This window comes from Pezoporus flaviventris, unplaced genomic scaffold (genome assembly GCF_033815535.1).
Source record: "Pezoporus flaviventris isolate CSIRO_AGI_PZ_B2104156 unplaced genomic scaffold, CSIRO_AGI_Pfla_v1 ptg000213l, whole genome shotgun sequence".
Taxonomy (NCBI): Eukaryota; Metazoa; Chordata; class Aves; order Psittaciformes; family Psittacidae; genus Pezoporus; species Pezoporus flaviventris.
Window position 1 is genome coordinate 202,806 of NW_026892761.1, and position 121,896 is coordinate 324,701.

Here is a 121,896-nt window from a genome sequence, read left to right on the forward strand (position 1 = left end):
TCCTGCTCTGGAGTCGTCAGTGCAGGAAAGACATGGACCTGTTGGAGAGGGTCCAGAGAAGGGCCACAAATATGATTAGATGGATGAATCGCCTCTGCTATGAGGAAAGGTTGAGAAGGTTTTGGTTGTTCAGCCCAGATAAGAGAAAGTGCTGGGGAAACCTTACTGTAGCCTTTCAGTTCTTAAAAGGGGCCTATAAGAAAGATGGGGAGTGACTTTTTAGCAGGGCCTGTTGCGATAAGATGAAGGGTGATGGTTTTAAACTAAAAGAGGGGTGATTAAGGCTGGATGTGAGGAAGAAATGTTTTACAATGAGGGTGGTAAAATCCTGGCACAGGTTGTACAGAGAGGTGATGGATGCGCTATCCTGGGGGACACTCAAGGCCAGGCTGGATGTAGTTCTGGGCTACCTGATCTAGTTGAAGATGCCTCTGCTCATTGCAGTGGGGTTTCACCATCTAGATGGACTTTGAAGGTCCAACCCAAACTATTCTATGATATTTCCTCAAACTTCATTCTCCTCTTCCTCAGTTATACTCTTCTTGCACTTTAATGAATACCAAACTATCATTCTGGTTCAGTTTGCTACATCTTTGGCTCACCTCTAGTTTCCTTCATTTCTGTGATCTTTTTTCCTCTTGTAGGGGAATTATTTCTTCCATGAAGAAAATATCAGAATGTGTGGTTTTCCTTTTCCCCTTAGTTGAACTCCTGCCTTATTTTCCATTTTTAATTTCTCCATTTCTCTTTTCTCTCAAATGTATGGGTTTTTTCCTTCCTCTCCACTTTCTAGCATGCTCCATCCCACTTCCTGCTATGTTCCATCCCAATTATTGATCTCCTTATTTATGCTCTAGTCCTTCACACTTCTTTGGTTTCTCTCTAGTAACAATATTCTCATCCATCTCAAACAGTTAATTCCACTTGCCTTTTATCTATTGCAGCATTTTCCTTGCAGTTACCAGCTTTCTGAGCATTCTATTTACAAGTGCCTTGCAAGTTCATTTCACACACTCCAATCCTATCCTTTCTTATTATGGATTCCACCGAGAATTGTTGTGCAGTCTCTCTTTGTAAGATTTCCAGTATGCCTGCTTTTATTCATTTACACTGCTAAACATCTTGCCCAGGCTCTTGTTATTTTACATCTCATTATGACAGCATTCCTTTGTATAGGATGATCAAATACAGTCTTGTATACTCTTGGGCTTAGCTGAGCAAAAGCTTAACTAACAAACGAAAACTGTGTTAATAAAAAATAGAACAGGAAAACCTAAATCACTGTCACTGTTTTATAGATGGTGTATTCTCCTTGCTGCATCATGTTCAAATATTTTTCCTTTATAGCAAAAAGTATACAGAAGAAACTGAATGAGTTTCAGAAATCCATGACATATGCAAAGACAGCAGCATGAAAAGAGACTGAAAAGTCTGAAACTAAGTCATTTGGAGGATTATTGCATCCTATTGTAAGACATGATATTAGAGATGAATACAAAGCACTGAACAATAAAACGAAGCAAAGCTATGGGCATCTTTTAACCCTGACAGTGTAAGAACTAGTGGATCTTAAATGAAGAAAGGAAATACTTAGAACATTATTTACACTACTCATAATTAGCATGTGAAATTTATATCTCTAAGGTACAAAAAAATACCCAGTGAACTTCAATAGATTCTAAAAAGGAAACAGCATAAGGAAAAGATGTGCTTATTTTCAGGTCACTTATTGACTGAAGGTAGGACAGATTTTCATTTCTTGAGATGAACTGGAAAGGCTACTGTGGGGCTTCCTGGTGATTCTTGTGAACTGGCTTATTCTGGCAGAAACCAGAATCTCAACTGATGCAATAACAGACAGATACAGTGCTAATATCTCTGTTTCTATGCAAAACATTCTATTACTTCTTTTAAATAAGCAGTTTTTAAGATGAACATGACATACAAGAAATCTGCAGGCTTGTGTGTCATATTAGTCAGGAACTTTGGTAACCCTTCACCATAGGACACAATGCAAAGTTTATTCACTGTGAGTAAACAGTCACAGCAATAAAGCAATAGCAAGGCAAAATGAAACTTAATCAACACTGAATGCAGAATACTCAGTTCCCCTACTGAGGCCTTCTCCACATCATACAGTTCAGCATCAAGTACCAAGAGCAGGCAAGAGGGTGAAAAAGTGTCACTGTCACAGCTTTCATATCAAATTCCCCAAGGACAGCTCAACTACACATATACATACTATTCTTGACAAATGTGCATACAGTCCATTCTTAATCTCCACAGAAAAAATTATTTACAACCTATCTAGAGGGTCTACTTGAACACTTTTCTTCACTCCCAACAGTTTATTCTATGCTTCACTTCAGTGACTTTTCAGAGACTGAAGGTTTTAAGACTATGACTCCCCAGGTGGTGTCCTCGTTCTATAACCACTTTTCACCTTTTTTCACTTTTTGCCCATCATCATCCTATCTCTGCAGCTGCATCTGGTTTAGATGGGTGTAACTCTGTCCTTGTGATTTTTTTACGTTCTCTATTCTTTGTAGTGTTGAAATTATCCAGCTGGGGTTAGCCCAGGGCTAATACAGTACTTCAGCTGAAGCCTTACTAACAGAAAGGGTCAAAGCTCAAAGGCAGGCTTAATGGCACTTCAGTCACTATGCCCTTCCAGTTTTATAGTGATCCACTGAAACAATGCAGCATTTGGGTTTTTTTACAAGGAGTTACGCAATTAACTAAGTACTGTGTAACTGATGTTTTCAAAGTGTGCTTATGAAAATACCGTGGGGGTTCTTGCTGCAAATCAAAGTCAGTATGTATGATAGCTGCCAATTCTTACTTCCCTGATCCATCAAAGCAAAAAAATTAGATTGACTGACTTCTTGGCTAGCTATTAATCATCTTCATCTTCTAGACATTAACAACTTTATCTATTTCAGTAGTTTCCAGCAATTTACATCAAACTAGTTGATGTCAACAATAATTTCTCAGCTCTTTCTCATGCCGCTTGTCCCACTTTATGCACAGATACTGTGCTTGTCCATTTCTGATCGTAGGAAATTTCTGCCCTTCACATTCTTCAAGGTAAGCACTAACATACCAGAGATTGATTGAGTCTCTTCTCATTGTAGATAAGTGAGATGAAGTAATAATAAAATGAGACAAAATACCTTTTTTGAATTGTGTAAGTGTAAGGAAATGAAGGAAATGGAAGTTCCTGTGTAGGGGTGGGCACAAGGGGAGGAGAAGGAGAGATCCAGATCAAATTGCTAGAGGGCTTCTATGAAAAATTAAGTATTAGCCTGAAAAAAAGAATATTGTGAGGCCATGCCAACACATTAATTTCTTTCTATTTATAAAGTGTCCTACATGTGCAGATCAAAGTATTTTCACATTTATTATTGTGTCCTTATAGTCAGAAACTAGATGAGTAACCACCACAGAAGCACAAATTATAGTAGTAATTTGTACCTGCTACAAAATGAGTGTTTTATTTTATGAGGATGGAGTTTCTTTTTGTGCAGGGAGAGTTAGCACCTGAGATCCTCTCCTCAGAGCTACTCAGCATCCAGTGGTTTGTCAAGTTAATAGCAGCTTACATTACATTTGCAGCATTAATACCATTATTATTATTCACAGAGACTTTAAGGAGGGGCTGGCACAAAGGCATTACTGTGGTGATCCCCAGAAAAGGACTGATGAGGTGAGTGAAACGTTTTGGGTTTTCCTGCAGACTTACAAGTGCACTCATAGGAGAGAACCCTATGACTTTTATTATGAATATATAGTTTTATTACATGAATACTCATCTATGGATCATACCGGGAAAATATATTAATTCGTACTGACTCAAAAAGTATTCCTTCCTGAGTGACACAGCACTGTATGTGAAATTCTGGATTCCAGGTATGCAATTAAATGCTCTACTTTTCTAAGTATCTCTGTCAACCGTCTGGATAAATAGCCTGAATTGCATAAGTGCAATGTATTAAAGCCCATGAGCTAATATATGGTCACTAGGAAGTTTACATGCCCACTGGTATGACTTATATGCCTCACCCACCTAATGTGAATTATAATTGGTTTGAACATGAGGAGAGGCCTGAAGTTTTCTCTATAAATGCTGCCACACAACCAGAGATTGAAGTCTTATCATATAGGCCTACAATTGCTCACAGAAACACTAAGTCCAAGGCACAGGGGAGCAAGGAAGCATGACTGGTAAGTAAAAAAAATAAAAATAAAAATGGAAGAAAGCCTTTTTTGTGCATAAGGAACGGGCAACTGGTAATGTAATGTCAGCTTTCTCTTTGGGGTTGTGTTTTGTAAAGGGCTCTGAATTGTTGGAGTACACTACATTTCGAGATTATGAATAGGTTGTTTCAGTATTTTTCTTTCCTGCATTTTCCAAAAGACACAAACAAGGAAAAGAAGATAATCCATCCACTATCATGCTGGAGTTAAACATTATAAAACCACAAATAGAGCAAAAGAAGTTATGGCAAACTGCAGACTGGTTTTTAGCATGAAACTTAATGTAACAGAGAGTAGTTCAGGTATGAATGAATCTTTTGTTTAATGAGAATATATGTGCCAAGAATAAGCTATAGGCTAGATTCCTTCCTGCAGATTCAGAGTCAGCAAACTGCAATGCCATTTTAAATACCTGTTAAAGTCATTGTGAAAGACAAAAGAACTTTAAAATACAGACAAAGCAAGCAGATGTCCAGCAGTAAGGTATTAGAAGGAAAGATATTAAGTCAATCCACTTCAGCAAGGTTGGCTGTGGTTTTGCTTAGGCCTGACTAGCTAGGACCTCTGTAAAAATGTATGGTGAGGCCTGAGTGCAGATGACACCAGTTTATCCCTTCTGTGCATAGAGTTCGTGCTGTGATGGCTTTATGTGACAGGTTTGAAAAGCTCAGGAAATTAATAAAAACCAACCATCTACAGAGCCTAGGCTTGAGTGCAGAAAGGACAGGCACTGTTTTCCTCCCATGGTTGAAATAGGCACAGTTACCCCATTCTCACAGTTTTAGGAGAATTGATTGCACAAACTCTTAGGACACAAGTGTTCATCCATCTAACATAATATAAAATAATTTGTGTTATTCATCTGATCTTGTTGTGCTAGCATCGCTCAACAGTGTCTGCTGTTTGCTTGGCCTGATAGTGTGTAATTAATGACTGCTTCAATGCATCTGCCAAGTGTAATGCCATCTAAGTGTTCACCTGTTTAAAAGTGGAACATAGACTGGGAGGGAATGAGGTGCATACAATGGTCACAAGGCTATTCATTCCCTCATAAATGTCCTCCACTGTGCAGAGCGTAAATAAATGGCAAAACACAATTTGACAAGTCAAGCTGAAAGACTGGACTGAGTAGAAAAGTAATTTTTTTGGTTTTTTAACAAAAGAACTATACGGTAAAGTGGACACTAAAAACCATCTACAGCAGTGGCAAAAAACCCACAAACCAGTTGTTTCTGCATTGTAACACATCCTCTTAAGCAATGATTTGCCAATAATTTAGCCAAGACATTTTAGCAAGGTGATTCCTAAAAACTTCCTCTTTAAGTGTCAAATACCAGTCTCTTCTTAACCACAATTTTCTCATTGCACAAAATGCAAGAAGCAATAGCAGCATTTACTGAACAAACAGGTATTTGCTGATGATGCTCACCACTTGCTTGTGACATACCCACAGCCTAAGAAATATCCAAGCCCAAGTTCAGTTAGACATGTCAAAAATGCCAGGAATGCTCCTCACAGTGCTACACACAATTGTGATGTGAAAAACTGTAAAGGTCTGTGTGCAGGTGTGTGTGCACATCATTTTTCACTCTCCCTCTCTCCCCCTCCTTCCACACCCTCCGACACACACATCCTGTAAATATACACACTTTTTTCCTCTAAACTTTTAATGCATCTGTGGGCCAATCTCTAATGGATCTACTTCAACAGAATCTAGAAGATAGTGCATAAAGAAAAGCATATAAATGCATAAAAGCATCTATAAAGAATCTATAAATTCCATTGTGTTATTTTTTAAGGGTTTTGATAGTCTGCAGGATGCTACCGCTACTTAGGATTCAGCAATTTTATCTCAGCTTTTGTCTGTCACTTTTAAGCTTCATTGTCATTATAACTAAGACATGAGTCACACCTGCAAGCATCTTGGTTTTGTATTAGAATTAAGAGTGCTTGACTGCAGAATGGGACAGCGTGTCATATTCTTAGAAGAAATCAGCAGAGTGACATAGTGATGGGAGCCTGCAAAGAGGTATTCTTTGCTGATGAGTGTGCCACAGTAGCTGGAAGTTAGAATTTCCAAATAATGTCTTTACTCCATTCCGACTGATGAGACGTGTGCATAAGCGGGAGAAGTAGGGAAATACATTTAAATGTAATAGGCTATAAATAACAGGTTGTGTGTGACTATGAGGGAGCTATCCAGGGAACCTAGCATAGATCCATCCCAGTCTGTACACTGTCAGTTCGGCTTATTCCTGTGTGAAGTTCACTTAATAGTACATGTCACTACTGTGTCACTGACAGTCTCCCTTCTGGAACAAGCCATCTTATCTGGAATGAATCAAGATCCAAATGAAAGAAATGAGCCCAGCTAACAGCGTATCCTACTTTACATAGACAATATGGAAACTGACCATGTCAAGTTTGGCTGCCTTCAAAGTCTGTTGGAGAACTTTGGGGAGGCTTCGGACTACAGCAGGCTGCAGGCTTCAAAGTTCAAAATGCCCCTGCTATTTGGGGCATTGCAAACGGAAGACGAAGGCAGAAAGTAAGACGTCTTGGACAACATAATAGGGTCCAGAAGAGAGCCAAATGCTTTTTCATATGGACTTGAACAATCTACATTGGAGTACTAGTCCCGAAGGCTGCTGATGCGAGTCAGTCACACCACTGTTCTAGGGGCCCAGGTTTCTCCCTAGTGTGGTTCACAAATGCAGTATAACTGTAAAAAAACAATTCCTGTATCTGGGATGGCAGGAGTGGGCTTTGTTGACAAAATTTCTTGCTTAATTATCTAACAAGGGAATGTGGGGGGAGACAGAATAGCCCAAACTCCTCAGGGTACTGAAGCAGTCCTTAGTGAGTCATGGGCATACGGTTGTAGCATGGTGCTTCATGGGTATGCAAGAAAGAGCTGTGCTCAGAAAGAATAAAGGAGCAAGTGGGCTATTCTAGGGATTTATTTCTTATGCCGAAACAAAGGCACAATTAATAGTATGTAACATTTAATAGAATTCAAGTGTTCCTGTGTATTCATACAGAGTTGGTGGTGAAGAGAACAGCAATACAAAAAAAGGAGAGAATTGTGGGAAATCAGTCTACTGCAAAAGATGTCCTTCACTAGTCAGTTCTGAACTCTTCTACTATATGTTTCTTTAACACAATCACTGCAATGAGGAAAGAAATGTGGGTATCTTTGGAAAAGGATGTTGGGTGTTATATGACAGAAACAGTTTGCAAATATGATCCTGATATAGTTTATTCTGGGCATGTGAAACAAAATCCTAAAATGTCTTAGAGCTTTTGCTTTTTGAGGTCCAAAAGAATCTTCTCTTGCTGTCCACCAGTTTCAAGCACCTAGCTGTGCAATCGTTACATTTACAGCCACCATGCAAGCTCTGCAAATACCACTTGTCTTACAGGAAACAATCTGGGTCAGATGCATTTTGTTTGACTAGTATTCTGACTAGTGTTAATATTTCTCATATTTCACATTAATTCAACCCTCATTCGCAAGCTTTGCCCATAATCTTTAATCCCACAGTCCGTTATGTATCATTCATCTGTTTCACAAACAAAGCACAGGAGAGATCTGAAAGGCAACTTAGCCAGAGCTGGTGATAAGCACCAGAAGCTGAAGTAACAGACACAACTTATTCTCCTTGACATATTATCTTCCAGAATAAATGGACTGCATCTGGTTTTTAGAACATACTGTTTATAACTGTACTATCATACCATCAAATACCAAAACCAATTATGCCATTGACTGATAGAGGACAGTGATATCCAGCACACTACTGCCATCACACAAAAAAGGCAAAATATGTGACCAAATCAGCATCAGCAGCTATATGGTGAATAACTGCTGACTTCTCTTTTCTTTCCTTTTTTTTCTTTCTTTCAACAGTAACTAATCTTGACACAAAGAGAAACAGTTTCTATGTATCCAAGGATAGGCTGAAATATTAAATAAAATCTATTCTAAAAATTGTTAGTGTGTCATTTAAGAGAATTTAAAAGTATGGGTAGGAGAGTGTAGCTTAACATCTTTTAATCTCTGAAGTTCGGACTTAACATTTTAAAATTAAATTCTAAGAAATTTAAATTTTAGAATTAAAGTATTACAATTTTTAAATCACAGTTGGGCTTTGTGTATGATAAAAATATAGTCCCTCTTAAGACTAAATATTATTAATAAACAGAAATTCAAAGCAGTAGTCTGAATCATACCCAGTTAAAAAATGTTTGCTCTAATAACACTCTTTTATGCAAAATATGATTAAAATATGTCTGTATATGAAATGGGCTGACCAAGTTCCAATTCTAGAGTTTCCAAACATAATCCAAACCTGAAAACGGAACAATGTGGGCTGCTGAATACTGAGCACAGCTAATTGAAACTCTGAATTTGGGAAGGCACATAGCTGTGAGCAGTCCAGCATAATGAGTATCACTCAGAGGCATCCTTAAGGCTGTGCACTGAGTACGAGAAATTTTACAGGTTGTTTCATAAAAGTATCAGAATTAGTCTCCCTCTTAACAGAAAGTGGAGCCACCTGCAAAGCATAAGCAAAAATCACTCTCCTTGAAATTAAGGAGAAGATTTTTGTACACAAATTGGCATTGCCAGTTGCATGTTCTGAGATATCCTATGAAAAAAAAAATAGTAGTATACCAGCTGAAAACAATGATAGCTATTTTATTACAAGTCACAAATGAACTTACCTATCATCTCTGTAGTGTGTCATGCAAATATGACATGGAGTGCTTGTCTGTTTGACATTGTTAAAGAGTAATTATGTGATAAGTGAAAAATTGGTTCTTTAGCCTGATTAAATTTGGGGCAGAGGCAACAGCTTGCTCATTGCTTTGTGATTATTACAATGCAGCAGGAAAAAAAATAATCAGCGTGTGGAAAACAATGGATTCAGTGAATTAATTTAAAGAAGTCACTGTAAATGTTGCTCATGAAGTATTACAAGTTAAAAACAATGTGGTGCAAGAAGTAATTATGCTGTTCCTGTAAATTTATAATTGTAACAGAAAGAAAAGCAGCTAAATGCCAATATTCTTTTAAGTCTGAATACATTAAGAAACTCTTGAATGGCCAGACTGTTAGGAATAAATGTTGTCCAAGCTTCAGTTGTTAAATTGCAAGGAAATGAGATCAGGATGTGGGGACTAAGAGAGTGAAAAAATGAATGAAAAATGAATCCTCAAGCCTTGTTGGTAAGATAAAGGCTGGGGAGAAAAGAAGGTTATTCAAGCTCCACCCCACAGGAAATATTGCAAACAGGCACCTTTACACCTAGACTTTTAAACAAGTGAAAGGCACCGGCCATTCTGTGAGACAACAGAAGTAAAGGAGGCCATTCAGAGGAAAGCTTCAGAGCTGCTTATACAGGACATATTGATCAGATATGGGCCAAGGTGAGCAAGGAGGAAGCCCCTTCTGTGGTGCTGCTTGTTATTTTCTTACATCCACACCTCATACTCAGCTCTGTAATGGACACTGAAAGATCACAACTTCTCTAAGGAGGGTTGATCCAATGTAGGGAGGGGGTGGTGGGAAAGAAGGAAGAGAAAAATTCCTCCATCAAGAGTTCAGAGAAGGATTTTTCACAGGCATTGCATTTTTTCCCAATTGCATGGGGAAAGCAAGATTATCAGAATGAGATTCTGGAGAGCAAGCGTATTATCTGATGGAAAAATTCTGTACTTTACTTTGCAAATAGGAAAGAAGGGAAAGTCTGTAGATATTTGAAGTTGCCAGGCAAATGAAAATGAGAGACTGTCAAATGTGACACAAGAGAAAAACAAAGCAGAACTTGAAGGTGTTGTTGCAAAGGCTGAGGGAGGCTACAATACGAAGAGAAGGTTGAAACCTGAAGTTAAAGCAGAGAGGATACAAAAATTTAGAGGATCTTTTTCAGGGGTCTGTTTGTTGCAATAGGCTTTTTTTTTATTTATTTACATGCAAATATTTGTAAGCATGTAAATTGACAAGTCTAATAATTATTATAAATGGTCCCAAGTTGCTTTTCCAACCTTGCCAGATAACTCCTGCCTTTCTAAAGAAACATCTTCCCTATCTCTCAGCTTGTTCTAGAATAGATGTGATTAACTGCTAAGGTTCTAAAGATGTGGGGTTTTTTTAAAATAGGTATGTTCCTGAAAAACTGAAGTATGTTCTGCTCACCCTGCTGCTGTAAAAAAAGATGTTCCCCACATCTGAACTGTGACTTCATTGCTGTAGTTATTTCAAGACTTACCTAAACTTGATAAACTTAAGCTCATGTCTTTAAAATCTATTTAAAAATATCTTTACACTAATAAATCTGGTTGAACATGGGATAATGATTTTTTACTGAATAATGGCACAGGATAATTGTGTTCCCCTACTAACGACCACACTCTTACTCTTGCCTAGTCTTGCGTTTTGGGGCTGGGGGGGAAGGATGGAGAAAAATAAAAATATTTTTGAAAAGCACATAGTGCCCTTAGGAAAAAAAAATTAAAAATCGCTTTTTCTTCTGTACTTCTGCACTTCATTTAAAACATTTGAGCTTCTACTAGAGAACTGTCATAGGCTCTAATGATGCCAGAGCCAAACCAATCTCAGATGCTTGTTCTCTGGCCTCTGACTGAAGCCACAGTTCACATACAAAAGCTTTCTGCAACATATTATTTCACATACATTATTTTAGTAGTGTTCTCTCCAATATTGCCATCTCTCCCACTGCCAAATAACAGACCAGCGTCCATCAATATATTCTTGTTGGGCGCTTCCCACAGATAGCAGCTGTCAGTTATATCAGAGGTACATGACACATAAATGGGGCTAAAAACGTCATGGTTTAAAACGTGTGTTTCTCAGCTCAATCAGGCGTCTTTATTTTTTATTCAGAAGCAGCAAGGCTATGCTTACATTAGTAAAGCACCATGATTGGAATTAGCTGAGTTCAGCCAGATTCTTTATCTAAGTAACTCACAAGTATTCAATTCTCCTAGGGTTCTCCACTCTTAGATGCCTTTCGGATTTTCCTTTAGTACCAGATACGCTATTCCTTCTATATTTAATTATGCAGATAATCTCTAACAGAACTACACAAGGTGGAGTCTCACTTGAAAAAATAACAATTAAAAATAACAAAATGCTATAAATAAGTTATTTCTATTCTTGGTGGAAGCCTCACATGGGTAGAAGTTACCTGTAGAAAGTAACATGCAATTCTTGAGAGTGTGTCTGTGCTCCTTCCCCCTTGGATGTCCCTCTTCAAGTTTTCTTGCTCTTCTCACTTTTTATAGCTGCAACGCAGCCAAGTACCAACTGGCACCTGAAAGAAAATGCAAGAGATCACCACACAAGTAAATTTTCTAGCGAAGAGTTAATTGTGAGGAGAGGACAGGCCTTCACTGTCACCTTCAATGGAACAGGACAGCCTGAACAAAATTTAACATTCATCGCAGAAACAGGTATGGCTTCCAACTTCTTTCACAGAAAGAGTAATGCTATCTTGTGACACTCTTTTGGCCTGATACGCAGTACAGGGCAGCAAGGTAATTCCTCAGAGCCAACATGCTGGTTCACACCATAATGGAAGTAAGCGTTTGAGGTGTTTGTTGTACTGCTCACATCTCAGCTAGCAGTGATAGCTTCCTTCAGTTTCCAATGTATGGCACAAATTCATCAGAGGGGAGGGTTACATCCCTTCTGAGTTTATTGACAACTAAATCAGTATTTCAGCAAGCTGGGGGAAAAAATATATGTTGTTTATTTTCCTCAAAAGGTCCAAAACCCTCAAAGCTGGCTAAGACCCAGGTCACATTTGGTATCTCCAGCACAATGAGCACAGAGAGCTGGAGTGCAATCCTGCAGTCTACCAGTTCCAGCTCTGTGAGCATCTCCATTTCCAGCCCACCTAATGCTGTCATTGGACGTTACAAACTGAGTGTTCAAACTACTTCAAGTGGCAGCTCCTCTCCAGCAATCCTTGGCACTTTTGTTTTGCTCTTTAACCCTTGGTCTTCAGGTAAGAACATGTTGGATTTCCCCAGAAAGAACTAAATTGCTTGTAGCTTCATTAATATTTGCAGCTTCTCCATTTGATCTATGCTTATTTAATATGGGGGCTGAAGATACACCACATAATGTATCAGTGAGAATAGGGCTTAACAGTTTGTTAGGACCTTCTGGTACATAAAACCGGCTCTATATCATGTGCTTACTAGAAAGCTTCTTGTCCTAAAAGATTAAGTTATGCTTTTGGCAGAGCTTTCCTACTTCTGCACAAGTACAGAAGAACGCGTCTGGTCTCTGCAGAACCAAGAGTCATATCTACCAGTTGCCATCTTCTCCCAGATTTGAGTGTCATACCTCTGTCTTCACTCAGACACTCCCCACCCACCCTGAGTTTCATTTGTAACATGATCCATTTGTAACAGCAAGAACAGCAAAGGGTGGATATCTGCAAGCGCTCTTACTGATGGAAAATGAGTGGGTTGCACATTGTAATGGAGACTGTGGTTGTAGACTGTTTTGGTTTTTCAGGTGATGATGTGTTCATGCCTAACAAGGCTGAATGTGAGGAATATGTGCTAGAAGAGTTTGGCATCATTTTTGCGGGCAATAAAAATCATATCAACAGCTTTGGATGGAACTTCGGCCAGGTAAATGCGGCACTGAAGCACTAGACAGTGTTCTGTGCTCTGGTTTGCACATGAACTGGGTGACAAGGGCTTGTTTGCTTTTTCCAGTTCATCACATACACCTCTGTAGAGGAGGACACTGTGGTATTGAAATCAGAACTTGTGCCAAGCCCTGTTATATTGATTAATATGAAGATTTGTAATTGACTAGTCAGTGACGTTACCTAGGACTCGGAGGAGCAGCCAGCAGAAACCTTAGTGTCTGCTGGGCAGTAAAGTACTGTAGCAATGCTAAGAGTCAAAGACCCAGCCTTAAGTCCACAGATTCCAATTTCTGAAAAGCTCTTTGAGGTCTAACCTTCACAGTTTGCTCAGGCTGCCTTTTTATATGGCAACTCCTGGCTGAGCTGCAGCATTTCTTTAAGCAAGTAAAAAAAAAAAATTAAATGCTCACATGGCTCTATTTATCCTGATTATTAGTAATTCCAGAACACTAACTTACTTCTCTATCTAACATAGTTTCAAGGAGATATTCTCAATATTTGCCTTTCCATGCTGGATCGAAGCTTAAACTATCGTCAGGATCCTGCCACAGATGTATCTCACCGAAATGACCCCAAATACCTGGGCCGTGTTCTCAGTGCAATGGTAAGCAACATGTTCAAAAAGTCCAAGCTACCAACTCACTGTTCTTTGTAGCAGAAAACTAAGTGAAAGTAAGTATATGTAAGTTCTCAGAAATTTAGGCCACTGACTGTATGCACCAAAAATGCGGGCCAAAGAAACATCTAGGTGGTCCTTTGATCTAAGCCTGCCAGATTTATGTCATCTGCAGTGTTTCTGACACTTACACTTTGATATCCAGTGGTCAAACTGAAATTATAAGACATGGGGTGGTATGTAAAAGGACGAGACCCTTGGAGGTCTTTAGTCCAACCTTCCATTTGAAGTGGAACTACAGTGGTGCTAGATCAGCTCAGCCACGGATTTCACAGCCTCTCTGGCTGCCTGGTCCAGAGCTGCACTACCCTCTTAGTGAGAAATTTTTCTTTTATGTCAAACATGATTTTCCCAACCTATAACTTCCTGCCACTGCCCCTTGTAATATAACCTGCCAGCACAGAGAAAAGTTGTAATCTGACAATTTAGTGTGCTCCATTCAAGTACTTGTAAGCTGCTATTCCATTCTCTTTATCCCCTTCTTAACCAGAATGAACTAGCTGAGTGCTCTCAATTTCTCCTTGTAGATTTTGTGCTCCAGGGCCCCTGACTCATGCCCTCCTTCTTCAGTGTCTCAATATCCCCTTGAACTGAGAGACCCTAAAGTGGATAGAGGATTCCTGGCACAGCCTTGCTAGGGATAATGAAAGGGGGCTACGGCTTCTGTCAGTCTCCTGCTCACACTTTTTCTAATGTAGCTGCATGATATGCTTTGATGATGCCATTCAACCAGTGGTGAAGTTGCCAGCCACCTCATGTCAGGAAGGTTCACTGAAAACTGGTGTTTGCCTTCTTGCCTGATGCTACTGTATATTTGAGTAGGAGAAACAGTGATTAAATGCTCTCCATTTCTTGAGAGGACACATACTTAATTTCCCTAAAAAGATAAGCTGCATGAAGCAATGGACTTTTGTCCACTAAAATGTCATTTGAGACTTTTCTCCTTCCTGCTCCCCAAATGCTATCACATTTATTGTAAACTCTTAATTATCTCATCGTAATTTTAGTGACTATTTTTATAGGTGAATGCCAATGATGACCAAGGGGTGCTGCTAGGAAACTGGAGTGGAAATTATGAGGGCGGAAAAAGTCCAAACAGCTGGACTGGAAGTGGTGAAATCCTGCAAAACTGGAAGAAATCAGGATTCAAACCTGTTAGATATGGACAATGTTGGGTTTTTGCAGCGGTATTGACTACAGGTATGTTTTATACCATGCACATAACTGACACTGAACAGATTCTATTAAAAGAAGCACTGATAATACTTCACGCATGAAAGCCTTTCAAGACATTAGTATGTCATATGAAACTTCATATTCCAGAAATACTGCTTTCTGACTGTCTTTCTATTCACTCTTTAGTGCTTAGATGTCTGGGGATTCCCACTCGTACAATTACAAACTTCAGTTCTGCCCATGATGCAGATGGAAATCTGCGTGTAGATGAGTTTTACGATGCTTCTGGAAATCAACTGGACCAGTCAGCTGACAGCATATGGTAAGGCTTTATGATATTTAATGGTAGGACCTCTCAATGCCTATACAGTCTTCAGGTGCAGAATACAGATTCTAATGACAAATGTTTTGTCACCTTCTTAAATGTTGCCTTAAAAACAACTACAAACACTGTGGATCAATTAAAAATAATGCAATATAATACTACAAAATAAGACAATATATGAAAAAATCTTGCAATACTGCAAAAGAATACAAATAATAATAACAAGTAATACAAAATATAATAATTTAATTATAATAAAATAATACAAAATAATTACCAATAATACAAAAAAAAATAACAAACCTTGGTGCTCTTTTTTTGGTTAAGCAGAATTGTGACTTGAGTTACAACAGCTAACTGAAGCCAGAGCAGGCAAAGTTAACAGTTACGATACCACAGATGACTGAAAATTTGTGATATTACACTGCAAATATCAAACAGTTGGACTTTACTTAGTTTGGAACTATTCTTCAAAACAAGTTCATGTTAAAACTGTAAAAGTTCAACAGAACCAGCTTCACTGACTTTTTTTTTTTCAGTGACATCATTAACAGTGAAAATAATATAATTAATGCCACTACTGAGCATCAATGAAATTCAAACAAGCTTGTACTCAGCAAAGAATGGGTGCAGTCCCAGTCCTTCATTTTTTGCCTTTACTCCTCTGCTTGTTCTGGACCCATTCTAAATATAAGTGCTAACTGCAGCACTGTGCTATAAGTAAACCAGCTAAAACTAAAGAAGTGCATGTGCTCAGAACTTTTAGAGAAAAACTGGCTCAAGACATTTTGTATAATTTTATAAATTTGCTTTCTGCCTTTGAACATTTATGTCTGTTCCACAATATTCAATTAATCCAGTTAAGATCAGAATGGAATCAGTCTCAGACAAGAACCTATGCAAAGTAAGGCATTTAATACATTTAACTGTCTGATTAACAGATGTGAACCATTCCAACAGCAATTTAGACATACATACTAGTAGCTTACTTTGTTCATTTTTGTACATAGGAATTTCCATGTCTGGAATGAAAGCTGGTTTTCCCGCCATGATTTGGGCCCCTCATACAGTGGATGGCAAGTTCTAGATGCAACTCCCCAAGAAGAAAGTGGAGGTACACAGATTTAATTTCAAGAATAATGGTGAAAAATTATAAAGTCACTCATCTTCAGAGAGAAGGGGGAAGAAAAAAAAAGAAAGTAAAACCACTGTAAAAAGTAATTCCTCATCCTGCTCAGAAAGAAAGTGGCAGAAAAGAATACTTTATCTGTTGCATTAGAAAAGCCTCAGATTACTTGTGGGTGCCAAGAAACAAACTAGACTTCTAGGAGCAGTCTTTTGAAGCAATTCCTACATTTCCAATGTAGGCATCCTGAGTTACTGAAAATCAAGGAATGATATTAAATAAATCAAGTGTCACTTCAGCATAAACACAAAATACACTGATGCTTCTTGGCCTGGTATGAGGGTCTGTATGGGTGAAAGGGCTAGAATTGGACAACAGCACTAAGCAATCCAGGAGTCATTGATAGATATCTGTCTAGTAATCTGCTTACTGTCAGAGAGTTGATTAGGTCAGCTTTTTTTTTTTGATGCCATAGGAATTTATCAGTGTGGTCCTGCCTCACGGAATGCCATCAAAGAAGGAGATGTGGATCTGGACTACGACTGTCCATTCGTATTTGCAGAAGTGAATGCTGACTGTATGTACTGGAATTATGAGGCCACAACTGGAAAGAAAACATTAATGTTCTCTAAGTCTACTGTAATTGGCCAATTCATCAGCACAAAGGCAGTTGGTAGAGATGATCGTGTGGATGTCACAACTGATTATAAATATGAAGAAGGTAAATAAAAACACTGGTTCTTCTGGTTACATAGCTACTTCATCCCCAAACACATATAAACTTAGGCTAGGAGTCTCTTAAGTGTCAATTTTGGGCAACTATAAAGGTAGGAGCAAAGTTTATACTCAGTTTATTAAGTTCTAAAAGAAAAGGGAAGAGAAGGTAAAGAATAAAAAAATACTGCCTTGCCCTTTCTGATATGGAGTTGCTTTGTGGGACCTAAGTAAAGGAAGTGTAAGTATCCCTGAGCAGAACATTCACTGTTCCACCTACCTGCTGCTAATGTTTACTGACTGCCTCTGCTTTGTGAAAATTAGTCTACAGTCCAGTTATTTGACACCAGAATGAAAGGCCTCTTAAAGAAACCTAAACTAAATCAGCACTTTTAGTCTAGGAAAAGCAACTCTTTCAAAGGGTCAAACCTTGCTGCTACAGTGAGTAAATAGTGTGAAGGTGGGCAAGAGGCTGGGAGGGGACCCAGCCAGGACAGTGGACCCAAACTGACCAAAGGGATAGTCCATGCCAGTGCTCAGCAACAACAGCTCAGCAAGAGGTGGAGGAAATGGGGAGGGAAGAGTGGGGGCCTTTGTGGTTATGGCATTTGTATTCCCAAGCAACCATCCTATGTGTTGAAGCCCTGCTTTCCAGGAAGTGGCTGAACATCTGCCTTCTGTAGCATGGAGTGCATGTGTAGTAGTGAAAATATTATTCTTTTTGCTTTGCTCATGTGCAGTTTTTGCTTTCCCTGTTGAATTGTCATTATCTTGATTTATGAGCCTTCTCGCCTTCCTTTGTTTTCTCCCCATCCTGCAGCAATGGGAAGTGAGAGAGAGACTTGGGTTGATGTTTGGCTGCTGGCCACATCAACCCACCACATAGTGCTATCAGCCTTCCCTTATATCAGGGCCTTTTCTCTATTAGCAAATTAAGAGTACATTTCTAATTATTACAACCATATAGAGGGAGAGAAATGGGAAGAGTGAGCAACTTCGGACTTAAGATTTTGTGTTACCGAAAAGAAAAGCTATTAGAGGGGCAGTGACATTACTAATGGCAGTACCAGAAAATCAAGTGTGGCTGTAGAAAACAGAGGCTCTGTTCATCTGCAAGTACAGATGCGACATTCTGCTGGTTTGTCTCTAGCGTACATAAAATAAGAGATGCATGTTAACCACTAAGAATAAATTTCATGGTTGTCTCTGACAGGCTCTACAAAAGAAAGAGATGTTTTTAAAAAAGCCCGTAAGAAGCTGGGACTTGAGGATAAATTTGATCCTACAGCACCAAAGCCACAGGAAATCGATCAAAAGCCTGACATCTCAGGGAGGTTCAAGGTGGCTGGCCCTTTAGAAGTTGGCAAAGACCTCAGTCTAATTCTGGTTCTTGAAAACTTACAGTCCGATGCTAAGACTGTTCATGTAAATATGACTGCTTGGAGCACTGTGTACACTAGAAGACCAGTTCATGAGATCAGGAAGGACTCCATATCTGCCACTCTGTCTCCCAAGGAAGGTAATTTTTCAAAACACTCTTAATCGTAGCTGTAAAATTATTTTATCAGTAAATGGGCATTAGAAGCTGGTCAAATCCAGGGAAAAAAAATTAACAAAATGTAATCTTAAATTTCTGTGCAGAAAATGGCTGAAAAAAAATCGTTTCATAGAATCATAGAATCGTTAGGGTTGGAAAGGACCTTAAGATCATCTAGTTCCAACCCCCCTGCCGTGGGCAGGGACACCTTACACTAAATCATATCACCCAAGGCCTCGTCCAACCTGGCCTTGAACACTTCCAGGGTTGGAGTCACACTTATAAACATTGAAAAGGCATGTTTCACACCACCATTTCCTTAAGTAGTATTCACATTTTGAAAAACTTACCTAAAAAAGGGAAGAGAAGATGGTGAGTAAACATGAGGTTTCATTTAACAAAGTTTGCATAAAGAAAATAAGGGCAACATAAGAGCATAGAAATCAACTCCAACTAAATGCGTTCTGGTCAATTATGAGGGGCCCTACTGAAAGGTAACAGGACATGGCAAACAGCAGAAACAAGAATCTTATTCATTAGCACATTAGAGAATGGAATTAAAGTGTGAGGAATAGAAACAGCTGAAACAGCCTGCTAAGATCCACAGAAAAGAAACTTTCTATTGAAAAACTGTTGAGGAGTAAAGGACGTCAGATTTTTCTTTAAATTTTTTTTCAGATGCAGTTTGATAACCTTTTGGAAGAAATTTTCTACTTAGATATGAGTATTGTTGAAAGATGACATTAAGTTACTGTTAGGAGCTTGGGATTAATAGATATATATCAGCATCCCTAAAGTGAACTGAAAAATCACAGATTTGGAACTGATAGTATATTGTATTAATATTAGGCTTTGAGTCATTAGTGAGAAGCAGAAATAATATTTCATTTCTTTAATATGTAATTTGATTTCTGAAGTTGGGATCTATCAGCTTCCTCTAAAGTATTAGGAACTGGACTTTCAGTGAAGACAAAGTTTATATGCCTAATGGCACTGACATCATGAAGGCACCTCATAGTATCTTGTACTCACACAGGCTGTGTTAAACCAGTAGCTGAATTTACAGTCAGCAGGGAGGGTTTTCCCCAGATCTGATGGCAGGGACCATTGAAAGAGATTTTTTCCCCTTCTGGAGGTATGCTCTGTTTGCTAGGGTTTGTAGTTAAATCTGTTTGCTACTGCATGAATCTAAGAAATTCACCCTGCCCCCATTTTCTTGCTTACATTTGTGGAGTTTGCATTGGTGATTTGTGATCTTTTCTTTGTTTTTCATTTGCTGTCTACTGCTGGAAAGTACTTTGTGGCTTACAGTGTTACAAGCAGCACAGCTACTCTACTTTTTTTCTGAACTTGATGTTTATTGTACAAATAGTCAATAATGTGCAAATGGCCTGGATTCAGAGACAGAGGAGACCCCTTCCCATCCAATATTCCTTGATTTGAACTACAGCATGGAAACTACCATAAAAACACATTATAACAAAAAGTGACTAGGGAAGACAAAAGAAACGGAAAGATGTCATTCACCTCATCTCAGTGTATCATGAGCAAGTAGAACTGATGAGGCCTGTCAGATAATGTCCTATAACAAATGGAGTGCACTGGTAAACTCCTTAAACTTCAGCTGTCTTATCTTTCCGAGCAACTAGGAGGAAGACAATACAGTCAATCTGGCAGTAGGGAATGGAGGAGGGATAACATTGCACTGAAAAAAAAACACTCAGTCTCCATAGCAAAACAGTAGATTTGCATTAATTGAATTTGGCAGTGATGGCTGAAGGCCCTCCTAGTCCCAGACACATAAAAGAACATACTAATTTCAGGTATGAAACTCTGTGGGCTTATAAAAGTGTGTATGAATTTATTATTTTTTTCTTTTTCTTCCAGAAATACAATTTCCCATTAAGATACTGTATACTGAATATCAACAGCAGTTAACTACAGACAACATGATCCAGGTAACAGCTTTATGTCATGTAGAAGGTGGGATTCAAGTGCTAGTGCAAAGAGACATCACCCTCGACAATCCTGCCATCGACATACAGGTAAATTGCTGTCCCTTTGCTCTAATCGCAGTGTCAGAGAAAGGGGAAAATAAGCTCTTATAAGCACTTTCTTCACCAAAAATATTCTGCTCACATTCTGCCATGGCCCATCATAGCATCTCGTAACACCTCCTCTTCCAATGACTGAGAAGGCTTGGACAGAAAAGAACACTGAGAACCTGGCTTCTCAAGCATTTTATTTGCACAGGTACTTGGTGAAGCACAAGTGAATAAAGAAGTGGATGTGGAAGTGATATTTACCAATCCTATTGATATGGAATTGATGAACTGTGTGCTGCAGGTAGAAGGCAATGACCTGCTCAGAGGAATCCTTGAGATAGAGTAAGTACAAGAAATGCCTTCTTCCTGCTATTAAAGATACATGAGCAAGAATGTAGGCATGGATGACCTGGAAGCGAACAGTGGGATGAGACAGCACTTTCTTCTTGCTAGGAGGCCAGTCAATGTAACATCTCGTGATGAAGTACACAACTTAGCACCATTATATCCAAGCTAGGCTTTGCCTGCATAGTTTGAGGAGTCAAATAATTGCTGTCGTAATTGGACAGAACTTGTTTTCCTGCCTATCTAGCAGGACTCACAGTTTCAGAAAAAAATACATTCTTACTCATGCAGTAAATTTTGCTTTCTATGCTACTATAGGCCAGGTGGGTTGAACCTTCTTGTTCTGACTATAGGGACAATAATAGGATATGTGACTGTTTCTGTCCATACTATACACAAATTATAGCATATATTAACCACGGAGTTTTTTTCCCCTTCACTTTATTAAATGGACTGCAAGTGCCAATCTGGTGTTCAGCCTTCTAAACAATTTATGTTACATCAAACAGATAGACCTACACATATAAAGCAGATGCACAAGTGTATAAAAATGAACACAGATAGCTTCAACACAGGTTGTGATCTCAAAGGGTGGTACCTCTAAAAAGTGCAACCCCAGGTATACTTCATGTGTAGCTTATTCCAGAGAGAATAAATCACAAATATAAGGAGGATAGCTTTTAAAGAACAGACTAAACACAACCAGCAGATATCCCTTAGATGATTGAATTTACCTTACTAAAGTATGGCACTTGAGCACAGCAGAAATCCATAAGGCAAGCAGAAAGAGAATAGGGAAAATGGTGAATATTGCAATTAAGGTTTGGGTTGAGTTTTAATAAAGAAATTAAAAAATTAAAAAATCCAAACCAAGAATTAAACTACAGGCACACTGATTTTCAAGCTCTCCTTTCAGAACTTTACAAAATAATTATGTTAGGTTATTAATAAACAAAGTCAAGAAACTATTAGATGGTGTTGCGATAGTGAATAAGAAGACTGGAATAAAATAGGTTCCTTTTACTATAGATCCCAGGTTCCTATTCTTATGCTTTGAGGATTTAGCATCTTGTTTTTTTTTTCCTTCAGTATTTCACAACTGAAACAGAATTTTTCAGACTGTCCCCCACTTTGTACATATACAAAATTGCACACACATTTTTACATATGCTAGAAAAGGCAGTTATTTTTAAAAAATACCTGGGATGGACTGACTTTTAACTGAATACACACACATATAAACACAAACGCACAAAGCAACTTAACACTGTCATTTGTGCTTGAGCAACTAGCAATGGTCTACCCCATAAACTGTCCTGAGGGAATTTAGCAACCTCATGTTGCCTTACCACATAGAACTTTATCCTCAGGCGAGACAAGACAATATGACAGTGTAAGGCTGCTTGGAAAAACCATAAACATGAGTTTCCAAGAATTATAAAATATACTGGTTTAAAACATCTTAATTTTCATTCAGAATTTCCTGCCATGTAAGCACTGAGGTTTTCTTGAGGCTATAATCTATCCTAATTCAGGAGTCTCTATAACATTCTTAGTAGTGTAAGATTATTTTTTAGTTTTTTTTTAATAATTCAGTGATGTGTTTTACATCCTCTGTTCTGCATGAAGCTTTATCTTATATGATACTAATATGTCCACCTTTGTGTGCTTATCTTGGTCACCACATCATGTATTCATGAGAGACCTTAATGCATGGGTTTGAGTATTTAAATACATATCAAATAACCAAGTCCTGTATGGCCTTTTCACGGTCATCCTACACTGAACTGACAGGAGTTACTTAAGATGGGAGATAGTTAAGAAAGTCAAGATGATGCACAAGCCTGTTTACAGCTTATATTTTTCCTTATTTTTTTTCTCTTTTTCTCCTACTTTTAGTGTACCACCAGTGAAAGCCAGTGAGAAATCCAGTACAAAGCTTAAACTCATCCCTTTTGAGACGGGTCGCAAACATCTACTTGTTAATTTCTCCTGTGATAAATTTGCAGATATCAAGACCTTTAAGATGGTGAATGTGATTGACTAACATGAAGATATACAATTAATGGTGTGTGTATAAATAGAACAAAATGTCACAAGAAATCTTGCATAAGAAAATAATGAGAAAATTAGCAAAACAAAGTCCTTGCTTCCTGTAATAAGGAGTTATGAACATCAGATCACCAAATTTTTACATTGTAATTTTAAATAAACTGAGAAACAGTTCTTCATTTACCATTCTGAGTGTCCATGTTGATAAGAAGAGCATCTTACCTTCTATTCAGAGACTGTTAGTTTGACATTTGTCTGTTTTTCTTTGGAAATAATTTTCTTGTATCTGCAGAAACATTCGTAAACTCATTTTTACACATTCAAAGCCATATACAGTGGACTTTCAAAGCACTGTTTCACCTTACTGCAACCATGATACTAGAAGGCAGCCAGGATACATTCCTGGAAAAAAAGGAAATTTTTCCTTTTTTGGTAAATTACAGTAACCAAATGAAGCGTAGGAAATGTTCAAAAAGAATCTGGGTGGTGCCCAATTTGAGAGCCATTTGACAAACACGGAGATAATGGCTTGGCTCAACACACATGGTATTTTGCACACTGCTATTTTGCACTTGCTGAAAGTCTTCTTTGGGAATCAAAGGGAGGGTAATCTTAAATTTTAACTTGAGAAGAATTAGAAATTCTTCACCATAGCTTGTGCATCAGGAAGTCATCTTTCAGAATTCAGGTTTAGTAAAGCTCACTTAAACCCTTTATGGGAGGACAGCATTTAAGGCCAAAAGCTGGGTTCCAAGAACAAGTGAACTAGGTGCAGCCCAGCGAGTGACTTGGTTTATGGCCAATAATTGTACACCACTTAAGTCAATCTCTGACTGAAAATGATCTCTGTAGATGAACTGAATGGAAAGTCAAGCTAATGCTCTATTGCACTTTGGACTGCTGGACCAGAAAGCCAATAAGATCTTAAAAAGTGCCTGGAGGCAGCATTTGCCCCCAACTCTACCACATGGCACAAAGTACCTGTGACATGCCAGAGGGACTCCTCACTATTACTTAAGCAGCCCCAGTTCAGACTGACTATAGACTTTAGTGTGCCTACTTGGACATACTCACAGAAGGGACTCCACAACATTCGTGGAAGTTATACCAATCTCTTTCTAGTAAAGAGTAGTAATAATGCAAGTGCCTTGTTACCCTGAGGATATGGTAGTGCAATACTTGAACAACAGACAAAAATTATTCAGGAGATGAATGGAATAAAAGAATATATTTTTCTCTGAAAGTTAGCAAGCTGCACTGTAATGTCAAGGGAAAAAGGAGGAATAAAACACTTTGAACCATTTTGGATGATAGGTGGGTGGAACTGAGCTAGGAAAAACATTTGCGACAGTGTTAAGTCATTAGTCACTTAGGAACCATGACCACTGCATTCCAAAGGGATTACAAAAGCAGCTGCTGATGCTTTACTGTGGTGAAGGTGTGGACTGGCAGGTGCCAGTTTGGGATGTAGGCCAGTCCAAGAGAGAGGTTCTGGTGGCTTGGTGAGCACCGCTGTGGGTGTGTCACACAGAGGTAAAGGTGGTGATTGCAGCTAAGACAGAAAAAGTGTTTGGAGATTTAATTACTTATGTGAGTAGCAAGGAAGAAGAAAAGAAATCGTCATATTCCAGTGGGAGCAATGTGTAACATCTGAAGCAATCACTGTAAGTACTGAGCACCTGAACTTAAGAACTGGTCGATGCGGTTTGTCACTAGGACTCTGTGTGAAGATCAGGTAACATCAGAGGCTTGTGGCTCTTATGGTTTCCAAGGAATATGAATTAAGGAAAAGAGAAAAAGACCAACTAAAGTAGCTCTGAACAGCAATCAAATCCATTTGAGGCAGAGTCTGGAACAAGCTTTGACAGCCTGAACATCCCAGAAATTTCCAAGAGGAGGAAGAACCTCTGAATTATAATGTAAGTGGAGACACCAAGTGTGAAAAAGTGGTTTTAGTTTGGTTTTGGTTTTGTTTTTCAGGCTAGGGCTAGCATGAATAAGTACTCTCCTATTCTTTGTGGTATCAAAGAGTGCTCCTCAAAAAGGCGCAAGAAGATTTTTGGTTTTTTGTTTCTTTTTAAATCAACCTTAGAAACAGCTGTTGGAGCTGAATGGCTGCTGCTCTTCCAGTTTGTGGGGGTTTTGTTTAGTTGTTTTTTCTTTCAAACTTGAAATTCAGACTTATTTAAGTCTTTACTGAGTGCTAAAAAATAATCAGTGCAGCTGCATGATCTTAAACAGCTAAATATTCCTTGCCACAACAATGCTACTTTATTATCTGTATCTTAAGCAAGGGTACAGAAATAAGTTCACAGTTGTGAAGCTAGACAGGCTTAGAGTTTGTACTGATTAAAAACTACTCATGCTTAATAGTTTGGGGGTTCTTTTTGAAATAAAACTTCTGCTGAAAGAGTAGTATGGAGCTGACCAGTGTAACAGGTAAACAGACATTTGTTTCTGTTGAGAGTTTATAATTTCACATAAAGCAGGAGGCAGTTGGAGATAATTTGAGACCCAAAAAAACCTTCTAAAACCAACTCACAGCTGCTTAGCAAAACCAGAAGTGACATTAAGCAATCTGGAAGTTAAGTAATCAGGAAATGTTCCTTTTTCCTTCGTATGGCTTTTATGTCCCACCACACTCCCCATTTCCTCATCCTTAAAGATAACTTATTCATGGCACACCTATTATCCTTTGTAGGAAGTTCTTCTTGTCTTGGAATTAATGAGACCGCATTTCCTCTGAGTAAATAATTTGGTATCTCCTCCCGTAATTACACCCACATTGAGTAGGAACATTGGCATTAGGCATACATATATTATAGGAACTAGTTAATCCATTTGACAAGTCTACAGGTATTAATAACAACTAAGTACCTCTCCCTTCTCTCAAATTTCAGCTGACAGCAAAAAAAGATTGCTGGTTGTTGGTCTTTTGGTTTTTTTTATGATTAACGTGACTTGGACATCCTTGAAGAACAAAGTAGAAGTTGTATGCAATTCTCATAAGCTAAGGGAATGGCAGGTGAGTTCTGCATGTCATCTGCTCCCCTTCAGCAGGTACTTTATTCAGGACTGTTTCCAAAAGATACATGCCCTGTAGGTATCTGCTCAGATCTCTTATCTGAAGGATATTTCATAACGTTATTTGTTCTTGTGCTTAATTTTCAATGTTCTATTGTTCTTATAATAGTAAGACCTGTTAGAGAATAATTTTTGAGCTAAGCAGAGGATATTGGGGGGGGGGGGAAGGAGAGAAAAGAAATTCCCATTACTTCAGAAGGAACCATGCAGAACTCCATCTAAACCCTTTATTTTTTAAATGGTATTTCAGAGATGGGTTATGCTTTGTATTAACAAAATTAGCTCCATCCAAATGGAGCTGTGAGCATGGAGTCAACAGATGGGAATTCAAAGATGCACTAAAACTCTACCAAAGAAAAGTGGTAATAACAGTGTATCTGCTTTTTAAAGTTGAAAATGAAGATGACTATTGAACCGGGCAATTGCCAAGCAGAGTTCTCTCTTGTTTAATGATGAAACAAACATTTTGAAATCAATTTTTAAAATGTTGCTTTGCAGGGAAAGCAGCAGCCTACTGCAGTTCATTCTCCCAAGTGCGTCATGTTAAAGATTCTTTTTTTCAGTCCATCAATGCTTGCTCACATTACTTCTTTGCGTGTCTTAGACTACAAAGAAAAAAAATGATTCTTCCTTGAATTTAATTATGGCACTTTTTTTTCCCATAAGTTAAATGTTACTTTGACTTCTTCCTCAAAGATTATGTATAAATTGTAGTTTAATATGCAGCAATATTGTTTCAGATCTGATGTAGTATTTCACTGCAATGCTATATGGTATGAGACAGACTTAGAACTTGTTTGAGGATCCCTACCATAAAAGTGCATGGTGCCATAGGCCTTAATTCAGCCTTTCTAACCCACTTTTTTGTTTTGTTTTGTTTTGTTGTTACTGTTTTCTTTTAAATTCCTTTTAAAATGGTGGTGGTCATGTCCCCCCATTCTGTCCCCTCTCCTTCCAACCTCACTGCATTTACGATAGTAGCATTAATAAAACTGACTTGGAAGAATCTTCATCTCTTCTTTTGTTTTATAGATTTGACACCAACACATATCAGCTGGCAGCCATCAGTAAATGCAAGCGCACACCATACTGACAGATATGCCAACACTGAGTTGACTGTGAGGCGAGGACAAGCCTTCACTATTACTCTGTACTTCAACAGACCAAAGCAGAACGGAGAGAGCCTAGCATTTGTCACTGAAATAGGTAATACTCCCCTAGCTTGATCCATATTCTCACAGAACTGTAATCTTTACCCCTTGTACTTCTCCACTTATACTATTTAGAGATACAATTTTTCCTGATGTATTTTTAATGCTTTCCCCTGGCTAATGTGCTCATTAATATTGAAACTGCACAATGGAATGGAAACCAATTACCCCTTATTTCTGGCAGGACCATCCCCCTCAGAATCTCATCGTACAAAGGCTGTATTTAACCTCTCTGAGGTGGGGGTGAGTGGCTGGAGTGCTGTCCAAGGACCCAGTGAGGCTGGTTATATGAACTTTACAATATCCAGCCCAGCCAATGCTGTCATTGGACGATACAATCTCATCCTCCACGTAACCTCAGGGAACAAGATCTTCTCCAGATTTCTGGGGCAGTTTGTGTTACTCTTCAACCCTTGGTGCCCAGGTAGGTACCAGGGCCCTTGCTCTTGAACACAACTAACCTATTTGCTTTCATATCTGCACACTGAGCTTGCTGCCTCAAGCTGCCTCTCTTTGGGTCACCAGTGGCAGCAATCTCAGCTATCTGTTCAGAGATCTGGTTTTACTACTTTAAAAAGCTATTGCTGCACCTCCCCTCTCCCTTTTATCATAGAGAGATGTGCTATATGGGGTGATATCAGAGACTCTTACTTCAGGACTAGAGCAGATCACTTTTCTGTAGATGAGGGGTGACATACTTTTGTAAATTAATGAACTTCTCAGCAACATCCTTGACTTGCACCTAAATCAAAACAAGACTGTTCTTACAGATGTTAACTGCAAAGACAACAGCTGAACTAACTGTAAGAACTGATAGAGGGCTAATGTGAGGAAGATTGACATTTCCCAGGTCTTTCATCATGGGTTGAAAAGGGATATCTCTTGCTGCTGGTTGGTTGGTTGGTTGGTTTTTTTTTCCTGCAGCCTTAGCATAATACAGAGGAAATGCAAATTCCTAACCACAAATTTTTGCAAACATGCAATCGTCTAGAAACCTAGATTAGCCTTAAAATATACCACGAGTTACAGGAGCTCTTAGACAACCAAGTGACTAAACAGCTTATAAAAGAAATGTAACCACAATCATCCACTGTTTTCTTCCATGACTCTATGTTTGCCAAGGGCCCCTAACAAATATATCAAGAGCCAAGATGAAAAAAGCTGCTACTTAGCTCAGCCTGTCTTAAAGATAGAAATAATTATAGAACTATGCTCAGGAAACTCAGACTGTCTCTGCATAGACAGTCTTTTGGGAAAAACCTTCCCAGAACCCCTTGAAAGATCACTTGTGGTGCAACTTCCATGTAACTTCAGATGGAAACCACACTGCAGGCAAGGACTGAAATATTTGACAGCTCCTGAAAAGCTTGTTCAAAGTACTGGCTCTAGAACATTATAATTGAGAGCATATGAACTTCAGAAAAAAAAATATTCTTCAAGTGATTACTGAAGGACATTTAGATTGCTCAGAATCATAAACTCATGGGGCTAGAAGGATCTTACGAAGTTATCCATGCTCTATTTAGCACTTAGGTAATTCCTGACAGATCTTTAATTCCTTCTTAAGGGTCAGCCATTAGGGAAGCTCCAGTACCTCCCCTGGCAATTCATTCCAATTAAACACTAGCCTTTCCACAAGAATTTTTTCCTACTAACCAACCAAATTTTTTTGCTTTGATGTCAGCATAAAACTTGTCATCCTACATATGATAGACAAGAAGAACAGATTTTCTCCCCTTTCTGCCTCATCCTCTTCACAAGAATTTCTGGAATTGATTACCGTGCCCCATTCCTCATCCCCTTTTTTTTTCTACCTTAATAATTGAGTTAATTTATAAGTTATTTTCTTCATAAGTAGTATTTTCAGGATTACTGAGCATTCTCAGTGCTCTTCTCTTTCCAACTGATTCACACATTGACATGCAGCACCTGCAACTGCACACAGTTCTCCAGGCCTGTGCTGGCTCAAAAGATTGGGAATAAATAATGACATTATTTAAAAAAAAAAACAACAAAGTGTGGACAGCCACCACAAAAACAGACTTTATATAATGTGACATTTTTAAAATAAATTATACAATCTATATATTTGCAGGAAGGGAAGGTAAAAAAATTGACTCACGAAAAGCTGGTTTTAGTATGCATTTCCTGAAATCCTGAAGCTTTTAGAAAATAATTTTTAACATTATGAAACACTGAGCTAAGTAGGCATTGCTACCTAAAGAGTGATCAAAACCTAAATATCTGCTTTCATAGCAGCTACATGTTGTGCCATAGATTAGGGAACCAACGAGTAACAATAAAAATCAAAGTGAGTGGTGAACAGACTATCCTAATAACATTCTCAATAGCACTTTGGATTAAGCAAGGAGACATTTTCATTTAGGAATCTTAGAACAAGACAAACATAACAGGAAAAGAGAGAGAAATGTCATCTGTGTGATTCTTTTCAAATGTCTATGTTAATTATAACTACCCTGAGAAGGCAGATATATCCAGTGAACTAGCCTGGACTTTTCTTCATCTTCCTCACAAAAATACAACATACAGATAGGAGATATTTAGATAACAAAGACTATAATAGAATTAGGGAAAAAGTTACATTCATTTAATGTGGAATCCCTCTTCCCCCCAGCCATATACAATAGCAGGCCTTTTCACTGAGCTGTACATGTTCAGGGAGCTGTAACAATACATTTTCCAAATAGCAGTTTTCCCCCTTGCTAAATCAAGATTCAAATGTTTTTGAAAGGCTGTTAGTATTCTCAGTTTTAAGTGTAAAAGCATGTCCAACTTGGGTTTCAGGTGATGATGTCTACATGGATAATGAAAACGAGAGACAAGAATATGTCCTAAATGAAAATGGAATAATCTTCGTGGGTAATGCAAAGTACATTGAAGCAAGAGGATGGTACTATGGGCAGGTGAGCCATAAGGAATTCATTTAGGCTCCTATTCCATCTCCAATAGCATTTTCTTTTATCATTACTTGCCTCTGTAATTGGCATGCCTATCTATATGGAGACTGAACAAACCTGGCCAGCCTTGCTTATGGTTTGCTCACTGTGTGCCTGACAGGACTTTCATGTGAGTGGTGACTTAACACAGCACTGAAGCTAGGACTGGCTTCTACATGTGCTTGAAGCTCATGGTATAAGCACGGACCTCATCTGGGACCAAAGCACCACAAATGACAACATACCTGTGTGCCTCCAACACACTCACTATTTTTGTAATGCTGTAACAATGGGCTAGAACAGACACTGACATAGAATCATAGAATGATTTGGGTTGGAAAGGACCTTTAAAGATAATTTAGTCTGACCTCTGTGCAATAGGCAGGGACATCTTCAACCAGATCATACTGCTCAAAGCCCCATCCAGCTTGACCTTGAATGTTTCCACGGATGCAACTCAAGAGAATCTAATAACTTCAATGAGAATAAGCTGGGCAGTTTTAGTTTTCCTTTAGTGATTTCTTCTGACGGCAGGAGGCATCCTGTCAGATTTTGGCTTTAAATAGTTAGCTATGTCTTTAGCCAGTATCACACTGCAAATTGCACACTGTGCCTCACTGTCTCTTTCACCTTTGGGCTGGAATATCTTAGAAAGGAAGAATCATAGAATGGTTTGGGTTGGAAAGGACCTTAAGATCATCTAGTTCTGACCCCCCTGCCACTGGCAGGGACACCTCACAGTAGACCATGTCACACAACGCCCTGTCCAACCTGGCCTTGAACACTGCATTTAGCACTTCTTTGGCCAAGAACTGCAGTAGAATTTCCTCTAATTCTCTTTGTAAAAATATTTTCTTTAAAAAATTATCTTATTTGATCACAGTTTCAAGATCATCTTCTGAACATCTGTCTCACCATGCTTGATCTGAGCCTGTACTATCGTCAGGACCCAGCCATTGATGTATCCCGAAGAGGAGATCCTAAATATGTAGGCCGAGTAATCAGTTCTATGGTAAGAAATGGACAACTTAATCTGAATTACACGTTTAAGCAGAAAGCATTAGTTAGACCACCGAAACCCAGTCACCCGCACCTTAAACAACATAATTAACTACATATGGTGCATTACACACAATTGATTTTGTGCATTCTGTCCATTGGCCTATTTTTAGATCAATGGAAACGATAATGATAATGGAGTTCTCCTGGGAAAGTGGCAAGGAAGTTTCCACTCAGATGAGAATCCATCCAGATGGGATGGTAGTGTGGTAATCCTCCAGAAATGGCGTCAGGACAACTACAAGCCTGTTCAGTATGGCCAGTGCTGGGTTTTTGCAGGTGTCATGTGTACAGGTAAGCTTTAAGAAAAGAGCACTGTGGTGAAATGGAGGCATTTCTGACCTCTGGTTTTATCAACACTACAAAGCAATTAATTCTACAAGAGCAACAGTGCTCTGAAGACTGCAAATGCTGAAGAATCGCAAAATATCTAGACACTTAACTTTGTTTCTCAGATATATGCAATCATTAAACTAAAGCTCCGTGTGTGTGTGGTTTGTGTTGCTTGGGAGTTGTTTGTTTGGGTTTTTTTTTGTAGTTTTATTTTTTGTATTATTTTTTAATATATTTCAGTTCTAAGGTGCTTGGGGATTCCTACTCGTTTGGTTTCAAATTTTAACTCTGCCCATGATGTGGACAGAAACCTGAGCATTGATAAGTACTATGACAGCTCTGGAAAGAGTCTTAATATCGGCAAGGATTCCACATGGTAAATATGATTATTTTTTTTTATATCACCAGTAATTAGAGAGAGGATTTAAGGGACTTACAAATATGAACACCAGCAGTACAAAAGCAACTGAGAGGTGCCTGAATAAATTTTTTTTTTAAATTAATACACCCATTTGGAAAGAAAACATTCTTCATGGTTTTGAGATAACAATTCCAACAACTAGCCCAATTTTTTTCAATCTCTGATCTCCAAAAATTGCAATTTTCTTTAAAAGTATGTTTCCATTGACAATATACCTATTGTCAAGGCTCTTTTAATTACTGACACCTAACCGGTCTGTTCATAATAATGCAGCTGTGCACCTTTCATGCTCTGAACTGGTTTACTGCTGTCATAACTACCTCTCATCACCACTATAGATAGATTATTTGGACTTTATCTCACTCAGTATAGTTATTTTGAGTTTCTGTTTAAACAGAGCATTTCCCATATTTGAAGGTAACTAAACCAAATCACTAAGTATATAGAATCATAGAATAGTTAGGGTTAGAAAGGACCTCAAGATCATCTAGTTGCAACCCCCCTGCCATGGGCAGGGACACCTCCCACTAAACCATGTCATCCAAGACTCCATCCAACCTGGCCTTGAACACTGCCAGGGCTGCAGCATTCACAGCTTCCTTGGGCAACCCATTCCAGTGCCTCACGACCCTCACAGAGAAGAATTTCTTCCTTATATTTAACCTAAACTTCCCCTGTTTAAGTTTTAACCTGTTACTCCTTGCTGTATCACTACAGTCCCTAAAGAAGAGTCCTTCGCCAGCATCCCTGTAGGCCCTTCAGATATTGGAAGACTGCTCTGAGGTCTCCACGCAGCCTTCTCTTCTCCAAGCTGAACAGCCCCAACTTTCTCAGCCTGTCTTCATACAGCTCCATATATCCACAACTTAAATCTTTCACTTATAGTTCGTATTGCTCCCAAAGCAAGCTGCAAACATCTATATTCTCTCCTTCCCTGTCCTGAGGTCTACACCTCAAAAGCAGCCAGTAAACCTATCCTTTGAAGGCGGCAGTAAGTCGCTGTAACAAGACAGCTTCTGTCAGACCTTACAGAATTTAAAATAAAAAAATCCTTACTCTTTTCAAACTGGAAATTTGTAGGCCTCTATAGTACTGTGCTTTCTAGACACTGTTCTTTGTCTCCAGGGATTATCATGTCTGGAACGAAAGCTGGTTCATTCGCCCAGACCTGGGAACATCATACAATGGGTGGCAGGTTTTGGATGCGACTCCACAAGAACAAAGTAAAGGTAGCAGGAGAAGTTCTCATCATGACTTAACATTTTGTCTTCAAACTGAGCACGACTAATGAAATTTGAATTTTTTATTTCTTTTCCCCCATGTTTTAGGATTATTTCAGTGTGGTCCTGCATCTGTGAGAGCCATCAAAGAAGGTGATGTAGACTTGGATTATGACACATTATTTGTGTATACGGAGGTGAATGCTGATTGCAACAGATGGATTGTATACAAAGATGGAACTAAGAAAAGAGTTTATTGTGATACTGAAATAATTGGCAGGTTTATCAGCACCAAAGCTGTGGGCAGCAACTCCCGTGTGGATGTCACCTATAGTTACAAATATCCAGAAGGTAAAAGAATTATCACAAGTATCTCCTACTGAATTATTGGTGCTAGGCTAGGATGGGTAACCAGTTTTGTTTGATTATTTCTCCTCTTCCTTCAGAAAATATTCCTGCCCTTGTTTTCAGAGAACTTTCTTAATACAATGGGTATTATATTTCTGGGTTTGTGTATTTAGTAGTGTCCTTATTAAGACACAATACAAAATATAATTTAGTCCCTTACAGAGAAGTATAAAATGTAATATATACACAAAACAGGGCTATAAAATACATTTTACTACCCAAGGCAGACAAACCCTCAAGCTGTCAGACCAAAAAGCCTTAAAGCTGAGTCCATTGTGTATCATGAACCGCAGGTGTGCAGTATGGGAAGTTACAGAACAATAAATACTAGGTTACTGCCATATCTGGCAGATGAAGCAGGGCAACAACCAAGCCACCAACCTAAAATCTTAAACTCCAGTCCTAGACATCCACCTCCCAGTAAACCCCATGCTCAGTCTTTCTCTGCAAGTAACTGTTGATGTGTCTATTCCAATTCCTCATGTTTCCTTCTGAAGACCCCATTACATCCCACTCCCAAAAGAAGCGACCGATCTCCATTTCTGCCTGCATAAATTCACCAAGTTAGGCTCTCTTGTGCTCCTGCTCTGACTTCCAGTCATCACCTTGCCAATCAGTTATGTGTTTGCACTCCTGCTGGACTTGGCCTCCACATTATTGGATTCTGGAAACAAAATACTAGGAGATGGCAAAAGACGAAGTGCCACTCATCTGTACTTCAGAAAAAAATGCAACAAAGTTTAAGAACTGCATAGCCATACGTTTGCAGGAATATTTTTATCTTCCCTCAAAATCTTGTACTTATGTCTTTCCATCTTTTTTTTAAATTCAGGGTTACAGAATTCATATATTAGTCTGCTTAATGTCCGTGGCTCAAAGTCTTAAAAAAATGGAAAAAAAAAGAAGGAAGATATATTTAACATTTTTTAATATTTGCCATCCAGAATCAGTGGCCATATTTCAATACTTCACTCCTCAAGGTTTTAGTGCAACCATATTTAATACAGAGACTGATCATCATCAGATTAGCAAAGTAACGCCACATTACTGTATGTTCTGACCAAAGAAAAAGGAATCCTGCATCCTAAACAAATACAAATGCATTTATTTTATTTTAGTGACTTATTCACCTTAGTACAGTATGTTTATTATTCTCTTGTGAAAAACCTGATCAGAGGCCTAATAAAAGCATGGGGAACTTTTAGGTATTGCAATATTTCTGTGTGATGCAGAACTGACACCATGTATCATTCTGAAAGACTTTCTACAGAGAAGGAGCAATAGCAACAGAAGTATGAATTTTACTTGGTTCTTTCCTTTGACCAGGTTCTCCTGAGGAAAGACGAATTTATAAAAAGGCCTTGGCCAAGATATTTGGGCCAAACATCACAGAAAGACACAGAGAATCTCCAGATGAAAGGCCCTCAGAGAATATTAGAAACCCTGGGATCTCTGGGAAATTCAAGCTGGCTGAACCTCCAGTATTTGGCAAAGACATTACCCTGATCTTAATTCTCAGTAACCTATCTTTTGACCACAAGACCGTGAAGGTGGACATGAATGCGTCAGCCATCCTGTACACAAGGAGAGCAGTGGCAGAGATCCTGAAGGCAACCACTTCTGTGGATCTTGGTTCTAAACAAGGTAACTTTTAATGTCCCTAAGGAGCCAATAGAGCTCTCTTAGCTACATGAAGTTAACTAGAAGGAAGAAACAGCAATATCCGTATCAACCTTGTAATGCATCTGCTTGTTCCATCTCTTAACAGTATTTTTATGAGCACATTTCATAAGACATTTTTTACTCAGAAAACTTTAACTAGTTCAACCAGGAACGGAAGGTCTCTTGAGATGTTATATAGAAGGCTACATTTACATTATAGCTAACATATATATTGTATACAAATAACAAATAGGTTATAAGGATGGAATAGATAAAAATGATTATACCTCTAATTTCAAGAAATACGAAGAGATAAGAATCCAGTGAAATGCAGATGAGTAGATCTCCCTGGTTTCAGGATAAAATCCTCCATTCAAAACTGTAGGGGTCAAATGGATTAAGAAAAGGATCACTAGAACAGGGAAATACACCACCAGTCTCACATGGAAGAAATACAGACTCAGCTCTCTTATATTCTGTTCTCTTCAGTAATTTCAAGACCACCACCACCCTCCCAGTAACAATCTTTTCTTTAGCATTCTTTGAGAACGTAATGATTCCTAAATACATGTCCAAATTCCAGGGAAACATATCCGATTAAAGATCCCTTATTCTTATTATGGAAAATATCTGACTACCGACAAAAGGATCCAAGTTACTGCTTTATGTGAAGTTATCCACATGCATGGGGTAAAGCTGCTGGTGGAGAAGACAATCATTTTAGAGGACACAAACATTATCATTAAGGTAAACAATTCTCTTTCTGATGCCCTGAACAGACAGAAAGAACTAAAGAGTGTTTCTGGAGCTCAGATGTTAAGATGAGAATGTGGGGATAAATGCATTATTTTAGGCTGCAATTTCAGACGTTGCTCTAAAGTTCTGCCTGCTTAAATTGAGAAAGTAAGCATGCAAGTGAGCAATTTCTTTGGCTGAATCTGCTCCCTGTTCTTCTGAACAGCTCTGTTACCTTCTTTCTTTCCCAGTCACATGTTCACAAAACTTGTTTTCATTTCATCTGTATTCTAGTTATTGGCAAGTGCTTGTGTTGCCTTTGAACAACTTTGCCTGCTCACAAAATATAGACTTAAACCCTTAATTCTAATCTATGTTAGGGACAGTTTATATTGTTTTAATGCTTTAACCCTAATCAATGATGTGCGAAAATAAAAAAATAAAAAAATAAAAAAGCCACTTAACAACCCAAACAGCAGACAGGTTTAATGAGATGTGTCCACATAGTCAAGACCATTTACTGAACTAGTGCACAAAATATTGCATACAGCTTGACAGCACTGTTTAGCTAACCCAAGTCCAGCTTCAAGTACTGAGAAAGGAGTACCAGTTGTTAGTTAAATTTCAGAGCTCCTACCAATATCTCATTCAGCCTCAAATATGAGAGATGTTCTGCTTGCAGTCTGACTGAAGCCTGACTCCAAAAAAAGTGTGAAACAGTGAATGATTAGAAATGTGTCTTTGCCATTTAGATTCCTCGGCGGGTTGTAGTGAACAAAGCTGTTTCTCTAGAGATCTCATACGCCAATCCCCTTCCTGAACCTGTGAACCGCTGTGTACTGCTAGTGACTTTGATGAATCAACAGGTCAAGATACAGTAAGTGAAAACTGTAACATTCACTCAGTGCTCTGACCATGACCAACAGCATGTCTAGGTTCCTCAGTCAGAAAAAAAAATAGTTGAATTGTCTTTTTCATATTTTCTATTTATGAAAATAAAAATGCTACCAAATATATATCGAGATACTATGATTCTTCAATCATGTTTTAACTTTTCTAAGTCGGAACTTGTTTAACAACTAAAACTTGCTAGCATTCTTCTTTCATGGACAAGAAAATGGGCATGTCAAAGTCTTTTCCAAATTAGTTGATTCTACGATTCTATATGTCAAATTCTTTTGTTTCTCTTTTTTTTTTCTACAACTTGGCTTTGTGGTTCTATTTTTATATACAGTACCATAGCACTACAAAAATAAGTCTGAGTTAAAGCAAACAAGTAACACACTGCCATAGCTCCCCTTGTTTCAGCCCAAAAAAGAAGTTGCTCTGTTCTCCTTTAAAGTAGGAGAAAAAAAACCTAAGAGCAAAATACTCTACTACTTTTTTCTTTTCTTCTGGACTCTCCTGCTTTCAGATTAATTCAGTGCTGAGCAGCTCATATTTCCTAGGGATTTATTATAAAACAGCCTGACTTGCTGCGACTCTGTAAATATTTGGACATATTCCATAAAAATATACAGAAAACACTATTCCAGTGAAAGACAACCAATTTAGGCCAAGAGGAGACAAAACGAAGAACCCCAGTCATTAGAAAAAATCATATTATTGCCAAAATGGATACAAACCAAGCAGGCATTGGACAGAGTGCTGACCTTTGACATGAGAGTTTTCCTGTTCTCAGTTTGTGTTGACTATCCAAACTCGTACCCAGCCCTAACAAGGCATGACATAGTGCTGCTCATTTCCACCAGGCTATTTAAGAGTAAATGAAGACAGTACTATCTTCTCTCATTTCCTGGTCTTTACAGAGGCTCAAACCCTAAGTAATTCTCAAAACCCAAGGCTGGGAGTCAAGTAACTGTAGGTGCCCCCATTATCATGCACTTCTGCTTCTTGGGAATCTCACGGTATGGCAATGCAAGCCTGAATTAATTGATTTTTCTTTCTTTTTTTTTCTCCAGTCTGGCACCACTGGCACCAAGAGAGAGATCAAAAATTTATTTTGAATTCACACCTCGCAGGACTGGGCCCTTACAGCTGCAAGTAGACTTCTCCTGTGACAAATTTTCACATGTGAAGGGATTTGTAACCATTGCGGTAGCACCTGCATAATGCATTGGAATCAATCTCCTGTTTCAGCATTAACCTGGCAAGACATCTTCCTCTATACAGGGACAGTAATAACAGCAAGGAACTTACCACAAAAGTTGGTGACCTCTTACACTGCAATAGAATCAAGTCTCCTGCTTTCACAGTGCTTAATTCTGTAGTCTCTAATTGTTTGGGGTTTGTTGGCTTTTTTTTGTCTTCTTGTCTAGAAAATTGAAGTCCCTTTCTATAGAAATAGTTTCACTGTTTTATCAAATGTCATTGTGTTAAGCTCCTTGTTTTGACTTTTCCATCAGATTATTAATACAGTCTCTTTTCAAGCACATTCTAATTCTCAGCAATAAATAAATCTACCCCTAGAACTGTATTCTTTTGTAATGAATTGTACATTCCATAGAAATATTATGAGAAATCACAAGATTGAGGATGATGCTTTTCCCTTCATTTCTCAAGCTTCTTACCTAAAGAAGTAGAAAATCTAATTTCTGTATTTTGTGACACCTATGAACTCTCTGAATGGGGAGAAAAAAAGCCTACAAAGACTGGGAAAAGTAATGTTTGGGGTCCATGACAACAATATTTCTGTAACCTGTGGGCATAGGACTGTCCCAGAGCAGACCACACATATACACATTCAAGTAGGTAACTTAATTCCTGTGTAATGTGGCAGAGTCCCAAGCACCATTAAACACAAGGGGAGACCCTTGCATTAATCTGGAAATTCAGCAACAGAAGGTAACTAACACTTTCTGCCCATCAGCGTAAGGTCACTGAAGAGAAGGAACAAATTTGTCTTCAAACCTTCCCAATGTAACTCATTCCCAGGCAGCCCCTCCTCCATACCTCTGGCACAGTGTTTGCATATAGATGCCTCTTTTGCAAGTTCCTGATCCTACATTGCTGGGTACCAGGTTTCACCTGAAACTCACTTTCAAGTAGCCTTAAAGGATTCTCTATTACTGCAGGCAATATAGCTTCTTGAGGGACTGCTAGGAAAGGTAACGACTGACAGGACACAGTAACCACCTGGCCATGTTGCTTAAGTAGAGCGTGAAGCAGTAATGACGTACAAACAGGTCTGCCAAGCCTGAAGATTTAGATTTGATGTCAGATGTATAAAATGTTTAAAGCAGAATATGGCCAAAATTCTGAACCACAGAGATGTCAGAAGTTCGATACGGACAACTTTTGTCAGACAGCTGATATTTCAGTCTGACACATCCAGACACGATCACAAATTCTTAATGAAGATAATGCACGAGAAACCATAATAAAACTTTAGATTCTTCTTTAAAAATAAATTTAAGCTGCAGGTAGTTAATTTGCCCAGGTTGCCATCAATCATGATACAAATTTGTAACAAAACCAAAACAGCACCAGACAGAAAAAAACACAATGTAGAAGTGTAGGGGTGAGGAAAGTAAGCGATCACCCCTTCCTCCTCAGTACAGTCCAGCGAAAGTTGGGAACAGTGCACAGCCTCCTCTCAGGACCAACTGGCAGGGCATGTTTGTAGATAAATCGTGAAACAGGATGAGGGAGGAAAGAGCATGAGCAAGCTTCAAGAGTGGAGAAGAGAGTGTCTGAAACTAGAGTGGGCAGGGCTCACACAGCACACGAGCTCCATAGCCTCCTTCAGGGCTCAGCTCAAGACGTCATGCCAAATAGCTACAGAGAAACTACGTACCTGTGTTATGAACACCAAGCTATAAAGAAAAATTTTTAAGAGCAGAGGCTGCCATGAAATCCTGGTACACAGGTGACTCCATAGTAATAACAATGTCATCTCAGTGGGATGCATTGCTTTTTACTAAGAAAGGCGTATTACAGGTAATCATGTCGGGAACAGATCATCAGAACGTCACACCTGTGTGCTTCCAGGAAAGAATGAATTCTATGCAGTTATGTGAAAGGTCTTCAGTCAGACCTGCCTTTAAAAAAAAAAACCAAAACTGGTTTATGCTATTGCAAACTAATCAGATCACTCTGTGTCCCAAACATCCATGCTCTACGATATGTATATTTGTCTATACCTGCCCTATGTACATACTGTCAAAAACCTAAACCGACATAAACACAACCATCCAAAATTAAGCTGCTTCTGTCTACTTCAGACTTTATTTCCTCATTAGGTCCAATTTGGGATGTTTTCTTCTCTTAGTAATTAAGACATCAGGATGCTGTTTATCATCTTGCCTCAGCCATTCACCAGTCTTAAATAAGCATAATTAGAATCAAGACTGCAATTAAAGCCATCATAAGTAGATGCTCACGTAGGACATTACTACAAAAACAGTAACCACACTGCAACCACAGGTCACACCCAAGTTGTATAAATTCTAAGTTGTACAGTTGAGTCCTAAACCTTTTGTTACTCGTGCTGGTGGAAGAGGATTCAGAATGTTCTTGCACACTTTTGTATCCATAACCTGAACTACGCACAAGTGTAGAGAAGAAGAAAAAAACGTTATGGCAGGTAAGTTAAAAACAGGCAGATTGCTCCAGATATCACTCTTCCAATACAGATGAGTGACATTTGCTGAGGAAACAAGATAAATTACATCTGGCTGTTCTCTTGGCTGTTTGGTTCTTTTTAGGTTAATTGCATTTATGGGTTATTCTACTAGAACTACCAATTTTCCTTTTTTTTTTTTTTTTAGTAATACCAAGAACATTTTTCTTTTTTCCTGTAACACAGAAAAATAGAATAAGAAAGTATTTTTCTACCATATCCATTAACTGGTCTATACAGTGGCTTTTGCAGCCACATACTCAATATTTTTGACTTGTGATTTGGGCAAACTGCCACACAGAAATTCCAGGCTGTAATTCCTCTGTGACATCAAATTGATGTCTGGCCTTAGACAAGTCACTTGATGGCCTCTGGACTCCCAGTTCACCTCCCTGCAGTGTGTCTACAATTAACCTGTGCTATCTATGTATGACATTGCACCTGCTCTGATTCTTACGCTGACTGGAAAGATTTCTAGTTAGAAAGATGCATCATATAACAGACACACGTGGAGTCTATCTAGAAGGTGAAAAATTAATGTAATCTCAAATCCCACCATCTCTATTTCTGTAGTAGAACCATATGGATTTCTTCAGATATGAACTTCATTAAGTGATTGAAGGTGGTGGTAAACCAATCCCATTGGTCTGCAAAGGGTTAACATGCTCTAGTCATGGTAGGAAGTTTTTGTCAAGTGAGATTCCTTTGGAATATCATATTGGGACTCTTCAAGGACTTTAGCAATAGGACAAGGGGTGATGGGTTTAAACTTAAACAGGGGAAGTTCAGGTTAGATATAAGGAAATTCTTTACTCTGAGGGTGGTGAGGCGCTGGCACAGGGTGCCCAAAGAACTGGTAAATGCTCCATCCCTGGCAGTGTTGAAGGCCAGGTTGGACAGAGACTTGGGCAACATGGTCTGTTGTGAGGCAGCCTTGCCCATGGCAGAGGGGGGTGGAATGAGATGATCTTAAGGTCCTTTCCAACCCAAACTATTCTATGATTCTATGATTCTGTACTGGGGAAAGGCGCTTCTCAAACACATGAATTCATAGAGGGTTCTGTATTTTTTCTGCTTTGTTTCTGTTTGTTGTTTTGTTGTTGTCATTGTTTTTTTTAACTGATCAAGGATCAAGAAAGGTTGAAAGCTTTTGTAACAATCTGTGCTTAAGTGTCCCATTTTCAATAGTGGGCAATCTATCATAGAATGGTTAATGTTGGAAAGGACCTTAAAGCTCATCCAGTTCCAACCCCCTGCCACAGGCATGGCCACATTTCACTAGAGCAAGTTGTTCCTTGTCCCATCACTACAGTACCTAATGAAGGTCCCTCTCCAGCGTCATTGTAGCCCCCTTCAGACACTGGAAGCTGCTGTGAGGTCTTCATGCAGCTCTTCTTCTCCAGGCTGAACAGCCCCAGTGTTCTCAGCCTGTCTTCGTATGGGAGGTCCTACAGCCCCTGATCATCCTTGTGGCCTTCTCTGGACTCACTCCAGCAGCTCCATGTCCTTCTTATGCTGGGGATGCCAGAACTGCACACGGTGCTTCAAGTAGGGTCTCAATACTCCAAGTGGGTTTCATCATGATATAATCGATCAATCCCTAGCACTGCCTGAAGATATACCAGACCTAATGCTACCATCTGTCCTCCACTGGTTATCTTTCTCCAACAGAGCATGAAAAAACACCTAGCTTCAAGCAACAAAACTGTAAATAACTGAGATACAAGATATAGAAGAAGATAATGTGCAAGTCCAACAATGACGATACCAGCCTTTTCTTCATCAGCTGTCATACAGCATTTCCAGGATCAGGCATACACTTGCTCATGAGTTTTAATACTTCTTTCTGTACATCTTTAAAGCATTCTGGGAACTAGAGAACTCCCCCAGAAAAACGAGCAGGAACATGGTACAGCAGAACAGCCTCTTCAAACTTTTTACAAAGTCTTATCTAAATACAATAGCTTTTTTGATTTATTTTTTAAATGAAAGATGAATTCTCCGAATGGATGTTTTTTTCTGTCTCCGAAAGTTGCCTGCATGAAAGATACGGCAGCTGTTCCTCCAAGTTGTCATTGCTTATTTTACTAGAGCATGTAAATCCAGCCATATAATAAAATTACATTGCACAAGCTGAAAAGATGTACATGCTTGAAGGAACAATGTTTTAATTAAATTGCCTTGTGTCTTTCTAGCCCTGAAAATAGTAAATGTCAACTGGCAATCCAAACTAAATAAAGCTGCACACCACACCTCTGATTACAGCAGCACAGAAGCAATTTTGAGGAGAGGTCAGGACTTCAATATCACTCTGAACCTCCGAACAACAGTGCAATCTGGGGACAACTTCACCTTTATTGCAAGCACAGGTAATTTCCCCACAACACTCTCATCCAAGTCACTGCAGCTCCAAAACACAAGTGCCTTACAGCTATGTGGTCCATTCCGGAATCATTAAACTTTGTCCTGTATAAATTCAGGATTTGTTGTCCTGTTAGGCTTAGGAGCTCCCATTTTAAAGTTTCATCTGTACCTCAAGGCAAAAGACAGTTAAGGTAACAATTAACAGAAAGGTAGGGGCCATTCTCATTCTGTGATCATTCACTTTGTGATCATTCATTTTATGATCCCCAAACATTTTTACAACTCCCCCTCTCTCAGACCACAGACCACCCACCCCCACTCCTAACTCTCTGCTTCACCTGCTTAAACAGCCCTTGATTAACTTCATGTATTCCCTACTATGAGAACATCTATATGACTCCATTTGTAAACCGTGCCTTCCCCAAAAAAATTCTCCAAAAAATTCTCCGGGCACCTATCAACTCTTAATGAAATGTGTATTACAATGTGTGACCATCCTGCCTGCATATTTTCTTTTCAGGACAACAAGCTCATCTAAAATGATTATGGGTGTGCTCACCTTTACTGGGCTGTGCATCTAAAAGGTTACAGAGATTCTCTGGATCAGAGTGCAGCTAGTTTACGTTGAATAAGCATTTGACCTGACACACCACAATCTCTCGATGTACTCTTCAAAAAAATACAGAATTAAGATCATCACTGACCCCAAGTTTGTCACCTACAGCTGTCATTCAGAATTGCTGTCCCTCTTCCCTCTGGCAGGACCATCTCCAGCAGAATCGCAGCAGACCAAAGCCATATTTAACCTTTCTGAAAAGGGTGCCAGTGGCTGGAGTGCAACCCAAGAGCCCAGTGAGCCTGGCTGCATGAACTTCATAATATGCAGTCCAGCCAATGCTGTCATTGGACGATACAAACTCAAGCTCCACATTGTTTCTGGGAACAAGAGCTCTTCAACACTCCTGGGCCAATTTGTGCTACTCTTCAATCCCTGGTGTCCAAGTATGTTTTGATGTATCATATCGTTCAAATAACTCATTGTGTCTCAGCCAGGAAATCCGGGTGTCATGGTAAAGCATGCAACTGACAGTCACAGCTACAGAAAGATTTTTTTTAATTCAACATCAAGGATTAAGTTTTTGCCCCTTCAGTGCTGCAAAGCATCATAGACCCTATCTTTTGCTTGTAGAGTAAGAAATCAGAGGCAGAAAATATTCCAAATATTTATTCTGTATTTTTCCTCCCCTGATACTTGCATTCAGTTATAAACCAAGTGGTATCTACCAGTAAGACACATACTGAGATTAGTGAAGGGACAGGAGCATAGCCAGTTCCCCTTAAAGGACTTCATGCTTCTATTATTCACTCTGTAAATGATTATGGAGTCCTAAGTGTGAATGCACAGGCAGCCTGACCTGTTTCTGAACTCCCCTTCAAATGAGATTTTCACGTACAGCAAGATAACTTTGCTTTCAGTCAGTATGTCTCATTCTGCTTCTAGATGATGATGTCTATATGGCTAATGAAAAGGAGAGATGGGAGTATGTCCTGAATGAGAGTGGAATCATATTTCAGGGAGTGGAAAAATATATTCAACAAGAAGCTTGGAACTATGGACAGGTAAACAGCATCACCTATTTTAGAATGTTGAAAATAAGAACATTATTAGGCAAATAGGCTCTTGAGAAGGGACAAAAATTATCTTGTAGCATAAGAGTTCAGAATTCCTCTCTCACTTCTGATTTACTTGCAGATATATATCTCATTTATCGACACATTACAGCATCATCAGGATCATCTTCCCTGTCTGGCATGTGCTAATACCAAAATAAAAGAAACAAAGCATAACTTTTGTTTTCTTTTGCCTATTACAGAAAATGGCAAAATTCTACTTGTTTCTTGACCCTTGTAAAGGGCAAGGAAAATTATGACAGTATTAACCTCTAGGTATTGCAAGGCTAGTACATCTAAATATTTACAGAGTTGGTTCAATAATGGGGCAGAAGATACTAAAAGGATATCCCAAATCTACTCAACTGAAGTAACTCAATTTGGGATTTCTGAAAATCCGTTTGGCTTTTTAAGCATAACTGCTACAGTCATAGCTCCAGTCTATATGCAGTCACATTGCCATCCTGCAACTCGCTGGGACAGTCAAAACCATTCCTGAGCACTTCATGATTCACTTTTGCACTAGCAGTTGTACACAGTGCTCCTCCTGATCACTGCGACTACTTTTACAGTAATAAATGAAACAAGGCCAGACCTGCTTTCTGTCTTAGAGGTCACGCAGCATCCTAGCCTGACTGCATCCATGCAGCACAGCACTCTGGCACCCTGGACCCAACACAGTGTCCCAGTGAATCTAATCCACAATAATTATTTCTGTGGATTTCTTTCCATTCAGATCATCTGATGTAAGGTATAGACAGTCCATCAGCTTTTATAACATAAGGGTACCTGTGGGAGCATGACAGGATGTGCGAGAGTGAGAAGCCTGCTGAGCCAGATCTGGAGTGGTCTTTTGTGTTCCACTAGGCCATGTGAATGCTAGCAATGGCCCCAAACCATGCTCAGAAATATGCTGTCCTTCAAATACTATGGAGGCTCAGCAGTGTAATGCTTGTTTTCTTTGTGGCCCTATTTTCTTTAACAGTATAGAAAATTCCTATATTACCAACATCATGCTATTGCACTAGGAGAAAGAAAGTTGGTGGGGAGTTCACTCTTGGGTTGATTTATGAAATTAGCCTTTAATTTATTGATTGTTTTGATTTCAGTTTGAAGAGGATATCCTTGATATCTCTCTGGCTATACTGGATCGAAGCCTGAACCACTGCCAAGATCCAGCTGTTGATGTATCCAACCGAAACAATCCTATCTACGTGAGCAGGGTTGTCAGTGCTATGGTAAAGTGATCAATTAGTTACAGCTGTACAACGCACTTACTAACAAAAACCCCAATACTTTATGGTGAATCCCTTGATGTTTTATTGAAGTAGCTAACTTTTCTGCAAAAAGAAAGAAGAGACAAAATGGAGATATATTTTCAAAACCAATAGAATCAAAAATAATACAATGGTTTGGGGAACTTAAAGCTCATCCAGTTCCATCTCCCTGCCATATGCAAAGAAAGCTGCCACTAGACCAGGCTGCCCCAAGCCCCGTCCAACCTGGCCTTGAACACTGCCAGGGATGGGTCAGCCACAGCTTCTCTGGGTAACCTGGGAACAGATCTTTCACTAATTTGGAAAGCTTGTGTCCATTCTGAAATCATTTGCTAAGTTTTTCAAACACCAAGAGAAGCATGAAATATTTTGGAAAACCAGTGTTGGCATAGCCGCATTTCATGTGTGTATTTAGTATTCTTCACTTAAAGGGTATTTATTAAGGGGGACCTGTATGTATTTCCTTGAACAGTTACATCTTCTCAACACACCCTCACCCTCACAAACATACTGCACAACTACACCACTGAGAAGTTTTCCATTTTATAAAGAATACATGCCTTACTACCACATTCCAACTGTTGCATGTGAGCAGGCAAAATTCTATCTTGGATTCAAATACTATACCCCACCACTCAGCCAATGAGAAAGGTGGCACAAAGAGGGTCATTCCCTCTCTCCCTTCTTCTGTAAATGTTTCAATTCTCTCATGAGAAGGACTCTTTCAGGTTAACAGCAATGATGAAAAAGGAGTAGTGGAAGGGAAATGGAATGGAAAATACTGCTCAGGAACCAACCCCCTGCAGTGGAGTGGAAGTGTGACCATCCTTCGAAAGTGGTACAGGGGGAGATACAAACCTGTCCGGTACGGCCAGTGCTGGGTCTTTGCAGGAGTAATGTGCACAGGTATACATGAAGGGGTGAAAAATACTATCAGAAAGGAAGCGTACTAGAATTTCTGTATCTTTAACTTTCTGATGTTGAAGTTTTGACAGAGAGAGTTAAGAATCTATGCTTTCCATTCATAAAGGGTTATTTTGTTCTATTTTAAACAGCCATAAGTTGTAGTACTGCACCCCAATTTTCTGAATCGCCAAACAAAATGCAAAGCAGTTTGCAGGCTGAAAACAGCAAGGTTTCCTGTTTCAAAGCTAGAGGTCAAATTAAAATCAGTGCTCTTCTATGTCCTCGCAATGCCAGTGTTGTGTCTTACCTACTGATGACAAAAAAACAAATCACATTTTGGAGGACCTATAAAAGGAGCTGCAAGTTGGGAAAAGCATTTCATCTTAGCAGTTTCCATTCAGACCTGCTCTGAGACAAGAGTCACTTTTGGGAAAACACAAAGGAAAAATAATGTAAATGAGTGGTATGTCTCAGACAGGAAGAAGAAAAAGAAGGCGACACAGAAACAAACACAGGGAGAAAATGGGAAAGAGAACAGGATGAAGAATTAAAGATTAAAATAAATGGGTGAATCTAACTCTTCAAAAGAACATGGCAGCTAAGAATGTCATGCGAGTGGAACCGTCTTCTAAGCAATTGTGCACAATGACAGTGACTTCCATCATTATCCAAGAGGGAGGTTTCTGAGGGCTTGTTTCCTCACTGAAAACATATACACTAGACTGCTTTTCCAAAAAAAAAAAGACCAGAAAAATACTTTCTAAATGTCTGTATAATGGATTTACATCATTTTCATGCTATTCTATATTGCAGTTCTGCGATCCTTGGGAATACCTACTCGTGTTATTACAAACTTCAACTCTGCTCATGACAGGAATATAAATCTAAGTGTTGATAAGTACGTTGACATTTCTGGAAAGACCCTGCACTTGACCGAAGACAGTGTGTGGTAAATACAATTATTTCTTTCTCTTAGTATTTATTCCATTATATTCTCCTCTAATTAAAAGATCATGCTTCTGAAAAACCACATGCTCCCAGTGCTATAAAACCCTATAACAAATAATCAGCGGAGTGTTCAGAAATGCAGCATGTGGTCAGTTTCAGCATTACAAAAAATTAGCAGAGGAGATACTTTGTACCACTGCTATTGAACATATAATTTGAAAATATAACTGCTAATTTTGTCTCTACTGTATGAAAGTTTAAATAATAAAAAAAAAAAAACAAATTGAAGTGATTCACCTCTTGCCCAAAACTGGAACCAGCTGGTCTCTCAATTCCCAGAGCAGTGCACTCTCAGAAGCCCCAGTTTTAAACCCAGTTCTGTGCTACATGATGTTAATTGTCTTAAGTCTCTCATGGTTACCATTATGCATCCCTTGCACAGTACTGTGAGGTTACCAAAGTAAAAATGATACATTTAATGCAGCTGAGAAATAAATCCATCCCTTAGGAAGAACATGCCATTTCTTTCTAGACAGAAAATACCAGACTGCACATGAGTTGTACTGCATGCGTGTTTCAGTGACTAAGCACACTATACTATGGGGACCAAATGGCTATATGTGACATGAAGTACAAAGCAACTGTGAAATAAATACCAGCAGATAGCAATGTGCACAGGAGACCTTTGGCTGTAAAGTATGTTGCTCTGGAATGTCCAGAATTCTTCAACACTTGACTCCGCAATGAATTATTTTCCTTGTAACATTTTTCTCATAACATCCCAACATTTCTGAGAGATCTGAACACAAAAAAAATAGCAAAGAAGGCTAGAGAAGGTACTCAAAAAAGGAGTTGGCAGCTGGTCTCTCCACAGAGTTTTCAATCACTCAACAAGGGTTATTTCATGCACTCTACCAGAAATGTACCAAATCTTTCAACACAAAATTAATTGTATGAATTAGAGATTCCTTATTCTACCTCCCTTATAGGAATTTCCATGTTTGGAATGAAAGCTGGTTCATTAGAAGAGATCTTGGCTCTTTTTATGATGGATGGCAGGTTCTGGATGCAACGCCCCAGGAAAGGAGCAAAGGTAACACTGCTGTAAATACAAAAAGCTGTAGATACTGTTACTCCTAAGAACTGGTTCTGAAATTTCAGGATAGCTCTCTTCCGTCTGCTCTCTGTAGATGTAGCATTAATTCAGGTGCAGAAGAAAAGTAATACCCACATCAATCTCCAGTAAATGCTTTTCTGTCAGCCTCTGGATTGCCTACCAGCATGCAGTTCTTTCATTTTATCTTCTGCCTCCAGAAAAGCCAGCCCATCTTAAGTTCACCTATCTCACCCTTGCTTGTCTGAGCTCCTAAGAGATTCATAAAATGACACAGAATAGCTAAGGTAAACCTTCAGAGTTTGTTTACTCCAATCCCCTGCTCAGCACAGGGTCAATTAGTAAAGGTTTCTCAGGACCCTATCCAGTGGGGTTTTGAATATTTCATAGGATGGATATTCTACAAGCTCCCTGGGCAAACTGTTGCAGAGGTTGACCACCCTCACGGTAAAAGTTTTTCCTTTTGTTTAAATGGAATTTCCTGTGTTTCAAGTTCTGCCCACTGCTACTTGTCCTTTCACTGGATATTCCTGAGGAGTCTGATTCTGTCCCCTTTATGCCCTCCCACCAGGTATTTATACACATTGATAAGATTCCACCAGGCCTTCCCTTCAGGAAGAACAGCCCCAGTTATCATCCCTTAATCTTTTTTGTGGCACTCTGAAGGACTTGCTCACATATGTCCGTATCTTTCCTGTACAAGGAGCACAGAACTAGACACAGCGCTCCAGATGTGGTCTCACCAGTGCTGAGTAGAAGGAAAGGATCATGCCCCTTGACCTGTTGGCAATGGCCTTCCGGATGTGGCCCTGGATGTTGTTGGCCTTCCTTGCTGCAAGGGCACACTGCTGGCATTAGACACATTTGCTGGCTTGGACTGGACAGATATAGCTAAAACACCCTTATCTTACTATATCTTACTAAAATCCCTTTTAGTAAGATGCTAAGTAAAGATTTCAGAGCCTATAGTCACAGGGCTGAACCAAACAGTTTACACCAGAAAATAAAATATGCCCCATGACTATACCCTGTACTTTACAGGACTCTCTGGAATGGGTAGGAATATATGATATCCCTGTGGCATCCAACAACATGGCATATATATACAAAGCCACATGAAAGAAACTCCAAACTGTTCTCTGGCTCTGAAACCAAGTGACATAGAATGGCTTTTGTTCACAGCACTAAACTCGCTGTACCAGACCAAAATAACAGCACAGCCTGCGGGGAACAATCCCTGTTCCATTCCCTGAATTCTTCACAGCCACTGTCTGAAAGATATCTCATTGACAAGGGAAGAAATAACCACACTAGGGAGCTTGCTAGCAAGTAAACAGTGTTGACAACCAATAGCCAGCACTTGGGTTCACACTTTGGCTCTAGCTTCATTTACTAACAAAGACACAACTTATTTGATCTAGTTTGATTACCTCCATCAAAAGAATAATTTATTTGGCCATTTAAAACCCATCAAACTCCAGATAAAGTGCTTCACATTCCCCGCTACTGAGTTTACCAAACTTAGTTTCCTGGTTCTTCTCAATGCACACACACAGCATTGATGGCTCGCATCTCGTAAGTCTGACTACACTTCAGACTCGGTGCCATCCTTTCCTTTCACAAAACAGCTTAGCATGCAGCTTTGCAAGCTTTGGAGGGTTAGAACATTTCATACAGTACACATCATAAAAAGTGTTTCCTACACCTTAGTAGCCTTACAACCTCCTCTGTGCTCTTTCCTTTTGATAGAAAATGGAAGTGGAATCTCTGGATATCTGTTTCTACACAGATGTAGAAACGCAGCACTTTATCCAAATGCGTCTTTGGAGTGACTACCTCTCCTTCTTGCCGTCAGCACAAGGATTTGTGTTCTTTTGCAGCAAGCAGTCATTTAACTTCTCCCTCTCTCTAATACAGGCATATATCAGTGTGGTCCTGCCTCCACTAGAGCCATTAAGGAAGGGGACGTGAACCTGGATTATGACAGTTCATTTGTATTTGCAGCAGTGAATGCTGACTGTGTTACCTGGATTCACTATAGCAACAAAAGAAAAGAGAGAATTTATTCCGATACTAGGAAGATTGGAAAATGTATCAGCACCAAAGCAGTGGGCACCAACTCCCGTGTGGATGTCACTGCTAATTACAAATATCCAGAAGGTAAGTTCTTTATTACAGTTGCCTAGCCACTGATGGTCAGAAGTGAAAAGAATTTAGGCCTTCATTGGATTGAGCACTGACTTTTCTTTACTTCTTTCTGACCTTTCTTTACTACTTTCTGACCTTTCTTTACTTCTTCTGGAGCAAAGGAATTGTGAATTTTCAAAGTTGTAGGGCTCACTGTCAGCTGATCAGCTCTTCCAGGCTCATAACTTCTAACAAGTGCCTATGATCAGCCAGCTGAAGCTGACAGGCAGGTTTTACGTTCCATGTACACTCATTTGCTTTTGTATGACAATTATTCAGGTTAGACCTCACTTTCTCTTTGGGTATATTTTTGCCCTCCTCAGCTTTCCTAAACTGTATTTATTGAGAGCAATCATAGCTGCCTTGCACTATATTGAACATTCACGAGACCTCTGACCATGTTATCTTTCAAAGCAGGATCCCGGAAAGAAAGGCAGGTGTATAAAAAGGCACTGAAGCTGCTTGGGGTAAGACGCACTGGGAAAAGAACCAAAATTAAAAGACACAGAAGACAATCTTCAGTAACATGGAGACAAAATATGACACAGCCTGCACAAACCCCCAGTATCTCAGGGAAGCTGATCCTTGATGCATCTCCTGTAATTGGCCAAGACATCCTCCTAACCTTGGCACTCAAGAATTTAATCTCAGATTTCAAGATGGTTAAGGTTAAACTGAGGGCTTCAGCCATTCTCTACACAAGAAAACATAAGGCAGAGATTTTGCAGTTGTCTAGGTCTATCAAACTTGGATCTGAAGAAGGTAATTTTAATTTTATTACAGCTTACAACAAGACATAGCTTTGGTTTGTGGCCAAATCACATAGAAATAATGAATGGCTCAAGAAACGCAGGACCTGCAAACGGCTGGAGGTTAAGGCTATTCAGGGGAAGAGAAACATACGTATTTGCCCTGTCTTAACCATTTGCCTTTGAGCACTGTCAGCAAGGATACTGAGCTGGGTGACCTTTCGTCTGACCCAGCACAGTCATTAGTTCTACATTAAGACGACCTTTCTTGATAAGATAGAACAACTACAAGACGCACACAGGAGACTACTTGGATATCAGCTTCCCATAAGCAAAATCTAAATGCAGATTTAAGGAGGAATCATAAGCATACATCTTTTGCAGCAGAACAGGAACTACCTGCAGATAGTAGCCTTTGCCCTTTTATAGGGCCAGTGCTGAAAAATGAGACATGTAGAAGAGATTAACATAGCTACCCTCTGAAGCTAACACACACACGTTGTAAGCCTTTCCATTGTTCCAGCAGTAGATTAACATTTTTTCCAATGTACTGAGATCCGCTGCACACAGGCTGACGTTAAGGCAGAGGCTGGACAGCTGCTTCAGAAAGGGCATTTAAACCAATCCACCTTCTCACTTCTGCCTTCTTTGCAAGGAAGGGGCATTAAATGCTCAGCTTCAGATAGATGAAAAAAAAACCAAACCCACCAGCAGGGGTTGCCATATATATCCATCCTCCAAACTGTCCAGCTACCAAACCGTATCTGGGAATTTAGTGTTTAGTGAATGTAAGTAAAAGTTACCCATGAGCATCATTCCTGTCTATGGGCTGTCACACCCACAAATGGACAGCCCCAGGGTGATAGCATCCTTGCTCCTTAAAATACAGATAGATTACAGATAGCTGGTACTTAGACACAGGAAAAAGAAGAGAGAGAAACCCTGTTTTTATTTACATTCCAGTGAAAAAGATTTCAATCAAGATCTCCTATTCCCAGTATAAAAATGCTCTGATGGATGACAGGAAGATCCTAGTGACTGCTGTGTGTGAAACCAAACAGGGAGCCTCGCTTCTAGTGGAGAAGGATATTGTACTTCAGCATCCTTTTCTCACCATCAAGGTAAAAGCTAGTCCCCTTTGTGTCCCTGTAGAGATGTGCTGAGAAGAACTAGAATCCTTACTCCATTTACTCCTCATGGAAATGAGTGTGGGAAGTGAAATCATGCCTGAGGGTTATTTGATCTTGTGGCTCTAGTAACAAGCCATATGATACAAGTGAAATGAAATACACTAAAGAAAAGCAAACTATTCCAAGACATAGCTGTGCTATGGCATTCTTGTCAGTGCTTGTTGATAAAAGTTCAGTGTTACAAGGGTTACAAGGTAAGATTATCTCCAGACAGACATTGGGAAACAGAGACACAGAGATTTAGTTCACATCTAGGACTCCACTGTTGTCAGGGAAGTCTAATTATTCTCTTCCAGTTTATTTAGGAATCATGGTTTTTACAAAAGAAATCTACTTAACTGATAATACCTGGGGCTGGGGCTGTAAGGCTTCTTATTACCAATCCTCAAAGAAGTTCTTTTACCTTATCAGGAAAAGGGGCACTTTTCACCTTGTAACATCTTCTCAAATGATGAATAATTAGAACCAGAGGCTATTTTTTTTTCTTTACTACCTTAAGACAGACACGTGACAGATGTTGCACAATGGATAAAAAGCAATATTTAGTCTAACTAGCCTAACTTCTTTTGGACAGCTCAGCACATTTCACATGCTGCATCAGACATGGGATTGAATGCTGTCCGTCTACCGTACTGCAAACAACATACAGGGAGTATGATAATTTCTGGAGTCTTTCAGAGCTCCAGACTACATTAGCTATCCCAAACCACCGTCAGTAGCGTATAGGAAAAGCAAAGTTACTCAGAGGAACAAAATGCTGGATTTTTATAGGACTGATTTCTGAATACCAAGTTTTAGTGAGACTTTGTAAAAAGACTTCTATGCTGTATCATGCAAATAAGAGTCATCTTATATAAGGCAGGCACCCGAATTAAATTTCTTCAATTCAGTGACTAAGTTTCAAGAAGGGTTTATGTTTCTGTTGACTGAAACTTCTGTATAAACATACACTCAACAATGGAGAAATGCAACTGGGGTGATGGACTTTCTCCATTATGTTAATTAACATTAATATTTGTATTCTCATTATGTTCTCAGTCTGGTAAGTATCATACACTGTGTTATACTCAACACCATACACTGACGTAGCTAAAAAGTTAGGACTAGGCTGACTAAATCAGCCAGCCACAATGGGTTCAAACCTGAACTCTGATGCCCAAAAATAAGTACATATATTAATTCTTGGCTCCTTCCTGTCCAGGAGACCCTAGAGAAGGTAAGTAGTTTGCAATGGGAATTAAATGAGAAAAAAAAACATGAGAAAGAAGTGAGACTAATGCCGTGGCTGAGCAGAACATTTCCTCTCTCTAGGTCCTTGGTCCAACAGTGGTACACAAGGCTGTTAATGTGCAGGTCACATTTACCAACCCACTGCCTGAAGTGGTGACAGACTGTGTCCTGAGAGCAGAAGGTAGCGGCCTGCTCAAAGAGCAACTCAGAATCAAGTATGTAAACGCTATACGGCTACTAACTTCTTCACTTTTGTGCGAAATCTGGAATAAAAGTGGGCTTTTTTTAAGAATCAGACAACCTCCTGAGTCTTGTTTGCACCAACCTTGGACAAAATACCACCACATCAGTACTCTCCATATACTACTTGGAGTTCTTTACACCTCCTTTGCCAAACCTTGAATTACAGAATGCTCAGGAAGTAGAGAGACAGCCTGCTTCTAATGACAGCGTGTAACTCAACACTCCTGTAGTTAGTGACTGAATTACTTAAAGGGCAAAAGTTTTAAAACTTTCTTCTTTTTGTGGTTTGCAAAACACTCCTTGAAGGATAAGGGGAAAAATGGTACCTTTTCTTCCTTCAGATATTAAATTACTAAAGAGCCAGGACATACACTGTAATGAAATGTCTTAAAAATGTGTCCACTGCTATCGTACCAATTTACCATATACTTACTGTACAGAAACTGTTCTCCCATCTCCTCCATGGTTATTATTTTTAAAACGTTTTTTAAAGTCTTCAAAATTTTTATGTTGGGGAAGTTTCACAAAGAAATTGTGAGGGGAAAACAAAAACAAGATGGCAAAAGTGGGATAATGATAAAAATCACTAAGGCTTCATTTACGTTGAATACAAAATTCAGGCCTAGATTGTGACCTTGAACCTTAATTTGCCTTTCCATATTGGGTTTGCTCAGCTTCAATACCTCCTTAGAGCATAAAGGCCCTTTTTCCCCACTCTCTGTTTTCTGGTGCTAGTATCACTCTCCTTGTATTGGACAGCCAAGAGCCTTTCAAACCATGGACATAAAATCAACAGGTAATTATATTTACCACACCAAAATACAGCATGAGCATATCTACAGTACTGTAAATGTTGTGAGTGTTCAGGGTAACATACAGCTGGTTTTGAGCCCTTCTAAAGGTAATCCTTCTGATTGTTCCTCAGGTGCTCAATATATTTTGCCCTCATGATACAATTCTTAATCCCCTATCACAGGTTGAGAACTGCAACTATTCCACTACATCCATTCCAGCTTGATTAATTCCTCAAGGATAGTCTTGTGGGGGCTGTGAACATGGAACGTTACATCCACCTGTGCTAGGAGCATGCAAACACAGCAGTCTCTGACTCTTCCCTTCCATACTGTCTTAGATTTGTGGCTCTGAAGAATACATAGTAAGAATTTTTCACATGCTTGAACTTACAACTGTATTCTTTCTTTCAGTGTTGCAAGAATGGACCCCATGGAGAGCTCAACAGTCCAATTTGAAATCATACCCTACAGCAGTGGCATGAGGCAGCTTCAGGTAGACTTGGTTTGCATAGATTTCTCAGACATTAAGGGGTTTGTGATGCTTGATGTGGCTCCTGCTCAGTGATATCACCTGTACATCAGTACAGTTTTGGCTCTGTTTATGAGACTGATGTAGCGTTCATACATTATTCTGACTGGCAGCCCAGAAGCACAGACTACTCAGCCAAAGCACAGACTACTCAGCCAAAGCAAAGTGATGCAATACGAACAGAAATTAAGAAAAAGGTACTAGACATTATACTTGCAAAGGCAATGGCATCTTTTTCATTCCCTAACCTGTTTTATGGTCCTTCATGAATAGAATTCCTAGTGGAAATCATTATGTAATTTAACTTGAAGGATAGGATCAAGTGTGATGGTTTTCAGCATTAGAGCCTGTAGCAATGATAACAGCTAGTTTTTCAAGGAACATCATTTAAAATCACTGTTGTGTAAGCTTCATTGAACACAACTTAATTATAATCACTAAATATGTTTTATTCAATAATAGCCAAAACACTATCCAAATAGCTGACATAATTCAATTCTAGAATTAAATTCATTATTTAATTATTAGGAGAAAAATGCAGCAAAAAGATATGACAGCAGAACTCTCATGGCTGAAAAAATTAGAAGCTATTCAATAAGCAGTACTCTTAGATTCACAGTTGTCCTATTCAGATCATGACTTAATCATGTGATAAACTGTAAATAAATGCTTGGCAGAGATGTGACTGGGAGTAACAGTACAAAAGCAGATAAAAGAAACAAGTCCTTGATTAAGGAGTGGCAAGTACTAGAGTATCTTAAATAGTAATAGGCTGGAATAGCTGTTCCAGAAAACAGAAATTAAGCAGAACATCATTAAACAGTAAAAATGTGACCTGTCATCTGGACTGACACATTTATTCACACACATATCTCGTCACACATGCACCACTGTCTCAAAACGCGCCGAGTTCCTTCTGAATGAACCACAAGAAAGAATGAAGTTTCTCCAAAGATAACTTCATAAATCATTACAACAGCAAATCTGAGTGAAACCAAAGCACATAACTGAACATGAGCTGGCAGTGTGTGCTCGCAGCCCAGAAAACAAACAGTATATGGGGCTGCATCAAAAGGAGTGTGACCAGCAGGTAGAAGGAGGTGATCCTGCCCCTCTACTCTGCTCTTGTGAGACCTCACTTGGAGCACTGTGAACAGTAATGCTGTTCCCAGCATAAGAAGGACATGGAGCTGTTGGAGTGAGTCCAAAGGAGGCCTCAAGGATTATCAGGGGTCTGGAGTGCCTCCTGTATGGAGATGGGCTGAGAAAGTTGGGGCTGATCAGCCTGGAGAGGAAAAGCTGTGTGGAGACCTCAGAGTAGCCTTCCAGTATCTGAAGGGGGCTACAACGATGCTGGGGATGGACTGTTCATTAGGGACTGTAGTGACAGGACAAGGGGTAACGGGTTCAAACTTAAACATGGGAAGTGTAGGTTAGATATAAGAAGTTCTCTACCATGAGGTGGTAAGGCGCTGGCACAAGTTGCCCAAAGAAGTGATAAACGCTCCATCCCTGGCAGTGTTCAAGGCTGGGTTGGACAAAGCCTTGGGTGACATGGTTTAGTGTGTGATGTCCCTGCCCCGTGCAGGGGGATTGGAACTGGATGATCTTGAGGTCCTTTCCAACCTGAGCTATTCCATGATTCTGTCACTGATACACTATAGTTAAGCACCATGCAAATTTTCATTACAAATGAATCTGTCTTACAAATTTACCTTGCCATTACAGCCTCAATTATCACTTACTTTAGTTGGCTCTACCAGGAAAAGAAAGTATTTTGACTCCTGACAAGGGGGAAAAATATATTTACCAAGGAAAACATAACAAAACATGTCTTATAGCCCCTATCCTACAGGTTCGGCCCCAAAACTTGTTCAACTGGCCACATGTCTACAATCACCCTCTTCCACAAAAGCTTATGGATAATAAATTTAAAGTAAATTTACATTTTAATGTAAAATTGTATTTGAATTGATTAAGGAAACAGAGATGTCACAGCAAGTGCACTCAGAGTGCAGGTGCACATACAAAATCTCCTCTGTTCCAGGAGCATAATGTTTTATCCAAGTCTTAAAGGTCCATTTGCTAAAGTCTCCTTCTTCTATCAATCACATACACAGAAGTATCACTCCTACTTTTATCTAAAACAATATCATCTTTAGAGATATATTATTTATGTAGCTGCATGAATATACACAACATTTTTTTAAAAGAAGTGGTAAGGAAAAGTCTTTACCCCAGTTTACTCTTTTGATGAGCTTTAAACAGAAAATATGAAGAACTTCTATTTTAAAAGGTGATTTGATCTTAGGACATGAGAAATGTTAAGAATTCATAGGTAAACAGAACATAGAACTCAAGAAATTATTCTATTTTCATCTAAACTAAGTGCATTTGGTTTCCATGAGTTTAGAAGAACATGACTGCAACTGGTCCTATACAGTAGCAGAGCCAGCAACTGGTCCTATACAGTAATAGAGCCACAAATGTGAAAATAGCTATCAGCAACTCACAAAAAAAAAAGGGGGGGGAAGGGAAGAGAGAGAAGAAAGGGAAAAAAAAAAAAAAAAAGTTAATTTGAAAGAGCTAAATGAGTTTACCGGAGGGGAAAACCTGGTTCCCATTCCCATTGCGCACAGACAGGAAAAAAAAACACAGCTGATGTAATAAGTAAATTTCTCAATACTCTGCTAACTTAGATGCTCAGTTTCGCAAGGCAACTGTGGAAACAGATACCTGTACTGTTCAGTTTACAGAAACTACCTAGACACTTTCTACTATAACTTTTCTAACTTAAGGACAGCTAAAAGCTTTCAGGACTTATTTGTAACTCTGAGACCGAGTGCTATATTTCATTGCATTTTAAATACAAATGATGGGCAAGTTTAAGGTGCCAATTTGGAAGATACATTGCAAGAAAAACTGACTGAGCTATCATAGTGTCCCACAGCAAAGGATCCGAAACTGTATCCTCTTCGTAAGGAACAGCTGCAGTCACCTAGGAGTATTTACAAAAAGTTTGCTAAGCCTAAATACAAGCAGTTTCCCAAGGAGAGAATTAATGTGTGTGGGGACGCACCCTACAACACTCTCTGGCTTTGCAATCTCATCCCCTACTAGTCTGAATCTATTCTAGAGCTAATAGGCAGTAGTAGTGATCAGAAACCATAACCAACACAGGCAATCAGTCAATGCACTGGTCCAAATTATTTTTGCATTATGCATATTAATAAAATGGGAGTGGGGGCTGGAGGAAAGCTTGGGTGACTTTTCTCTTGGTCAGAAACTTCTTACTGTACTACCAGGAGCATCGCTCAAACTTGTCCACAAGACCACATGAGAAAAAGCAGCCTATGACACGTATTTTTGTTTTGCACTGGCACTACCACCAAGGCTGACACTCGCCCGCACCTGCTGCCACACACTTCACCCAGCCCTTCATACGTATCCTAGAAAGTCATTGAGTCTGTCCTCCTAACTTATGCCACAAGAAGTTCCACCAGTTTCCTTTCATGCAGGTATCATAAAGCAGACAGAAAAAAAAGATTTTTCTGTTTGCAGAGGGAGATACTTTGCAAAGTGCTCAGAAAGCACAGGATTGGAATAAAAGGCTCAAGACCATATAATCAGAAGGATATATGAAAATTCACAGTTAACAGTTACACATCCTCGTTCTACAAAGCTACTTAAAGTCGATCATCATCTTCCATGAGGAAGGCACCATGCCACCCATGTCTAACTCCCAGCGCTGTGTTTATTTTTTCCTTGAAGAGTTAACAAGCCAAAATGGCAAAGATTTGAATGCTCCTAAGAGATAATTTGACCTTTTCCTCCTGACAGTGCCTAGTACTGTCCAGCAATGGAGTCCAAACTTCCCCCAGAAAGAATGTTTCACGGACACAAACTGACTTTGCAACACAGACTGAACTGAGGTCTCATTTAAATGGCTTTGATTTAAAGCCAACAAATTTTTCAGAACATATGAACTCCTACTTTATTACACCTACTACAATATTTTGCCACCAACTCATGTATTTACAAGGGACGCAGGAGCTTGTCAAAACTAGTCTGCCCAGAAGACTGGAATGAAGATTGAAAAGGACACACACACACAGAGGAATTCAGATTTCTCCAGGCAAAGGAGAAGGGAATAGGTAGCTTTGCACCCATCAATTAAGTCTTGCAGCATCTTGCAAAGTCAGGGTATGCAGTCCTGCACTAACCTCAAAAACGGCCTTGAGGTAGTGATGGTATTTCAAAAAAAAACCTCATTAAATCTTGCAAGAATGCAGACTGCCATTATATTTAACACGCAGTACAGCCAAGTCATTCAAATTCTTTCAGTATTTCTTCGTAAATATAATCCAGGAAATTATTTCAGACAGTGTTTGTCACATAAGCTTGGAATGACCTCATCCTAATTAACTCTTTGTAAAGGAAGCTTGCTGTTCAAAGGAAAATAAACCCTAAAGCTTGTGCCAAGTTCCAAGCTTTGCAGCATTGTGAGTACTGGGGTTTCAGGCTGTCAGCATTATTAACTGACCTCAGCAAGCACACTCAGTTCAGTTTCAGTGTTAAAATGCAGATCTGGCCAGTGCCATGTAAAAGAAATACACATTCTTCCTGTGTTGGACATAAGAGAACTATTCAATTAAACTCATTGTTAGTACAGAGAAAAATGCGTAAGTGCCCAAGTCAGGATTTAAATAGCTTTTGCCAAACCTATAATCTTCGTTTAGCCCGTAGTCAAAACTCAGTGGGTGCTGGTGGAGTAAAATACAGTTAATTATCAGCATTTTTCTTTATAAATACACAGTTTAAATCTTAGCATGTCCAAGAGGTTGACGCAGCTCACATTCCATTCAGATCACTCAAAAAAATCAAGAGCACTGGCAGACATGACACATTCATACTACGAATTGGCTTGAAAGATATTAAAACCAGTCCCAGGATGGTGAATGGTTCTCCCCACCATTCTGTTCTCCTGATCTGAGCATCAAGAGCCTTGATTCGGCCAGTCAATTAAAATACTACTCTCTTACAGGTTAAAAAACTAGTTACTTCACCACCTAGTATCTATCACTGTGTACCAAATGCACAGGTTACTAATCACAATAAAAGATGAAGCAGAAGTAGTCACAACGTAAACATTTCTTCTTGCTCTAAAGAAACAACAAATTCCACCAAAAAGGAAAATTCACATCAAATTCATGGATGTGCCATGTCAGAGCTGAAAATGTAGACACAATAAAAGGAAAAATTACATGCGTGAATTCTGTTATCACTACATTCAGAAAGAAACACAGTTATTAAATATGCTCAGGTAACATTTTAAGCTTCTATTTTTACAGGTAATAAAAATTAGATTTTCATGGATTTATGCTGGGACCTGTAGAACACCAAGAATCCCCCAAGCACTATAAAGATAATAGTGCAGTAATATCCATCCAGGATGGATACTTTACAGGATCTTATGGGTCACTTTTCCTTTCAATTTCTATGAGCATGTCAGGGATATAGTGGATGCAGAACAGTGACAACACTTGGCTCAGACCTGGATGATTTTTTTCAAAAGAAGCAGTGCAAAAAGTGAGTGCAAAATCTACTCACAACATATAGCCTTTTAATTTACTGAGGACTAAAAAACCATCACGAACTTCAGAGAGTCCCAAACAAGGCAAAATGGATGATAGTATAACAATCAGTGAAACTCGGCTTGGTAAATACACAGCAGGAAAGCAATTTTCAGTACGCCATCACACAGAGTGTTACATCAGATCAGCCATGTCAACTGCAGAAGGAGATCTCAATATAAGCAAACAGCTCAACTGAGACTACAGCCCCTTGTGCTTCTGTGATTCCTACTAATGATGTTAGACTGCAAAGTAGACAGGAGGGGACCACTACAAGGAATATTTATCGCTAATGAGAACTCCCAGAGTGGTATTAAATCTTGCATTATCACAACATACTTCGTCTTGAAAATCAACTACAAAATAATGCCCCACTTGCTGGGGGTGAAGCTCATGCACATTCTTCTGAGGCATCTGGCATTGTGTACCATCAGAGAATAGACTACAGTGGATGAACCTCCATCCTGATCCAGTTTAGCAAGCTGCACGTGCTTCTGCTTTTGTTGCATTTTAGAGACAAGTATAGGTTTGGACATGGTTAACTGTGAGTCAGTAAATGTTAATTCTTACTGAATCCTTATAACAAAGAAAGGAATTCATTTAGTTCATTTCATGGATATTGGGTACATGAGGTTACACATGCTGACATTGATGTTATTACATCCTCAAGTTCAGAGGTTTAAATCAGCATAAGCAGAATGTTGGTCTATCACAACTGCATTGTTTATAAACAATGGCACACATCAGAAGCATGATTAATATGTGTTAAATGCATGAGCAAATTATGTTCACAAGTAGCACCTGTGCAGGACAATGGACCATATTATAATAAAGGACAGCTTAAGTTTATATGCTTTGACTTCTTGAATAAAAGGAAGCCTGAAAAACCCGATTTCAAGTTGACTTTGTGACTGGAGAGATCACAGAGAAGGACTTACAGGAGGGGTGAATTTTGCAGGGAAAAAAACCAAACCCAGTCTTTTCAAAAGAATGTCATAATGAATGCTTATTCCTGGAGCTCCCACAAAGATAAGTTGCTCCTTTATGGAGCCAGAAATATGTAAGTAATAGCTATGTGGAAAGCATATGAAAGAATCACCCTTTCAAAAAATTTGCAAGACAAAGTAAGTCAAAAGGTTATTGAATTTGCCCTGTACAGTTCAGATTAAAAAACTAAAAGCCAACGCCTATTTTTCTGAACTGCCTGATCTTCTTTGCTGGAATTTCTTAGGGCAACAGCTTTGGAGGATCCATACAGTAGACCAACCTGTCACTGTATCTGAAGGGCTGTCAATTTGACTACTTCCTGACACAGAACACAACACTATCAACAGACAGCGTTGTACTGAAGTTAGGCAACCAGTAAGAAGAGAGGAGAACCTTTGTGCAAAATTCCAAATACAGTTATGCTGAGTGCATGGAAGAAATACTACTCCAAAGTGCCAGTGTGACCACCTTTTAACCACCAAAATATAAAGAATACAAATTCTTGTATGTGCACATCAGAAATACCTATCAACACATCTGAAAGTTTGGATTGCCTGCACAGAGACATGCAAATTGCTGGTTGCAAGACACTGAGTAAAATAGCTGAATCAATCCAAACTCAAATTTTCACAGTACACTTACAATTGAAAGATACAGAAATGACTGCATCATTTTAGTACCATTAGTAATGAAGACCGTGTTTTAGGTTTGCCTTTACTAAACACAAGTGTTGGATCAGATATGAATGGCAGTTAAACTAACAGGTGAAACAACTGACAACTGAAAAAAATCAACATATGAGAACCCTGTATTCCAGACAGAAAGGTGATTTACAAGTAGGAAATACCAGCACTTCTGCTAAATGTTTTGAGCTCTGTAGTGGCCAACTCATTTCTTCTCTCAGATCTTGGATAGAAAACCTCAGGTATCTAACCTAGGATTGCAAACCCCCACCAGATGGAATGCCAGTACAAGCACTTGAGCACTGGATGGAGGAGTCTCTTTTGAGGGCTAACCTTTTTAGTAGGCTTTTTAGCCCTTTTCCTTGTAATGAAAGATACAAAGGGGCAACAGGTAGCTCTTTGTTCACAGTTTTCAACAGGCATCCTACGTAATGAATATTACTTGCAGTTACCAAGTTGACCAAGAGATGGCACTATCCTATAGGCAGCCACACCTGTGTACCAAAAAACCGTGCAAAGCGGAGGTTTGATTACCACCGCAAACCAGGCATTGCATACCGCACGTAGCCGTTCATATAAAACGGTTAGACACTTACTAAAATCATACATTTTAAAACTGACATTTTAAAATGTCAGAAGGAGAAGGCTGAGGTTTTTAGTGACTTCTTTGCCTCAGTCTTCACTGGCAAATGCTCCAACCACACTGCCCAAGTCATGAAAGGCAGATGCAGGTACTGTGAGAATGAAGACCTTAGGCCCACTGTAGGAGAGGATCAGGTTCGATACATTCTTAAGAACCTGAACGTGCACAAGGGAAATACAACCCCCATTTTCAAGAAGGGGAAAATGGATGACCCGGGGAATTACAGACCAGTCAGTCTCACCTCTGTGTCTGGCAAAATCTTGGAGCAGATTCTCCTGGAAAGCATGCTAAGGCACATGAAAAACAACAAGGTGCTCGGTGACAGCCAGCATGGCTTCACTAAGGGGAAATCCTGCCTGACCAACTTGGTGGCCTTCTATGATGGGGCTATGGAGCTGATGGACACGGGAAGAGCAGCTGACATCATCTACCTGGACTTGTGCAAAGCGTTCGACACTGTCCCACACGACATCCTTGTCTCTAAATTGGAGAGACATCACTTTGATGGATAGACCACTGGGTGGATAAAGAACTGGCTGGATGGCCGCACGCAAAGAGTTGTGGTCAACAGCTCCATGTCCAGTTGGAGACCAGTAACGAGTGGTGTCCCTAAGGGATCGGAGTTGGGACCAGTCTTGTTCAACACCTTTGCCATGGACAGTGGGATTGAGTCTCCCTCAGCAAGTTTGCCGATGACACCAAGCTGTGTGGTTTGGTTGATACGCTGGAGGGAAGGACCTTGACACGCTTGTGGTCTGATGCCAATCTTATGAACTTTAACCAAGACAAATGCAAGGCCCTGGGTCAGAGCAATCCCAGGCACAGCTATAGGCTGGGCAGAGAAGAGATTCAGAGCAGCCCAAGGAGAAGGACTTGAGGGTGTTGGTCGATGAGAAAATGAACATGAGCCGGCTTCAGTGTGCACTTGCAGCCCAGAAAGCAACCGTATCCTGGGCTGCATCAAAAGGAACGTAACCAGCAGGTCGAAGGAGGTGATCCTGCCCCTCTGCTCTGCTCTCATGACACCCCATTTAAGAGTATTGTGTGAAGTTCTGGTGTCCTCAACATAAAAAGGACATGGAACTGTTGGAACAAGTCCAGAGGAGGCCACAAGGATGATCAGGGGACTGGAGCACCTCCTGTATGAAGATAGGCTGAGAAAGTTGGGGCTGTTCAGCTTGGAGAAGAGAAGGCTGCGTGGAGACCTCAGAGCACTCTTCCAGTATCTGAAGAGGCCTATAAGGATGCTGGGGAGGGACTAGTGGCTGCAGTGACAGGACAAGGGGTAACGGGTTCAAACATAAACTGGGGAAGTTTAGATTGGATACAAGGAGGAAATTCTTTAGTGTGAGGATGGTGAGGCACTGGAATGGGTTGCCCGAGGAAGTTGTGAACGCTCCATCCCTGGCAGTGTTCAAGGCCGGGTTGGACAAAGCCTTGACTGACAGAGTTTACTGCGAGGTGTCCCTGCCCATGGCAGGGGGGGTTGGAACTGGATGAGCTCAAGGTCCTTTCCAACCCTAACTATTCTATGATTCCACGATTTTATGTTAACAATAAACTCACCGAGTTTACTGAAGTATCTCCTCAGTGTGCTTACATTTGTTTCTCAATTTCTGCAAATTTGGTAACCTCCATGCTTCCTAATGGAAGTCAAAGCTAACATAAGGCAGCAATGTGTCCTTTTCACAAAGAAGGCTAATGATATCCTGGGGTGCATTAGGTAAAGTATTGCCAGCAGGTCAAGGGACATGATCCTTCCTCTTTACTGAGCACTGCTGAGGCCACAACGAGCCTACAAGAGATACGGACATACTGGAGAGAGTCCAGCAAAGGGACACAAACTTTATGAAGGACTGGAGCACCTCAGGCTGCAGTCTCCATCCTTAGATACTCAAAAACCATCACCTGGACATGGTCCTAGACAACCAGCTCTACATGGACCTGCTTAGCGGGAGACTGGGACAAGACAACCTCCAGAGGCCCCTTCCAACCTCAGCTATTCTATGATTTTGTGACAAGTCTCACTCAAGACAGCATCCACACTTTGCAAAAACTGGTTAACAGGCTTCCTCATTTTGAAATGGTTTCACTTTTCTCAATTAGGCACAAGGTCAATGGATGTATTGATCTTTGGGTTTTTTTACTCCTTGAAGGGTTTAGGAGCTAAACAGCTTAGGGCCAATGTTGGAGAGCAGCTCTTCAGCACTTACATTTGAAGTGCGTTCCTTGCGTTGTTTAGAGCCAAATTAAGACTTGAATTTCCTACTCTCTTTTCTACATTGGCATCTCCAATACTCTTGAAATAAATTGTCACTGGCTGTCTTTAAAGACTTCATATCCCACTGTGAAATTTAGCCTCATCTGTATGTAGGAAGCTACCCCTTTCTGTGAGTCTCTAGTGTGGTCTGAAAGATAAAAGAGTCCTCAACATCTGCACAGCAGGCCTGCAAGATAAGCTGAAGGAGAGGTCTCCACATCACATCCACCCCATATAAAGAAATTGAGCAAACAACTCTGCAAGTGGATAATTTTGAAAGAAAGCTGAAGGAAGGAGCCATTGCCCATCAGAGCAAGAGAAGCTGAAGGCTTTCACAGTACGGGGAACTAGACATGGGTCAAGGTAAGCAAAAATCACTTTGGCTAGTCCCAAGCATTTGCCAGTTGTTTGTCAGGTAAAGCAACTGTCCCGGCTCCAAGACAGTGTTCATGAGTTTTGTAAACGAGTTGGGCTTCTTACAGGGCAAGAGCCAAGGAAATTCTCTAAATGGTAAGGGAACTCAATTCACACAGAGCACTGCCTAAAAAGGGGGAGCAAACAAAAGCTGGTATCAATGCCTAAGGGGCATTTGAGAGAGGCAGGAAGCAGCTAAGGCAGACATCTGAAAGTTTAGAAGCAAAGGCAAGAGTCCTTAGCACTGAGGATGGGGGAAGGACATGGGGAAGGTAAGCCAAACTACAAAACTGAAGCAGAGAGATTACAAAGTGTTTTAGCTACTTGAGCAAGAAGACAGTCTAGGTTCTAAGCAATCTTTCAAAAAAGTTAGATCCACAAAAAAGTCATATGAAAAGTCATATGAAAAAAAAGGAGCCAGACTGCATATGACTCACCAGTCTACAAGACAGCCAGAACTGACGTATTCATCACAAAGAAGAAAATATAGGTCAGAGCTGGCTCTGTAAAGCTTAAACCGTGCAGAGCTATGAGCTGGGACAGTCATAAAGGGATGTGAGAGCCAGACCAGAATCATTCACTGAAAACAACACGACAAAATTAGTGTTGAAAAAACAAAACACAACGAACAGAACAATAGGAACAGGAGAAGGTATCAATGTAGAGAACAAGGCAAGTCAGATGAAGAACAGAGCAAACCACTGATAACTGCAAAGAGCACTCACTGCTCCTTTAACACAGGAGCAATGGCTTTAGACAGCAGGGGAATGCTCCGTGGATTATTTTTCTTTTAGCTGGAACAAAGGGAGAGCCTAGGCCAGCAAGGCAGAGTAAGTGACAGAATGTGTCATGTAACAGACAGCAGTTTACAAAACACAGGTTAAAGGATCTAACTGATGAGTTGAAAGATGAAGAGATAAGTGAGGTCAGCATGATCCCAAGCCTGAGAAAAACAACGCTGAGAAAAAAAACAGGGTGTTACCTGCTTCTCAACAAGAAGTCTGGAAATATTAAGACCACCAGCAAAACTGTAAGACAAGTGCAAATACATGATCTCAGTACAGCCACTGAGCACCAAACTGGGTGCTTGAAATTGTGACAATTCTTTTCTCTCTTTTGGTGCTGGACAAAAGCATGTATAACGTGTATGATGCATGTGTAGGAGACAGGAGGAGGTGCTCTTTTGCCTCCTGCAGCTCTGGGTGTGAGACTGATAATTGTATGTGGTGCAAAGAAGGAAAACATGTCTTACTTGCCGTGATCCAGTATAGTTCCAGGACTATATTGGCACATTACATTCGAACCAGCAGTGAAATTTGCACTAGCTGTTGCTCTTTGTGCATATCAGACGTACACAGGAAAGTAACTGCTGGAAGAGCCACACCCACACTGCAAGTGGGGTGAAATAGTTTGTCTCCTGTGCACAATTTCAACCACGTAACCATGTGGAGGGATGCTGCTTTGAGTGCCATCTGTGCCCTTGAGTACAGAGAACAAGACTCCAAATGTAGTCACAGTGCATGCTCAATACTAACATACATCTATACCATCTGAATGCTCAGGCCCGTTCTATCTCCCTTCCTGGGCAGGAAAGAGCTTTTGTATCATCACTTGGTTCACTTACTGATCCTAAGGTATAAGCAAAGGCAGCTCATTAGCCACTTGACACAAGAACAACTAAGTTCACAGTGAAGGCCCTTACAGTTAGTTGGCAGAAAGTCCCAAAGGTAGGGGTTCACTCTCTGAGTGGAGAAACACATGATCAGTTGCTTGTGTGCCTCAGGATGTGGTCCAGCACCAGACTGTGGGCAGCTCACAGCCCCAAACTCATTCTATATCTTCTCATGCTACAGGTCTGAGCATCAAAAAATGTGATTTCAAGGTCACAATGAACAACAATAACCACCACACAGAAGAAATCAGCACTGAAAGGCTTATGGTGAGGCGAGGGCAGCCATTCACTATCACTGTATGCTTCTCAGCTCCAATACACAACTACCTGTGGCAGCTGAAGAGGATCCTCCTCATAGTACAGACAGGTAACATCATTACCATTGCTATCAGAGCTCTGGTTCTCCATCCACCTTAAGAACAGACCTGGTGGCAAAAGTCATGTCCAGAGCTGGACAGGGGTGCCCAAATTTAGAAGTGAGGCCAGTTAACTGTTTATCTAAGGCAGAGAAGAGTCTCCTGCTGCTGCAACTGCAGGGTCAAAATTAAACCACTTTCCAGAAGAGACACTGTATCACAATAACCAATGCAGGTTCACTACTCTCTGATTTGAAAGTTCTCATGGGATCTCTCCTCTCCCCTGGAGAGGAATGGTTTAGGAACGTTCAAACTTAGCTAGTCTGTTACAGATGCTTGCTGTTACAGTGTTTCCTAGTAAAACCTCTGAGAAAGGTAGCAGCATTCAGCCCTAGCTTGTTTTAGCATAATCTGAGCATCTGGCTGTGACTTTCGTTACGAGACACTGAAATCCAGAAGCAGCAGGCCTGCGCCATTCTGGTTGTTCCTAGTTTTTACAAATCTATGAAATAACGCATCCCACTTTCAAACATGGGGGCCTGAGCACAGTACTAACCTTAAGAAGATTTACTAGGCATTAAACTGCTAAAGGGTTAAGACTCTCTCATAAGAAAGGAGTCATGGCTACAGATCTAGTCTAGGTCCCTGCAGTCTGCATGGGGTGAGGGTGTGTGTCTGGAATAGACACAACCAGCTCTCTTTGGCTGCAGGATCCCATCCTTCTAAAGCAGATGGAACCCAGACTGAATTTCCCATCTCCAGCCTGGGAGACCAGAAGCAGTGGAGTGCAGCACTGGAAGAACAGGACCCATGCTTCTGGACCATCTCTGTGAACACACCTGCCAATGCTCCCATTGGCCAGTATACTCTGCTTTTACATGCCTCCAAGTCTGACCATCTCCTGGGCAACTTCACCCTTCTCTTTAATCCATGGTGCCAAGGTATGTGGTCAGAAACAGTAAAGGCAGGATAGGATCAGTCACTTCACAAAACCAGCCTTTTTTTTTTGGCAGAGATGGCACTCTGCCTTCATGGAGGCTGAGGTCAACTAACACTGACGGCCACTCCTGTCCCCTCCTCACAGCACCTTAGCAAGGAGTAAGGGCTAATGAAAGCTCGAAGCTGCCTGCCTCATCACTTCTGCCCCTTCCTAGAGTACTCCACTGCCAGAGCCCTGTCCTCCTGTAATAAAGATTTTAAGATGAGTCAATATTATAAGTGGTCTGATTACAACCACTGTATGTTTTTTAAGAATAGTCAACAACAGCCAGGAGAGTAAAAGAGCCAGCTAGCACAATAGCCTAGGTCTGGAGAAACTTTTTCAAACAAGCAAACAGATAAGACAATGAAATTCTTCTTTCCTGTGTGAATCAGCATTTGTGGTATTTTTCAGGGCACAATGCCAGGGACTGCTGAAGTCCCTGGAGTGCAGTGGAATCTGCTGGTGTAAGAGAGATGCAAGTGCATCTGAGACCAGGAATGCTCTCTTCCTGATGTTTTTTTCTTCTAATCTAGATGACGAGGTGTTCTTGGCTAATGAGGCACAGAGGCAGGAGTACATTTTAAACCAAGATGGTGTCATCTACTGGGGGACAGAAAACGCAGTCCTAGCACAGCCTTGGGACTTTAGTCAGGTAAGCAAGAGGTCCAGTATGTCTGTGCTCTCTTACACCCACCAGCAAAGGAAGGATGCATATCTCCTTTGTGCATGCCATTCATTTCCATACTGTGGCTTTGATGAAAGAACTTGCAGTCTGCACTCCCTGTCTTTGTCTAAGACTGTGCAGGAGAACACGGACCTGTGTATGAAGTCCCATAAACCAGTATATGTAATTTTAGCTACCTTCTCAGGCTGTCCTCTATGAAGAAATGCATTGATCTATATCTGGGCTTTGTGTGCCTTCCTTTATCAACAGATATAAAAGCATTTAACAAAGCTTAGTTACTTTCTCTGTTTTACAGGCAAAGTGCAAACAAGTAGATCTTCCAATCTGCCCAAGGTATCTGGTACAGACAGTGATTAGAAAAGGACTTTATCCCATTTCAGTGCACCAGACTGAAAAAAGTACCTCTGTGTCAACCTGGAGAGTGCTTCAGAAAAGCATCAATTCCCCTCAGTCAGGGAATGCAGTATCATGCTAATGCATTTCTCACCTTGCTTCAATAAAGTTGTAAGTCTGCCTTTAGTATGTTGTGCTCCCTCTCCAAACCTCTGCCTGGACCTCTTCTCTACAGCGCACTTCTAGAAGACTATCAGTGGAAAGAAAGAAATAATCTGCAGAGTTACAAATCCTTGCAGGGACTCCAGAGAACAAATGTTCAGGCTAAATTTTCTGAAATGACGTGTTCTTATTTCAGTTTGAGGAGGATATTGTCGACATCTGCTTCACACTGCTGGATGTAGGTGAACGCCATCGAGACAAGGATCACATCCAGCGCAAGAACCCTGTTTACATCTGCCGCACAGTTGCTGCCATGGTAAGAAGAGCTGCCAGCAGCCCTGACCCTAGCAGAGAAGGCCCCAATACAGAGCAAAGGCCAGCATCTCTCAATTCCAGTTTATGGCAACACAATGCACTGACCAAAGAGGGAGCCTTCTCAAGGCTCTTACAAACAACACCTCCTGCCAAACTCCAGCCCTTCCTGATATTCCTGCAGCAAACAAGTAGGGCTGCAGGAGTTTCTTAGCAATGGCAGTACACTTACTGAATAAATCGCAGGGGAAGCTGTTGTACCTGTACTGCACAGCCATGACCTTCATTCTTTGCACAGAACATTCTTTTGGTTTCATCTGCCTTGGGGGTAGCTTCAGGAAACAGGACGAGGCATTCCTATCAAAGAGAGGAAATTCCTTAATCCATCTTTCTCTCCTTCTCTGCAGCTGAACTCTGATGAGTTTAGAGGAATCCTGACAGAATGTGGGACTGGGCAATACTTTAATGGGACACCCCCTTCCAAGTGGCTGGGAAGCAGTCCCATCCTCCGGCAGTGGGTTGCATCGCAGTGCAAGCCTGTCCGCTACGGGCAGTGCTGGGTGTTTGCTGCAGTCATGTGCTCAGGTATAGTGGTGATTCAAAGACTTCTGTGCTGAGCAAAGCCTTATTTGCAGAATCTCTAGCATATGCCTAAGTTCTTGAATTGACACAGAACCCAGTAAAATAACCTTTAATTTTTAGGTGAGAGGCAGATCCTCAGAGTTTCTTCATCAACATACAGCATCGCTACCTCTAAGATAGAAAAGTATCAGTACACAACATTCACTGAACACACCTATGACAGCTTATTTCCCAAGGCAAGGTGCAATGCCTCTTGCATAAAAACAGCAGGCATGGTGCCATTCCTAACAGTCCTAGCACAAAAAAATGCTCTATATCACTAGAGGACCCTTAGGGCAGGATGTACAACTGATTCACAGATCTTTCTTCTGCAGTTTTAAGGTGCCTGGGAATTCCTACCAGGGTGGTCACAGGCTTTACATGGGCTCACAACACTAACAGCAGCCTGAGTGTGGATGAGTATTATGATGAAGACGGGACACTGCTAACACAAGACAAGAATGCCCGTGTCTGGTAAGAAAACATGGCAGGGCCCAAGCACAAATCTGAAACAATACCTGTATATAGGAAGTGACAGAGGTGGTGGAAAGAAAGAGGTAAAGAGCTGCAAGGAGGCAGTTAGGAGACAGCCCAGCTGAAATCCTGTCTACATAACCTGTTCTGGAGAAATCACTACAACCCAAACTGAAAAGCACCCTATTACTAGGGCCCACAAAGGAAGAATGATAGTCTCCAGTCCAGCTGGAGAAACTCTATTTGTGTCAAAACCCCAGTCTCTGCGCTCCTCAACATGCACTGAGCTCTTTCAAAGGAGCATTAATTGGTTGTGGTTTGGCTAAAACTTTACTGTACCTCAGATCTTAGTCCCTTGATATAAGTACATGATGCTGTCTCTTGCAGGACCTTCCATGTTTGGAATGAATGCTGGATGGCTCGAGCAGACTTGCTACCAGAATACAGTGGGTGGCAGGCACTGGATGCCACCTGCCAGGAAAAAAGCAAAGGTAAAATATCAAAGATGGGCTTTGGGGAGGTACGGAGGTGGGAGTGGAGTGGAGTGGTGAACAAATAAAGCAGTTCAATATTCCTCCCTTCCCAATTTCCAGTGGAAGGATGCAGAAGGACAGGGACTCACCCTGTTGAATCTAAGCACTAAATCATCATTCACCTGTTCGGTTTGTGTACCTCTATCATAGCACTGGTCCCTAATGATCTCCAAAACTAGATACTTCACCACTCCTGGTATTGGTCTAAATTAGGCATGGGTCCAGTTGGTAAAGCATCTGAGTCTTAGCTAGGCCACAATTTCTCTTCAGGTCCATCCTTTTGTGGGCCAGCCCCTGTTCAAGCCATCAAGGAAGGGGACACAGAAGCAGATTATGATGTCTGCTACTTCTTTGCTGCCATCAATGCCAAGCGCCAGGTCTGGATACAAAAAGCAGATGACACCCTCAAGCCAGCTCTCGGTAGCACAAAGTACACTGGCAACAACATCAGCACCAAGAGTGTGGGCAGTGAACGCTGTGAGGATATCACACAGAACTACAAGTATCCTGAAGGTATAGAATCATAGAATAGTTAGGGTTGGAAAGGACCTTAAGATCATTTAGTTCCAACCCCCCTGCCATGGGCAGGGACACCTGTCACTAAACTATGCCACCCAAGGCTCCATCCAAGATGGCCTTGAACACTGCCAGGGATGGAACATTCACAATTTCCTTGGGCAACCCATTCCAGTGCCTCAGCACCTGCACAGTGAAGAATTTCTTCCTTCTAGCTAACCTGAACTTCCTCCTCTTCACTTTAAGCCCATAACCCCTCGTCTTCTTGCTACAGTCCCTGATCTAGAGTCCCTCCCCAGCATCCTTGTAGGCCCCCTTCAGATAGTGGAAGGCTGCTATGAGGTCTCCCTGCAGTCTTCTCTTCTCCAGGCTGAACAGTATGGGGTAGGCAAGTGGTTGAACACATTTTCTCTGCCATCATTACAAAGAGTGAAGGACTAGAGAGCAGAGCTGTACCAGCGCATTAGGGTCATCCACTTCTCACTACTTCCCCTTTCTGAGTGGTACAAGGACACCTTACTCTTGCTGTCTACAGAAGTCATGCACAAATTTCATTCTGCTCCATTGCATTAATGAGTTCTCTCAAGGGCAACACCCTTCTTCAGCAGGTACTTTCCCGTCTGGAAAACCTTTCCTGATTTCTGTTACCTGTACACTCTGTATCTCCACCTCCCATTATCTCTGTAATATATATATATTTCAGACTCCAGCTTTCTGAAAAGGACTGCTCCAGATACTGTCTAAATCGCTCCCTTGAAAAGTAGCTCCCCCTTCAGAATCTATTACTGAGTGCTATTTCCCTTACCCAACCCTACCATCCCATCTTAGACCATGGCATGCTGTCTCCTTGGCCGCAGTCCATCACAACATAGTCCTGTGCCCTAGCTACAGCCATAGCTAAAAAGGCAACTGCTTCTTTTATTCTGACAGATGTTAGCACCGAGGTGCTTTAAAAACTAAGACAAACGTTTCCCAATAGAAGCTTTTGGGTACATCCAATGACTGTCCTGTCAGCTGAAATTCTCAATCTGCTCCAACTGAAGCACAGCAGGCTCTCTCTATAAAGATAGAAACAGTTATCTACAGTACTGCCAGGATAATTCAATGCCATCATTCTGCATCTACTGCTTCACACTAGTAAAGAATTCTAAAACATGTGCTCCCTTGTGACAGGCTCTCTTCAGGAAAAAGTTGTACTTGACAAAGCCTACACAAAGATAAAGAAGCTTGAGACAATCAGCAGCAGCAGCAAAACACAGTTTAGCTTCGTTCCTACTGCCCTTGAAGAGCCAGTTAACCTCTTCATGCACCTCCAACTGAGGAATTCTCTGCTACGGGGACAAGATGTTCCACTTTCCATTGAAGTATTTAACCACAGTGGTGGAGAAAAGGCTACTCACCTGCTAGTTGGGGCCCAGTCTCTACATTATAATGGTGTTCCCATTACCCAACTTTGGAAGGAAGAGTTTCATTTTACCCTGAGAAGCAATGAAGGTAAGGATTCTACTGGGTGCATGGCTAGAAAAATGTGTCTAGTCCTCTCACTTCAGGAAAAATGCACTTAGCTGTAACTTTTCAAAAGGTTCCCAAACAGCTGATTGCAGGGGACAGAAATAAATTTTCTTTACGTTGACATTGACAAATGTTTTGAATCTGCAAATGCAGTTGGGATCACTGCAGCTTTTAGTACAGTATTGGGCATTAAACACCCTTAGGCATTATGCAGCCTAAGACCAAATAGTACTTATCATCTGCATTGTCATCTGTATTTCATCACTCTGTATTCCAGCTAACAACCTGCAAGTCTTTCTGCCTTACTCGCAATACAAAGAAGAATTGGGACAGGACCACCTGCTTAGGCTGACTGCCGTATTGAAAGACGAGGACTCCTTCTACATATACTTTGCACAGGAGGAGATCATCATTTGTGATCCCCCTCTCACTATTGAGGTTAGATCAGTTGCTCTGTTACTGCAGTAATGAGAAAACAGCTTTCATAGTCATAAAGAAAAAAAAAAATTCTGCTGGGTTGAGTAGCTCTCCTCAGGCTTTTTTCAAAGCACTGAGACATCAGTTTGGGAAAAGTGCGTTGTGTCACACTGTTGTATACAGTACTCCCTCTTCTACCTTATCTACGTGTGAGCATAAGAAATCCCAATGACTCCCAACTCACTCACCAGTATGGAAATCACACGATGCAGAACAGAACTACAGCAGAATACCATAGTCAAGAAGAAAGTAAGCTGGACTTTGCCCCTTCTGGCAATTGGCAGCTCAGACTGAAACCTCTCACACACACAAAAAAAAAAAAAAAAATCCTCCTTTAACCACAAAAGAATCTCTTTCCTTCTCTCAGTTTCAGCTCATTTCCTTCTTCCAACAGTTTCCAGAAAACATGGTACAGTATCAGCCAAGCACAGCAAAGATCGGCCTCCTGAACCCTCTCACCGAACCCCTGGAGAAGTGTGTGATAGTGGTTGCAGGGCGAGGGCTCATTTACAGACAAAGAAAGTACAAGTAAGTGCAAACTGAATTATCTAAGAACAGCTAAAGAAAACCCCTGTGCAGGAAAGGATGTCCCCAAAACTAAGTGAGCAACAACATGGCAGGAAGAGACTACAGCAGCATGAAAGCCCCAGGCATCCCATCCTTTATTGACAGATAATACAGAAGATTTTCACTGAGGAGAAGAAAATCCAGGTAACATAACTTTCAACAGATGTGTAATACATAAGCTGAAGTCAGTACAACATTTGTGAAAGCTTCAACCCCAAAAGCCTAGACAGCAGAAGGAAAGCTCCCTGCCAACAAGAAGGTTAACGAGAAGTACTACAAGACCTAGGGAGAAATACACATTAGATAAGACAACAGTTATAGGCTGCTGAAATGAGCTACAAAATTGAGAAATTATTTGCTGCTGAGAAATCAATTGTTTTTTAGATAGCCACATGAACATACGTGAATGGGGTGAAACTATACTCTTCGTGACATATCTTTCCACATACTACCCACTGTCAGCAATAAAGACAGTCCCTGGGTACAATTTTAACAGTCTACCCCTTCTCTGAAGAACCAGACAAACCTGGCTTAGCTGAGTCACCCAAAAAGGCATTAACCCTGCCTACACGCACACTGCTCTCAAGAAGCTGCATTATGGCAAAGTAACCTTAGATGACTCCATGGGGAGTTCAACCCTCCTGACATATATCCTGCCCTAGACCATAACCACATCATCACAGTTCCATTGGGATAGTTCAGGTAACCACTACCTGCCACCTTCCCCCTCTCAACCCCCTTTCCTTTTCTGGCCCCATACCTGTGTCGATCAAATGCACCTCCTGGGCCAGAAACTAGAACTACAAAGAGGCGTACTTCCTGCATAATCCCTTCTCACCTTTCAGGTTGGGCTCTGTGCAACCTAAAAGCACTCAACAGCTGCAAATCCCATTCACCCCCACCCAAACTGGGCCCAGAAGACTCACTGCACATCTTACCTGCCTTCAGCTCCAGAACCTAAAGAGCTACAAAACTATCAACATTGCAACTGCCTGATGCCCAATTTAGAACAGATCCTGCTGTTCTTTTACAGAAGAGCAGTCATGATCTGTGCCCTGGTCTCAGGCAAGCATAGATGTTAACAGCTGAATTAAAGATATTTAAAACCATGACTGACTTTGATTATTTGTACAAACAACTCTCTTCCATCTGCCATTATGCCCACTTTCCACTTTCCACCTTACTGTGGCAAAGTAAATGCTCAAGCAAATGCTGGATTTCTCACCATGCATATGTGCTGAACCCACCACTGCTTAGCCATTTTTCCCTACCATGGCAAAAAGGAATATCCTAGAACTTTAAAGTGATGACAGATGTAACATTTCTCTAGAGAAATACTATTATTCCTCTACAGATCCTTTACACTGGCAAAGTAGTAAATAGTATTTTCTACTGCGTTCTGAGGAAACAGTAAAGAGAAAGATAGGTCACTCTTCTCTAAGGTTAGACAGGAAATAGCAGCAGTACTACATGTTTTTAATGGTTCATTAAGCTTCCTGCAAAAGAAGCAAGACCCCTTCCTTCTGTACATATCCTCTGCCACCTGAAAAGATAAAGCCACTCATGCAAATCTAGCAATATTTTATTTTCTTTGAACCCATACTGGTTGCAATGTCTGAAGAATGGGGCATAGTCACAGCATTAAGATGCAGCCCTGCACCATTTCAGGATCACAGGAATCCAGGCAAAATTATACCTTCTGCAATAGCAAAGAGCAATTCCCTGGGAAAGTTTTACTAAGTGACAGTAAAGTTCTCTCCTAAAAACACTGTTATCATTCTCCCAATAGCTGAAGAATACCAAGATTCACCGGAAAAGTACATGCCAGAAACAGTGGCAGCAACACACACACACGGAAGAACTAAAGTTGACCCTGTGTGAAGTTCTTGATTTTGTTCATGTTGTGATCTACTGCACCAGTTAGAAACTGCACCCAGCCTTCCTCTGATGGTGGACATACATGGCTTGTCCTGCAAAAGTGGAGGAAATTCATTAGGAAAGCCTCCTGGGTGTCTTTACACCTATGCATCCAGACAACACATGGGTATTGTGAAGTGCTGCATTACCACAGTATTAAAACAGAACTGCTATAGCCCAAGTGCTTTGGACAAGGAAGAATCAACACCTGTGTCTCTAGTGCCAAACCTTAACTTATATGTGTGTGTCTTCAGTGGGAACCACTTTTATCCCTACCATCCTGTTCTTACTTACATTCCTTTGTGACTGACTAACATCATAATTACTGCAAAATGCATTTGCTGCCCAGAAATGAGGCACCTTAGGAAGCAGAAAGCTATCAACAGGGAACACACACATATAAAATTAACTCATACTCACCTTGTAATCTCTAAGACTTTCTTTAATACCGAGGCCAACTTAGCAGCCTAGAAAGAAACAAAAAGGAAATAACATCAGCCAAACATGTTTAAAGGAACTCAGCAGCACTGGAAAAGAAAGTAGGGTGCACAGCCAAGAATGAGTAAAACTGCCACAGATCTGATGCAGAAAGAAGTTATCTATCACTGCCATGGAGGGAGTGTCTCCCAGCCTGCCACTGGCTGGGACAGACAAAAATAAAGACAGACTGTGTTTTAAAGCATATGTTGAAATGCTTTTTTCTTTAAAAAGATAAAGCCTATTAGAAATTAGTAACTGATATTACGGTATAAACTTACAAGTGATCAACTGTCATGCAATTTGGTATTAAGCAATACTTTATTTCTTTACCTCAAAAAAATCAAGCCACTGGCCAAAGGCATGAAATCAAAATTAAGAATAAAAAAATAATCTCAGATATGAGAAGATACATAGCTAATCTATGATGCACGGGAGACCTGGAAGTTATCTAATACAGCCTCCTACCCAAAACAAGGCCTACCTCAAAGTTCAGTCAGGTTGTTCAGGGCCTTGCCCAGTCAAGTTCTGAGTATTGCCAGAGATAGGGATTCCACTGCTGCTCTGATCAGTTTCTTTCAGTACTTAACCATGCTCACTGTGAGAATTTTTAATATATATTTTTAATTTACATAACTTTATTTGAGCAAGTCTACATTACCCAAGGAGAAAGACATGCAGTAAGAGGCAGCCTTAGACCTCACTTTCCTGAGATACTGTCACTAGATGTCCTTATGGTTTATAGTTCAGAGCCAAAGCTTAAGTGGCCACCCTCTTCCCTGTCAAAGTAAAGATGAGGAATACATTTCTACCTGAAGGAAGCTAAGTCTGCAGGAACCAAAGGGGGACTCTTCATCCCTAAAAAACTTGTTACTGAGACAGTCACTAACACCCTCTTCCTGACAGTCAGTCATTTCTCCAATTCAGTTTCTTCCCCTTCTCTACAGCCAAGTGAGTAGAGCTGCATGCAGGCTGCAGATACTTACATTAAGCCGCACAGCCAGCTGGTTCATAGGTGGATACATACTCAGTGCCAGCTCATCAACACTAGAACAGAAGAGGGGAGCAACAGAAGAAAAAGTCCTGATAGCACAACTCATGGATCCTGGTCAAAGCTTACACCCACCCTCAATACATGTCAGGAACAGCACTGCATAACAAGGACACAGTGGCAGTCATAACCATGGGATACTTTTCATTGCCTTCTCAGACAAGTGCATGCCACTCTCACCTCAAGAAGGGGGTGACTGGCTGGGAAGCTGCCCATGGAAAAGGATTTGGGGTGCTAATTGACAGAGTTAAACATGATCCAGCTTCTGCCCAGGCAGCCAAGAATTCCAACAGCATCCTGGCCTGTATCAGAAATAGCATAGCCAGCAGGGCCAGGGAAGTAATAAACCCCCTGTACTGGGCACTGGTGGGGCCACACATTGAATCCTGCCCTCAGTTCTGGGCCACTCAATAAAAGAGAGACGTTGAGGTGCTGGAGCAGGTCCAGAGGAGAAGGGCAACAGGGCTGGTGAAGGACTGGAGGACAAGTACGATGAGGAATGGCTGAGGTACCTCAGGGAGATTAGTGTGGAAGGCTCAGGGGAGACTTACTGCTCTCTACAACTACCTGAAAGGAGAAGAGGTGGCTGGTTTCTTCTCCCAGGTAACAAGTGATAGGACAAAAGGAAACAGCCTCAAGCTGTGCCAGGGGATTTTTAAACTGGTATTAGGAGAAATTTCTTCACCAAAAGGGTGGTCAGGCATTGGAACAGGCTGCCCAGGACAGTAGTGGAATCACCACCCTTGGAAGTGTTCAAAAACCATGTGGATGAGGCCCTCAGTGACACTGGTTAATGGTGGCCTTGGGAGTCCCAGGGGAATAGTTGGACTTGATGGTCTTAAAGGTCTTTTCCAGCCTACTTGATTCTATGCTCCTCTCCCATCTTGCACAACTCTAAACAGCCGACACCTTAATAGTCTTCCCAGCACACCTGCTTCCACCACCATCTCACAGTTTCAGTATTATACAAGGTTTTCCTAATCTGTTGTCTACACCTCAAGGACAGGGACCGCTCTGGAGCAAAAGTGGCAAAAGGGATAGACCTGCTTACCTTGGACTGATCTCATTAGCAATGTCTGCAAGATCGTCCAGCTGAGCAATCTGGTCTGGAGAATCAGCTTTCCCATAAGCCTTCACTACACCCAAGACCTTCTTCAGGCAAGCTTTAGAAGCCTTCATTAATCCCATGCAGGAGCCAAGCAGCTTCCGGTCAGCTTCTGACCAATATGTATCTCTGTTACCTCGAAAGCCCAGCTCTTCATCTTCCATGATGTCACTGTATGGGTCTTGCCCTTCCACCAGGGCCTAAGAACACAGATGCACTGAAACCCCAGAGCCTAATAGCAATTCCACCAATACCCAGGCAATACCCAGGAGGAAAACATACTTTAGAAATCACACAACTAATTTATGGAGGAATCTCTCTCCGACCAGAACCTCAGTTACCAGATTCTGTTAATTTCTGTACTTAAGAAAAACTACTCCCCCAACCCAATTCAACACAGCAAACAGCAAGAATTTGGCAAGTAATGCCATTGTTACATCAACCTGCCCTGCTGTCTCAACATCCCCCTGCAATTCAGGACATAGCTTTATGGAAACCTTATATAAAGTAAAGCAGGCTTGAGTTTAAACACTCATTAAGATCCAGCTAGATCATAGAACCAATCTAAGTCATATCAGCACAAATTTAAACCAAAGTCTGTATATAAAACAATCCCTGTATTCCATCACTAAACCATCACTGCAATTCACCACTGAAGGTTCGTCAAAAGCTGAGGGGCTTCCTTACATGCTCCATCTCCTCCAGAGCATCCTTCACCACACCCAGACATGCAGCCAGAGTTGACGCAACTGCTGCCTGGTTATCTGCAAATGTAAAAGGATGAAAAGTACGGCACTACACCGATTCAAATCAGTTTGCAAAAACACTCATCTTGGTTTGCAATCATTAGACCTTGAGATTATGGGATCAAACTTTTTGCAGAGCTCAGAGCGGCGCTGCTGCAATGCAAAGCATCTGGCCTGGTTTCTAAGCATTTCAAACCCAGACAGGTTTTGCAGAATGAGTGACTCTTCACTGTAGTAGCCAGAATGTCCCTTGCAAGGGCTATTGATATTCCAAGACAACATGTCCTAGTTCTGTTGTTCTGCATATACAATCCTCACCTCGTGGAAGACTGGACACTTGTTCACATGCCTCCCACACACCACCAGTTGATACAAGCTGCTCCTGAGACAAGCTGAAATGAAACAAAGCCCCCCCAAGTTAAACTCAGTAACACTACTCTGCTAGACTATTTATTTTCTGCACCAAAGATGCACACTAGTAGAAACTCTGCTGGAAAGATGTCACCAACCAGCCTGTCACTAGTATTTCATGTCTGTGTAAAGCTAAAAGTGCTTGTTTCTCCTGAGTTTAATTATTCACTGGAAAAAGAAGCAGAAGCCTCTTACAAAGGCCTCTCAAGGTGCTTAGGCATGTATCTTTCAATATCTATGCAAACCAGAAGTCTGTATTAGACTGCTGACCTCTGCCTAAGGGCAGTGGCATGTAATGCATGGAGAGGAAGCAGTCTGTATCAGTCCAGTGACAAGCTTTATAAAGTGACAAAATCACTGCGTATGACAGTTCACTCCAAGGGCAAAAACTGCCAGAGTAAATGCTATGCAGCGCCTTCATTGTAAACCTCCTCTCAGAATCTTTTCTTGCCTCAGACAGAATGAAAATCTATTCTCCATGAAGACAAATGTACCTGACTCAGGTCACTGGAACAAGAGGACACTGTGAGGGCCCTGAAGTGCATTCCACCCTCCCAGGAGTTTAGTTGGCTATATACAAGGTAGAAGTCTCATACTCATATCAAATGGGTATGAGACTTCTCTTTGATTCTGACCTGGATCCTGACCAATGGATTTGACCTGCCTGCCTTCACCTCAGACCCAACTCATTGTAACAGATGTGCTGGGCAATCACTAGATGGTGTATGATGCTGTTTACTCCCTCTGGAGCTGACCCTGATCCTGACTTGCTGGCCTGACTTTCCAGCTTGACCTCACTGCTACGGGCTTGTCTTATCATCTGGACTCTCAACTGAACCTCACCAGCACTGCTCTGCTCACTCAGGCACAGGGGTACAGGGTCTTTGCTGATGAGGCCACTACCTCTTCCTGCTTCATAACAATGCTCTGCTTCTGCCTTCCCCCTTCCCTTAGGAAGCAGTCTGCACTTGCAGCTTCCTAACAAATATGCTTGTAATTTTCTCTCCTTTTTTCCCCCCTTGAAAATCACTACCTCTCCAATGGAGCACTGAGAATTGTTTCTGTGAGTTGGATCATTCCTTGCACTACTTCAGTGGTAGCATCTCGTACCATCTTCCGAAGAGTAGTACCTGGTGAAGATTGAGAAAGAGCAAGAAAGTTGCCACAAAGGCAGCACCAACAGAAAGCAACTGCTAAGATGGACACACAGACTGCTCAATCTGTGTGGATACACTGTATAAATGAAGTTATAAATTACTTTGGACAAGGATCTCAACACTTCATAAATATGAAAACTTTATAAGTACGAACACTCAGTCAACTATACAACTTCCAACACTGTCACTCTTTCACAGATGGAAATCTAAAGGAGTAGACAGAAAAGTGGTTCACTCAAACAAGTGCAAGTCTACAGCACAGCTGATAATGGGACTGCCTGCTCAAGAGAACCTGCTTTCCTGCTGATGCCAGATCTTACATTAGGCACTGAAATACTGGGTTTCTTTATACAGTGGCGAAAGAACCAGCATCCTATATATTGGTGCCTACCCAGCTGTCATTATCTCACCTTGGCCTTTGGGGAGCCAGTAGTACACTGTGGCAACTGCAAGAATGGCATTTTGGACGTCTTCACTCAGCTTCTGGCAATCCTGAAAATGGACAGGTAAAAGGTTAACTGTGAATAGTCCATGGCTGCACAGAATTTAGAAGGTCTCACAAGCAATCACATTCAGATACTTTGAGAAAAGGGAAGCACAGTAATAGCCACCTTGCTTGAGAAACAAATACAGCACAAGAAGAAGATACAGTAAGCAAGCTGTATACATCTTAAGTCACCTCATGATTTGGCAGCAAAACATGTCCTCATGTAGCAGTCATGCATTAAAGAGAAGTACCTTAGATCATTATTCTGAACTAGATGGCTTTCTTTTTTCTCATCCAAAAACAGGTGTTACAAATGTCTCTGAATTAACAGCAAAAATATAGAATGACAGACTAGTTTGTATTGGAAGGGACCTTAAAGCTCATCCAAGTCCAACCCCTGCCACAGGCAGGGACACCTTCCACTAGAGCAGGTTGCTCCAAGACCCTCTGTCAACCTGGCCTTGAACACTGCAAGGGATGGGGCAGCCACAGCTTCTCTGGGCACCCTGTGCCAGGGCCTCACCAACCTCACACCAATGACTTGTTCCTAACATCTCATCTCAATCTCCCCTCTGTCAGTTTAAAGACATCCCCCCTTTTCCTGTCCCTACAGGCCCTTGTAAACAGTCCCTCTCCAGCATTCTTGCAGGCCCCCTTTAGGTACTGGAAAGTTAAATCTAAGGTATGTACTGTCCAATATCCTGTATCTATCAGCAATCAGCTGTAGATATTAAAGAAAAGAATGTAAAATTACTTCTATTCAGTATGTCTTCCTATCTTACAGAAATTAGTTTTCTGGAGAATTCCTGAACTTCATTAATACACCCTACAGTGGATAGTCCACCCAGACATCCCTTTTTTGTGATGAACCAAGTGAGTTTGTTTAGTCAAATGAACTAAGAGATACCTGAAACTTGTCTCACACATACAGCTATTTCACTGTGAGGGCTTTCACTCACCTCAGCAGAAGTCAGTGGAGGCCTTGAGAATGCCAGACTCAGCTTTGTAGCTTCTTGTGATGTTACTTTGAATGTCTGACCTAGAAAGGATCCAGTGGGAACAACAGAATAGAAAGTAACTTGGGTAAAAGATGAAAGAACAGAGCAGCCAGATGAGCAACACCTCTGATGCTACTTTGCCCTGCTGCTTGATTGTAATTTCTTCCGTCCAAACAATACACAAAAAGAAAAATTCCACAGTACATTTGTGCCATGTTTATTCCATGTTTTTTTACTTAGTTGGTAGTGATATCCACAACCACATTTTGTGTCCTGGTCCACGATACCTTCACCAGGATGCTGTGAGGCTTCAACTGAGACCAAAGGTTTTCAAAAATATAGAATGACAGACTGCTTTGTGTTGGAAAGCACTGTAAAACTAATCTAGTTCCAATCCCCTGCCATGGGCAGGGACACCTTCCACTAGATCAGGTTGCTCTAATGCCCTTTGTAGCTTGTTTTGTACCAACTGTCTGATACTGGCCGCTGCTGTACCAACGCCAGCGCCTTGCAGTGGAGGGCAAGTGCCAAGGCCGTGGCCAGAAACATGCCGGGATCTCTCCCCCACGACAGACCCGCGCCTCGGCCCGCCCCGCGCCGGTCTTGACCCAGCCCAGCACCTTCTGCGCGGCCGACCGCCGGCCGGCTCCACTACCCGTACCTAGCGCGTCCCAGAAGAGCGGCAGTTCGAACGGCTCACGGCCCTCGCCCGGTTCGCCCTCTGAAACGGCAGAAAGAAACCTCAGTCAGCGAAGAGTCAGCTCGGCTCAGACCCCGCTCGGCCCCAAAACCCACCTCGGACCCGTGCCAGCACCGCCCGTAGCGCGCCACGCAGGACCAGCAGCGGCTCCCGACCCTCCATGGCTTCTAGAGGTGCCAGCGGATACACCCCGCCCCTTCCGGTCACCGACGCACTGTGCGTCAAGTCCGCTTCCGGGTAGCGGCAGACCGCTACATCGCCTCTTCCGGCGAGCGAGTTCCGTGCCCCGGCGGACGGGACCCTTCGCCTCCCAGCACGTTGTTAGCGGCGTCCCCGGCTCAAGAGAAGCAGGAGCGACGCCGGCAGCCGCTACAGCCAGCGCAGCTCCTCTGAGCAGGTTGTTGGTCGCCTAAGAGCATGGTGCGTGGGTCGCACCGTTCATCTCAGAGGCGAGGCTGTTAGTGCTGTCAAGATTGTCGTTTGTTCCGCCAATGACTGCTTACCTCTGGGCACTTGCTCTTCTCCATTGTCCATCCACAGCTCCCAGTCACATAGATATGCCCATTTTTGCACTTGAATCAGTGTCCAGGGGGACAGCCAACAGCAGTGACAATCTACACCTGCTCAGCTTCAGAGATCTATAATCCTGACACAGGCAAGGCAGCACAAAGCATAGCCAGGTCAGCCTTTGCAGTAGCCTCGTACTCCTCTGTGAACTTCTTTGTCCCTTCCAGGATCTCACAGGCACTGGCAATCTCTGCTGCAAGTGCTGGGTGTATAGTCACACTTTCCCTCTGCACCTTGCCAGGTCTCAGGCTGCAGGTCGGAGAGATCCTGTGCTGTAAAACTGAGCTGTGGCTCATCCAGCCACCCCTGGACTTCCTCCAGCTGCTTTCTCACCCCCTTCCTCTCACTTGCATCAATTCTGCTCACAGAATCGGTTAGGTCTGCTACACGCTTGTAGAAGTCTGGTACTCTTTGTAGAGGTTTTAGTTTATCCTGCAGCATGAGATACTTAAGAATTCCTATGCAGAACAGAATTCCCTTCAAGTGCAGCCTGCAGTCTTTACTAGACGCACTTTCCTGTGCTGGCCCTTGGCTAACCCCAACCCCAACCCCAACCCTAACCCTAACCCTAACCCTAATCCTAATCCTACTAGGGGGCTCGGCCCGGCCCAGGCACCCCCGGCGGGCAGCGCCCCTCGCCCGCCTCCGCTACCGGCCGCTGGGTGCAGGGGAAGCCGCAGGCGCTCCGCATCCCTCCCGCAGCCCCCAGGTTGTGTCCCGCGCGGCAGGAGGGGCAGCCACTGCCCCACCCACAAGCGAGGGTCCGGCCGCCATTGCGCATGCGCGGCATCCGGGGGGCGGGAAGAGGGGCGGGGCAGTGTGGTGTGGTGGTGGAGCCGCTGGCGGCGGCCATGCTGCAGAGCTTAGGCCTGGTGGGCACCATCGCAGAGGGGGACGTGGGGCCTCAGGACCCCGAGTCTGGCGACTCCGAGGATGAGGAGGTGGGGCCGGGAAATAGCTGTTGCCTGGGTCGAGGATGGGCCGGGCCGGATTGGATGGTGCGGGGCCCGGTTCGAATTGGATCGCGCTGGGTTGGCCCACGTTGCGTTGAGTCGAGTCGGGTCGGGTTGGGTCGGATCGGATCCGATCCGATCCGATCGCATCGCTCCGGGGCCGGGCCGGGGTCTGGGTCTGCGCGGTCCGGTTTGACCGTCCTGCGGACGTTGCTCACGGGTATTGTAACAGGATCTGCTCCGGGCGCCGAGTGCCAGGCGGCGCGGGCCCACAGGCGGGGACTTCAGCGCCGCTTTCGTCTTTGGTGAGACGGAGGCCGGTGGGGAAGGCGCCTGGGCGGAGACACTGCGCCACCTCCGCAGCAAGGTGAGGCCTGAGGCTGGGGCCACAGTGTCAAAGCACAGTGCCCCAGGCTTTCCCATGCATTTATTACAGCTCTTCTTTTGTGATTTTCTGCCTAGAGAGCAGCTACGACACTGGATGAGAAGATTGAGAAAGTGAGACAGAGAAGGAAGTTCCAGGTCAGAGCCTTTCTCTCTCATTGCTGAAGACTGGCATGGGTTTGGCCTCCTACTGCATTCCCTCCAGGGGCACAGGCTCTGACAGCATCCTGAGCTCATGACCTCAGCTTGTTTTGCAGCCACACCTGGTGGGAATGCAGAATTGTTAATGCCTAAAGTTATGCAAACCCATGGGCTGATAATAGCAACAAAATAAAGCTCACAAAGGATTGATGTTTCTTTTTGTCCTTTTATTTTTTAAAACTTTTTTTTTTTTAATCTCTTCTTAGGAAAGAGAGGCTGAACAAGCAAAAGTGAGCGATGAAGATGGGGAGACCGAGGATAATCAAATAAAAAAGAGGGAGTGTGAAGATTTCAGTAGGGATGAAGAAGATGTGGAGTCTCAATGTTTATTGGACGATGAAGCTATCTTCACAAAAGCAGGTATTAGCAGTACATAGGGAGATGGTTGAGGGGCAAGGATCTGACAGACTCCTGGCTCACTAGAGAAAAGTCTGCAGTGAAACTTTGCTGGGAGTGAGCAAGAACTTGTTGTCTTCCTTCTGTGATACTGCTTCTGAGCAAAATGCTTTGTTTGAGCATTTTACTCTGTTGCCTGCCTGTACTTGTTTCTGAGGCTTCTCCCTCAATAACTCATTCAGACAAAAAAAAAAGAGAGATTATGGTCATTGCCATATCTTGTTATGTGTTTAGCTGTGCTTGACAATTGCTATCATGTTTCTCTGCAGATACAGTCAAAGTGAAGGAACGGAGGAGATCAAAAAAGGGAGAAATAGTAAGTGTTAGACAGAGTGACACTAGGTCATTCTCCAGTGTTTCTTGTGGAGGAATTTGACTTTGGTTAACAAAGTGAACTCAAAAAAAACAGCCCAGAGCCCATTGGTAATATGTTGTGGTGGTCATGTTGCTGTTTCTAGGAAGCAGGGAGCTTTTTTGAAGATGCGTCTCAATATGATGATAACTTGTCATTCCAGGACATGAATCTTTCACGACCTTTGCTGAAGGTATTTACCTAGTTTAGTTATTACATGTTACTCTGAAAAATGTTCCTACGTGAGGTGCTCCAGTCCCTTCATAATGTTTGTGTCTTTTTGCTGGACTCTTTCCAGTATGTCCATGTCTCTTGTACTGATAAGCCCAGCACTGGGCACAGTATTCCAGGTGTGATTATACTAGAGGCAGAGTTTAATTGCTCTGTGTCCTTTGTAGGCAATCACAGTTCTTGGCTTCAAGCAACCAACTCCAATTCAGAAGGCTTGTATCCCAGTGGCTCTTCTGGGGAAGGATATTTGTGCCTGTGCTGCCACTGGGACAGGTAGGGGGTTGAGCAGGGCACAGGAAACATCAAAAGTTAGATATTCACAATAATTGGTAATTCTTACTCTTCTTATTTAGGTAAAACAGCTGCCTTCATCTTGCCTGTCCTGGAACGCCTGATTTATAAGCCTCGCCAGGCTCCAGTAACAAGGGTTTTGGTTCTTGTGCCAACACGAGAACTGGGCATTCAGGTGCACTCTGTCACAAAACAGCTGGCACAGTTCAGCAGCGTCACAACCTGCCTTGCTGTAGGTGAGTGAACTGTGCAGCTTACTGTAAACTGCTGCACTGTTGTGAAACTGGAGACTGTATGGTTATTGCAGGTATGCTTCTAGTGGGTGTACTGTGGTTTAAAATCTTATTTCTAATACTGTGCCACACTTCTTACTTGTTGGTTTCTGAGCAAGAAAAGGTGGTTTTAATCTGAATTGTTTCCCATTCCTCAGGCAATTTGCATCTGTGCATCCTGCTGCGGTAGTCAGTAGTCCATGTTCGCTCTCTTTCAGGTGGCCTAGATGTGAAGACTCAGGAAGCAGCTCTGCGCTCTGGGCCAGACATTCTTATCGCCACTCCTGGGCGACTGATTGATCATCTCCACAACTGCCCTTCTTTTCATCTGAGCAGTGTTGAGGTGCTGATTTTGGATGAAGCAGACAGGTAAGCTAAGCAGGTCAGCAGTGAAAAATGAGATGGTAGTTTCCTGCTTTCCATTTCCCAGGCTATAGGGCAGTCTTTGTTGCCCTGCTTTAAGTAATGTTTCTTAGCTAGAATCAAATGAAGCTGCCTTACATTGCTGTTTTTCTCCTGTGTAGGATGCTGGATGAATACTTTGAGGAACAGATGAAAGAGATAATCAGGTTGTGCTCCAACCATCGTCAGACAATGCTTTTCTCTGCCACAATGACAGAGGAGGTAAGATAGGCTGCTGAGAGACTTACTGTGGCAGAAAGTCGAATACAGCTTTGTGTAATCTTTTACCAGAGATTATATGAACTTTTTTCTCTTAATCTGTTTTGGTAGGTGAACGATTTGGCTTCTGTTTCCCTGAAAAATCCCATTCGAATTTTTGTGAACAGCAACACAGATGTCGCCCCTTTCCTGCGGCAGGAATTTATCAGGATCAGACCCAACCGAGAGGGGGATCGTGAGGCCATTGTATCAGGTTAGTGATGAGCAAAGAAAAACTGGAATCAGCAGGTGACTGTGAAGCAGGCTCCTGAGAAGGCTTTCTTTCAGCTCTTCTGACTCGAACCTTCCCAGATCATGTGATGCTTTTCACCCAGACCAAGAAGCAAGCTCACCGTATGCACATCCTACTGGGGCTGATGGGTCTGCGGGTTGGTGAGCTTCATGGGAACCTCTCTCAGGCACAGCGTCTGGAAGCACTCAGGTATTAGCAGGCTTCATTGGCAGTCACGGGCAAAAGAGAAGTTAGGAGGTAGAATACTTGGGGCAGAAACGGATGGCTGTATTGCTAATGCATTTGCTGTCTCTGCTCAGGCGCTTTAAGGATGAGCAGATTGATATTTTGGTAGCTACAGATGTGGCTGCACGTGGACTTGATATCGAAGGTGTTAAAACAGTGAGTATTTGCAATGTTGAGCTTTTTAATAACTCCTTTAATGTTGTTTCCCTACTAACAGTTTTCCTGCTATAGGTAATCAATTTTACCATGCCAAACACCATTAAGCACTACGTTCATCGAGTGGGTCGGACAGCAAGAGCAGGCAGGGCTGGTCGTTCAGTTTCACTTGTGGGTGAGGAAGAGCGCAAGATGCTGAAGGATATTGTGAAGACTGCCAAAACAGCAGTGAAAGCCAGAATTCTCCCTCAAGGTACACACTTCACTGAGGTAAAAAGCAGGAGAGCAGTACACAGGGAATATTGTGGTACAGAGGGACACTGAGAGATGTACTGAAAAATACAATGGACTTACATGAGCTGTTTCTAATGTTCATGCTGTATTGTTCTTAGATGTCATACTAAAATTTCGAGAGAAGATTGAGAATCTAGAGAAAGATGTTTATGCAGTTCTGTGCTTGGAGCGTGAGGAACGTGAGATGCAGCAGTCAGAGGCCCAGGTAAGCTTTGTTTTAGGAATTACTTCTTTTTACCTTACTTTTTTTAGGATCTGGAGTAGGTGTAGTACATAAGGAGGCTGCCATAATGTACTTAACCTGCCTACTTTAGAAAAGAAAGATCTTTTTTATGAGCGCATTTTTTGCCTGAATTATCTCAGATCAATAAGGCAAAGAAGCAGCTGGAGACAGGAAAGCAAGAGACTGTGGGTGAGGGTTTGGAGCGGAGTTGGTTTCAGACCCGTGAGGAGAGGAAGAAAGAGAAATGTGAGTAATTGACACTGCTGCCATTTTAAATTCCATAGTTACAACTGGACTCTGCTTTGTACTTTAAGAGGTTCTTTATTCTATGTTTTTCTTTACTCCTCCAGTGGCTAAAGCCCTGCAGGAGTTTGACTTAGCATTACGAGGCAAAAAGAAAAGGAAGAAATTTATGCAAGACAGACAGAAAAAAGTCCAAATGACAGTGAGTATATTTATGGACAAGCAAGAACTTGGGTGGATTATCCTAGTTTTCCTTGGCAAAACCTCACATCACTGCAAACTTGCATTTTAACACCTTTCAGCCAGAGGAGAGGTCACAGTTTGAAATCTTGAAATCTCAAATGTATGCTGAGCGGCTGGCAAAAAGGAATCGCCGAGCAAAGCGAGCCAGAGCCTTGCCAGAAGAGGAGCCAGCAGCAGTACCAGCAGGTGGAGATTTTTGGTTTGCAGCTGACTTACTTTGTGTCACTTACTTTGTTACAAACAGGTAAACTGAATTAATTTGTTTAGAGGGAGACACTGACCTGTGAAAGAATGGCTACAGGTGCTGGCCAGGGTGCGTGGTTGCTTTTCCTGATGGTTAGGCTAACTATGTGGTCAAGGCTACTGAGCTCTAGTAAACAAGGTGATGCTGTGGCCATCTCTCTACAGTGAATGTTCTGACTATTGTCTCTGTCAGGCCCCAAAAGGAAGAAAAAAGTGTCTGTGTTTGATGAAGAGCTCACCAACACGAGCAGGAGAGCACTGCAGCAGTACCGAGCTGGGTAATGCCTTACAGTAATGGTCCACACTTTAGTAGATGAGAATTTTTTTCTTTGCATCTTTGGACTTTCTGAGGGATACTTCAAGGGATATTGGGGCAAAAGGCGGGCAGAGCAGAGAAGGGGGTGTCACCGTATGTACCTGTGCTATTGATGTACTTCAGTGTTTTTTATCTGGTCTCCCCCTCTCTCCTCTCTTAAAAAGCCCGTCATATGAAGATCGAAAACGCTTCGGTATGGCCCAGCATAGGAAAGGAGGAAACTTCAAATCCAGGTCCAGGTATAGCACCTTTTACTTGCTTATTCAAGACTTTTTTTTCCCCCTGCTTTCTCTTTCCTCTTTTTGTGATTGTTTAAACATCCTTGCTAAAGCGTTGGTTGGTTCTGCAGTCTTACTGTCCGTCTGATGCTAGGGCAATCAGGGATACTGCCTTAAAAGCCTAGAAATGTGCTGTTAATGTGGGAGAGCATTGCCTAGATAAGGAACAGCACTGAGCATTTTCTATCATTCAGAGTTAGGGTGATGGAATGTCATTTCAAGTATCTTCTCTTTCAGGTACAAAAGAAAGTAAGAACTGTTGGCCATTACCAAATGGGTAAATCAGACATGCTATTTTCATACTGCAAGGAGACAACTCCAGTAAAATTGATTATTTTTTATTAATGTTCTGGAATAGCTTTGGGATGTTTGTTAATACCTGTTTGAAGATCCTGTGTGAAAACATCTTCAGCAGACCATGCAATAAAGGATTTATTTTTTTTCCCCTAAACCATTTCCTCTGCTTATACAGTAGCTAGAGCAATTGAGAGCTGGGATGTGTTACGTCTTTCTAGCAAACTTCTAGGTCATGAAAGTCAAATTGTCTTTACAGCAAAGCCTGGAGCACATAGTGCTTTGTTCATGTACTTCTGTGGTCTCGATTAATTAATCTGGGTGAAAAGGATTTCTACAGTTAAGAGCCTATTTCTGAAACAATGGCTTCACGAAACTAAAACTCCAAGAGCCTGCTCTCAGAAGAAAGGAATATCTCCAAAAGGGGAGGAGGGGGCAGGCAGACAGCTCCCTCCTTACTGAAAAGGAAGCAGCTATAAAGTGAAGCCAACAACCACAATGCAGGCTGGTTTACATTATTGTATGTAGCTAACGATAGGTTTGTGGAGCCTGGCTTGCTTTTTTGACTAGAAACAATGCAGCTCCACCTGTAATGATCAAGCTTAACACAGAGCATCAGAGATCACCATTCCTAATTGTTCTGGGTTCAGCTGTAACAGTTATTTTTCTCCTTCTTCAAAGCTGGTGCAGTGCTGTGTTTTCAGCTTCAGCCTGAGAACAGTGCTGATACCAGACCAATGTTTTTAGCTGTTCCTAAGTAATGTTTACCCTGATCAGGAAGTGTCAGTCTTGTGCTCTGCCAGTGAGGAGGGGCACAAGAAGACGGGAGAAAACGAGACAAGACACCCGACCCAAAGTAGTCAAAGGGGTATTCCATACCACAGCATGTCATGCCCAGTATATAAACTGGGGGGGGGGGGGGGTGGTGTTACCTGGAAGGCCCAGATCACTGCTTGGGTCGGGCTGGGTAGTGGTAGGCAGGTAGTCAGCAGTTGCATTTTCTCCCCTTGTTATTTCCTTTCTCATTATTATTGGTGGTAGCAGTAGTGGTTTTACGTTATACCTTAGTTACTGGACTGTTCTTATCTCAACCCATGGGAGTTGAGTTCTTTCTGTTCTCCTCATCCCTCTGGGAGTGGGGGAAGAAGGCAGTGAGTGAGCAAGGGGCGTTGTGGTTCTGAGTTACTGGCTGGGCTTAAACCATGACACTAATACAGCCACCAGTGAGAATTCAGAACAGTGAAGTGTTAAAACTCTTTCTTTGAATTTTTATCATTTCCACCACCCCAACATTTCCCCCTCCATCAGCCTTAATAAACTTATATGGATATGTTGTAATTCCCATAAGAAACAGACTTAAGCAGCCCAGATCAACTGTTAACCTTTGAGCTGTCACTACAAACTGAGGTTTTTGCCTCAAACCCCCTCATCTTCTGGGATGACCAAAGCACAGCAGTGAATAATAACAGCTCCACTCCCGAAATATACCAGTGAAGTCCGGGATTTTTGAACTTTATTAAAAAAGGCAAACTTCACAAGCAGCAAATCTAAAATGTACATAGCAAGGTTCTGACAGGCAGTATTGCTCGGTACATTCCCTTAACTGGTCTTCCCACAGTTTTAAGGTATGTTATAGGGTAGCTTATGGCCTTGGTGGACGCATGCCAGGTGGAGGGGGTCCTGGGAATAAAGCAAAGAGTTGAGTAGTGAAAAGGAAAGCAGCAAAGCTAAACCAGAAACATTTTCTTCGCCATGCTCAAAGTGGCCTTAGGGACCCTTTTTTCTGTACTATTTACTGACAACTACCAGAGCTAGGGAGGCACTAGAACGTATCACCCTTCAGACATTTATGTTACAGCTGCTTCTAGCTTCTAGGCATTTAAGATAACCTCCACTCACCTCTCATTCCTGGGGGTGGTGGTCTCATGCCTGGTGGGGGCATTCCCATAGGAGCACCTCGGCCAGGTGGCATTCCCATTGGTGGGCCCATAGGTGGTCTCATACCAGGAGGAGGTCCCATCATTCCTTAAGCCAGAGAAAGAATAAGCATATAAACCCACCTGAATATTCAACGTACTAGTTGGATATCAGAAAAATCCTCCATAATACCAGCTCTTGAGCAGACTTGATATCAACATCTTTTTATCACCAGTTTTGCCACATAACACAAGCTCCTTTCTGCCCCACTCCATAGAGCGATTCTTAACCTGGAGGAGGTGCTCCTCTGCTCATGGGTGGGGGAGGACCTCCACGCCCTGGTGTGTATTGAGTTGGTGCTCCTGCTATGCTCGCAGTGGCTGCAGCAGCAGCAGCTGCGACTGTTCCACGACCCTGAGGTGTCATCACCTGCAAACAAGACAAGAGGTTCACAAAGAAACAGCACAACATCTGCTTTATATTAATACATAAAAAATACACAAAATTCATTATTATCCCTTTATAAATTATGCTACTCCCCTTTTAATGTACTGCATAATGCTAAAACCCTGTAATACAGTTCAAGGGATAATACTTGAATTTCATGCGAGAAGCTACACTTTTCAAGCCTCGTCTTCCGTCATACAAAACAGAGTTCCTAGGGGGATCTAGTACCAAAAAAGCCTTCCCAGGTTCAAACTCCCTGGTAACAGAAACTAAGGAACAGTTCCTCCACCAATTTCCTGCATCATATTTGGTACAAAGAATTAAAAGCCACCCCAGAATATGCGAAACAACAATTTTAATGGGTCATAGCACTTCACCTGTTGAGATGGTCCTCCCACTCCTCTGACAGGGCCAGCTAATCCTGCTGGAGCCTGTGGCATGGGTGCACCAGCTGGTACTCCCCTGCCTGCTGCTCTCCCAACTCCTGGTCCTCCAGCGGCTCCAGCAAGAGGTACTCGGGCAATTCCAGTCTGAAAACAGACCCCCCCAAAAAATATTATTGACAAAGAAATCCTCAGATCCTAGAGATGCTCGCAGACTTCCTCTGTCCAATTAATGCCCTATCTCTTTGTGGGCTTGGGCATTAATTGGACAGCTTCCTACAGCCAAAATTTGTTGGACCTGGTCACAATAGCATCTAGAAGTGCAGGACAATGCTGTAGTAGCATCCTTCTGCAAGACAGCAAATTTATCAGACAACCCTTCCCTTTCTCCTTAGTTCTATGCTCATTCTCCTTACATCTTTCGGAGGTGGTCCTTCAACTGTCATGGACACTAGGTTTTCTCCTCGCAGCAACACAAGACCAAGGACTCGTTTCTCTTCCCGCTCCGGCTGCTTGGAATTTTTAGGTCTGGTAAGAAGAAAACATTGCAAGTCAGAGATAAAAAAACCAAACAAGACCCAAAGCTATTCTTTGAATTTGCAATGGAATATACAAGTAGGCTACTGCCGAGAGCAGAACCTACTGTAAACCCATTTCTGTATGCCTTAAGCTAAGTACATAGTCGAGTCTGAACACAAGACACACATTATCTCCGTGATTGTTTTCCCCATGATGCTCAACTGTTAAGTGACTGTTGGCATGATGTAAAGGTATAATTCGGTTATTAAGAAATAACTCAAAGTGCCCCTTTAGCCTCGGTGGTTTGGGGATTTGACAAACGAGGCTAAAACCACGACTGCAGGTGCACAAGCGGGCAGCAGACCCTGGCCCGCTGCTGGCCCGCTCGCCGCACGCAGCCGGTACCGGGAGGCAGCGCCCGGGAATCCCAGTGCGAGCCGCGCCGCTCACTTGATCTTGCGGAATTCGTCGCAGTCGCAGAGGATGAGGTTCATGTGCTTGTCGAAGGCCTTGAAGGTGCCGATGAAGACGCGCCCATCCTGCAGGATGCACCGCATGCGGTAGTCGATGTGCTGCAGCATCTTGCTGCTCTTCCCCACCGTCTGCAAGACACCGCGGTTACACCGGGAGCCGGCGCTGCGCGGCGCGCGCCGCCCGCCAGCATGCAGCTCACCATGGCTGCGGCTCCCGCGCTCCCGCCGCCGATCCCGCCCGAAGTGCCGCCCGCTCCGCCGGAAGCTCCTGCTCGCAGCGCCTGCCGCTTCCGCCCGCTCTCACGCGGCAGCACGCCAGCCCCTTCCGGCGCGTGTCTGACGTACTTCCGGGGGCGGAACTGGTCCGAGGGGCAACCTGCTGGCGGGGTGGGGGAGGGCTACGCCGCGGCCCTGGTCTCGCTCAGCCCGGTGCTGTGCGCGGCCGCGCCATCACTCCGGTGCTCGCTGCCAGCTCCGTGAGCCGTGGTCGGCAGAGCGGCAGGAACGCTGCGCTGCATGAGCCGGTGGAGATCAGGTCCTGGGCAGTCGCGGCCAGTCCCCGAGGGGGGGCACCGTTGGCATAGGGAACTGACGTGAGCTCTCCCGCGGCGGCCCCGAAGCAGCGGCGGGGTGCGGGTGCCAGGGAGGCTAGGTTAACGTAATTCATTCGGGCTGCCGGAGGGGGAAAAACGTCTGCCCGCGGGGCGACTCACGGCAGCTCCGTCCTGCGTCGCGCTGGGGCGGGGCCTTCCGCCCGCGGTTTCCATGGCAGCGGGCGCGTGACGCGCGTGTCGCTGCCAATCGGTGGCGAGGCGGCTGAGTGACAGCCTGCTGCACCAGTGGCGCCTTGGGGGGGGGCTGCCGAAGCTGCCGGGCGGCCGGACGCGGAGCGGCCGCGGCGGCGCCGGGTGAGCGCAGAGCGGTAGGAGGCGGCGGGGAGCCCGGAGCCCAGCGGGAGCCGGGCAGCACACCGCTACCCGCCATCTGGTGGGTCCAGGCGCCGGTGCTGCTTTCCCGGGCCCACTGCTGCGCCGCGCCCGCGGTCCTTCCTCTGGTGGCCTGTCTTGCCGGGAGGGCCTGGCCTAGGGTCGTCTTCCGCGAGGTCGCCGGTCCCGTGTTGCGCCCGTCTCCGCCTCCCCAGTTGCCGCCGTGCTGCGGCTGCTGGAGCCGCGGCGCACTCAGTGTGCGGGGCCCGCTGCGGAGACCGGGGAGGGGCCGCGGTCGGGCCGCGCAGGGTGCGGTTCGTGGCTGCTCGGGAGGCGAGCAGACAGCGCTTCCTCAGGAAAGCAGTCGTTTAGCGCTTTAAATTGAGTTTTGGTCTAAGGCTGCTTTCAGCTTGCCTCACTAATAATGAAAGAGCGGTTCTCTCTGTTTGCCTGTTGCTCACTTTCTGTCTCTGCCTAGCTGCGGTGAAATGTGCAAGGTGAGAATCCGGTATCATAGGCCTGGTGTTTTATAGCCGAAGTGCAACCGTGGAAGGCCTTTGGAGGACCATAAGATTCCAGAGACAGAAAATGTGACCGCCTGGTTCTTTTGTTTGTCTAGTAAAGTATGTTTCTCTTTGCTTGCTTTATGAGGTAGCATAGAAAGCTGTATGTAATCCTCGGGTTGGACTGCAGTCTGCTGCCCTCTGATGCTGCTCAGTCAAGGAAGCTGTCTTTGCACGTTTACCCAGTTAGTGTCTCTGCTGCATCTGTTCCAGCTATTGTTTGGCTTTTGGAGAGCTGATCAGGATGTTTTGTCACATCTGCAGGTTTCAGAAGCTGCAGCTATTTGCTTAACTGTGGGATTCTACCAGGCAGCTTTTCTTTTTCACAGAACATTCTTTCATCCTCATTTTCATTCTGTGTGCAGCACACTTTGTTCTCTATCTGTAATGAAAAGACGATTGAGTTTGTGACTAAGGAAATTTTAAGTACTCTAGTTGCCTTAGCTTGCAGCTTCTCAGAAGTCTCTTGAATGGTGTGTTAGTAGTGGCTCTGCTGTAAGTCTTGCAGCTTACCCCCACACCACTGCTTTGTTTGAAGGAACTTACTCTATAGAAACAGAGTAAATTAATCTTTGATGTATTTCAGCTTGGCTGCTCTTTCCCTGTATAAAACTGTGAGAATTGCTTATGTGCTGTTGTTCAGAAGAATGTGCTGAGCGACTCGTAAGCGAATGATAATCCCGATGATGCAAACTGGCAGCCTGTGCTCCTCCCCAAGAGCTTTCCAACAGTTATTTTATCAGATACGCCACTGGTGCACTGCAGAATATCATTGTAAAATTCAACATCTGTCACCTCTCTTGTCTGCAGCCATACAAAAATCTTTTCAAAAAACACTTTTGACAGACAACCTTGTGTTAACATGCTGACTTGAAGTACTCTGTGTATTTTTCCTCTTCTGGAAAGCTGCTTCAAAGGTTTTTTTTGACTCAAGAGTGTCTGATGAGTAGGTGCTTACTTATGGAGGAAATTTTAGGCAGAAATAGTCTAACTTATCATGATGAGTTACTTTCTGAGTTTGCATGCAGCTGAAAGCTTTTTTTGAGATCTAAAGGTAATGAATTACAGTACAGTTGGTTTTCAGTGGTGAGTGTATAAGGAAGCTGCACGTAGAGTGCATTGCCTCTAGGAGCTGTGAGCTAGCCTCTGCAGTACTTTTTTTTGATGAAACAGGGGACTTTGTTTATATGGTGCTTAGGGACGTGGTTTAGTGGTGGACTTGGCAGTGTTATTTTTTACAGTTGGACTTGATCTTAAGAGTCTTTTCCAACCTAAATGATTCTATGATTTCTGCAGAATTTTCCATAGTATCAATGTTTTAATGTGCACTTCTCTTCCTGAGTGATGCGTGTTCTTTACAAGGAAGATGACACGTTAGGTATTTGTAAAAGCTTTTATCTATAGTAGTCTGGACATCTTTGTTTTGGCATGTGAAGTACTTTTCCTTGTACTCCTCACAAAAAACTTACGTTGCAAGTTGCTGCACAAATAAAAGACTGTGACCCTACTGCTGGAGGCTGAAAGGAAAAGTGGTAATTAGATGCTAATTATGGATATTTTAATGAAGAATTGCAGATTCGGTTGTTTGTACTCAAGGAAGCAGTCTTTGAGCCGTGTCTCTTCGCTGTGTATTTGCTGGAGCACCCCCAGTATGAAGACAGGCTGAGAAAGTGGGGGCTGTTCAGCCTGGAGAAGAGGAGGCTGCGTGGAGACCTCAGAGCAGCCTTCCAGTATCTGAAGGGGGCCTATAGGGATGCTGGGGAGGGACTCTTCATTAGGGACTGTAGTGATAGGACAAGGGGTAATGGGTTCAAACTTAAACAGGGGAAGTTTAGATTGGATATAAGGAGGAAATTCTTTCCTGTTAGGGTGGTGAGGCACTGGAATGGGTTGCCCAGGGAAGCTGTGAATGCTCCATCCGTGGCGGTGTTCAGGGCCAGGTTGGACAGAGCCTTGGGTGGCACGGTTTAGTGGGAGGTGTCCCTGCCCATGGCAGAGGGGTTGGGACTGGATGATCTTAAGGTCCTTTCCAACCCTAACTATTCTATGATTCTGTGCCTTGAACACTGAACGGATTTAGATGGTTTTTAGCTGCGAGTTGGTTTACTCATGGGAGAAGTAATTATCTGTTCAGTTATTGCAAGCCAGTCTGATTATTGGAGTTGACATGTGCTTATGTCATATGACTAAGAGTTCTTAGGCTTTCAGATTTTGGCCATCACAGGCTTTAGTTGCTGAATGGAGAACAGTGAGTGGAAATCAAATACCACTTGGGAACTGTTTGTCTGTTTCTAGACTATATGTAGAATGTAAACCTACATATCCTATAGTTCTGAGGTTGTGCAAAGTGACTACTTTGGGGAGTTTGTACAGAGCCGTCCTGCTGCTTGTATGCTAGTAATTACCATAGTGACTTAAAGATTTAGAGATAAATTATGCCTGTTTTGAGCTACTGCTGCAAGATATTTGAAAGTCTAAATCATTTTTTTTTTCTTTCTTTTGCATGTGTGATTCAAGAAGTGTGGCAAACCAATTCATAGTTTTGTTAGGTTCATCTGCCTCTTTGTGAGACAGAAGGATTGGGTGTGTTCCAAATTAGGGCAATGCTACAGAGTACAGCTTTCTAGGTTCCTGTCTGTATGCAGAAGCCTTAGTGCATTGTGCTGCTTAGGCAGTGAGATAGTGCTATTCTGGTCCTGGGCTCCTTATGCTTTATTGCCTGAATTCCTAGATTACTTTGAACAAGAAGATAATTTGGTTCAGGGTAAGTGTAGAAGAAAGGACTAGAGCCCAATTTACTGATTGTAAAGGGTATGAAAATAGCACCAGCAGCTGCATGTGCCTTCAGGGTTAGAGGCCTCTTGAGGACATACTTTGCTGCAAGTTATCAGGTCTCTCCTAGCAAAGAGTAAGTTGTATGTTTCTGTATTGGAGTAAGAGAATAGAGCATTGACAATCAAAATTTGTGAAGAAAGGGCATGTTAGCCCATGCTTATGGGATTTGGGGACTGTGTTTCCATAGGCCAGCATACACTCTGTGCTGTCTGTTTGTGACTTAGCTCTGTTGGCTGTGAAGACTTTGAAACACTAATTTAATTGACCTGTCATATGAGCAGTCTTCCCTTGTGTAATCTTTGCTTGTCCAAACAGGGTTTTTTTTACCTGATGCACCTTTTCCGAAGGACAGGCTTTCCTGTTTGTTGTCAACATTAGTGATAAAATTTTTGTCCAGAGTGAATCTTGGGGTGGGATAAGGCTTGGTTTTCTTTCCTGCAGGATTAGGAAGTAAAATATCAGGTGTTGCATATAAAACTCCCTGACTCTAACTTGCAGTTTTGTGTGATGGGAGTTATACAAATGCTTTTGTATTATCACCCCCAAGACCTTCTCAACCTGATTAAGGCACTGAGTCTGTTGCTATTCTGAGGCCAGATCTTCATTGCGAACCTAACTTGACTGGGACTTTTCCATGTGATGTGCTTAGTCTTACAGTCATTTTATGGGTTTTAAGAAAACAAGCTGCTCTTGGGATTGATGCTAAAAATGAGAGAAGGCCAGAGGAATACTGACTGTAGCCAGCTCTTGAGGTAAGCTGTGCATTTTCAAAATATCATGGAATTCCGAATCTGGCCTGCCAGATACTGTCTGAGGGGTGGAATGGTAGAGTGGACAAAGTGTGGAGGAGGATGGTGTTGCTATGCGTATGCAATATCAGAATCACTTCTGAATTGGCTGAAGCCCCAGATGGCTTTGGAGTTCAGGCTTTCTGGATTCCTGCAGGAACTGCAAAGACCATACACATGCTGAGAATAAATTGATCAAGGCAGCTTCAGAAGGGCTTCTCATGATAAACAGTGCTTGGTTTAATAGAGGAATGGCTGATTTTCCTCTGCAGCAAGTACCTTCATTGTAAGTATGTCTGATCTGGTGGAGACTTGGTAGCTGCAGTGATAACATTGAGCATTTCCAGGAGCTGCTATTGAAAGAAATGCTAAACTTGCATCCTGCATCCTCAGTTTCAGCAGGCAGTAGCGATAGCTCAGAAGCCTGCACCAGGCGATCATAGTACTCTGTTAGTGTAGGTGAGGAAGCTGCCTAAACTGGAGTGAGAAGACAGTCACAGCGGTCTGTGAGTTTATAAAGAGGCCTGTGTATGTACAAATGCAGGGAAACATCAGTGCATCTGAGTTTCATGTCTTTCCATGCAGCGATACCAGTCTCTGTGAGGGAACGAAGTGGCATATGAGCTACATTAATTGAGATCATCAGTATTTCTAGGTCAACATTGTATCCTGACCAGGCATACCCAGCTTTTGTGGTAGACTCAACTTATTTTATAGAAGTTTCATTTTCAAGGACAGTCATGTAGTTCAGTTTCCTGGGCCAGGTATCTCTGCAGCTGCTTGGCCTTTCCTGATCCGTAGGAAGTCCTCAGGGAGGGTGGTCTGTCTCCCATGTGACTTTCTCTCTGGTGCTGTGGGAGAGAGCAGGGCTACTCACTCTACCCAAGAGAGGATTAAAAAGGAACTGAACAAGTACGTTTCTTTACAGCCTCTTACTACCAGATGAAGCACAAACCACCATGTCTGACAACTGTCTGGGACCAAACCCTGAACACAAGCTTATGTTCTAAGGCAGATAAAGGAGTGGAAGGTAGACCTTCAGAGCAAATGCTGAGTTAACTTTTCTTCTGCGATGGATATTCATGTTTTGGATTTATGATGTTATAGGAAGGGACTTGGGATAAAGCTAGGTGCTGCTACTCTGCCTAGGAGCCTGTTTGGGTATCCTGAGTGGATTAAGGTACCTCAGAAATATGGGGCATCAGTAACAACCAGCCCATGGGAGGGAGGCTGCCTGGCCTGCATGTTTCCTCTCTCACGCACAGACAGTAGCTGAGTCAAAGGAGCTGTTGTTTTACTACTCCTGTAAACTGACCTGGCAGTACAGACAATGGGTAGCAGATGGGGCTTTGCTGGTCAGAGCGACTCTCCTTTCTGTGTGAGTACCCCAGCAAGCTCTCAGAAGTATTCCTTCTATTGGGAATAATTGAATATTGGGTATTCAATTTCACTATGTGCTGTTTTAGTGTGAGGCCTTGATCTCTGGTACAATGCAATGTAACAATTGAGATAGTTTTCAGAGCTGCTCACTATCCTTTCTCTTAGCAGGTGTGGGTTGTATGCTGTTGTAAAGGCATCTGGAGCAATGCCACCGCCCTCGGACATTGTGAAAGTAGCTGTTGAGTGGCCAGGTGCCAATGCCCAGCTGCTGGAAATAGATCAGGTGAGACCTGGTAACCAGGTGGAGGAGAAAATGCCACAACCGTGATACTGGAATGTGGGAAGCATAGAAATGGGCAGTATTTCTTTCTACTTGAGAACTAGGATACTGAGGACTCTCTCTTTCTGTTCTAGAAAAGGCCTCTTGCATCCATCATCAAGGAGGTTTGTGATGGGTGAGTAGCTCTCTGGGAACCCTTTTGGAGAAAGCCTGCTGCCGTGACAAATCTTGCTGGGGTAATGCGGAAAATCTCTGTGGCTTGTCAGTTTGCTGCTGGCACGATCCATGCTGCCTGCTATTGGGTTTTGGCTATGGAATGGGCCAGGGTTTAAATTGAGAAGGATCTCCTGGAAAACAGGGGCTTTGCATCTTTATTTCAATTCTGAGTGTGTGCATATGTATGCCCCTCAGGTCCTTGTCTCTGAAGATGGGCCCATCTTGCTGTTTATGAAGTGCAGGCCTCGTCAGCAATTTTACAGATCTTAACTTAGAGCAGGCTGAAGTCCCATTTCCCTCTCAAGAGAAAATTGCTTTCTGCTCTTTGGGAGACCTAATTTCCCATGCTAAAGCTTTGCTCAAAGGTTCCTTTCAGCCCTTCTGGGGTTAAGCTCCTCTTCCTAATTGAGAATAAGAAGAAAGAGGAGGAAGTTTACGTATCCTTCTTCTTCCTCTGCCAGGTGGTCATTGCCAAACCCTGAATACTACACCCTGCGGTATGCTGATGGTCCTCAGCTGTACATCACAGAGCAGGTCAGTGTGAGAGGTAGCAATTTGCTGATGTCCTGGGCAAGAGTGCAGAATGCCTTGAACCAGTGTCATGGAACAATATTGTCACTAATCCTTGAGGAGCAGCATCTCTTCTATCAAAAAAACCTCTGACTTGAATGGTGTCATTCATCTGAGGAGCCTTGCACTTCTCCCTCTGCATGCCCATAGGTGCAAGGACCCAGTGACTCAATGCCCTCAGTAGGGTTGTGTGGTACAGGAACCCCTATGTGCACTGTAGATCCAGTTGCATTATTTTCTCTGCACTTTCCAGTGGTTTGAAGTTTTATGTTTCCTTTCAGACTCGCTGTGACATCAAGAATGGAACTATCCTACAGCTGGCAGTCTCCCCGGTAAATGCTTCCTCCTATCCCTTTTTCTCAGTAGCTATCCTCATATGACAGGCTGTTTCTTGCCTCTGCTTTTCTTTCTCTCTATATTGTACAGTGAGGTGCACACTCATTTTCCTTCCTGGTTGTGGTGTGTATCTTTCGTTTGGATGCTTTTCCCTTTGCCAGGACTTTTTATTGCATTTCCTAGACTAGTGTGTTATAAAGCACCTGGCAAACACATTCTCTGTATGGATGCAGTCACTATTATGAGTCGGAAAGTAGTAAATAGTACTGATGATTTAATGCAGAAGTTAAGAGACGAATTTGATGCAGAGTGGGTTGTTCGTTGTGAATTCTTGCTATTGTGACCTCAACAGCTGTCTTTTGCATGATTGCTGAAGCTTCCTTTTTACTGAAATTCTTAAACCTTTTTTTGTGCAAGTGTCATAGCATATAGCTGAGAGTGAATAGAAAGGGAGAAGTTATTTGTGCAAGAGGTGGTTGAGAGAATATCATTGACAAAATTTTACAGAATATTGTGTGCATATACCAGATGAGCTTGTGCTTCTCTTTGAATGTCTGAGAGAGATTTTATTTTTTTTTTAACATTGTATTTCTTTAATGGCCTCACTCTGTGTTCCTATATCCACCTCCACTCACCTCACCAAGAAGAAAAGCAAGCATTTACTCTAACATGTAAAATAGCATTTTACTCACCTTCTGCTGGCTATAACTGTTGCCGAGTGCAACTTTTTTAAGTCCGTCTTAGACTTGCTTACTGCTGCTACTTATCCTGTGGTTGCTGGTATTTCTCTGCCCTTGCTGTGCTCCCTCTGCCCGTTCATGGATTCCTGATGGAAAGCTGTTGCTGGCAGAGCTCAGTCTGCAGGTGACTAGTCTGTTACTTGGCATGATTCCTCTTTCCTCCCAGTCTAGGGCAGCTCGCCAGCTGATGGACAGGATCCAGTCGCACAGTATGGAAGCCCGACTGGATGCCATGAAGGAACTGGCTAAACTTTCAGCTGATGTTACCTTTGCCACAGAGTTCATCAACATGGAAGGGATTACAGTGCTGACACGACTTGTGGAGAGCGGGACCAAGCTTCTGTCCCAGTAAGTTTCCTGTATTCCAGGATTCTGGAACAGAAACTCAAACAAGGAGCTGTATTACCATGACAATAAACAAACAAACAAAAACCCTGGAAAAAAAAGAACCCTCAAACACTGATCTGGAAGTTTCCCCAAGTATATTCATGCCGAACTTTGATGCACTTGGCTTTTCCACTGTATTTGTTCTGTTTCATTGAAAGCACTTTTAAAGTCATGATAATTTATTGTTGTAACATTTATAGGTCTTCTATTTCCTTATATATTAGCAACTAACATGTTTTCAGCATGTTTATCAGTCTTTCCCTCAGTCTTTTTTACCTTTCTGTCCTGTGGTTATGTATTAAATTTTCCACAATTCATGCTGTGCTTTCATTTTGTTTCAAGCCAGGTCCCAATGGTTACAGAATGACTCTGGTTTATTCTGGTGTTAAAACGTTTGTTTCTTGTGTGTGTGCACGTGGAGAGGTTTAATTTCTAAAGATTTTTGCATGTTTTATGGTAGAAACATACTCAAAACAAAGTATGATACTACAAAACACATTATCTTCATAAATACAAATACTTTATTGCTCCCCGAGTGCCAAACTGTCGCCTCTTTTATTAGGAGAAGTTGGCAAAATTTTTCACTTGTCCAGCTTATTCAGCTTGGACAGGCTTTCTGAAACCTTGCTACCAGATCTCTTGTAACCACATGCTTCATTTTCTCAGTTACAGTGAGATGCTGGCTTTCACCCTGACTGCCTTCTTGGAGCTCATGGACCATGGTATTGTCTCCTGGGATATGGTCTCAATCACCTTCATCAAACAGGTGAGTTAAAAGGGGGTAAGTGAATGCTATTTCTTTTCATGCTTTAATGTAGCTTCCATAAACTGCAAAATGACTGAGAAGCTGAGTACTCATTGAGAGCACAGTGCACCCAGCTTTCTGAGCCATGTCTTCCTTGGCGTGTTTTTCATATCACAGCATTTCCTGGATGGGCACCTGTTGACCTGCTGCTTTGTCTGGTTTTAGATTGCAGGTTATGTGAGTCAGCCTATGGTAGACGTCTCCATTCTCCAGCGATCCCTAGCCATTCTCGAAAGTATGGTGCTAAACAGTCAGACTCTGTATCAGAAGATAGCAGAAGAGATCACTGTGGGGCAGCTCATTTCTCATCTGCAAGTGTGAGTGTCCACCCAACAGTGGTGTGATTTAAATCAATTTTGTGAATATCTGTTAATTTGAAAATACATTGTTTTATTTATAACACTTGAAGATGCTATTTTTTAAGTATTACTGGTATGACATCTTGAACTTCAGGATTTCTAATGTATTGAAAAAAAAATTAAGATACTTATACAGAGTAAGTTGTTTTCGCAGATTAGGCCCTAACACAGGACACACTTGTGCAATTGTTCAAGCAAAATATCTTTGTTGAAGACATATGCATAAGTGCTCCTAGAACACAGAATGTTGCTGAAGAAAGTATCTATGCAGGAATATTGTAGAAAGTAAGGCTGGAGAGTGAGTCAGAAGTTGCTGGTGTGTATTTGGCAAGACTATCAGGAGTGTACAGTCTTTATTAGAGCATAGGTTCTGGAAAAACAAGTCCATGGAAAAGTCTGAAAGAGATGAGGTGGAAGAGGAAAAATTAATTTAAGTATTATTTTGCTGTGTCAGAAAGCAAGCAGTGTGGTGAAAATAGCAGCAAACCCTGAAAAGGAGGGTAGAAGAGGTTAAGTGACAGACTTCAGAGACCTACAACGCTTAGAAGCCCAAGGAAAACCTAAGATGATGCATGAACATTTGCATGTTTGAAGATTGACAGGTTGAGCAAACTGAAGAAGATTTGGAAGGAAGCAGTGGAAGAGGGAATATGGTTGTTATCCACATTTATGCCAGGGATAAATGCTAAAGTGGAAAAAATAGCTATTTAGGCTAAAAATTGTTTTAGCTTTAGATGTTTTATAAAAATTTAATTTTATAAATATAAATATTTTCTTAAAAGTTATACATACACACAAAAGTTATACATACACACAAATTCACTCAGGTCATGCGCTGGACTTGTGTTAATCAGAAGAGCTTGAACTTCTGCAGAAGTCTCCCAAGAGTGTATTGGGTCTGGCAGAGATATGGAGTTAGTTTACCCCATAGCAGCCCTCCTAGTGCTGTGCACTGTATTGGTAATTATAAAGGTGCTCATAACACACCAGCGTTCTGGCTGCTGCTGAGCAGTGCTCCCACAGCATCAAGACTCTCTCACCAGCATTCCCCCCTCAACAGTAGGCTGAGGTTGGGCAAGATCTTGGGAGGGGACAGAGCCAGGACAGCTGATCCAAACTGCCCAAGGGGATATCCCAAACCATATGATGTCTGTTCAGCAATAAAAGCTAAGAGAAGAGGGTAGGGAGGAGGCATTCATTGTCTTCTGAAGCAACCACTATGCATACTGAAGCCCTACTTCCTGGGAAATGGCTGGGCATTGCCTGTTAATGGGAAGTAGAGAATAAATCTTTTGTTTTCATTTTCTCTGCACATGGCCATTGCTTGTGCTTTATTAAACTGCCTTGATCTTAACCCACGAGGGATTTTCCATCTTATTTTCTCCCCTCCCTTCTTCTGCTGAGAGGAGTGCTGTGCTAGGGTGGCTTGGTGGGCACCTGGCATCCAGCTATACTGTTACCCTTTGTGAGTAATAGTATAGCAGAAAACAACTAGATTTAATACAGCATCAATACAAGGGTAGAAAACGGTATGATTGACATTTTGAAGGTTTTTGAAAATATCACAAGTGAAAACACATGCTGGGTGTGATTGAGGAAAAGACTAAGCACCCTTTTGCCTGAAGAAGCTCTTCAATGAAAATAAGGAAAAGATGTGAGTTAGGCCAGACTGTTGCAGTTGGAAGGCAATTCCATGAAGAGAAGCATATTTCCTCCTTAGTTTACTTTGCATTTGATGGCTTCCATTGACATAGGAGAGAAAAATTACTTGCTCTATGTATATTTCTAGCTGTGTATATATAACAGGCTGGCTGCAGTGTACCTAGGCTTTACAGAGGTAATTTCAGCATTGGAAAAAAACTGGTGGTGCTGAAGTCTGAGCTCTGCTGGGCTGCAGTCTGCCCTGTGTTCTGAATAATGGAGCTATCATGTCAGCAATTTCTGTCAGCTTTTGCAGGCTTTATGAAGAGTTGAATGGCATGAAAATAGGTTACCTGAATCTTCCTTGTCTGTTGAAATGCAAGGTAGCTGGAGTAAAAGTTCTTACAATGCAGGCAAAGCAACAAACTGTAATGTTTTATACTGTCTGTTCTCTTATGATCTTCCCATTTTTGTTTCTGCAGCTCAAACCAAGAGATTCAGACATATGCCATTGCCCTGATCAATGCCCTCTTCCTGAAGGCTCCTGAGGACAAGAGACAGGTTTGTTCTTGTGTTTTGACTTTAAACCTCAATAATACTTACTTGCCCACTTTTTATGCCTCAGGAATTGTACTCTCTGGGCAAGGCAGACTTCAGACCTTGCCAAGAACTTATGTAGCTGGTTTAGTTTGGCAACATAGGAGAAAAAGTACCATCCCATTAATAATGTGTTCCGGAGCAACACATTTTGTTTAGGAGGTCCTCAGAAAGGAATCTGAAAGGCCTTGAGAGACAGAAAGCCATCCTCTCTACAGCATTGAAGTTAATTGTGTATAGGAGAGGCGGGGCGTGAGTCCTTGGGGCTGTGTGTACTTCATAAACAAATACCCCATCTCCTCCCCTGTCCCCAGACAAGGGGCCTGTCTGAAACTGCAGGAGATATTCCTGCTGGTAGGTTTGAGAAATGAAACACCTGTCTTGCTCTGAGGAAACCCTGAGATCTTGGCTACATGCAGGATGTGCATATGTCTGTATTGTGTACCTTTGCTGTGTTAAGCCTTTCTTCTCTAGTGCCCTGTTTGTGCCTTATTTCTGGACTCCCAGCTAAATCCTGTCTGCTTTTCTTTGTGCCTCTCCTTTTTTTTTTTTTTTTTTTTTTTTTTTGCTTTCTGCCAGCAGGACAAGCTGCTTAACCCACTAGACCTGCCCATCACTGTAAGTAACTCAAGCCTGGGGGCTGGTCATGTGAAACTGCAGGCATGTTAGCTTTTCTCCAGTTACACCTCCTTGTATCTCAGACATGATGCATACAGGCTTCAGATAGCAGGTGAGCCTAGGGAGAAGGGCAGAAGGACTCCTGGGGATGCACTCATATTGTTAAGGGGAGAAGAATCAGTAGCAAGAGAAATCTGGAATATATTATTGTGCACACAAGATAATAAAGATGATCATAAAAGGAATTGGATACTACAAGACTGACCAGGTGAACCAATTGTAAAACTAGAACCAATTCTTTAGTAGTCTGGGTCTCCTTAAACTTACTACAGCCTGAGTTTATACCGCATATCTTGCTTGCATTAATGACAGTTTCATACCCAACTGCATCCTTCTAAAAGTAGAGCTGTTTGTCTCTAAAGAGCAGCCACAAAACTTCTGCCTGTGACTTTGCCCTTATGAGACTTGTACTGTAAGAATGTTTTTTGCCCTGTGCTGTCTCCAGAGGAAGAGAGAAGACTCAGGGTGATCTTATCAATATGTATAAATATCTGATGGAAGGGAATAAAGGAGAGGAAGCCTGACTGTTTTTAATAGTGACTGCTGACAGGACAAGAGGTGCAGCTTAAAACAGGAGATTCCACCTGAACACACACAAACAAAAAAATTAGGGTGATCAAACACTGGAACAGGGTACCCAGAAAGATTGTGGAGTGTCTATCAGGAGATACTACAACCTGACTGGCCATGTCCTGTGCAAACTGCTCTGTCTGATACCGCTTGAACCAGGGGACTTGGACTAGATGACCTCAAAACATCTCTTCCAACATAAATGATTCTGTGATGCCATCAGACAGCAAAGTGGCAGAACACAGAACCCTTAGCAGTGGCTGGGCTTTGTGTGTGCTCATGCTTCTTACTATGCTGCTTAGAATTGTCTTTGTCCTTACCACTCTTTATCTGCTTCAGTCACCTGTTATTCATCCCATGTACAAACTAATTCCTTCAGAGTAAGGATTATTTGTGTTGCATGCATGAACAAATCTTAAGAGCAGGCCTTGCTCTCAGTACTACATCTCTTGAATCATAGTAAAAAATGATGACTCAGAGGGCAGTGTGTTATCTGTGAAACCACTTCCTACTCCATCTACATGCTTCTTAGATATCTTCCACTCAAGCACTGATTCATTTTGGTTGTAACATGAGTGCTGCTGAACTTGCAGCTATTATGGCTTGGCTATCAGCCAGCATATCGCTTTCTTGTTTTAGGAGGTTTCTGTCTGGAGCAAAAGTGATAATAGGAGCTTGGAATGAAGTTAATACATTTTACCAGACTCCTTATAAAGCCTGTCAAGAACAGGGCTGATATGAGCAGTTGGAACAGTCTTGGATTGCTCAGAATGTACAGCTGATTGAGTGCAATTGTCTGCACATCTGGTTCCAGTTCTCAGTCTGCAGTGCATAGGAATGTGAAGAACTCTCTGGCAGTTCTTTTGGACTTCTTCCAGATGATATATTGCCAAGCAGATTTTTCTTACCCAAAGGTTTTGCTTATAACAGCAAACTTCTGATAATATTCCATCTTGCCATTAGCACTTGTGCCACTAGTTGTGCTGCTCCCTAAGTAGGTCTGGTGAGATCACTGGTGTTTTAAAAAGTGCATCTTCACAATTTACAAGGAAAGCTCAGGTTAGGTTTTTTGCAGGTGCTTGTGTAATTGGTCCCAGAACTGAAGAATTGCAGTAGGTGCTTGCAGTAGATATTTGCGTTTGCTGTTTGTCATCATGATGTCATGGTTGGGAAACCCTCTAATCTGGGGAAGGAAGCCATGCAGTAAAGAGGGAGACTGGAAGCTTCCCTTTAAGCATGAAAATTCTTTACCCTTAATTTTTGTAACTGAAATGCTTCTGCAAATTGTCTGTAAACTGATTTCTAACTACCTCTTTAGGAACTGAGACAAAGGAAGTGTGAATTTCAGAGGGAGAGTTTTTGAGAGAGAGGCAGCACAGGCCTTTCTATCTGGGTGTATACCTACATATCAAAAATTTTGACATGCTAATTGAAGGAACCTCTTACAGATGACAGATTCTTCTTGGCAACCTGCAGTATGCTCCCTGCTGCCATATCTCCTGATATTGAAGTATCCTTAGATACTTCAATAGTTCTTTAACTACGCTAGTGCCTTTCTCTCCATTGACAATGTTTTGTAGGGGAGCCATCCAGGACCTGTGCCATGGTAAAGATGACACTTGCATCCCAACTTGATGCTTGCTTTGTGGTGAGGTGCCATGCTAAAGTGACAGTCTGTAGTAAAAGCACTTTCTTGTGTGCCAGTGCTATCTCCAATTCATAGGCTTCCTTTCCCTCATTTCTGCAGAATGTGGGCTTTTTGTTTATGCTTCACTTATGTTACTTCATCTCTAAATTCCACAGGAAATGGCTAATGCATTTGCGCAGAAGCACCTGAGGTCTATAATACTGAATGTAAGTACATCTGGAATGACAGAGCACTTCCTAACGTTCTCTCTGTTGAGAGGTTTCACTTGTTCAGAGTGTAAATTCTGCTGCTCCCAGGGCACTTCCAGAAAAGTGATTCTTTCAAAGGTGAAATTGGAGCCACTTGTTCAAAAGGAGTTAATCAGATGCTTCTTTCTGCCATTACAGAGCATTATCATTATGCTTCTGATGGAATATAGATGTTAAAAATAGCTGAATCTTCATATACATAGATGTACATGCATCGTAGCATATGCTACAGCTAATAGTTCAGGTTTTATTTGTATTCTCTTAATTTCTACCCTATCCTTTATTTTGCAGCATGTGATCAGAGGAAACCGTCCAATTAAAACAGAAATGGCCCATCAGCTATATGTGCTGCAGGTTCTCACCTTTAATCTCCTGGAAGAGAGAATGATGACCAAGATGGATCCCAATGACCAGGTCACTGTTAAAGCTGAGTAAGATCTGATAGAATAGGAGGAGCAAGAGGCCTTATTCCTTAGCTCCTTGGCTCTATAGGTTTTGAAGTGGATGATGCAGAGTTTCAAAACCACCTCTCGCGTTGTAGTCCTTGAGATTAGGGTATGTAATGACTATCCTGCTGTATGCTATGGGACTTTGAGAGATGTAGGCAGTCACTGGAAGCCTTGTGTTGCTTGCTTGACCAGTGTGATGCCAGTTGTCAAACTAATTACTCCACCTTTATGGAGGGCACATCATTTTACCCATTCCCTTGCTGTGTACAAGGAAGGTGGGCATTTTTAAGGTGTCTCTTACTCAGTTCTTAGGTGGATTGTAGTCTTGAGTGTCATATGCCTTACCATTATCTGACTGCCTAGAAATGCTTTTAACTAAACTTGTGGCAGTTAAAGGAAAATGCAGACAAATATTTTGCATTACCAATATACTGAGACTTGCAATTTTGAAATGGGTTGCCTCTTGTTATGTAGTATTAATGGCCTTTGGCATCTCTCTGTAATCATTGTGTGAGCTCTGGACAGGGGGGAGACTACTGTGCATTATGTGAAAATACTGCCCTAATGATTGATCACGTTACTGTTTCCCTGCCTTCTCCTCCTTCAGGCACAGAGAGACATCATTTTTGAGTTGAGAAGAATTGCGTTTGACGCAGAGACTGACGGCAATACCATCCCTGGCAGTGGAACAGAAAAACGCAAAGCCATGTACACCAAGGACTACAAGATGCTGGGATTCACTGTATGCATCTAGAGAGAGTGCTGACCGTAAAGCATATGAATACAGTTTAAGTGATCTCTGTCAGAGTTGTGGGGAAATAAAGAACAGATACAGAAGTTTGCTTCACCATACCTCTGTATCTGAGTTTTAGAAATTCAGTTACACTCAGGCTCCCAGGGAAGATCATTATGAAGTTGCTGACTGGTTAAATGCCAGGGCTCATGAAGCACATTCTCTGGAGGCATTTACTTACCATACACGCCTATTCTATGAAGAACTGGAATCAGCCTCTCTTCTAGAAAGTTCGGGTAGTGTTGTCAGCAGGTATCCAAGGTTACCTCTTGGATATATGTGAGGAAATGTTTGATGGACTCATGATTGTAAAATTAATTCAGAAAAAGTTCTCATACAGTTTATTCGAGCTAATTTTTTGGGTTCTTTCTATACACTTTTTTTCACAGAATCACATCAATCCAGCCATGGATTTTACTCAGACTCCTCCAGGGATGCTGGCATTGGACAACATGCTCTACTTGGCCAAGTTTCATCAGGACACCTACATCAGGGTAGGTGAAGCCGCTGTTTTCTGCGGATAGCAACACCTCAGCAGCTCTTCTTATTGTGTGTTGTATCCTCTTTTAGATTGTTCTGGAGAATAGCAGTCGAGAAGATAAGCATGAATGTCCCTTTGGGCGCAGTGCCATTGAGCTTACCAGGATGCTTTGTGAGATCTTGCAAGTTGGGGAACTCCGTAAGTACCATTTATTACCTTGTCTTTCCAAGTTGCTGGGCTTATGCTTCTGGAAGTAAGTTACAGGCTGACCAATATTTACAAGCATTTGTACCTCAATCTCACTTTTGCTGTGTAAGGACAGAAGGAGCTTGGAGGTGCGGTGTCAGTGTCCTAGTGATAATACCAGTATCAAGGTAGAGTAAGACATTTTGTCATGTGCACTCAGGAAAAGAAATCCTGCTGGAGAAAAGTCAGAAACAACTGCAAGTAGTCATTTGGGGAGATGAGGAGACATGAGACAGAGGCTTGCATGGTGAAGCATGGGGGTAGTTGTCATTCCCAATATAGAATGTCTATGGGGAGGTGAAGCATTGAACTGTCTTAATCTCTTTGAGTTAGTACTGTTGTACACCAGCAGGATTCTGTCACTGTAGTGGACTTCAGTTACTCTTAGTAGCTCTTGTGCAATATGCTTATGTGGTTGTGGTTTCTGTTTCTTCCTGAAGCCAATGAAGGCCGGAATGACTATCATCCCATGTTTTTCACCCATGACCGTGCATTTGAGGAGCTGTTTGCCATCTGCATCCAGCTGTTGAACAAGACCTGGAAAGAAATGAGGGCAACAGCAGAAGATTTTAATAAGGTCAGAGTGGAGAAGAAGTATTTTTGTAGAATCTTTTGCAGAACACCACATGTTCACTCAGCCTATATACTTGATTAAAGAGTAGGGCACAGAAGGTATGACAGGGCATTGATGTGGGCTGTAAGGGAGAATGGTCCAATTTTTATTTGGTATGATTTGAGTTCAGTTGTTCCATGTGAGTTCTTTGCTGCCACTGAGCTGTGCCCTGGTCCTCTGCTGCCATTAAGCAGCAAGAATGCGACTTGCTTTTCTTCCTGCCCAACCTCTTTAGGTTATGCAGGTTGTGAGGGAACAGATCACACGGGCTCTCCCCTCTAAACCAAACTCTTTGGACCAGTTCAAGAGCAAACTGCGCAGTCTGAGCTATTCTGAGATTCTGCGACTACGCCAGTCTGAGAGAATGAGCCAAGACGACTTCCAGTCACCACCTATTGTGTAAGTGCCTAACAGAAAAGGTTGCCTTTTATGCTTGCTGTTATCTCCATTTTCTGACTACTCTTCCATATTTGATTGCCAGGGAGCTGAGGGAGAAAATCCAACCTGAGATCTTGGAGCTGATAAAGCAACAGCGCCTGAACAGGCTTTGTGAGGGAAGTAGCTTTCGCAAAATTGGAAATCGCAGAAGACAAGGTAAGGTGACAGCATCTACTGCATTCTTTTCATGTGAAGAACTCTAGGCAAACAAGATCTAATGGATTAATCTGGTGTGTTGCCAGAAAGAAAAGCTTCTTACTCAGGCTTTCTCTAACAGCCAGTAGTTTGGTATGGAACAGATGTGCATGTCTAAGAACACAGCCATCCCCGCATGAACAGGAAGCAGGGTAGAGGAATTAGGTGGGGTGACTGCAATGTAGTGGCTGTAAGACCTTATGTTAATGAACTTGCTTAGCTTACTCTACTTGATATGTGTTCCAGAAAGATTCTGGTATTGTCGCCTGGCTCTGAATCACAAGGTGCTACATTATGGAGATCTGGAAGATAATGCCCAGGGTGAAGTGACCTTTGAATCTCTACAGGAAAAAAGTAAGTTCCAGTTACTGTTCTGAGCACACTGTGCAATGTTCTGTGTGTTGCCATCTAGAGGCTGTTATGAAGTACCCTCCTAGCAATGAGAGAAAAGGAGCTGTGGCTGAAGCCCTGACAAAGATGGGATCAACTTCTGGTTCTCACAGAGATCCTTTGAGTCTTGAAATTGCTTTCTGTTTCTTATAACAGCCAATTGTAGGAATGTGGTAATATGTTTTGGAAAACTGCAGTAATGAGCTGCAAAACCAGGAACAATGCTCAGGTGCAAAGACAAAACAAAGTTCTCGTTAGGTTTTCTTGTTTGTGAGTTTTACTTTTTACTGTTAGTTCCAGTTGCAGATATCAAAGCCATTGTCACGGGGAAGGATTGTCCACACATGAAGGAGAAAAGTGCACTGAAACAGAACAAGGTAAGTGCTCCCTTTTTGCCTGTAATTGACATCTTATGCTGTAGAGTTGAAGACTGCGACAGCAAAGAACAGGAGCAAATGGTCTTCCACACTGCAGGTGTATTGTTTACAGACCCCATCTCATATCTGGGTCTTTTCCTAGTACTCATTTGTGATTGCTATAGGCTCTTTGAAGCTGCTCAGAATACTGATACAGGAAAGTGCACTGAGCTGCAGCAAGGCAGCTTCTCTGGTTGGGTTAACAGGCAGAAAGTGCTGTGATGTTTTGTTTTGTTTAGTCCATGAATGAAAGATTCTTTTCCATTTAGGAAGTGTTAGAATTGGCCTTTTCAATATTGTATGATCCTGATGAGACCTTGAACTTCATTGCACCTAATAAATACGAGGTAAGAAACATAATGGGGTAAACAGTAGAATATAAAGCAATTAACTTCAGAGATGAAGAAGGATCAGTTGCTTCTCATAAGCAGCTGATGTCTCCTGCCATCTTCACTCCTAGAAAATGTTGCTGATGCTCAGCATGAATCTTTTTTAGGTTTTTTGGTATTTTTTTAATACGAGAAATTCCTACACTCATTTCCCTGAGTCTGGGCTGCTGCTTTCTTTCCTCCTATGCAGTCAGTTGTTCCCTTTTCACTATTCTATAAGAGACTGTTGCCTAAAATAGCTTTGCTTTTTTTGTTGTTATGCTGCAATAAAAACTCAGCCCTCTCCTGGAGTCATGGGGTCAAGCTTACCTCTAGGCTTCCACCTTCCATTGAAAATAAATGTGGGCACTGTTTTGGGGTGGCTTTTCTCCTTCCCCCCCCCCCCCCCTTCCTCCCCAGATCGTGAACTCCCATGTTTGCTGTTTTGGAGCTGTATTAGGAGTATCTCTAATTGTTGTATGGATGGAAAGATTCAACATAACCTATCCTTTATGCCTGGAGTTGTGAGTTATCCTTTTTTCCTCATAGTACTGTATCTGGATTGATGGGCTCAATGCTCTCTTGGGCAAGGACATGTCTAGCGAGCTGACTAAAAGTGACCTGGACACGTTGCTGAGCATGGAAATGAAGCTAAGGCTCCTGGACCTGGAGAACATCCAGATACCCGAGGCGCCGCCACCCATCCCCAAGGAGCCGAGCAGCTACGACTTCGTGTACCACTACGGCTGAGGGCGCGGGGCCGCGCGGGGGCGTCGGGGCCGCGCGTTCCCTTTTGTATGTCACAATAACAACCGGTAGCGTCGTTCCCGCCGCCTCCGCCTCGTTCCGCGCTCGATCCCCCCCCGCGCACCCTCCTTCCGCCCGGCCCCGCCCCGCCCCGCGCACCCTCCTTCCCCCGCAGGCAGCCGCCGGCCTGGGCGGGCCGTTGCGGCGCCCCTGGTGCTGCTGCGCTACGGCTTCTCCATCGGCGTCACTTCCCACAAGTGGCTCATGAAGGTGTGGGGCAGCTCGGCGCGGGGCGGCGGCATGCGGACGGCGGCAGTGACAGCGCATGTCGGTCCCGCAGAGCTTTCCTTCCCCGCTACTTGCAACGCTGCTGCACCTCCTCCTCATCTTCGGTCTCGGCCTTCGCCCCCTCTCTGCCGCTCGGGCCGGCCGCGGGCCGCGCTCTCCTGGGCTGACTGCCTCAGCCGGGCCCCCGAAGGTACAGCCGGCGAGGGAGGGGCCGGGGCAGGGGCAGGGGAGCGAGAGCGGGGCGCTGAGCGGTTGCTCGAGGCCGCCCGCGCCGCCCTCTCAGGCCTCTTCCGAGCCGCGTTTCCTGTGGCTTTCGGGCCGGGTCCCTCCGTGATCGGCAGCAAGCGGGCACCTGCCGCGCCGCTGGGGCGGGCGGAGCGGGGCGTCCGTGCGTTTCTCGCCGGGTGCGGGGTAGGTGGAGGCGTTCCTTAAAGCTTTAGCTTCAGACGCGCAGTCTTTATCGGGCCTAACAAAAAGCTGGTTAGAACGTGGAGAGGCCTCACTAAATGTGTTTTTCTGAAGGCGCCACTGGCGCATGAGAACAATGAGAACCTTGTGCAACATCTCTGGAAATTGTTTCTGCAAGTTATTTTTTCCTCTTTAACATGGTATCAAGCCGTGCATTTATGTTATTTCAGGAGCTTTCTCTGGTTGGAACGTAGTCTTCATGATACAGAAGTTTTATCATATGTGACACACAGAACTGCTCTAGCTGAGGCTGAGGAGTGAAGCTCCTCAGAACACAGCTTAGCTACTTCATCAGTGCTTTGGCTGTGTACGATGTTGGTTCAGTGGCTGTCGTACTGCCTCGCACAGAACAGTATGTATCTAAGATCTTGGGCAAGGTTTGCAATACCTTAGGTATCATGCCCCATGGTTTTCTGAGAAATGCTTTCGCCACAGCTGTAGCAATGCTGCTTCTCAGTGTAGCACCCTGTAATCAGTAAAGCTGTTTCTTGTGGGAGAAAGCTTTTGTACCAGGGGGAATACACTGTAACAAGAGCTGCATGTGGATGCTGAGGACTGTTGCCAGACTTGCTTCTTTAGCCTCCTTGCAGTAGCCCCTCATACTAGTTCTCATGTCGTGATACATTCAGAACAGACGGTACAAATCCATGATGGTTTTCCCTCGCAGGGAGGGCAGGTGTTACTTCTGTGCTTCTGCAGGGTTTGTTCCGAGAGTGCAGTGCTGAGCCGAGCTCAAATTACAGGGCGGTAGTGTAAAGAGCTGAAGATCTCTGAGCTGTGTTGGTATTGAAGAGTAAACCTGAGGAAGATGTTTTGGGTTTTTCCCCCAAGTCTGTTCTCTATGTTTCTGGTCAAGTAGCAGGGGTTTGGTTGGTTGAATGGTTTTGGGTTTTGTTTGTTTGGGATTGTTTTGTTTTTGTGGTTTTAATGCAGCAGAAGACAGTTAACTTAAGGCGTTTTTTTCTTTGATTCCTTAGCTCTGACAATTTCCTTGGATATTGGGCTAACTGGAGCTCCCTATACATCACTGTCTCCCTGTGAGTACAAACACCATCATCTGGTGAGCTTTAGACAAGGGTCAGTTCCTTCAGATGAGTGTCTGGCTCAGTGGGGTCGGCATGCAGGGACAGTGACAGCTTGTTGGTAGCAATGTAGAAGAGGGTGATCTGTTTCCTAATAGTACTTTGCTGGGAAGGACTACATTGGAGGAGACTGATAGTGTTTCTTGGTCCTTACAGCTACACAATGACCAAATCCTCTGCCATTCTCTTCATCCTGTTTTTTTCACTGCTCTTCAAGCTGGAGGAAGTGGTAAGGGTCCCACACAGTGCCTTAGGGAGGAAGAAAGTCAGGCCTAGCAAAATAGGCAGTACATATACAAGTAACATATAAGTAGAGGACGAGTGCAGCTTTGTGGATGAATGTGGAAGAAAGTAGCTGTCTCTGTTCAGCTCCAGGAGTCTGTAGTGGCTTTGTGTTTGCTCTCATCCAGAGGGTAGCATTGCTGCTGGTGGTTCTGCTTATTGCTGGGGTGGTTCTTCATGTTCACCTACAAGTCCACACAGTTCAACACATGGGGGTTTGCGCTGGTGCTATGTGCCTCTTTCATTGGGGGTATTTGCTGGACTGTCATACAGATACTTATGCAAAAGGCTGAGTTTGATATGTGGGGTGTTAGGAAGTGTGGGGTGGTGCTGGTAACGGAGAGGGGATTAAGGAGATGGTAGCCCTTGCTGCAGAAACAAAACATCTTGTGTAAGGGGAAAGGATTATCTGTTGATGGGTAATGAAGATGGCTTGGCATCTGCAGCAGCACAGGCTGTGGGCATTAGGGATGGCACTAATAAAGGCTCTAGGCACTGTGTTATACCCTGACTTGTTGCTACCTGGTCTGTTATTCTTTCAGGGCTCCAGAAACCCATTGATACCATGTTTCACCTGCAGCTGCTCATGTTCCTGGGGCTCTTCCCACTCTTTGTGGTGTCTGAGGGTATGTGAGTTAACAGGAGAAAGCAGGGATAGCTTTGTAGAGTGGTTGGGGAGATTGCTTAGCAGTTCTTTAAGATTATTCATTTAGATAAGCGAACAGGTATGAACTTTACAAAGCCATTTGAGACCTGAAATTATAAGGAACTAGGTATGCCTTATGCTGGCAGAACATTAACGAGTGCATAGGAATAGTAGCCTCCCACGCTTGTGGAAAGTTGTGAAGAACTGCCTCCATATTATCATTGGAATGTGAACAGCTCCCCCTGTCTTGTTGTAAGGAGGGGGTGTAAGTCCTGGGAGTTGGGAAACATATGCTGCGACTCACTCTCTTGTTCCTAGGCCTGCCTTTGTCCATATTGGAGAAGCTCTTCCATTTCCATGAAGCAGAAATGCTGTTCTGTCTGGTAGGGAAGCTGTTCTTGGGTGGAATTCTTGCCTTTGGTCTAGGCTTTTCTGAGTTCCTCTTGGTTTCCAGAGCATCTAGTCTCACCCTTTCCATTGCTGGTGTTTTTAAGGTAAGGCATGGTTCCTATGCTAATGCTAGAAGGCAAGAACCCAGTTGTCCCTAATGGCCCTCACATGGTGGGAACTTCCTTGGAGCCTTAGAAATCATCTCCTGTTATTTTTGCTCTCCTTGCACAGGAGCTTGATGCTTTCTTTGCCTTGCAGTCTGCAGTGAAGTCCCCGATAGCAAGGGTTAGAGACTGGTGGCTATTCTATAAAAAATATCATTAAGGTCCAAAGTTTGGTGGTATCTGGGATAGACTAAAACATGTGGGCCTCGTGAGCAATGGATGGGGAGGGAGAAGGGGTAAGAAGATCTCTTGCATCAGATCTGGATATGAACAAGCCACTGGTTTTAGCTATGTCTTTAATCTAGTTTGGCACATCCTCCCCTCCTCTGAGGAATCCACATACATACTTTTGAGTTGAATGGTAACTTGTGAAATTTGTCTGATCTGGAAGTCATGGGATTCCCATGTCGCCAAGTTGTGCAGTCTGAGGACTGAAAATCCCACATCCCAGTTTAACAGGTAGTTCTGTTTCTAGAAACTGTTTTTAGAACTCTCTGCACATGGAAGAATGTGCTGATGGATATTAGCAGCCTAACATCATGATCTAGGCTTGAGCTGTAAAACATCTTGTGCATATCTCCTCAGGTCCTGCTCTACCACTTATCATGGTTTTTTTGTTTCCACAGGAAATCGGCATTTTTTTTTCCTTGCCACACGTTTGCTGGGAGACCACCTCAGTCTGTTGAACTGGCTGGGCTTTGCTGTGTGTTTGTCAGGAATCTCCCTTCGTGTCATTCTCAAAGCTGTGAATTCCAAAGGTAATTCTGTTTTAAATCCCATCCTATTTTTCTGTAGGCAGTCTAGCAGCTTCAGTAGGAGCCATATCTAGTTCCAGCTCCTTGACAGCACCAGGTTTGATGCATCCTCTGGTGAGTTTGTCACTAAATGGGCTGTCTGCATGCAGGTGACAAATCACTGAAGCTACACAAAGAGGCCATCTCTGACCCTGACCTGGAGCTGATGCTGCACCCCACTGAACATGGTGAGGAGGAGGAAGAGGATCTTGAAACCCCACAGCAACACTGACTGAACATGAAGCACAAAGCCGCCTGCTGTGTTCTTACCAAACCTGATTGACAGCGGCCTAGGAGGAAGGTACAAGAGTCTCTGCCTGTGACCACCCAAAAGAGCCAGGGCCTGATAAGATTGTCCTGCTGCTCTGCTACAGTGTGGATCTGTAGACACTGCACAAGAAACAGGCAAAATCCCTTTCACAGAGAGCGAACTTGGAAGGCGAGTCCTGATTCAGTGGAAGTAGAACAGTGCAGTGAGACTGGGAAAAAGCTATAGGAAGCTTATTGGGGAATCCCTGAAGGCTGTATATTGAGAGCATAGATCATGAGCTGTAGAACAAGCATGGACATGTCTGGACTGCAGGCTGAGTGGTTCAGGATGATTTGAGTGTTGCTTGAGCTTTGGGTTCAAAAGAGAAGGTAGATAGACCATCCCATACTTACTTTATGGTTCTGCTAAGTAGGACCTTCTATCTTGGTGGGAGCAGATGACTACGTATAAATCTGTAGACTTGTCCTAGTGAGAAGGAGCCTTTGTGCCTGGTGACCTCCATGTTTTGTATGCACAGTATGGAGAGAACTAAATGCTGGTATCTGGGACCAGTTGAACATGGCCAAATGATGTTGGTTGGAGGAAGGACAGAGATGTGTGAGCACTCACAGCCCTACAGGCTAAGGGGAGGTAGAACAGTATCACAGGAGATCTAGTTTAAGCAATAAGCTTGTCTGAAAGTATGTGGGTGCCTGGGGTGGGGTGTTCTTTGTTTAAATAAACTGTTTTTCTGATTCTCTTTGTCTACATGTTATGCACGTATGCTTCAGCAGCAGAAGTCATTTGTTTTCTGAACTGCTTTTCTTTCAGACCCACACTGACCTTGCATGCCCAATTATTTTTGAGGCCTGGCATTCAAAACACTTGCCCATGAACAGGATTTTTTATCTCTAAGACTAGGGGGATCTTTCTGCAGCTGTCATACTTGTGCAAGCCAAGAGAGCTTTCTGCCATCACGCATGAACAAGGTGCTGCATCCTAAGAAGATTTCTAGTATTGTGGGTTTTTGTAGAAATCTTACCTCCTTGCCCCATTGGACTGAAGCAGCTAGTGCTGCAGCCTTGTCCAGGAAAGGGGAGTGGTGCAGGATTTAAGATGTCTTTTTCTTCCCTCCTAAACCACAAGTGCTGTTGGGCAGATGGCCTCTTCGTTTCTTTTTTTTTTTTTTTTTGCATGGTCTCCTCTTGACAGTTTTGTTTGATGCTAGCTTTTAGAGGTTTTGCAGTGAAAATACCTTGAGAGAGCTTCCCAAAGGGACAAC

At 42.3% G+C, this 121,896-nt stretch overlaps 9 protein-coding genes across 26 annotated transcripts; 7 read left to right on the top strand and 2 right to left on the bottom strand.

The window, feature by feature from the left end:
• Window positions 1-7,201: 7,201 nt before the first annotated feature.
• Window positions 7,202-84,989, bottom strand: CCNDBP1 (cyclin D1 binding protein 1). 4 transcript variants are annotated; one of them, XR_009741357.1, is made up of 12 exons: window positions 84,829-84,989; window positions 84,695-84,754; window positions 83,995-84,074; window positions 82,959-83,040; window positions 82,425-82,521; window positions 81,299-81,372; window positions 80,922-80,998; window positions 80,181-80,434; window positions 79,065-79,125; window positions 78,022-78,068; window positions 11,472-11,597; window positions 7,202-8,816 (listed from the first exon to the last, which is right to left on the bottom strand). XR_009741357.1 is itself a non-coding variant. In XM_061441889.1 (11 exons), the coding sequence occupies exons 1-11, from the start codon at window positions 84,893-84,895 to the stop codon at window positions 35,659-35,661; spliced, it is 924 nt and encodes a 307-aa protein (XP_061297873.1). In that variant the 5' UTR covers window positions 84,896-84,989; the 3' UTR covers window positions 35,625-35,658. The 4 variants fall into 4 exon arrangements, 2 of the variants coding, with proteins under 2 accessions (XP_061297873.1, XP_061297872.1); XR_009741355.1 differs by having other exon boundaries at window positions 7,202-9,791; XM_061441889.1 differs by lacking the exons at window positions 7,202-8,816; window positions 11,472-11,597 and adding an exon at window positions 35,625-35,683.
• Window positions 9,570-23,113, top strand: LOC133262579 (protein-glutamine gamma-glutamyltransferase E-like). The gene is made up of 13 exons (XM_061441887.1): window positions 9,570-9,690; window positions 11,569-11,736; window positions 12,051-12,293; window positions 12,812-12,930; window positions 13,429-13,557; window positions 14,652-14,829; window positions 14,992-15,127; window positions 16,141-16,244; window positions 16,732-16,977; window positions 18,184-18,489; window positions 20,395-20,552; window positions 20,761-20,894; window positions 22,797-23,113. Exons 1-13 carry the CDS (start codon window positions 9,681-9,683, stop codon window positions 22,942-22,944), a joined length of 2,079 nt encoding a protein of 692 aa, XP_061297871.1. The 5' UTR covers window positions 9,570-9,680; the 3' UTR covers window positions 22,945-23,113.
• On the top strand, window positions 25,854-38,490 carry LOC133262578 (protein-glutamine gamma-glutamyltransferase 6-like). The gene is made up of 13 exons (XM_061441886.1): window positions 25,854-25,974; window positions 27,066-27,239; window positions 27,429-27,668; window positions 30,050-30,168; window positions 31,085-31,213; window positions 31,374-31,554; window positions 31,834-31,969; window positions 33,140-33,243; window positions 33,343-33,585; window positions 34,969-35,286; window positions 35,888-36,051; window positions 36,792-36,916; window positions 38,001-38,490. Exons 1-13 carry the CDS (start codon window positions 25,968-25,970, stop codon window positions 38,149-38,151), a joined length of 2,091 nt encoding a protein of 696 aa, XP_061297870.1. The 5' UTR covers window positions 25,854-25,967; the 3' UTR covers window positions 38,152-38,490.
• Window positions 39,210-55,898, top strand: LOC133262508 (protein-glutamine gamma-glutamyltransferase 6-like). The gene is made up of 13 exons (XM_061441751.1): window positions 39,210-39,214; window positions 42,818-43,029; window positions 43,787-44,026; window positions 44,526-44,644; window positions 45,805-45,933; window positions 46,701-46,878; window positions 47,692-47,827; window positions 48,816-48,919; window positions 50,858-51,100; window positions 51,545-51,889; window positions 52,840-52,997; window positions 54,378-54,511; window positions 55,745-55,898. The coding sequence occupies exons 1-13, from the start codon at window positions 39,210-39,212 to the stop codon at window positions 55,896-55,898; spliced, it is 2,157 nt and encodes a 718-aa protein (XP_061297735.1).
• Window positions 66,268-76,793, top strand: LOC133262576 (protein 4.2-like). Of its 5 annotated transcripts, none has more exons than XM_061441881.1 (13): window positions 66,275-66,431; window positions 68,336-68,521; window positions 69,221-69,451; window positions 70,026-70,144; window positions 70,869-70,988; window positions 71,392-71,569; window positions 71,941-72,079; window positions 72,467-72,570; window positions 72,883-73,125; window positions 74,302-74,622; window positions 74,918-75,078; window positions 75,491-75,645; window positions 76,530-76,793. In XM_061441881.1, exons 1-13 carry the CDS (start codon window positions 66,422-66,424, stop codon window positions 76,678-76,680), a joined length of 2,118 nt encoding a protein of 705 aa, XP_061297865.1. In that variant the 5' UTR covers window positions 66,275-66,421; the 3' UTR covers window positions 76,681-76,793. The 5 variants fall into 5 exon arrangements, with proteins under 5 accessions (XP_061297869.1, XP_061297867.1, XP_061297865.1 ...); XM_061441882.1 differs by having other exon boundaries at window positions 66,277-66,431; window positions 75,512-75,645; XM_061441883.1 differs by lacking the exon at window positions 68,336-68,521 and having other exon boundaries at window positions 66,270-66,431.
• Window positions 84,990-86,132: 1,143 nt separating the features above from the next.
• Window positions 86,133-91,859, top strand: DDX27 (DEAD-box helicase 27). Of its 2 annotated transcripts, none has more exons than XM_061441879.1 (21): window positions 86,133-86,241; window positions 86,486-86,620; window positions 86,716-86,775; window positions 87,045-87,198; window positions 87,504-87,550; window positions 87,693-87,779; window positions 87,985-88,090; window positions 88,171-88,344; window positions 88,599-88,749; window positions 88,905-89,004; window positions 89,113-89,254; window positions 89,329-89,482; window positions 89,593-89,674; window positions 89,750-89,927; window positions 90,067-90,173; window positions 90,332-90,437; window positions 90,542-90,636; window positions 90,737-90,863; window positions 91,114-91,198; window positions 91,401-91,475; window positions 91,752-91,859. In XM_061441879.1, exons 1-21 carry the CDS (start codon window positions 86,152-86,154, stop codon window positions 91,765-91,767), a joined length of 2,271 nt encoding a protein of 756 aa, XP_061297863.1. In that variant the 5' UTR covers window positions 86,133-86,151; the 3' UTR covers window positions 91,768-91,859. The 2 variants fall into 2 exon arrangements, with proteins under 2 accessions (XP_061297863.1, XP_061297864.1); XM_061441880.1 differs by having other exon boundaries at window positions 89,353-89,482.
• A 1,440-nt stretch (window positions 91,860-93,299) lies between these two features.
• Window positions 93,300-95,976, bottom strand: SNRPB (small nuclear ribonucleoprotein polypeptides B and B1). Of its 2 annotated transcripts, none has more exons than XM_061441890.1 (7): window positions 95,952-95,976; window positions 95,525-95,676; window positions 94,972-95,083; window positions 94,550-94,702; window positions 94,016-94,154; window positions 93,708-93,833; window positions 93,300-93,488 (listed from the first exon to the last, which is right to left on the bottom strand). In XM_061441890.1, exons 2-7 carry the CDS (start codon window positions 95,653-95,655, stop codon window positions 93,451-93,453), a joined length of 699 nt encoding a protein of 232 aa, XP_061297874.1. In that variant the 5' UTR covers window positions 95,656-95,676; window positions 95,952-95,976; the 3' UTR covers window positions 93,300-93,450. The 2 variants fall into 2 exon arrangements, with proteins under 2 accessions (XP_061297874.1, XP_061297875.1); XM_061441891.1 differs by lacking the exon at window positions 95,952-95,976 and adding an exon at window positions 95,748-95,835.
• ELMO2 (engulfment and cell motility 2) lies at window positions 95,932-116,329 on the top strand. 9 transcript variants are annotated; one of them, XM_061441878.1, is made up of 23 exons: window positions 95,932-96,071; window positions 101,588-101,689; window positions 102,205-102,322; window positions 102,454-102,494; window positions 102,997-103,069; window positions 103,387-103,437; window positions 104,348-104,529; window positions 105,235-105,334; window positions 105,539-105,690; window positions 107,856-107,934; window positions 108,550-108,588; window positions 111,022-111,072; window positions 111,406-111,528; window positions 112,171-112,305; window positions 112,746-112,850; window positions 112,927-113,035; window positions 113,524-113,660; window positions 113,932-114,095; window positions 114,178-114,290; window positions 114,576-114,683; window positions 115,014-115,096; window positions 115,405-115,482; window positions 116,053-116,329. In XM_061441878.1, the coding sequence occupies exons 3-23, from the start codon at window positions 102,245-102,247 to the stop codon at window positions 116,251-116,253; spliced, it is 2,202 nt and encodes a 733-aa protein (XP_061297862.1). In that variant the 5' UTR covers window positions 95,932-96,071; window positions 101,588-101,689; window positions 102,205-102,244; the 3' UTR covers window positions 116,254-116,329. The 9 variants fall into 9 exon arrangements, with proteins under 9 accessions (XP_061297862.1, XP_061297856.1, XP_061297855.1 ...); XM_061441872.1 differs by having other exon boundaries at window positions 102,208-102,322; XM_061441875.1 differs by lacking the exon at window positions 95,932-96,071 and adding an exon at window positions 96,125-96,140 and having other exon boundaries at window positions 102,208-102,322.
• On the top strand, window positions 116,323-121,346 carry SLC35C2 (solute carrier family 35 member C2; the record flags this gene model as incomplete). The annotated part of the gene is given in 12 exon segments (XM_061442030.1): window positions 116,323-116,520; window positions 116,591-116,648; window positions 116,651-116,728; window positions 117,984-118,007; window positions 118,010-118,043; window positions 118,245-118,317; window positions 118,499-118,534; window positions 118,536-118,677; window positions 118,913-118,996; window positions 119,335-119,520; window positions 120,197-120,328; window positions 120,475-121,346. Coding segments are annotated over 12 exon segments (1,167 nt in total), but the record flags the coding sequence as incomplete, so codon positions are not given.
• Between the last annotated feature and the right edge of the window lie 550 nt (window positions 121,347-121,896).

What these genes read in the sequence shown, in the direction of transcription:
- LOC133262578 (XM_061441886.1), top strand. An exon ending in CTTCAACCCTTGGTGCCCAG is followed by an intron (nt 27,669 to 30,049) that starts GTAGGTACCAGG and finishes CTTGGGTTTCAG; the next exon opens with GTGATGATGTCTACATGGAT. An exon ending in GGATCTTGGTTCTAAACAAG is followed by an intron (nt 35,287 to 35,887) that starts GTAACTTTTAAT and finishes TCCAAATTCCAG; the next exon opens with GGAAACATATCCGATTAAAG.
- LOC133262579 (XM_061441887.1), top strand. An exon ending in GCCGTGTTCTCAGTGCAATG is followed by an intron (nt 13,558 to 14,651) that starts GTAAGCAACATG and finishes CTATTTTTATAG; the next exon opens with GTGAATGCCAATGATGACCA. An exon ending in CACTCTGTCTCCCAAGGAAG is followed by an intron (nt 18,490 to 20,394) that starts GTAATTTTTCAA and finishes TTTTTCTTCCAG; the next exon opens with AAATACAATTTCCCATTAAG.
- CCNDBP1 (XM_061441888.1), bottom strand. Translation starts at nt 84,895, where the DNA reads ATGGAGGGTCGGGAGCCGCTGCTGGTCCTGCGTGGCGCGCTACGGGCG. An exon ending in GCTCTTCTGGGACGCGCTAG is followed by an intron (nt 84,075 to 84,694) that starts GTACGGGTAGTG and finishes GATCCTTTCTAG; the next exon opens with GTCAGACATTCAAAGTAACA. An exon ending in CTCTGGAGGAGATGGAGCAT is followed by an intron (nt 80,435 to 80,921) that starts GTAAGGAAGCCC and finishes CTGTGTTCTTAG; the next exon opens with GCCCTGGTGGAAGGGCAAGA.
- LOC133262576 (XM_061441881.1), top strand. An exon ending in CTTTAATCCATGGTGCCAAG is followed by an intron (nt 69,452 to 70,025) that starts GTATGTGGTCAG and finishes CTTCTAATCTAG; the next exon opens with ATGACGAGGTGTTCTTGGCT. An exon ending in CTGCCAGGAAAAAAGCAAAG is followed by an intron (nt 72,571 to 72,882) that starts GTAAAATATCAA and finishes ATTTCTCTTCAG; the next exon opens with GTCCATCCTTTTGTGGGCCA.
- ELMO2 (XM_061441871.1), top strand. An exon ending in CTCCTGAGGACAAGAGACAG is followed by an intron (nt 107,935 to 108,549) that starts GTTTGTTCTTGT and finishes GCTTTCTGCCAG; the next exon opens with CAGGACAAGCTGCTTAACCC. An exon ending in GTGCACTGAAACAGAACAAG is followed by an intron (nt 115,097 to 115,404) that starts GTAAGTGCTCCC and finishes TTTTCCATTTAG; the next exon opens with GAAGTGTTAGAATTGGCCTT.
- SNRPB (XM_061441891.1), bottom strand. An exon ending in AAGGACCACCTCCGAAAGAT is followed by an intron (nt 94,703 to 94,971) that starts GTAAGGAGAATG and finishes GTCTGTTTTCAG; the next exon opens with ACTGGAATTGCCCGAGTACC. An exon ending in CAGAGGAGCACCTCCTCCAG is followed by an intron (nt 93,834 to 94,015) that starts GTTAAGAATCGC and finishes CTCTGGCTTAAG; the next exon opens with GAATGATGGGACCTCCTCCT.
- LOC133262508 (XM_061441751.1), top strand. An exon ending in CACCTTTATTGCAAGCACAG is followed by an intron (nt 43,030 to 43,786) that starts GTAATTTCCCCA and finishes TCCCTCTGGCAG; the next exon opens with GACCATCTCCAGCAGAATCG. An exon ending in TTGACCGAAGACAGTGTGTG is followed by an intron (nt 47,828 to 48,815) that starts GTAAATACAATT and finishes CCTCCCTTATAG; the next exon opens with GAATTTCCATGTTTGGAATG.
- DDX27 (XM_061441879.1), top strand. Translation starts at nt 86,152, where the DNA reads ATGCTGCAGAGCTTAGGCCTGGTGGGCACCATCGCAGAGGGGGACGTG. An exon ending in GATCAAAAAAGGGAGAAATA is followed by an intron (nt 87,551 to 87,692) that starts GTAAGTGTTAGA and finishes TGCTGTTTCTAG; the next exon opens with GAAGCAGGGAGCTTTTTTGA. An exon ending in CTGCAGCAGTACCGAGCTGG is followed by an intron (nt 91,199 to 91,400) that starts GTAATGCCTTAC and finishes TCTCTTAAAAAG; the next exon opens with CCCGTCATATGAAGATCGAA.